This window comes from Arachis ipaensis, chromosome B1 (genome assembly GCF_059453495.1).
Source record: "Arachis ipaensis isolate K30076 ecotype BB chromosome B1, ASM5945349v1, whole genome shotgun sequence".
Lineage (NCBI taxonomy): Eukaryota > Viridiplantae > Streptophyta > Magnoliopsida > Fabales > Fabaceae > Arachis > Arachis ipaensis.
In genome coordinates this window covers 148,897,005-149,039,540 of record NC_142436.1, presented here as the reverse complement: position 1 = coordinate 149,039,540, position 142,536 = coordinate 148,897,005, and the positions used below count along the sequence as shown (strand labels likewise).

General features: G+C 32.7%; 13 protein-coding genes across 17 annotated transcripts; 9 read left to right on the top strand and 4 right to left on the bottom strand.

Moving 5' to 3' along the window:
- The first annotated feature begins 17,543 nt into the window (after positions 1–17,543).
- SPS1F (sucrose phosphate synthase 1F) lies at positions 17,544–23,319 on the top strand. Its single transcript, XM_016343971.3, has 13 exons — positions 17,544–17,948; positions 18,029–18,118; positions 18,201–18,445; positions 18,643–18,706; positions 18,826–19,524; positions 20,017–20,133; positions 20,286–20,417; positions 20,518–20,694; positions 21,058–21,111; positions 21,194–21,256; positions 21,342–22,286; positions 22,408–22,535; positions 22,817–23,319. Exons 1-13 carry the CDS (start codon positions 17,769–17,771, stop codon positions 23,094–23,096), a joined length of 3,174 nt encoding a protein of 1,057 aa, XP_016199457.1. The 5' UTR covers positions 17,544–17,768; the 3' UTR covers positions 23,097–23,319.
- Positions 23,320–37,759: 14,440 nt separating this feature from the next.
- HHP1 (heptahelical transmembrane protein1) lies at positions 37,760–40,388 on the top strand. Its single transcript, XM_016343964.3, has 4 exons — positions 37,760–38,265; positions 38,335–38,424; positions 39,306–39,363; positions 39,450–40,388. The coding sequence occupies exons 1-4, from the start codon at positions 37,970–37,972 to the stop codon at positions 40,149–40,151; spliced, it is 1,146 nt and encodes a 381-aa protein (XP_016199450.1). The 5' UTR covers positions 37,760–37,969; the 3' UTR covers positions 40,152–40,388.
- Positions 40,389–41,550: 1,162 nt separating this feature from the next.
- LOC107640425 (formyltetrahydrofolate deformylase 1, mitochondrial) lies at positions 41,551–44,730 on the bottom strand. 2 transcript variants are annotated; one of them, XM_016343950.3, is made up of 8 exons: positions 44,447–44,730; positions 44,153–44,265; positions 43,687–43,837; positions 43,509–43,582; positions 43,258–43,417; positions 42,884–42,982; positions 42,667–42,753; positions 41,551–41,854 (listed from the first exon to the last, which is right to left on the bottom strand). In XM_016343950.3, the coding sequence occupies exons 1-8, from the start codon at positions 44,573–44,575 to the stop codon at positions 41,708–41,710; spliced, it is 960 nt and encodes a 319-aa protein (XP_016199436.1). In that variant the 5' UTR covers positions 44,576–44,730; the 3' UTR covers positions 41,551–41,707. The 2 variants fall into 2 exon arrangements, with proteins under 2 accessions (XP_016199436.1, XP_016199440.1); XM_016343954.3 differs by lacking the exon at positions 44,153–44,265 and having other exon boundaries at positions 44,447–44,615.
- A 2,027-nt stretch (positions 44,731–46,757) lies between these two features.
- Positions 46,758–49,771, top strand: LOC107640414 (putative glycosyltransferase At3g42180). The gene is made up of 3 exons (XM_016343938.3): positions 46,758–47,375; positions 48,222–48,585; positions 48,999–49,771. The coding sequence occupies exons 1-3, from the start codon at positions 47,023–47,025 to the stop codon at positions 49,662–49,664; spliced, it is 1,383 nt and encodes a 460-aa protein (XP_016199424.1). The 5' UTR covers positions 46,758–47,022; the 3' UTR covers positions 49,665–49,771.
- A 7,715-nt stretch (positions 49,772–57,486) lies between these two features.
- On the bottom strand, positions 57,487–59,588 carry LOC148578855 (protein FAR1-RELATED SEQUENCE 5-like). The gene is made up of 4 exons (XM_088503231.1): positions 59,511–59,588; positions 58,919–59,104; positions 57,828–57,915; positions 57,487–57,743 (listed from the first exon to the last, which is right to left on the bottom strand). The coding sequence occupies exons 1-4, from the start codon at positions 59,586–59,588 to the stop codon at positions 57,487–57,489; spliced, it is 609 nt and encodes a 202-aa protein (XP_088359357.1).
- A 2,778-nt stretch (positions 59,589–62,366) lies between these two features.
- Positions 62,367–66,458, top strand: LOC107615327 (putative glycosyltransferase At5g20260). Its single transcript, XM_016317410.3, has 4 exons — positions 62,367–62,843; positions 63,014–63,177; positions 63,989–64,343; positions 65,662–66,458. Exons 1-4 carry the CDS (start codon positions 62,571–62,573, stop codon positions 66,337–66,339), a joined length of 1,470 nt encoding a protein of 489 aa, XP_016172896.1. The 5' UTR covers positions 62,367–62,570; the 3' UTR covers positions 66,340–66,458.
- A 2,388-nt stretch (positions 66,459–68,846) lies between these two features.
- On the top strand, positions 68,847–72,132 carry LOC107615318 (uncharacterized). Of its 2 annotated transcripts, none has more exons than XM_016317403.3 (4): positions 68,847–69,307; positions 69,411–69,560; positions 69,662–69,808; positions 69,911–72,132. In XM_016317403.3, the coding sequence occupies exons 1-4, from the start codon at positions 68,920–68,922 to the stop codon at positions 72,076–72,078; spliced, it is 2,853 nt and encodes a 950-aa protein (XP_016172889.1). In that variant the 5' UTR covers positions 68,847–68,919; the 3' UTR covers positions 72,079–72,132. The 2 variants fall into 2 exon arrangements, with proteins under 2 accessions (XP_016172889.1, XP_088356234.1); XM_088500108.1 differs by having other exon boundaries at positions 69,180–69,307; positions 69,400–69,560.
- A 2,093-nt stretch (positions 72,133–74,225) lies between these two features.
- Positions 74,226–80,997, top strand: MAK10 (MAK10 homolog). Its single transcript, XM_016343932.3, has 15 exons — positions 74,226–74,622; positions 74,984–75,051; positions 75,321–75,476; positions 76,002–76,169; positions 76,423–76,573; positions 77,051–77,130; positions 77,719–77,988; positions 78,070–78,213; positions 78,647–78,781; positions 78,903–79,001; positions 79,248–79,304; positions 79,546–79,750; positions 79,962–80,149; positions 80,313–80,411; positions 80,571–80,997. The coding sequence occupies exons 1-15, from the start codon at positions 74,463–74,465 to the stop codon at positions 80,808–80,810; spliced, it is 2,220 nt and encodes a 739-aa protein (XP_016199418.1). The 5' UTR covers positions 74,226–74,462; the 3' UTR covers positions 80,811–80,997.
- Positions 80,998–96,244: 15,247 nt separating this feature from the next.
- Positions 96,245–101,077, top strand: LOC107640400 (ENTH/ANTH/VHS superfamily protein). Of its 2 annotated transcripts, none has more exons than XM_016343926.3 (16): positions 96,245–96,448; positions 97,009–97,154; positions 97,250–97,319; positions 97,502–97,599; positions 97,845–97,986; positions 98,085–98,185; positions 98,428–98,511; positions 98,658–98,708; positions 98,792–98,857; positions 98,931–98,996; positions 99,102–99,182; positions 99,293–99,370; positions 99,461–99,634; positions 99,780–99,855; positions 100,079–100,191; positions 100,315–101,077. In XM_016343926.3, the coding sequence occupies exons 2-16, from the start codon at positions 97,059–97,061 to the stop codon at positions 100,687–100,689; spliced, it is 1,671 nt and encodes a 556-aa protein (XP_016199412.3). In that variant the 5' UTR covers positions 96,245–96,448; positions 97,009–97,058; the 3' UTR covers positions 100,690–101,077. The 2 variants fall into 2 exon arrangements, with proteins under 2 accessions (XP_016199412.3, XP_088358308.1); XM_088502182.1 differs by having other exon boundaries at positions 96,266–96,555.
- A 1,298-nt stretch (positions 101,078–102,375) lies between these two features.
- LOC107640392 (BSD domain-containing protein) lies at positions 102,376–105,160 on the top strand. 2 transcript variants are annotated; one of them, XM_016343918.3, is made up of 3 exons: positions 102,376–103,049; positions 103,784–103,971; positions 104,525–105,160. In XM_016343918.3, exons 1-3 carry the CDS (start codon positions 102,599–102,601, stop codon positions 105,044–105,046), a joined length of 1,161 nt encoding a protein of 386 aa, XP_016199404.1. In that variant the 5' UTR covers positions 102,376–102,598; the 3' UTR covers positions 105,047–105,160. The 2 variants fall into 2 exon arrangements, with proteins under 2 accessions (XP_016199404.1, XP_016199407.1); XM_016343921.3 differs by having other exon boundaries at positions 102,381–103,049; positions 103,787–103,971.
- Positions 105,161–105,504: 344 nt separating this feature from the next.
- LOC107620272 (vesicle-associated membrane protein 711-like) lies at positions 105,505–106,984 on the bottom strand. Its single transcript, XM_016322460.3, has 4 exons — positions 106,631–106,984; positions 106,367–106,557; positions 106,127–106,290; positions 105,505–105,874 (listed from the first exon to the last, which is right to left on the bottom strand). Exons 1-4 carry the CDS (start codon positions 106,863–106,865, stop codon positions 105,784–105,786), a joined length of 681 nt encoding a protein of 226 aa, XP_016177946.1. The 5' UTR covers positions 106,866–106,984; the 3' UTR covers positions 105,505–105,783.
- Positions 106,985–126,006: 19,022 nt separating this feature from the next.
- On the top strand, positions 126,007–128,337 carry LOC107640384 (Bifunctional inhibitor/lipid-transfer protein/seed storage 2S albumin superfamily protein). Its single transcript, XM_016343910.3, has 2 exons — positions 126,007–126,799; positions 127,935–128,337. The coding sequence occupies exon 1, from the start codon at positions 126,168–126,170 to the stop codon at positions 126,792–126,794; it is 627 nt and encodes a 208-aa protein (XP_016199396.3). The 5' UTR covers positions 126,007–126,167; the 3' UTR covers positions 126,795–126,799; positions 127,935–128,337.
- Positions 128,338–131,516: 3,179 nt separating this feature from the next.
- Positions 131,517–138,112, bottom strand: LOC107640373 (Tetratricopeptide repeat (TPR)-like superfamily protein). The gene is made up of 6 exons (XM_016343901.3): positions 137,543–138,112; positions 135,893–135,979; positions 135,035–135,202; positions 134,815–134,901; positions 134,640–134,711; positions 131,517–133,810 (listed from the first exon to the last, which is right to left on the bottom strand). The coding sequence occupies exons 1-6, from the start codon at positions 137,744–137,746 to the stop codon at positions 131,867–131,869; spliced, it is 2,562 nt and encodes an 853-aa protein (XP_016199387.1). The 5' UTR covers positions 137,747–138,112; the 3' UTR covers positions 131,517–131,866.
- Between the last annotated feature and the right edge of the window lie 4,424 nt (positions 138,113–142,536).

Below are 142,536 nucleotides of genomic sequence, written 5' to 3'. Positions count from 1 at the left end.
TGTGCTAATGTAACAAAATTTTACATAATTAATTAATTATATATTATTACATTATTTCCAAACATATTAGTTAACAAGTCATGTAAATATATAAATTTAATTAAATCATCGTATAAAATTCTTTAAACTGTCAGTATATAAATATTAAATTCTTAAAAATAATCATAATATTTAATTTATTTTAATTTTATTATTAACATTAAAATATTTTTTAATTATATCCTTAAAAATTAACATCATTAATATAAATGATATTATAATTCAAATTCGATGTGACAAATTGACAATCGAGATATTTTGACCGTCTTCTAGTAGGTAGTTTCATACAGAGAAGAGTTCTTAGTATGGACAGTCAAAATACACTGAAAAAAAAAGCAGCCTTATTCATAGTCTAAGGAGGCCAATGTCACAACATTTCTTATCGATTAATAGATCAAATGGATTCGAAAGTTAGTAGCTCATCTAAGTCCTCTATTAAAACAATTCATAGTCTCTGATCTTTTTTAGGAAGTTATCGAGTTCGATTGAGATTGACTTAGAGGTCCTATCCTTGTCAACTTTCTAGTAGGTATAGACAGACTCTAGAGTTTACATGTCTTACAAAGGCAGAAAATTCGTTTGAGTCCGAAACAAGAAATTATGCCTTAGAGTTTGTTGTGAGGAATTAGTGCTTTTGCTTTTATGTTAGACCAAGTAAGAGTCAAAAGTACGTTTAGTTGATAGAATGAGTGTAGGTTGAATACCTTGGCCGTACTGGATACTTTTAAAGGCCTAAGGAGACCAACAGAACTATATATCAGCTCTTCCCAAGGATGCTTATAGGTCTAGTCTAATAGGCTTAAGGAGAAATTTCATCAGCAACTTCTGCACCTATAAATAGGCACAATCTTCTACTAGAATCTTCTCCCAAGTTGGTAAAGCCTTCTAATTTATTCAATTACAAGTCCCTTGGAATTCAACAAATCTACGAAAGCAACGTCTCTTATTGCAAAAGTTTCTTTCCTTCTACAATTTAGTTCAGAGATACGCGGCTTAGAGTTCTTAGTCTAGTTTTTAGTTACACATTGCTCGTCCTGAGAAAAGCATCCTTTCTCGTTTTCGCATGACATAGTAAAAGTGTAAATAAGAAAAAAAATTATTTCTTTAGTCAAGTATAAACTTGAACATCGAACGCCTAAGAAAGACAATAAGCCTTCCCTTGGCTGAGAGAGGATACTCGATAAAATTGACTTAGAATCCCTTACGCATAAGAGGAAGAAGACGGAATAAAGGAAAATGGGTCAGAAAGTCTATAAGAAAAGATAATTTATTTCCAAAAGCGGTTCATAAACTTCACCAAAAGTAATTATTGATCAACCTTAATTCCGAGGTTCTTATGACCGATTTTTTCTCACAAAGAGAGAAAGGCTATAAAAGAATTTTAACAGCCATACATCAAAGATTGGACTTTTTTAGCCCCATTTTTTAATGTGTACAGTTTGAGCAAGGAAATGGCTAGCTGGGCCAAGGAACCACAATGAATGGGACGAAATAATATGAAACTTTCTGTTATTTTTGTGTATGCAAGTATGGTGCTCTTGATAAAATAGATATCTTTTAGCTACTTTCGCCTATAATACCTAGTAAGGGATATCGGTACCAAAAGCTGGGTTGTCACTTTTGAATTTGGCAGTTATTTTTTATGTACGTTTGGCTAATCAGATAGGGGGATCTCTCCGACTTCGATTAGGTTCGTTATCATGTTCTTTATCAAGTTGTTTTCAATATAGGGCAGTAATTCTATATTAGACCCGATTTTTCCTGGAAACTAGCATACGTAAATGACTCGGGTTTTCCCCGACCTAAGGGTAAAGAGAGTTTAGTAAGGGCAGTACTCTTCGACTAGCTTTTAGTTTTAGTGGGTAGCATTAGATTCACTAGCTCTTCTTTATCTTCTTTTGATACATCTCAGACTAGATGTATGTATCTGAATAAGATCCAGTCACAGCCTAACTAATAAAGTCGGGAGTGAGTGAAAAATCCCGTTGATGAACCAGTTTAGGATAGTTACCCAGAACGTATTGAAGCTTACCTTATTAGAGAAGAAGAGTCAATGACTCCATATTTAAATTCAATGGTTGAATCTAACAACACATACTTGAAAGAGTTCTTATTCTAAGGCAGAAATTCGTTTCCAATGAGTATAACATAATGAAACTCATTTCGTTGAACTCATCCTCATATTGGTTGATATCGACCAACTTGCAGCCATATCATACACTTTCCAAATATGAACATCTTAATAGTGAAATCATTGATAGAGACAAATTCTTTTCATACAAGAGAATGATACTAATAAACCCATTTAAGCCACTGTTTAACCCAACGGTAGATCACAGTACGCTCATTGAATTCAAGTTCACCTTCAAAAAGCAATTGCTCTGGAGGCAACCGTAACTCCTTAGGCTTGAATTCCTTTCGGAGACATGCAATGATCTTATTCTTTAGATAAGGATTGAGAGGGAGACCTCTTCCAATCTAAAGGTAACTGCCATTCCCTACTATTAGGCCGCGTAAAGCCTTTCCCAGCACTTACTCTGAGTAGACATAAGACGAGATCTAACATGATAGCCTACACCTCCTAGGCGCTTAAGTACATTAACAGTGAACACCTATTTAGCACAAGCCAATCGTACTCCTAGAACAAAATAAGGATCTTAGAGATATAGAAGATAAATCGACCTGCATTTTCTTGACCCAAAACTTCTTAGCAAACTCGATTGTACCATTATCTAAAATGATAGATTGATTATAAGATAATGATACACCTAATTTACTAAGAAACTTTGTGTATTTGGAGGCAACCTTACTATTGGTGATGAGAACATCATCACCAACAGGGTATTTATGTTTAGCTGCGCATTTTTTGCTGCCAGCCATACCTGAAAATGGTGTAAAAATGACCAGGAGTCATAGTAGCCGAGAGGCTGTCCAGCAAAGAATGATATCTCATATTTTCTAGTACTTTCTAGTTGTAATAGGATAATCAACTAGAAAGGTATTGATACCAAAGGAGGAATGAGTGTAACTGTGAGTTGAAACAAAATGAGTTTCAAAACGAATCCTAACTATACTAGACACGTATGTTGGACCAAAGAATAGTTCAAATACGGTATAGATGATCAATAATGGCCACCTATCAGTCGCATATTGAAGTATCCTTAGTATGCAAAACCTCTTAGGCGACTCTTGGTTCCATCCATAGGAATATGAGATAAAAATCTCGATAGCCCATTCACATGAATTGGGCACAATAATCTTTGCTTTACATAATTACATATAGCAAAATAGCAAAGATTCTCCTTTTACCTGCGCCTGAGAGTATCTCTATTACTACCGGAATAATAGAGGCCATATGAGGCTTCTCTCAAACCAATCGAGAGATTCATTAGCAAACTGAATCTTATTACAGTCAAAATGGTACAAGACGAGGATTCCTTTTCAGTGATTTATGTAAAATCAAAAGCAACAAGAAACACTTTCTCTTTTTGAGAAAGATCTCAAAGCAATAAGATTTAAGATGAGAAATTCTAGTAGAAAAAGATGGAATGCGATGCTAGCCCTAGCGCGGATGATCTATCATTGAGCCTTAAGCCACTACTGAGCAGCAATGGATTTTCCTAAGCGGAAAATTTTTGCAAAAAATCTAATTTCAAAAGTGGATGAAAGTCCCCTTTTTTTTAACAAGATACACGGCCTAGGAGGTCTTTCATCAAGCAAAAGAGCGATAGTAAATGGAAGAGATCAACTAACAAGGAAAAGGAAAGAACCCCGAGGGATTCCAATCCAAGGCATGGTCCCATTGAAAGTCCATAGAATCATTCCCAATATAGATAATAAAAAAGATGGAAAGGCCAGGTTTTTGGTACCCTCACACAATCGGAGTGTCGTAATGGCGTACGATTGTCCATGTGAGTGGACATCAATGACAGAGAGTTAGCTCTCTCTCTTTTGTCTTCTGGTAGTCGCTTGTCTTATGAGTAAATCTCGTGGGCTCCCCCGCTGGCATAAGGAAAGGGTCCATTCAACCAGTTTTTTTTTTTTTTTTTTTTTTAGAATCAATATAGGGTTTTCCTTTTCATAAGTAGATCTTCCCGCTCCTATGCCTCCCTTTGCCGAGCTTCCAGCATTGCAAAGGTTATCAGTTGAACATAGTGAAACTAATTCGAATAGATCTCGCTTGACCATAAGGGAGGGGAATGAATATTGCTAGCTGTACTTATTCCTCTTGTTGAGATTCTTTCTTCATTCCTTCGTAGGAAACCCTCTTTTGTCTTTCTATTTTCGTATAGAAAGAAGTTAGAGTTAGATACCTGAAACTAGAGCATTAAAATCCATTTTCTATTGATATTAGGATAAGCATTACATACTAGAGATTGAATTAGCACTACGTGGCTTTTAAGGAATAATAGGAAGAAGGTGGGATTAGTCTTATTCCATATTCCTGATAATAGTCCTCATTGATGAAGTTAATGGGATCAACGTTTTTTCTTTTCATTTTTTTGTCTGGTTTTGGGCCCCTTCCTACCTCCATTTGCAATGACGACAGATGCAAAAAAAATATTGTATAGCCCTTGTGTTCTGGCGAATTTGTCCAAGAGTAACTATTGCCCCATTAGCGGGGATGCTTCTCGAGAGCTTGTAAAACCGGAAGATAGAAGTTGCTTTTTGTTGGATTGTGTAATTCAAAAAGCTTGGAAGTCTGCTCTTGTCGCACCTACACCAGCTTCTTTATTTGGACTTTCCAAAACAAGGTGTTGCGCTATATCCTCCCATGTAAGGGATCTCTTTGTTGGCTTTTTGAGAAAGATGATAGAAGAATAGCACATTTCTTTCGTAAATCATTTACTGTATGGTAAGGTAATTCTGTGGATAGCTTAGCTATTAGCTAGTTGTAAATCTATTTACTAGTCTGGTGCACACTTGGAAGGCTCTCCTTTATCTTACCAGTCGTGCAGCACTATACACACGTTTAGGTCATAATTATATTCTAAGGATGATAATTGGTCTTATAATGCGTTTCTTTTATGGACCTTGGGAGTCTTCCTAATGAATTGTGAAACGTGGTTTTGAAAGCAAGAAGAACTTTATCTACGCTTTTCAGGCTCTTGTCTTTCTACGAGACTCCACACCCTACCTACCTTTCATATCATCTCTCATATTCACTCAGCTGACTTTGCCTCGATGTTCAGGGTCCATAAGCATACACTCTCTCTCTCTCTCTCTCTCTCTCTCTCTCTCTCTCTCTCTCTCTCTCAAAGAGCTCTAAATAGTGTTCAAATTCATTTTCAAGATATCATATGGATATTCGCGTGCATCTATTCATGGTTCATTTTTGGTCCATTTATATGAGTTCTGCGTTGTGTCCGCATTAGTTCGAGGAAGAGAAGCATGTACTATTCTATTATATGGTGTAATTAAAGATCTCATTCCTATTCAAGTGGTTTGGACCAAGTTAGCTGTGACCTTTCATTCCTTAGGGAGTGAGAGGGTAAAAGGGGGAAGGGTGTAGGGTACCACTTGAGTTACCTTCACTTCTCTTAGCCATAAGGTTGTCATTGAAAGATCCAATCCTAAATTTTTCTTACTCTTGTAATTAATGTAATTGGCAAAAAAAAATAAGTAAGTACTAATGCCAATATTGGAAAAGAACCTTGAAATGAAAGTAAAAAAAAAAATTATTTAAGTATTTATATTGGTAAAACAAGTAGGTTAGGTTGAACCCAAGTATGATTGATGCCAGTGTTACTCGTCCTAAAAGAAAAAGAAAAGCATATTATTGGATAATTAGTAAAGATTAAAACGAATTTTCGTTAACTGAATTAATTGGAAGAGCTCATTATATCGAATTCAGAAGCGAAGGTGAAGGAGAATCTGATATCCCTTCAAGCCCCGACAAAAGATCAATCTTGAAGCCCCTACTTACTAATTACTAATGAGACCTACTCGACCTACCGCCTAACCTAATAGTGGACTTCCCCAACTCCAATCCAAAACTCATATCTTCCATCAACCCTGGAAAAGGGCTTGAGGCTACCTTTCCGGTGGAGAAGTCACTATTCATATCGTAGTTATTGACCTCTCCTTCAAGTGATCGACATCAAAGGAAGAAGCTTCATTCCGAGTTGAAAGACTCTTGAACAGAGAAAGGTTCTTAGTATGGACAGTCAAAGTAGACTGAAAAAGAAAAACAGCCTTATCTATAGTCTAAGGAGACCAATATCACAATATTTTTTATCGACTAATAGATCAAACGGATTGGAAAGTCGGCAGCTCATCCAAGTTCTCTTTTAAAGCATTTCATAGTCTCTAATCTTTTCTAGGAAGTTACCAAATTCGATTGAAATTGATTTAGAAGTCCTATTCTTATCAATTTTTTAGTAGGTATAGATTATAGAAAGACTTCAGAGTTGCATGTCTTACGAAGGCATAAAATCTATGTGAGTCCAAAGTAAAAAATTATGACTTAGAGTTTATTGTAAGAAATTAGTACAATGAACAATTCTCACGTCATGATATGTCATGACTAAGAGTATATATGAAATATATTTAAAATATTAAAGTTAAAATTAAAATAAATTAAATATTAGTAATATTTTTAACATTTTTAAAAAATTTGAAGACAAAAATTATATTACCTTGACAATTTCTATGTTTATAATCTTTCAAAATTAGTTTAATTATTTTGTCGATCTTTATAAATTCATTGAATTTTTAATTCAGTATTTATATTTTATTTTATTTTTAGTTGGATCCCTATATCATATCAGATTTTGTAATTAAATATCCATCGTAACAAAAATATTGCAATTATCAGAATATTCTATTAAATAAAATAAATATACTTATTCCGTTAAACAAAATAAATATGGCTAATATTTAATTGAATATTCCATTTTGTTTAATGTTTAAGGAAATAATTTATTAATTCTAATATTTTTGTTAGAGATTTAATTTTGTTTATGTCATAGAACTATTTACGACATATTGAGATAGATCAATGATTAACACATTAGATTCCCCAATAATTATTTGACGTGACAATTAAAATTTTTTACCTAAATTTAATCTTTAAAATTTTTTTAAAATCCTTAAATAAAATTAGAATTAGGATTTTAAACACTTTATAAGAAGTAAATTCGTGCAACAAAATTTCAATTGCCACTTTAGATAAACATTAAAAATTTTAACGGGATAGCCAACTAGTTGTTAGTTTATTCCAACATACACATTAATGATTTTGTGATAAAAATAAGTCCAAAGATTAACGTAAATCACAAATATTAAATTGGTGATTAATTCAGTAAATTATAACTTTAGACACCAAAAATTACGAATATAATTTTATAGTAGACCAATAGGAGATAGTTTTAATAAAACACTGCACGAGATTATTTTATATCCATGTATTGATGTATAAATAAATAATAGATCAGATCCCATCAGTTATCAAGAGCCAAGGGAAATGGATAATGATAGTATGAAACACAAATATAAGTAGTAAAATTAAATAAATAAAACAAAAAGATCACATGCAGTTTCATATTATCCACTGCTCTCTGGGTTTTTTTCCAATATTATCGCTTATCACAGGTTTTGTGCATGGCTACGTATATATTGGGTTAAAAAAACGCCAAATTCATACCAATCAAATATATTTATATTTGGTTTAGTAAAATTTAAAAATAATTTATAAAGTTTAATTTTTAAAAGATAATTTCTTAAAAATTATAATATTTATATTTAGTAAATTAAATTGAAAATAATTTTCAATCAACATAAGTAGTAATAACTAACAAGTATATATGTTTAATAAAATAATTTTTAAAATTTAAAAGTAATATAATAAACATAAATATAAAAGCTAAATTTAAAAATTAATTAATATATAAGATTATATTAAATTTTTTAATTTTGATAAATATAAATTATTTTTAAAAATTTTATTTTAAATATTTTTAAAAACACATCTATCTTTTAAACGTTTTAAGCACAAGCAAATAATTTTTTTTATTTATCAAATAATACAAAATAAGAAGGTTGTGAAAAATATAAAATATCTCTTTAAAAAATTGTACTAAATCAAACTATAATTTAACGATGATTTACACTCACACTCGTTTATAAATTTCTTCATTTCGTTTTCTTTTTCATAAAATTATTAATAGTTAAAAATTGTTAAATAATTTGACATATTATTTCATTAACTAAACGTAAATTTTCACTTTATCAATATCACCTACTATTTTATAGGTTTCTTATTGTCATTTTCAATCTTAACTAGGAAGTTTTTAAAGTTATGTTAAATCACGTGTATTAATATTTTCCCAACATTATCACTTATACCAAATAATGGTGATATGTTATGTGATTCATCAATAATACATTTCGATGTGAAGTTAGGTATATGCCTAACAAATATGCCCCCGTTAATTAAAAAAGGGGAAACAAAACCAAATACTATAGTTCAACAATCGTATGCGAGTCACAAATATAAAATATCAGCGAGAATGATAATATAATCCGTTAAAAATATTCTCATAAATATTCGGGTATATATATATATACCTACCGATTTTGGGCTTTATAATTTTTTCCAATTAAATACTCTTTGATCTGATGTCCAATCTAAAATTTTATCCTGAAATATGATTAAAATAATGGTAAAAAAAACTCCAATATATTCTACGCTAGTGCATGTACCCACTATTTCCTTATTAGTTCATCTTTTATATGCTGTTTTATTTTCCCTTTATTTTCTTTTTTACAAACATATATATTATTTTAAAAAATTTCATTCTCTTTATTTTTTAGTTTAAATTCTAATCGTCACTCAATTATATAATGTAATATTTTTTAATTATCAATCCATAATAATTAAATGTAAAAGAAAATAGGAAAGCCACGCGACTAAAATTGATCAATAAAGTGAAAATATACATGCAATATCAAGGTTTTGAAAAATGTTTAACTTAATTAATATTTTATTTAGTAATTTAAAAAAAGCTTAGTTAATATATATATATATATATATATATATATATATATATAAAGATTTAAATATACTTAATGTATAAAATATTCAAGAACCATATAATATATACTTTTTTATTTTAAAAAATATTTTTAAAATATTTATAAAAAATTAATTGTATTAGGTATATATATATTAAAATTAACCATTCAAATAAGTACTAATGCAAATATATATTAAAATATAAAATATATATTAAAAATAAATTAAATCAATATATATTTACGTATAGATATATATGATTAATTTTAATATATAAATAATATTTTTATTAAAAGAATGGATAAAAAGATAATTAGCTTTTTATATAAGCAATAATTTCAATCAAGATTGGTATAATATGAACTGATCACATTATGACATCCACTTCGTCCGGTTACAATTGGACCTTCAGATTAGCAGAATACTAACCGTACACGTGTCATATCCGTACTCGGTTTATGAATGAAAGGAAACAGCTACTGATCCTCGGAATTCGTCACTTTCTTCCTTGCATCAATCATATCATTATCAAAGATTTAATTTGGTTTCCTAAATTTGATTGGTAATTTAGTTAACCTTTTTAAATTTAAGTTATTTTAATTTGGTCTGACAATAATGTCTATAAAAAATGAGTTTTCAGTGTATTATTGTCATTATATTGTTAACATTAATAACATATAAAATGCGAATTTTTTTAAATAAATAAAATAAATATTTTAATTACTGATATACGTAATTTAGTGAGTATTTACTAATTTACATCATATTATTTATCTCGTTTATAGTATAAATGAGATAAATATAGACGTATATCGTTTACACTGTAAACAAGATAAAGCATAAACACATGTCAACGTATCACATTTACATACGTGTATGACATGATTTTTATCTCGTTTACAGTATAAACGAGATAAGTAATAGGGAGCGTCTATAAATAAAACTTGTTCACAACGCCCTAGGCTCCACCGTGCACGTACTAAACCCTCATTTCTCTCTCTCGACTTTAAGGTTAGTGTTTTTTTATCGTTCAAATTAATAAACGTATGTGTTTTTATTTATGGTACTTTTATAGAATTAATGTTTTAACACATAAATAGATTTGCAGATATTTAGATAACACAGAATAGGTTAGTTAACTATTTATTAATATTTGTTATGTGTATAATTTATTTATAGTAAAAATTAAATAATAAATTAATTTGATTTAATTAGGTAAGTAAATGTTTTTATTAGTTATTTTTTTTAAATACATAAAAGAAATATATGTTAGTTAATATTAGTTAATTTTTTATTAGTTAATATTTTCCTGTGCACGTTAAAAATATTAGGCACATATGTTCATTACCATCGAGGCAAAACAGACGATTACCATCGAGGCAAAACAGACGAAATCGAAATACACTATTCTTCGTCGGTGCTAGCATCCTATACCCAACTCTATCGACCTCTTTTCTCTCCCCAAGCGTCATTATCATACTCTTTAACTCGGCCAATAAATTTGCTCTTTGAGTTTGCAGCAGCGCATGACTCTCACATTCAAATATAATTTTATTCTCACTGTTTCTCATCTGACAGTTAGGATACATTATCACAACAAAAAACCACTCCTACTATACATTTTGGCTAAGTTTTTGGAAGAAAAACGGAAGAGAAGAAAGACTGAGAGTTTGGTGAGAAATACCAACGGTTTACTGATCCTTTTATAGATGGTTGATTTTTGTTGTACCAAATCTCGTTTAATGTGTAAACTTTTTAACTTAGCATGTGTAAACGGGATAAGTATGGCCGTATCTCGTTTACACTGTAAACGAGATACATCTAACCCGCTATTTCACATGTAACATGTGTGCAAACGTAATACGTTTCACGTGTTTGTGCCTTATTTCGTTTACACTAAGCTATAAACGAAATACAACCATACTTATCTCGTTTATATCGTAAACGAGATAAGTAATTTGATGCAAATCAAAAAATACTTACCAAATTACATGTATCGGTAATTAAAATATTTATTTTATTTATTTAAAAAAATCCTATAAAATGCTTAAAGAGAGAGAGAGAGAGAGATAAAAGATTTACCCACTTGAATGAAAGGATAAATGGTGATGGCTTGGGGAGAGGTGTCTCCAATGTCCTTCCAAGCTCTACTCCCTTGTGTTCTTCCTCGACAACTTCCACCTCTTTACAAGCTTCTTCAATTTCAACCTCTTCCTCTTGGTAGCTTTCTTCCAATTCAATCTCTTTTTCATTGCTTACCAAGGGTATGGGAGGTTGTGCACATTCTTCTATGATCTCAATTTTATGTCCAATGGGAGAGGATTCAATTGTAGATAGAAACTCATCAGTGATTGAATCCTGATCAACATCTTCAAAGTCTTCAACCATGATATATGTTTTGGAGGTTGTACACCCTCCTCAACATCAATATCAAGCTTCTTGAAAGAGGGCTCTATAATTCTACATTCCCATGGACTTTCAACATCTCCTAAACCTTCAACCACTCCTTCCGGCTCAATTGTCTCTACTCCCTCCCCTTGTTGTAATTCTTGCTTCAACTCCTCTTCTTCACCTTGAAACTTCAGGTTCACTCCCTCACTATGCTCCTTGGTTGATCATCCAAATTCGTCAATAGGAGTACTTGGGATGCATGAGCTTAGGTGGGATGTCATGTGGTTAATGACTTCCGCCATGGTAGCAACCATGACTTCTAGCTTCTTTAGCTCCTTTTGCTTCTCTTCTTGCCTTTGGATATAAGAGCTAATATCTCTTCGTTGTTCTTGCAAGAAGGTTTGGAGAGCTTCATCCATTGGAGAAGGTGGTGGAAGAGAGGGTTCATTGTTTGGGAGAAAGGGTTCATAATTGGAAGGTAGTTCATCTTGGTAAGGGTATGGAGATGGTGTATATTGAGGTGGTTCTTAGGAGTAATTGTGTTGGAATTGTTGTGGTTCCATGTATGGTTCATATGGCTCATAAGATGGTTGGTATGGTGGATAAGGATTAGGGTCATATAGAGGTGTTTGGTGGTAGGGGGCTTGTGAGTTTAGTGGTTCAAAACTATGTTGAGGAGGTGGTTCATAGGCATATGGTGGTGGTTGTTGACAATCATAAGGCGGTCCACCATATCTATTGGATTGATATGCATCTTGGAATGACTCTTGCTCATAGTACATTGGTGGAGGTTGTCGCCATGAAGATTGATCATATGCTTGAGTCTCCTCTCACCTTTGATTGTTCCATCCTTGATGCATGTTCTCATTATAATTTCCATTCCCTACAACATAGTTAGAACCAAACTCATAGCCAAAGTGGTGAGAATTCATAGTAGCAAGAGCAAATAAAGACAAAAACTAACAAGTAACAAGAAAACAAGATGCTACAACTAACAAAAACTAGCAAACAAACCAAAATCAAGCTATTCACAATATTAACATATGTACAATAACCAATAACAAGCACACATTGCAATTCCCCGGCAACGGTGCCAAAAACTTGATGTTGAGATTATCGTCGGTTAGGAATTTCACAAAATAATTCCGTTGATAGTATAGTTCCCAACTAACAAACAATCCTTCATCAGAGTTTAATTTTTGGTTGTCACAAGTCCAACCTAATAAAAATAACCGAGAGTATTAGTCCCGGGTCATTCTCCCTAAAAATCACAATTGAGTGCTCAATTATTGGTTATGAGGTTCAAGGGGGTTGGGTTGATAAAACAAAAGATTAAAAAGGCAACAAAAGTAAAGCAAGCAATTAAAGAAAGCAATTACTAAAGAGAGATATTCACAGCAATGATTGAGAATATAGGCTTTCTATCCTAGTCATCAATTATCATACAATGATTAACAAGAGCTAATCCTATTTAGTCATCTCCAACATAGGAAAAAGGTATAATGTTATCTTCACTTGAGAGAAAGTCAAATAAGACTAGTTAATCTCAATCCAAAAGTCCTAATAAACTCACTAATTGAATTAGCAAGAGATTAGAGTCAATGAAAATAATATTAACTAACAACTCTAGATCACCAATATGAGTTGGGTATCAATTACTAAAGATTGCCTAATTTCTCTTTCCAAGCCAAGAATGCTAAAAAAGCTACTCTAACATCCAACCAAACATTTTGTCAAACACTTGGAAGACATAAAAGGAAAGCATAGTAAAATTGCAATAATAATAAAGTCTACTACTACCCAATGCAAGAAATCATCAATAACTAAACATCAATAACATAAAAACATCAAAATTACATTAAAGAGAATCCAAATCCAACAATAGTGCATGAACATAAAAATGACATAAAAGGAAAATTAACAAGAAAACTTAAGAGAACAAAGTGGTAGGAACAATAAATTGCAAGGAAAATTAAATGAAAACAAGAATTAAACCTAAATCTAAAGGAGATCTAACCTAATTCTACCCTAATTTTAGAGAGAAGAGGGAGCTTCTCTCTCTAGAAACTACCTAAAGCATGATCCTACACTATCTAATTGCTCTCCCTTTGTCCAATCTTGAATTATGCATGAAATAGCCTCAGAAATGAGTTGGATTTGGGCCTGGTTGGCTCAGAAATCGCCCCCAACGTATTGCCTTTAATGAGGTCACGTGCCTAACGTCACGCATGCGCGTGGTCGACGCGTGCGCGTCGCATTGCAAAATTACTCCTCATGTGTGCGCGTGGCTGATGCGTGCACGTCGCTGGCAGATCTCCTCCTCACACGTACGTGTAGATGACGCGTGCGCGTGGCCTTCAACTCAGCAAATCCTCATTTCCTCATGAATTCTCTACTTTACATGCTTTTCTCTTCACTTCTTCCATCCAATACTTGTCTTATGAATCTGAAATCACTTAACAAACATATCAAGATATCGAATGGAATTAAAGTGAATTAAATTTAGCTATTTTAAGGCCTAAAAAGCATGTTTTCACTCTTAAGTACAAAATTAGGGAGAATTACAAAAGCATGCTATTTCATTAAATAAATGTGAGATAAGTTGATAAAATCCCCTAAATTAAGCACAAGATAAACCACAAAACTACGCATTGGAAGGTGAAAACTGGATGTCAAAACTGCTTGAGTAGGCTTCCAATGCAACTTTCTAGTTGATACAAAAATACCAAAATTCACAACAAACAGTTATAGCAACGAAATCAGAAGCAACATCTAACAATTCCTTAATTATACCCAAATCAAAGGCAACATCCAACAAGTATCATCCATTGTACTCAAACCCTACATCAATCAACACCAATTATTAAACACTAACCAATTAGTTCTGTCAAGCGAGATTTCGAAGCTGGAGCAGGGGACGCCTTATTATATTCGTCGAATGAGAGCAGGGAGGCTTCAATGGCGCTGCCAACAACAACATGCAGCAGCAGCGGCACACTCTTGGTGAGAAGGAGAACTCCCTTGTTCCTCGCACTTGGGTAGCACGACGTCGTTGCGGCGGAGCTGGGCGAAACTGCGATTAACGCGCCAGTTAGCACGTTGACGGGATGAAAGCTTTGCGGCATCCTGGACCTAGCTATGGTAGTCGGCTGGTGCCCGCACGCGGTGGACGGAGGCGCTGCTTCCGTTGACGGTGGAGGAGAACGTCACGCGATGAATCTGGTAGTGTAGTGTTGCCGTTGATGGTTTTGGAGTTTTGCTGCGGTGAAACGATGAAAAAAGAGGAGAGAGTTTAGTTAGGGTTAATTTAATTTATTTGGATGAATTTTAGATGTTGCTGAAGTGAAGTGAGTTTCGGAATCCCAGTCCAACAGGAGTTGGCAGATTTTTAGTTGAACCCCTCTTATTTTTTAGCATTATTGTTAAAATAATTATAATTAATTAAGTTGTTCAATTTTTCACTAGTTAAGAGTTAGTCCATATACTTTTTCTTATTATAAAAGACGTAGGCATACAGAAAATGATTTTTGGAGATAATCATGGCATACCATACTTCATGTGCATGAATGCGTTGCTTGTGATTCCTTAACTATTGAAAGTGACCGGTGGAAATAAATATTCGAATTTTATTTTATTTTTCGCCATCTGTTCGATCCTTTGGCACTCAAAACACACAGGTAGGTATGAATATTAGGCTTTTGTCAAAACAATTACTTCGTTTTTTGTCGCTCCTTAAGTTTGTTTCACATATTCACACGAAAGTCGAAACAATAATTTTATTCCATACCTTATGAAACTTTTCTTCTTGGTATCGAAAAATAATTATTGTTTTAAATATGGTTCATTCTACAAATTTAGAAATCATTTCAAAACCAAATCATGCATGCATGCAAGCAGCTGATTCAAGACATCTTCGATCATTCTTAGTGCACAAGCTAAGAATTCCACCGTGTCTGAACTCTGAAGTCTAATAAAAGAAAATTAAACCCTTGTGAAAGCCAGAAATTAATTCCAGAACTCAGATTTCTCTTGCACATCCATGCGATTCTTTCAATGATGGACCTTCCATAACATAATTTCTCACCTGCTATTGCAACTAGGGCTGGTAATGGGTAAAGTAGGGTAGAGTTTGGACTCTACCCTAATTCTACCCGCAAGTTAAAATTTTTATTAAAACTCTACTCTACTCTACTCGCGAGTTGAGAATGTCTTAACCCTAACTCTACCCGCACACTAAAGTTTTAAACCTTACTCTATTATACCCTACTCACATAAATATCAAGTTTTTTTAAGTAAATATAAAATTCAATCATTTCAAATTTTATACATATTAATAATATAAAAAATAAAAAACTAATGCTCCAAACTATTAAATTAACTAATTAGTTTAATGGTTGTTCATTTATTATAAGTCGTTACATAAGGGAGATTGTGGGTTCAACTTTCATTTTTTTCACTATGTATCTAATTTTAGCAGGTCGGGTAACCTACTCTACCCGAACAGATTGGATCGAATTGGGTATTCGTAGGTAGAATATAAATTGCCAGTCCTAATTGCAACATGTTATCAGTTCCAACTTCCAAGTGTTTTTACATATAAAATTTAGAACACCAACGAATCTTATGAATGAAATGAATTAATTTGTACATATGAAAGATAGTCTTAGTGATTAAAATACCCAAGTGTTTTTTTATCTTTTTTTGATAAAAAAAGATAGTTTATATTATCTTTTGTAATTACAAAACTAATAATTTCGTTCATTCAATGAATAACTTAGATCATCTTTCTAAATTTTCTTAGATTATTAAAATAATAATTTATATAGTAGCTGATGCATTGATGGATATATAATAATTTATATGTTAATTAATTTATTCTTTTGACTTAGAAATATCACATATTCATAAAAATGTGAATACAAAATTTATTTAAACTACAATTTTTAGTCTTTCAAAACCAGGTATTATCAGCCTATAATTATACCTAAAATAAACAAAATAGTTTACATTAGTCTTTGCTAACTAGAGATGAAAAATAGTATTGGACAAACTAAAATAGGATCAACGTAACCTATAGTTAATCTCACAATATGGTTATTACTTATTAATCTTTATGACTCACATTCCTTTTCTAATACTCTGGAGAAAAAAATTCCTTATTTTGATTTTAAAAAAAGAACCAATAAATTTAAATACACATTTTAAGAATAAAAAATATTTAATCTAATAATTAATGTAATCTAATGTAATATTTAATAAAAAAAAACTTTTTGTATATATAAGGGTAGCAGACTAACATGAGTTGAGATAAGCCAAACTTGACTCATAAAAATTAAATTCAATGCATGAATAATTGAGTCTAATAGTAAAACTCATAAGTTAGTTTAAATAGTATGCACATAATTTATATAAATTATAATTTAAATAAAAAAAAATTATCAATCTACTATCCTGTAACATTGACTTCAATTCATACCTTCTATCGTAATTATATATACCAGTATATGAGTAAGTATTAATATGTTTATTAATCTAAATTTTTTAGTTAAGTATATAGAATAACAACAAATTTTTAGTTCAAAGTAAAAAATAAATTAATTCTCCTGGACTATTTTTTATTTTATTTTTAATTATGTAAAAATATAAAAAATATTAAAAAATCATTAAAATTTATTATTTTTTATTATTAATTAGTTATTAATATTTAAAAATATGAATTAAAATATATTATTAAATTAAAATAATTAAATTAATGACTAAAAGTGATAAAAAATAAAGAATATTTCTCAAAAAATATTCATAATAAAATTAAGATAATTGTTATAATATTTAAAAGTGTTTGTCTAATTTATCCAGAAGAATTAAAAATTAATATTTAATTTTAAAATATAAAAATAAATTATTATTAAATATTTAAAATTTATCACAAAAAATAAAGTAGACAAAAATTAGACACTGAGTAGAATTAGCTAAAATTAATAACGGCTTGTAAGTTGTAGCACAAGTGATGTAGCAAGAAGTGGGAGAGGATGGTCCCACGTCCGAGCACCCTCCGAGTCTCAATCACATGGACTTGTGCGGACCGAAATCGAAATCCGAATAAAAAGAATAAAATAAAATAAAGGAAAAAAGAAAAATAACTTTAACCGCTTAAAGAGCTCAACGCCCGCAATCACAGTTCAGTGTTCCTCTCTCTCTCTTCCATCTCCACACTTCTCTCCTCGAATATTCGCTCCTTCTTCTTCGTCTTCTTCAATAATACAGCATCTGCTTCTGCTTCTGCTTCATCATCAAGTAGGAGTAGCAGCAGCGAGAAAAAGAGATGGCGGGGAATGATTGGTTAAACAGTTACCTAGAGGCCATACTGGACGTTGGCCCCGGTCTCGAAGATGCCAAGTCCTCCCTCCTCCTCCGTGAGAGAGGCAGGTTTAGTCCAACTCGCTACTTCGTTGAGGAGGTTATCGGCTTCGACGAGACCGATCTCTACCGCTCCTGGGTTCGGGTATGCTATTCTCTCCTATCATCGATCCATTATTCCATTCCATTCAATTCAATTCATTGTGTTTCTATCTTCGCTTCTAGGCTTCTTCTACCAGGAGCCCTCAGGAGCGCAACACCAGATTGGAGAACATGTGCTGGAGGATTTGGAACCTCGCTCGCCAGAAGAAGCAGGTTCGATTCGCTTCTATTCTATTCTCTTCAATTATACTCAATTCTGTTATTCTCTTTGATTGACTGCTTTGATTCGGTTCAGCTGGAGAGTGAGACTGCGCAGAGAGTCAACAAGCGCCGCCTCGAGCGCGAGAGAGGCCGCAGGGAAGCCACTGCTGATATGTCTGAGGACTTGTCTGAAGGCGAGAAGGGAGATCCGGTCAGCGACATCTCCACTCACGGCGGCGAATCCAACAAGGCTAGGTTGCCTAGGATCAGCTCCGCCGATGCCATGGAGGCCTGGGCCAACTCTCAGAAGGGAAAGAAGCTCTACATTGTACTCATAAGGTTGTCCTCGCTTCTATGCTTTCTTTTTACGAGTTTCTTCTTGAGTTTGTATTGAATAAGATACCTCCGTCAAATCAAATAGCGTGGTGTAACTCATTTGATTCAGAGATTCAGGGTGGATGGATTTAAACGAATAAAGAACTGAAACATTCTGTGGTTATCATTTGATTTTAACAACCAGTACAAATGCAATGCAGCATTCACGGGTTGATTCGAGGAGAGAATATGGAGTTGGGACGTGATTCTGATACCGGTGGTCAAGTAATACTTTTAGAATCTGCTCTGTTTTGATTGCTACTTGTATTGTTCTGCACTCTCTAAATTTGATGCGCGAAACTTGAATTCTACCTTCTTTGTTTTGGTCTATCTCTGCTGAGCAGGTTAAATATGTCGTGGAACTAGCGAGGGCCTTGGGATCGATGCCAGGAGTTTACCGGGTTGATTTACTGACTAGACAAGTGTCCGCACCCGATGTGGATAGCAGTTATGGGGAGCCAACGGAAATGTTGTCTCCAAGAAACAACAATGATTTAGAAGATGAGATGGGAGAGAGCAGTGGTTCTTATATCATCCGTATTCCCTTTGGTCCAAGAGATAAATACATTCCAAAAGAAAATCTCTGGCCTTACATTCCGGAATTTGTTGATGGAGCACTTAACCACATTATACAGATGTCCAAATCTCTTGGGGAGCAAATTGGTAGTGGCCATGCTGTCTGGCCGGTTGCTATCCATGGGCATTATGCAGATGCTGGTGACTCTACTGCTCTTCTATCTGGTGCTTTAAATGTTCCAATGCTTTTTACCGGCCACTCGCTCGGTCGAGATAAGTTGGAACAGCTTTTAAAACAAGGCCGACTATCAAGGGATGAAATAAACTCAACTTACAAGATTATGCGTAGGATAGAAGCTGAAGAATTATCCCTTGATTCTTCTGAAATAGTCATAACAAGCACCAGGCAGGAAATAGAAGAGCAATGGCGCTTGTATGATGGTTTTGATCCGGTACTGGAGCGTAAACTACGAGCAAGGATCCGGCGTAATGTGAGCTGTTATGGAAGATTCATGCCTCGCATGGCGGTAAGTACTAGATCACAGTTAAACTTTCCAGCAACAACTAGATGAACTTTTTTGTAGTCTAAATCAGGCTGTCTTGATTTTGAGTTATAGATTTCTCGTGGCTAGAGTTATATTTTCAAGTTTATATACCTTTTATGTATATTGTAAATTCATTTTTTACCCTTTTTTTAAAGTCAAACAAGTAATGTTTCCAACCCCCCCCCCCAAAACAAAAACCCCAAAATAAAACATAATGAATTGATGAAAGGAAGACATTCTTATGAATAGCTTTATTAGTTTATTTGGTGTATATGAAGACGACTTTGGACATGCGGAGTATATTACTTTCTTGTGAATGCATTGAGTGCGAAAGACTAGACATAACCTGTAGTTTGCTAGTACTTCTTGATAGCAGTAGGCATCCTGTTCCAATGCATGATTCTTTAAGTATTATTTTTTCGCTAATGCTATATCATGTAAAGTTGAATGTTATAATCTCCTTGCATCTTGCAGATTATTCCACCTGGTATGGAGTTCCATCATATTGCTCCCCAAGATGGTGATTTAGATGGTGAACTAGAAGGGAATTTGGACCATCCTGCTCCCCAAGATCCACCTATTTGGTCTGAGGTTCGAAATATGCTTTCTGCATTTCTTTTAGTGTTCCTGGTATAATCAGCCATTTCTGTACTTCTGTTTTATTTATTAGATGTGACTTGTCTAACCAGTTCTAATTTTAAATCCAATGTAATTAATAAATCTGTAACATTTTTTATTACCAGATAATGCGTTTCTTTACCAACCCTCGCAAACCAATGATACTTGCCCTGGCTAGACCAGATCCTAAAAAGAACATCACAACTTTGGTGAAAGCATTTGGAGAATGTCGCCCTCTTCGCGAGCTTGCTAATCTTGTATGAAACTCTTGACTATCATTTTGTTCTTTGCTTTTTGACTAAGCTGTCTTGTATCGATTGTCTGACCAGTTGTCTGCCACTCCTTTGGTATTTTCAGACATTAATTATGGGTAACCGAGAGGGAATTGATGAAATGTCAAGCACAAATGCATCTGTTCTTCTTTCAGTTCTAAAGTTGATTGACAAGTATGATCTATATGGGCAAGTTGCATATCCTAAACACCACAAACAATATGAAGTTCCTGACATATATCGTCTAGCAGCAAAGACAAAGGTAAATATATCTGGGTCCAGTAAACAATATAACAATTATGTGTGACAAGCTTTAAAGAGGATTAGAAGAAAATTAAATAACAGTCTTGTAATATCTTTTGCATGCTTACATATATAACTCCCTCCCCTTTTTAGCTTCCCTAGTTTTTAGTATACTGCACAGTGTCTTATGTGAGTGTATCCACTTGTATATATTTCTGATGATTTGATAGTCTAGTGTGATTATATCCTCTTGTAAATACCTATCGTGAAATAATAGTCTTGCCTGAGTTACACTGGTTTGAATAAACCTACATGACTTTATTCTCATTCCCTGCAAACTATCTTGTCATTTACATTTCATTCAGATCCAATATTTATGCAGGGTGTTTTCATTAATCCAGCTTTCATCGAGCCATTTGGTCTTACCTTAATTGAGGTGATATTCTGAATCTTAAATAATTTATCTTTGTTTAATTTATTTTCACACATACAAATCAATTTACATATTTGTTGAGCAGGCAGCTGCTTATGGTTTGCCAATTGTTGCAACTAAAAATGGAGGTCCTGTTGATATTCATCGGGTATGCCCTCTGATTGGTGGTTATGTGTTTTGATTTGAGATGCTTCCCTTGGAAACTTCCATGACTGATTCTTAATGTTATACAGGTACTTGACAATGGTTTGCTTGTAGATCCTCATGATCAGCAGTCTATTGCAGATGCTCTTTTGAAGCTTGTCAGCAACAAGCAACTTTGGGCAAAATGTAGACACAATGGATTGAAGAATATTCATTTATTTTCGTGGCCAGAGCATTGCAAGAACTACTTGTCTAAAATAGCCACTTGCAAACCAAGACATCCACAGTGGCTGCGAAGTGAGGATGGAGGAGAAAGTTCGGAATCCGAGTCACCTGGTGATTCCCTGAGAGATATACAGGATTTATCTCTAAATCTGAAGTTTTCATTGGATGGAGAGAAGAGTGGTGGTAGTGGAAATGATAGTTCTTTAGATCCTGATGGAAATGCTGCTGATAGAAATACAAGGTTGGAGAATGCTGTTTTGTCATGGTCAAAGGGTATATCTAAGGACGTACGCAAGGGTGGGGCTACAGAAAGATCAGATCAAAATACAAATGCTGGTAAATTTCCACCATTGAGGAGAAGGAAGCATCTCTTTGTCATTGCTGTGGATTGTGATAATGCTTCAGATCTTCTTGAAACCACTAAAACAATATTTGAGGCTGCCAAAAAGGAGAAAGCTGAAGGCTCTGTTGGGTTCATACTGTCAACATCCTCAACCATGTCAGAGATACAATCATTTCTGGTATCGGGTGGCTTGAGCCCCAGTGATTTTGATGCTTATATTTGTAACAGTGGCAGTGATCTCTACTATCCATCACTCAATCCTGAGGACCGCCCATTTGTGGGTGACTTGTACTACCACTCTCATATTGAATACCGATGGGGAGGAGAAGGGTTGAGGAAGACTTTAGTGCGTTGGGCAGCTTCAATAACTGAAAAGAAGGGGGAGAATGATGAACAAATTGTTAGTCCATCGGAACAGCTTTCTACTGACTACTGTTATGCTTTCAAAGTGCAAAAGCCAGGGAAGGTAATTGTTTATTCAATTGTTCTGGTTGATGATTTTGTATGAAAGGCATCTTGTTCAGTTTTGTCTTTTATATATTCACTTTAATTTGAGTATATTGTCTTATCCTATTTTGTTTTTGCAGGCTCCCCCAGTGAAGGAGCTTCGTAAGTTGTTGAGAATCCAAGCCCTCCGTTGTCATCCTATATATTGCCAAAATGGGACAAGACTGAATGTTATACCAGTATTAGCATCTCGTTCCCAAGCCCTTAGGTATTGTTTAATTATCCTTCCAAAGGTTCCATTTCGCCAATAGTTGGTGTTGCTGTATACATTGGTCTTCTCTGCATTTCCTTCTGGCATTCTTGGATGAAATTGTTCAATATCTTTGCAAATATGCCAGGGCGGAAGAATTGTTTGTGCTCATGCGTATCTGGGAACTATTTTAAAGTCGTTTCGTATGTTAGTTTTTTTATGACCTGAGTCTTGACAATATCATTTCTTAAAAAAGTTTAATTTGTGACAGCTGATAACTTTATGTGATTCTCCTTTAGATACCTTTATGTTCGATGGGGTTTCGAACTGTCAAAGATGGTGGTATTTGTTGGAGAATGCGGTGACACCGATTACGAAGGACTGGTTGGCGGCGTACACAAAAGTGTGATATTGAAAGGGGTGGGCAGTAGTGCAATGAGTCAAGTTCACAACAATAGAAACTATCCTCTTTCAGATGTCATGCCACTGGACAGCCCCAACATCGTTGAGGCCGCCACCGGAAGTAGCAGCGCTGATATCCAGGCTTTGTTAGAGAAAGCAGGATATCTCGCAGCATGAATAGTTTCATCTGCGCCTGGTTATGCCTTTCCTGATCCACAATGTTCATAAAGTTTTCTTGATACTCCCTTATATGTAACTACCATACTCATTCTCTTCATCAAACAACAATGCCCCCATGAAGCATATTTCCTCTTGTTCCACTTATGCTGCTTGTTGGTTTTGTACCTACACACCACATCACATCACATTTTTAATAAAGGGTTGTTCGCATTGCAATTTATATATGCCTACTTTTATTCAGGCTTTTTGTCGTGTTTACACTATGATTGGAAGCTAACAATAGTTAATCTCATCATACTTGTTTCCTTTAACATTTTATCACTGATATATTTGATTTAATGGTTGAGATTTTCTTCTGTAAAAAATAACTGCAAAATCATCGTATTTATTTTCCCGTTTATATTTATCAGTTATAAGCGAAGAACAGGAGAGTGAAAATGAAGAACCGAGGATAGAGAATGATCCAAAACCAAGAGTATACAATGGATAAGGACTTGAGATTCAGGTGAGCGATGATGATTGTGCTACTGCCATAGCTTTATAAACCGCAAAGATACCGGATAGTTTGTCGTGGAGCACGGCACTTGCCCTGATGCACTTGCCCTGATGCCAATTTCTTTTTTTTACATTATCCATTTTGTCTTGTTCTGGTATTCTTGGTTTACAAATCCCAACGTAATGAGTGATCCATGACATTTCCTTTGATGTCCTCGGAGGACCAGTAAGATGACTGATGCTGATGCACCATGAAAGGGTCAAAACACGTCCCATAGTACACCGTACAGAGCCTCACCTGTAGGACACCCATGAATCCCCTACATGAATCATGGGCTCAGAATCAGATCATCATCCTCACTTGTGGGGCTGACTTCTATTCCAACTAGCAACTACCAATAAATACAACTGCGGTAAAATAATTATGCTTAAATAAATTTTCATGTGGTGTGATAGTAAATAAATATTTTATATAGTGTTATTTATTTTGTTTTACGTTATGAATGCGAGTCAATTTGAAATTAGTTTCTATTTTATATTTAAATTTAAAAATAATAATAGACTTATAAGATGGATGTAAAAAATAATTAATTAATTAAAATAAAAATAATAAATTAAATATAATAAATAAATAATTAAAATTTATTTAAAGAACGCAACATTCCTTACTTAGAAGTGTTTTTTTGTTTTAATCCCATGTATTACAACACCCACACAACATACCAAGGTTCGAATCCGGATTTAAAGATGAGTTGAATTTAAACCGAATACTTTTGAAAATATTTGGACCTAAACCACTTTTTCTTTTAATCTGTGCAGGTTAAAACCAAAATCAATAATATTTTTATGGATTAAAAAATTGTTTAAGGCAAGTAGCTAGTGGTTTTAAGCATATTTAATTTGAGATTTGACTTTTCCAAATGCAGATGATGATGATGATGATGATAATATCACTGTGTGATATTTTTATTTTGGGTCTTTAATAATTCAACAGTGTTTAGGGCTTACTACAAATTATACTTTTCTGGTCTGTAGTTATCTATCACATTTTTTTTTTTTTGGTTAAGGGTTATCTATCACATTTGTATTTGTTTTTTCTTTTAAATATTTTTGCTATACTTTTTAGTCCTGATTAGTATCGTCCATTAGCCAATAGCCCAACAGTTATCGCACACCAAGAAAACAATCACTCGATGACAAAAACGAGTGTATACTTACTACAAAATTTGCCCCTTGGGCCGTGAACAATTACTTTTTCTTTTTAATTTCATCTCTCTTTCACGGTTATATACTTATATTTCCATAAATGAAAATAGATTTTACTATAAAGTATTCGAGTTGTGTCACATGCACACCCATTTTAACCACTCATTTTAACCACAGTATTTAAACACACGCATAAGTAGGGCTGCACATGGATCGGATAATATCCGCATCTGACTCGAATTTTGCGGATATTATCTTATCCACACTATAGTAGGATCGGATTGCGGATTTAGAAGTGATATCCGCGGATCTGATCCGCATATCCGCACATCTCATATAAATAGCATAGCTTAAGAAAGTAAACCCTAATGTGATGAATTTTAGTGTGTTGTTTTATGAATTTTATGATATCTTATTTTTAATTTTTTATGTTGTACTTTAACTTAAAATAATTAAACTTAAATCTTGTGTTATTATTTTTTTTTGTTATTCAAGAAAATTTTTATTGATAATATTTTAGGAGTAAATAGGCTTAAACAGGTGAAAAACGAATTTTATGGATATTTTTTTGTAAAAATAGCCAAATAGAATTTTAAAATAGTTTTTTTTTTAATTATGCGGATATACCCGATATCTAATCCGATTGGATCCGCAAGTATACGGATCGGATCGAATCTGACCTAAAAAAATGCGGATATCGTATCCGATCCGATGAGTGCAGTGCGGATCGGATAGAATTTTAGGCTATATCCGATCCAATCCGATCCGTGTGCAGTACGCATAAGTACAGAAATTTTTAAGATTAAAAACAAAGCACACTCTCACTCTTTACATGCACTGGATCACTCTCAAGCGCGATTCTCCTTCCACATTTTTGCTTTCAAGCGTGATTCTCCTTCCCTCTTTATCCGGCGGAATGATTCTCCTTCGCTCTCTTTTCGGCGGCACGATTCTCCTTTGCTCTCTCTCAGGCGCGATTGCGATTTTTCTTCCTCTCTCTCAGACGCGGTGCTCTCTGTCTCTATTGTTGACTCGCTGCTCACCGCCGCTGCAAACCACAGATTCTCCCTCTCTAATTTGTAACTTAGTTCAGGGTTTCAGCTATTTTGAATCAGAAAAAAAACTCAAAAATGCTCAAATAGTACAAACAAAAGGGATAATGTTAAAGGGCATTAAAACAATCATTTGAGTTCTAATGATACAAGTGGCAAGAATGAGAATGGTTTTTCAAAAAATCAAACATTAATTCAAAGATGCATTAGCTACTGATACAAGTCCTTAAGCTAATGTTGTAGCAGCTGGTTAAAAACTTTCCTTATTGCAAACTAACTGATCAATGTGTTTTTAGCATATTTTACTTTTTTCTCTTTATGTTTTTATAATTTGATTATTTCATAAGTTTGATTTTTTATTTGGATTCTTGAATTTGATTATTGTAATATTCTACTTGGTTCATTGTTTTTATCACAATCTGTTTAGTAAAATGTCAATGTGATATTGTCTCAATTTTAAAGTCCTTTTACTTGATAAATTGTGAAAGCATCATCAACTAATGATTGTGAACATGTTCATTTGATTTGAGAGTTACTTTTTTGGATTTGTCATGCTGAAGTTTTTTTCATAACAAGATTTTACTCTATAATTTAGACTATATTTGAATATAGTTTAGTTATAGCATTGAATTTTAATTTCTATTATTAAATTTGATTATTACTATGAACTTGTTTCATTATAACTGGATTTTGTATTATAATTTAAAGGGTGTTTGATTTGTTTGATTATGAGTGAGGTTAAGGCCGCCACTGCTTCTGTTTTGCTCGTCTTCAGTTTGTGGTGGAGAGTTGATCAAGGCTTAGAAGAAAAAAAAAAGGATATTTTTTCTACTACAAATGACTTCTACAAAAACATTGACTCAAAGCAGTAACAACAGAAACTTCCAAACGTAAATACACACAAGAAAATATCTTATCTAAAACGTTGTATATTATGAGAAGTTCAACATCACATCATTAGAGAGAGTTTAGGTGTTTATTGGGAGTTTTCGTCATTATTTATACTCGATTCTTTTACCATATTATATTCTCCTGTACCTAGGAAAGAGAATTATATAAAATTGATCATGTGTGTAACACATGTTGCCCTGTCTCCAATTATCCTATGTTTATCGAAGAATTTGTAGAGACTTGTAGGCTTGTAGCTACTCTTGTGATGTATCAATTATTTGAATTGTTAGTTCATTCCCTTATGGTATTTAATTTTTTCTGCGGCAATTTCAATGTAACAATATTTTGTACTATAATTTAGAGCATGTTTGATTATAATCTGATTTTAGTATTAAATTTTGATTTCGATGATTAAGTTTGATTATTACCATAAGCGTGTTTGATTATAACCAGATTTTATATTATGATTTAGTGCGTATTTGATTATATTCTGATTATAGCATGAATTTGAACTTTAGTTTGAATGTTAAGTTTGATTATTATCTTGGGCGCATTTGATTATAACTGGATTTCGTAATATAATTTTGGAGTGTGTTTGATTATACTCTAATTATAGCATGAGTTTGAACTTTGATTTGGACGATTCTTAAGTTTGGTTATTACTTTGAACACGTTTAATTATAATCAAATTTTGTAATATGATCTAAAACGTATTTGAATATAATATAATTAAAGCATGAGTTTAAACTTTGATTTGAATTCTTAAGTTTTATTAAGTTGGATTATAGTTAAAATAAATGACGATTAAGACTCAGGACACATTCACTTTTCAACACAAAAACTAAAAGAAAACAAAAAGTGACACATTTTATAGGCTAAGATTTAGGACATATATTCACTCTTCAATATTCAATGAGTATATCTCAATAATCTGTTTATTTCAATACGGGAGGCTATAGATTTAAACAAACTTCCTTTTAAATAGACGAAAATCATTAATCTAGTTACATGCATTACATCTAAGTGTTAGATTTTTTTTTGTAGTGCTGTGTTTTAAATTTTTACTTACCTTGTATAATATGATTTTTGTTGCTATAAGCTAATTGCCACACAAAATGATTCAATGAATCTGAGAAAGATGTTGAAATTGTGCATGGATACCGATAATAAAACCTTGCCTAATGCAATTAACGCGTGGAGAGATTTGAGAGAACTTTATTTTTTCGTGATCAATATACAGAAAAATCTACACCTTGAAACAAGAAACATGAATTGTGACGGAATATTTAATCAAATTCGGTGTGCTTTGAATCGAATTGAAAACACTTGATGAGAACAAACATGGTTGCGGCAAGGAGAAGATGGAGAAAGAAAAAGTGATGAGGTTGTTTATGGGTTTGGATGAATGATTCCATGTAACAAGATCACGAATAATGCAAGAGGATCCTTTGCAATCCTTTGACAAAGTTTTTAATTTGGTAGGTTTACAAGAAGAACTGGTCACGCAGTGAATGGGATGGGTTGGGTGTGTTTTGTGCTGTTTTGTTTAGAGCATGAAGGAGATGTTGGGCAGTTAATTTGTATTATATTTATATACGTATAAAAATATATAAATATATAGTGGTTGATTTTGGTGTGCAAATAACATTTTTAAAAGTATAAACACTTGTTAGTTGTTAAGGATACAAAAGAATGAGAAAAAAAATACAAAAAGTAAAGAATTTAAGATCCTCTAAAGTGAATAAGTTAGTAAAGTTGTAAGTGAGGAATTAATCATCATTAATTTTATAATTTCTATAAAATGTATTGTTACGGCCTGGCCCAAACCACTAGCGGGTCGGCCCGACCCGAACAGTCAGGAGCAAGGCGCTCAGTCGCCGATCTGGACACGCGTCCCTGACAGCTATGCTACAGCTGTGAGAAGGAAGTTTCGAGGAAGGTGGGCCTGTCCTCGATGGGCCCACCTCTGACACGGTATATATGGGGAAGGTCCTACCTTTCCTCCAAGGTACGTCACATACCACTTAACCCTTTTTCGCCTGCACACCTCATTAACTAGAGCGTCGGAGTGTCTTTGCAGGTGACACCCCCCTCCTCATGCGAAGTGCTTGGGACATCGCCTACCCCAACCCGGTAACGTACGACCAGGCGAGACCTCCCCCTCTTCAACCAGGATACCAACCCGAACCGTCTTGTACCCGACCTACCGAACATGTATATTTTATTATTTTAGTTTAAGAGTAATTAACTCCTCACTTTACCAACTTTCTCATTTTAAAATTAAAAAGATAAATAAAAAATTTTTAGTTTGTATTTATTTTTATCTTCCGTTTTTACATTTTTCTTCTTAAATTCTAAATATAAAAAAGTAAAACAACAAATCTTAAGATGATAAAATTTTAATTATAATAAATGCTTTAAAACTTACTTTATCTATAAAAATATTTCACTTTTATATTCTAAAAGCAAAACTTAAAAAAAATAACCACCTTATATACACACAAAAAATCAATAATTAAATTAGATATTCATATAAAATATATGTTAAAAAATTAAAATACATTAAAAATTAAAATAATATATAAATACAAAATAATAAATAATAGTAACTAAGAATTTTTAAACATATCAAAGACAAATAGAAGTATTTAGGTTAAATTATTTTTGATGATTCCTATAATTTTATTAAATTTGTAATTAAATTTTTATAGTTTAAAAATTTTCAGTTGGGTCAGCTTTAAATTTTATAAATAAATCTTTGTTGTGTAAAAAAAAATTAAAATTAATAGGATATTTTTTACCAAATTAAAAATATCGACACTTAAGGGTTAAATATTTAAATCCGAACTGATATAACTATGCAGGCAATTCAGCAATTAATTTGAATAAAGAAAGTATGAAGGTAGTATAAAGGTTCAACAACTAGAGAAGTGAACCAATTCACATGACAGATAACAGAATTGAGAAGTAGAGTTGAGGAAGGGAGAGCTTCCTGCAGTAGAGAAGAAGGGAGAATTAGTCAAAATGGCTAGGAGTAAGAATTAGCAAGAGAAGAGCAATTTCAGAAGGAGAGAGGGTCAGAGCTTACAACTTCCATGCCATTTCTTTGGTGCCTTTCTTCCTATATATTTGTTGTCATTCCAGGGGCGTTCATTGCTTCCATTTTGCTAGTTGAGTTGTTATGCCAGCTGCCCCATTTCTCTTTCTTTCTATCAACAGTCCCCCGTTCAAATTGACCTTGCCCTCAAGGTCGAAGTTGGGATGCATCTGCTTCATATCTTCATAAACTTCCCAAGTGGCATCCTCCACAGGCAAAGCTTGCCACTTGATCAATACCTCTTCATACCAGCGGTTATCTTTCTTGACCATACGATGTCCTAAGACTAGTTGAGGCTGCAATTCGAGGCCCTGGCCATCCAGCAACAACGGTGAAGCGATGCTGGATTCTGGGGTTCTGCCGGTACACTTCTTAAGTAATGACACATGGAAGATTGGGTGGATTTTAGCAGTTGGCGAGAGCTGCAACTTTTCCGATTTTTGCGATTATTGGAAATGGGACAAAATAGCGCATGCTAAGTTTTTGATTCCTGCGCAACGCCACCGATTGTTGTCGATACAGTTGGAGCTTCATATAAACCAAATCACTGACTTGAAACTCCAATTCGCTGTGCTTCTTATCAGCATTCAATTTCATGCGAGCTTGTGCTCGTTGTAAATGACTCCGAAGGACTGTCAGCACGTGGTCACGCTGCTGGAGGAGTTCTTGTACCGCTGGTGGGTCCGTGGCCTCAACATTGTAACGAATAAGATGAGGGGGATCTCTCTCGATTAGGGCCTTGTATGGAGATATACCTGTAGCTGAGTGGATTGCGGTATTATAACTAAATGCCGCCCAAGGCAGTAAATTGCACCAAGCCTTCGGGTTCTGCTGAGTATAGCAGCGTAGATACATCTCGAGACATCTATTGAGGACCTCGGTCTGGCCATCAGTTTGGGGATGCCAGGCAGAGCTTCGAGCCAACTTGATGCCCTGTGCATTGCACAAGTGTTCCCAGAATTTTCAAGTAAATACCTTGTCTCGGTCGGAGACGATGGACTGGGGAACCCCATGGATGCTAATGATGTGCTTGATGAAAGCATCAGCGACCTTAGAAGCTGAGAAGTCTGATGGAAGGGGAACGAAATGAGTAAATTTAGAGAGACGATCGACCACCACCATGATTGTCACAAAGCCATGAGAAGGGAGAAGACCGGTAATAAAGTCCATGGAGATATCTTGCCACACATGGGAAGGAATGGGGAGAGGCACTAAGAGGCCTGGGGTTGGGCGGATGGAGTACTTTGCCTGTTGGAAAATGACACAAGATGAGATGTATTCCTTGATAGAAGTTGCCATGTGTTTCCAAAAGAATTGACTTGCGATTCTAGCTAAGGTTTTCTGAATACCCGCATGTCCACCTAACGGTGAATCGTGGAAATGCCGCATAATGTGTTTCACCAATGGAGAATTGGCTGGGATGATAATGTGGTTGTCCCAATACTAGAGCCCTTGCCTGTTGCGCAGCCGGTCTGAGGATGCCGCTGACTCAGATAATTCTGATTTGGGGTCAAAATCCTTGAGGCCCTGTCGGATTTGAGCCATCAACTCACTCTCCATAGTAGTCAAAGACATAAAGGCACGAGATAAGCCATCTGCACCCTGATTCTCGGACACTTTCTTATATTCTATTGAAAAATTATAGACCAACAGCTTTGACATCCACCGTTGTTGCTCTAGAGTTTGAATGGTCTGTTGTTGCAGCTCCCGCAAGCTTTTATGATCTGTTCAAATAATAAACCTATTGCCGAGAAGGTAGTGGCGGAACTTGGCCACAGCCGAAATGATGGCATGCATCTCCTGAGCGTAAGCTGACCAGTTTTGGTTGGAAGTAAGGAGTTTTCGGGAGAAATATGCAATAGGGTGGTTGTCTTGGCTGAGGATAGCACCAATTCCGGTCCCCGAAGCATCAGTTTCCAACACAAAGGGTTTCGAGAAATTCGGTAGTGCCAGCACCGACGCTGTTGTAAGTGCATATTTAAGGTTGATGAAGGCATCGGTGGTGGCCGCAGACCAAGTGAAGGCGTCCTTCTTTAGTAAGTCTGTGAGTGGCACAGCCAAGGTTGCAAATTGGCGGATGAACTTTCTATAGTAACTAGCAAGGCCCAAGAATGCACGAAGTTGCTTCACCGAGGTTGGCACAGGCCATTCCCTGATAGCTGTGACCTTTGAACCATCCACCTGGACCCCATTTCTGGAAACTACATGTCCCAAGTAATCAATGCTCTGCTGCCCAAAGGAACACTTTGACAACTTAGCAAAGAGGGTGTTCTCCTGAAGAATGGACAAAACATGCTTCAAGTGTTGCAAATGAGAATCCCAATCAGAACAATAGACGAGTATATCATCAAAGAAGACTAGCACAAACTTCCTTAAGACCGTCGCAAAAATGGAATTCATGAGGCTTTGGAAGGTCGCCGGTGCATTAGATAACCCGAATGGAATTACCAGCCATTCGTATAATCCCTGGTGTGTCCGGAAGGTTGTCTTATGACGATCATCTTCGCGGACCCTGATTTGGTGATAGCCCGATCGGAGGTCCAATTTGGAGAAGAATTGCGCTCCAAAGAGCTCGTCCAATAACTCGTCGACGGTTGGCATGGGAAATGAGTCTTTTACGGTCACAGCGTTGAGAGCTCAATAGTCCATACAAAAATGCCATGTCCCATCTTTCTTCTTAACTAACAAGACTGGGGACGAAAAAGAGCTAGTGCTGGGCTGCACCACGCCTTCTGACACCAACTCAGCCACAATACGCTCAATCTCGGCTTTCTGGCTATGTGGATACCGGTATGGGCGCAGTTTGACCGGGGAGGAGTTGGGAAATAGGGTGATACTATGGTCATGGATACGTGGTGGCGGGAGGCCGTGAGGGATCTGAAACACTGCAGCGAAGTCGGTTAGAAGTGAGGCCAATTCAGGCGGCATGGTGGAGGGAAAATCCAATGGAGAAGGAACATGGGTCTCGGGCGGCTGGGCTTGAAGAGTGTATAATTCAGCAATAGGCCAATAGCAGACACAGAGAGGAGACACCGGAATTGGCCAAAGTGAGCCTGGGTTGGACCTTGCCACTTCTCGCCTTGTAGGGTGACTAACCGATCCCCAGCCAAGAATGTGATGAATTTATCTTTGTAGTTGACCAAGTAAGTATCTAGTGTCTCCAACCAACTGTCACCCAAAACCAACTCCTTTGAAGCAATTGGCAGCACAAAAGCTGAGATAGAGAGAGTGTGACCCTGGATGGTGACTGGAACATTGCACACTTCACCTTCACAGTGTAGTAAAGCACGTTGCCGACTTCCACTGCAAATTTTGGGGCCGCAAAGATGGGGAGAGCAAGCATAGTTAAGAGGTCAGGGTGGATGAAGTTGTCAGAACTGCCGCCATCCATGAGAATCCGAAGTTTTTTCCCTGCAATAGAGCCAGTGAACCAAATCGACTTCCTGGAGGGTACTCCTGATAGAGCATTAAAGGATAAGTGGTGAGGTTCCTCCGTGGTGGAATCCTGATCAGGGGTGGAAGCGAGTGGGCTAAGGGGCTCCTCTGGTGAGTCTTAGTCCGGTGGGAGTTCCTCCACTGACTGGATGATGAAGTAGTGTTTGGAAGAGCATTTGTGGGAGGGAGAGAATTTTTCGTCGCAAGTAAAGCACAAACCCTTGTCACGGCGAAATTGAATCTTAGCGGGGGAGAGTTTACGGAGGGGATTTGATTTGGGCGGGGTTAGGAGGAGCGGGGGTGCTGAAGGCGTGCGTGGGGTTGGGGTTGGGGTGTTCGTGTGGGCTTTGCTCGCCGAAGTGAAAGGGGGTTTCTGGGAGTGGGTGAGGAAAGGCGTGGCTGGGGTTCGAGATCTGGATGAGGCTGGGAAGAACTTCTCGTCGAATAACTTGGCCAGGGCGACCGCCTGTAGCAATGAATTCGGTGAACGCGATTTGACTTCGCGTTTCAGATCTGGGTGTAACCCACTGACAAAGCAGTCAAGAAGAAGAGCATCATCCATACCTTATGCCCTTGCGGCAAGATCGGTGAAGGTGTCGAAGTATGTGGTGAATGTGGAGGATTGTTTCAACTTCAGCAAATTCTCGCGGGGGTTGTCGAACTGGGACGAGCCGAACTGGATCTGCATCGCGGTGGATAAGGTGAACCAATCTTGGATCGGGCTTGTTCTTTCGAGCAATTGAAACCAGGACAGAGCCTTGCCTTCCAGGCTCACGGCAGCGAGGTCAACCTTCTGGTCCTCCGGGATGTCGTGGATCTTGAAGAATCGGTCTGCTCGATAGATCCACTGGAGAACATCATCGCCGCCGGAGAAACGGAAAAACTCAAGCTTCACTTGTCGTGGGGCGCGAAGATCGAGTGCGGCTGATTTACCGACACCGATCCCTCTGCATGTTGAGCGGCATGGGCCTAGAGTGAAGCCAGGGATTGATTGATGGCAGCAAGTTGTTCCTGGTGGGCCTCGGAGCATTCGGATAGTTTGTTGATAGCGGCTTGCATTATTTGCAACCGAGTATTGTCGGCCATGAAACTCTCAACGAGGGCACCAGTTGATATAACTATGCAGGCAATTCAGCAATTAATTTGAATGAAGAAAATATAAGAGTAGTATAAAGGTTCAACAACTAGAGAAGTGAACCAATTCACATGACAGATAACAGAATTGAGAAGTAGAGTTGAGGAAGGGAGAGCTTCCTGCAGCAGAGAAGAAGGGAGAATTAGTCAGAATGGCTAGGAGTAAGAATTAGCAAGAGAAGGACAATTTCAGAAGGAGAGAGGGTCAGAGCTTACAACTTCCATGCCATTCTCTTGGTGCCTTTCTTCCTATATATTTGTTGTCATTCCAGGGGCGTTCATTGCTTCCATTTTGCTAGTTGAGTTGTTATGCCAGCTGCCCCATTTCTCTTTCCTTCTATCAACATTCTCTCATTTTTAGAATATTTTATTAATTCTAATATTTTTTACACGATAATGATTTAATTATAAAATTTAAAATAGTGTAAAATCCTAATTAAAAATTTTTAAACTATAAAAATTTAATTATAAATTTAATAAAATTATAAAAATTAACAAACTAATTTAACCGTGTATTTACTATTTAGAACAATTAAATAATATAAAATTAATTAAAACGTGAGATATGTGACAATGGAATAAATATGTGGAAATAGCTCATACCGAATTGATCAATGAACAAATTAAAATATCGCTTTCAATTAAACCCTGGAGTTTGGGTTATTACTTTACCTTAAATGGACCCATAAAAATGGATGAAGTGACAATAATGAACATGGCGAGTATGGACATATTAGGTGGTTGAGTGTGCAATCGTGAAACTTAAGCACGTTGTAATAAATAGAATAGTATTTTGAAGAGTAACCATGAGCCAACCCACCGCCATGCCTAGTTGTTTTAGTCAATACAATTACAATTAGTGCACAGGTAGCTGCTCACTGCTCACCATCTCCCAACTAATTTCATTCCCCTACAAAATCGTATCACTATTTTTCATCACCTAATTAAAATTTTAAACCCCTTCTTTCTCATCCAACTTACGGAATTATGCGTCATATTTATATTAATCACATATATACATGTGCTAGAATCTATGAAGTAAGACACTTCGTTCGGTTGTCGTATTTATGTATCAGACATATTTTGGATACAACAATTGTCTGACTATTTGTTATGTTCAATCGTGTCTTAATAAAAAATAAAAAAAAAATTGAACACATCTAAATACTATCATGTATCAGTATGTCCTGTCTTATTCTTAATATATATTTTAAAATAAATTTATAAACAATATATTATTATATATTAAAATAAAAAATATTTTAAATACTTTTAATAATTAAAAAAAATATTAAAAATAATTAAAAATTATTTTATATTTTAATATCAATAAAATATTAAAATATGATTGTAATTTATCTAAAAAATACTTTATATTTTATAGAAATGCCGTGTCCGTATTTTATAAGATTTTAAAATTTATATATCTGTATATCCTGTATCGTATTGTATCTGGTGTCCGTGTCAGTGTCCGTACATCATAAACTAGGATCATAAAAATCTTATATAGTGTTATTTCTTTGCATGTACATATTAAAAAGGAATCTTCTTGATTTTTTTTCTTTTAAATAATATTATTAATTAAAGTTTTTATAACTAAAAAGTCGTACTTCAATCTTTATGACCTACATTTTTTTTAGCATAATACAAATAAAAATTTATTGCAAACTCAAAAAAGAAGCTGAGCGAGACGTGTAAAATATATTACTATTTATTTATGCAGTTTTATTATTTTATTGATTAAATTCATGGCACCCCGATCCTTATTAAAACTTGCATGCATGTGTTTCGATGTTTGTATAATTGATATGATTCTCCATGAGCAGTACGACTCTGGCGTTTGCTTGCGTTACAATTTTGATACTACTACTAAAATATAGCATAGAATCCATGTATTCGACGATTTCTTGTTTCGTTAAACGGTACCGTACCAAACAATTCAATATATTGGTCTAACCCTTTTTAAAACACGTTATTGCATACATATGTCTATAATATTAATTTTATAGATATTTAAAACTGTCACACACTATGGGAAAAAAAAAAAAGAAACTTTATAACTAGTTTTCACCGTATAGATTATATCTTTGACCCTTCTTGATGATAATATGGACGCTGAGGTAATGACTTGGAGAGTGTTATAAATATATAATTAGTAGCTGGCTAGCAGGTGGTCCACCATGCTTTTTTCTTCCTTTACTCCTCTCTATGAGGAAAGAATATACGGGTTTATTCTTCAATAATTAATAATCGTTCAGGGAAAATTAACCAACAGTGCCAAATCTGAAAGAAACTAGTAATATTTGGAAGTCAAAATTTAGGATATATATAACTTCAATAAGAAACATTGTTTAACTAGAAAAGAAAAAATGAAAATATATAGATATATATTATAGAAGAGCAACTTAGATAAAGATGTTTAAAACGTCTTTTTTTTTTAAGATGTTTTTAAGTAATTAAAATTTAATACATATTATTTTTTATCAAAATTAGATCAAATAAATTGATTTGGCCAAAAAATTAATAAATTATACTTTAAATCGGTCTAAATTAATATTTTTTATAAAAAATAACTATAATATATTTATTATAAAAAATAACTAAAATGCTTTTATTATTTTATATATATATTTTGAAAATTTTAAATTCTAATATTTTTTTTTCTGTACATAGAATTAGAATTTGGAGTTTTTAAAATTAAAAATTATATATATATAATAAAAATATTTTATTTATTTTCTATAATAGAATTATTGTAGTCATTTTCTATAAAAAGAATATTAATTTAGATTAATTTCAACGTTTGGTTTATCAATTTTTCGGCCACATTAATTTGTTTGATCTAATTTTAATAAAAATAACACATTTTTAATCGATTATATATATTAAATTTTAATTAATAAAAAATATTTAAAAAAAAATTTAAATATTTTCATCTGAGTATCTCCCATATTATAGATGTCCCTACACTTGACGAAGAGATCGGTAGATGCATGTAGATATAATATAACACAAGTGACCTAAGTTTCAAATATTAGATATTTGGACAATTTGAGCACATGGAAACAAATAGAGGGAGGCAAATTAAATTAAAGGTAGCTTAGCTAAGTATGATATATATAAAGAGTTTAATTTTGATACAATGAAAATTGTACTTTATTTGCGTAAGTAATGTAAAAGATAATTATTTTTACTGATGATATCACATAATTGAATGCACATATAAAATTATTTTGCAGCATCAAGATTAAATACATATATAAATTATTCCAGCTATGATATATATATATGAATGGAAATAAAAGAGTGCGGCTAATGATTTAAGTTAACAAACCCCACAGAATAGAGGCAAAGCTTCCGGAGAGAGAGTGAGACTGAGACTGGTTTATTTAATGCTGCAGTTGGGTGCAGTTGTGAAGAAGCCAGGCCTCCATTACTCCATCGCCAATTAGCCACACACGCATCAACACATTGCAACAACATTAATATTACTTATTACGATCAGAATTCACAAAGTGGAAAGTGGAACCACAAACACAAGAAAAAGGAGAAGAACTAACATGAACTATAGTGATGCTGAGATCAGAAAAGAAGGCCAGCTAGTGAAGAAGCGGAATCATAATAATAATAATAATAATAAAGGCAAAGATCAAACATTACTGAGTTACTCCAACAAGAAGAAGAAGAAGATGTTGCGACATGAAAGGAAACGGTACCCTCTCTTGTGTTTCTGGGAGCTTCCAGAATATATGAAGGATAACGAATACATTCTGCGTTATTACAGAGCCAATTGGCCTCTCAAACAAGCTCTCTTCAGCGTTTTCCGTTGGCATAACGAGACTTTGAATGTTTGGACGTAAGCACAATTCTCTTTCATTTCTTTATTTTTATTTTACAAATTAAACTCACTCATCGATTTAATTAGGCATTTGCTTGGGTTTCTTCTCTTTCTGGGATTGACTCTCGCCAATTTGATGAAGCCTGGTGTCGTCGATCTCTTAGGCCTATTTTCCAGGTAATTCCTTACAACATGCTTATCCAAATCTAATTTTTTTTTCAAATATACTTTGGAAAAGTCTAAGGGGCAGCAACTTTCGTGTTTTCTGGCCAACACTTAATCATCAAAACAACAAAAGTGAGTGATTTTTTACCATTAGATGTAATCTCACACCATTAAAAATATTATTGATAGCCAATTGATGGTTACAAAATACTAAAATTGCTGGCCTCCTAGCATTTCTCATATACTTTTATGAAGTTTGATTGAAAACTTAAAACACTGATTAAGTGTTTACCGTGTCTTAACGTTTTTTTACCTTTTCCGGCACATCCATGTCCATTTTTAAAATTAGTATGTTTTTTATTTCCTTTTGTTACCAAACTTGTTTGTAATCATGTCAAGGAAATAGGGGGTTTAGGAATTAGGCCTTAGGGGTTAATTTGAATGGAAGTTCTTTCTTATATCTTTGAAGGATGACTTACTTTCTTTCTTTGTATAACGTTATACCACCTTTATATTCAATTCTTAAGGTCTTATCAGTTTTGCAACTCGATCCGGGAATTATATCATTAATAATATGGTATCGTGTAAGATCCCATTCATCATAAAGACGCTGGAAATTTTGAGTTTCTAAATTGAAGGACCACAACCCGTCCAATTAACACACTTGCCAAATTAAAGTTTATATATGCAACCTGCAGTTGAAGCAATTGAACAGCAAATTGCTTTTGTCCATCTTTCATTACGTGACATAGATTAATGTAATGTAGACCATGATTTTTATATATTAGGTGAACTACCTAGCTATCTATACATATATATACATATATATATAGTAGTTTTTTTTTTATATTAATTTCCAGCTAAATTTCCTTATCATGATATCATCTCTGTAGGTCATTCTCTTCAAGTGCGGAAAAGAATGTTTCCCAAAGCTTCAAAGATTTGTTCCTGGTAAGTGACCTTACAATTGTATTTATGATATAAGATATTAAGGGAATAGTTCCTAATGTCCGAATTATATATGTATATATTTTCAGGGAACAACAACAATACTGTTTGATTTGAAACAGCAAGCACCTATGAAAATGGAGCCAAAGTCCTTAGATTTAGTTATTGCAGCAAGGTGGCCATTCTATGTTTTCTTGTGTGGTTCCATGTTCTGTCTTCTCTCCAGCAGCATATGCCACCTCTTCTCATGCCACTCCCATTCCTTAAATCTGTTCCTTTTGAGAATTGACTATGTTGGCATCACAGTGATGATCATAACCTCATTCTTCCCTCAGATTTACTATGTTTTCCTATGTCAGCCTCACTGGCAACTCCTCTACCTTGCTGGGATCACTGCAATGGGGTTATTCACCATCGCAACGTTGCTTTCGCCAACCCTTTCGACCGGAAAATACCGTGGATTCAGGGCAATGTTGTTCTGCTCCATGGGACTATTTGGAATTGTGCCTGCAATTCATGCTTCAATTGTCAACTGGGGGAATCCTAGGCGCAATGTTACCTTAGCATATGAATGTACCATGGCCTTGTCTTACCTTATAGGGACATTGTTCTATGTGACTCGGGTCCCGGAAAGGTGGAAACCGGGGTGGTTTGACATTGCAGGACACAGCCACCAAATTTTCCATGTTCTGGTGATAGTTGGAGCATTAGCACATTATGCAGCCACCCTTAAGATGCTTGATTGGCGTGACAATTTTGGGTGTGACAATGGCACTGGCATGGCTCAATAATGATACATATTATGTTATATGTGCCATATAAATATAAATATGCAGCATAAAATTGGTTATTATTTTTAAGGTAGTTTCTTGTTTAGCTATGAGAAATGTTGTTAACTTATAGTTGAACAGGTTACTCTGGATATATAAGGAGCAATGTCTTCAGTTTTCAAGCAACTGTGAGATAATTAGAAGCTGTTCATTGAAACATTAATACTTGTACTCAATGTCTGTCTCAGTTTGGTGCCATATGTTATTCCATTTTTTATTCAATTTGTTAGTCACTGTATGATTGTATTTGAATGACAGCATACATAGATTGTTCTTTTTTTTTTCTATACAATGTTCAGAATGTTTGTTTTCTGTTTTGCAAATTTTGACAAAGGTGTTCTTTTCATATGGCTAAAAAAAATCAATATATAAAATTTAAAGTAGTTTATATTTTTTAGTATCTTAGTTAATATTAATTTGTATTTTTTAATAATTTTTTTAATTAGTAACTTTTGAAGTACATTTTAACTAAATTTATAAAAAAAATTAAATAGATAAATTTATTATCATGTAAAGGTGAAATTAACTATTGAAATTATTTCTCTTTATAAATTAATAGATTATTATGTAAAAGGTGTTAACTATCAATCATTTAAAGATTTAACAAGAAAAAAATACTCTAATTAATACAATTTTAAAATTATATCTAGCTTGTTATACTTAAACAATAAAATAATTTAGTTATATTTCTTTTAAAATATCAATCGGACATACTTTTTTATTGGGGTGAATAATAATATTTATTAATAATTCATATATGAACACAATTTTGTACATAATAGGGTACATCTCTGGTAAAAATTTTAAGTTTTGAACAATGACATTTAGATGTATATAATTATAGGCAAACTTAAACTTCCTTACAAAGAAATAACTCAATTTAAAGTATTTACAAAATTATACAAAATTTGAAGACATTTTTGTCAGCATCAAGATAATTTAAGTGTATTTTTGATAGTTTACTCTTTAAATTTTGATGAGACAAATAAGAGATAGTCTTTATTAATTGTATTCTTTATATGTAACTATTTAATGATATTTTGCAATAAAAAAGCTTAAAAGAGAATTAAATATACATTTCTTTCTGGTCGATCAATATTTATTTAAATATAAGTCATAGAAAGATTCACTTGTTAAGATAAATAGACCAGAATTGCAAAATCATTAGTAAACAACACATCCAAAAAAAAAAAAAAACTATTTGTGACCAATTTATCAATTCGTTATTATAAAACCAAAGAGCTCAACAAGATCTACTTTCTCTTAATTCTCCTATTCACATTATCACCGTCCAAGGATCTTCTATTTTTCCTTTTAACCATTGTTATTCCACTAAAATTAATTTGCTGCATTCACCAAATGAATCAAGATCCCTTTTTTTTTTCTTATTTTCTATATTTCACTTTCTTGCAAGTTGCAGTCAAAGTGGGTATATATTGTAAACTTTACAAGTAAACAATAGGCAAATGCAGCCACAACTCTTTTGGTGCATTATAATCTGCATTTGCTATTTTCATTCAGAACACGACGGTCTTCTTTTCTTCATAAGGTAATACGCGAAGCTCACAATACGATCTTATAGCGCTGCGAAGGCATTGTTTCTCGAGGTTCTCTGATTTCTGCACAAAGATCTGCAAGTTATCTCTGTGAGAAACTCTCTCGACCTGTAACCAAACCAAAATTCAAGCATCAAGCTACATTTGAGTCGAGGCTCTTGACTAAGTACAGATATCTCACACCTTCGCAATTTCTGCATGCTTAATTTAGCGAATTAGGATAGCAACTATGAATCTAGATCTACATATATCTTTTCGGTTTTCCATTTGTAAACACTCAAACAAACTGTGCACTGAGACATATACGAGAAACATGGATGGTTATAGCTGAAATGAAAGCTTAAGAATTTTAAAGAGCGGAGGCAAAGAGCTAAATAAGGAATTAAACAAATTCTTTTGCATCGGTATCTACTTCTGTTTTGTCAATGGACTGAGAACTTCTCCAATTAATCTTAACATGGTAAATGCAATGGTCCTTATTCAAAACTAGAAACACCAGAAAATGATTAAGAACACTTGAAAGAATACTTGTGGTAAGAAAACAAAAATCTTACAAATATGTTACTTTTTCAACAAATAATATCCAAAATGAACATGTTGAAGTATAGGCACAACAAAAAAGTCTAAAACTAAAGTGGAAAAGATGGACTTGAATGGAACATATATAATGCCAACTGTACATATGTTGTGTTCACCCTATTAGTCAAGGGTTTCATAATCTGTTGATAATCATAAGGCAGATGCGGAAATTACTTTTGCCAAGTAAATTGCAAAATAAAAGCCAGAAACAACAGAATTTACAGTATAAAAATTTATGATCATTTATATAATCAATTCAAATCAACATTATCATTCACCTAAAGAAGCAAACAAATGATAAAATAAAATTAAAAGAAGAGCATGAAAAAGCATGCATTTACCATTTGTTCAATTATAGGTCCTTCATCAAGTTCTTCTGTCACAAAGTGACTTGTTGCACCTATTAATTTAACACCTGCTTCAAAGGCCTGCCAAAATAATCTGGCATATTAAATTTGTATACATATTTAGGAAGCCACCACAAAAAATTTACATAACATTTTGAAGTAGAAGCGGCAAATATGTAATCCTGTAACATAGAAATCTAAGAAGATCAACCTGTTTTGATGGATGACCACCCTTGAATGATGGCAAAAGACCATGGTGAATGTTAATTACATCATTACCATAGCTCCTTAAGAAGTTTCTGGATAATACCTGTGCAAATAAATCAATGTTATTGAATTCTTGAAGGGAGAAGGAAAACTAAAGTTTCTCTTTACTTTATGCTAAGTTTTGATATTTCAATACTCTCGGATATTAGCACCTAGAATTTATATACAATAGATTATAAATAATAAATTCTGTGAATACCTATAAGTTGAAGAAGCATAGAAGAGCAAGTTCTTCCAAAACCATAAACACATTGTTTTCGGCATTACAAACATGGTGAGGAAAAAAGAAAAGAAAAAAGAATTTCAATAAGTTATTACCTGCATATATCTTGCAAGTATTAAAAAATTAGTATTTTGAACCAACTCCAATATCTCCCTTTCTCTTTTATCTTCCTTTGTTGTACTTAAACAATGATAAGGAATGCCATGCCTTTCAAGAAAACGAATCACATGGGTGTTTGAAGCTCTATGATGGTTACTGTTTAACACATCACAAAGAATACTTAAAAATTAATAAATAATTAAATGAAGCATAAATCAATTTGGTGATGTCAATGCTAGAATTTCACCTAATTACACAGGTTATATCTACAGGAAGTCGTCCATCTTGCCATCCGTGTAACAAATCAACTAGACAATGATCCTGCAGCAAAAAAAAATCAATATTTATGTCTAACAGAATATGAAATCCTTTTCATTTTCTGAAATGCAAGATAATGAATGAAAAGCCATAGTAGAAACGTATACCTGCTTTGAAGCCAGAACAGCTATCTTATATTTAGGATCCAGAGCCGGCACCCTCACAACTGATCGCATTGCGTTGAATGTTTGTGATAGCTTTAGGAAATCCTCCTCCATTTGCGCCCGTGGCCATTTAGCAGGATCAAAAACAAAATCACTATAATGTTCAACATAAGTTTATGCAAGGTGAAGTCAGAATAAAAGTACTCCAGCAATAAAAAAAAACTTAAAAGTCAGCACATTTAAGAGCAAAAAAAGAAGAAGGAGAAAATAATGAGATCCCTATTCACAAGACCTTATTAAACTTAATATTATTGCTTATTAGCAATCCAACGAATTTCATTAGTAAATCAAAATCTTGAGTACTTCCAAGTTTCAAGACAAGTTTCATATACAATTCAAAGAAGTACTCATGTTAATACTAGTAACCAAGAAACAAGATGAATGTGAATGAATGAGACAAGACAAGTACCTTCTAGAGTAGAAGACTTGTTTATTTTCAGGTACAAAAACATCGGCGGTCAAGATGTTTCCACCTCTAGATGCAATGCAATCAGAAAGCTTAGCTACAATTCCGACAGCATCCTATTGAAAATGAATGTACAAAAACCCAATTCAAAAGCAGGAGGCACACAAGAACACACCCAAAAACTAAATCATCCCAGGTTCAAAGCCCACCTAAGCAAATCTACTGGAGCATTTCTACAAACGGGTGGTGGGTGTTGTATATGAAATTACAAATGACTTGGTTCCCTGAACGACTTACAGGACAATAGAAGACGTGGATTCCATGGGCGAGTGGTGTTGGAGGATCCAAGGTTTTAAAGGAGATGTTCCTCTTACTGAATCCAACAACTTGGGGGAACATCGAACACACTCGTCGCACCACGCTCATTCTCTCTGTACCGTAAGAATCAGTTTGAACCACCAACTAACTTTGATGCTCTCACCAGTCACCCACCACTCGCGCTCCTTATTTTTCGTTCCTGTATTCTCCCTATCTATCTTCCACAATTACTAGTTTAAGTGCCGTATTAGTATACTTAATTTACTTTGTAAAATTTATGTATAATTTATTTAAAAAAATAATATATATTTTTCAGAAGAGTTAATTTATTTTATTTTATTGATGTTTAATTTAGTTAAAAAATTAATATATAAAATTTAAAGTAATTTATATTTTTTAATATCTTAGTTAATATTAATTTGTAATTTTTTAATATTTTTTTTTCAATTGGTAATTTTTGGAGTATATTTAACTAAATTTATAAAAAAATAAATAGATAAATTTATTATCATGTAAAGGTAAAATTAACTATTGAAATTATTTTTGTTTACAAATTAATAAATTATTAGATAAAAGTATTAACTATCAATCATTTAAAGATTTAAAAAGAAAAAGTATTCTAAGTAATACAATTTTAAAATTGTATCTAACTTGTTATATTTAAATAATAAAATAATTTAGTTATTTTTTTTTTTCAAAATATCAATAGAACATTTTTTTGGTAAAATAGAAGATATTTTTTATTGGGGTGAATAATGTTGTGATAAGATCAAATGAGGTTGATGACCATCATTTAATATGGACGGCTCACATTCTCAAGAGAGATGAGTTTAATGAGAGTTTAATGAGAGTTGCATATACTACCTCTTGTGTGCCTATAAATACATGTACTGAGACAAAAGGAATATACACACAAAAGCAATAAACAATTATCTCTCTCTTTATGTTGCAATACTTCTTTCCATTTCTTTATATTTTATTTTATGTTTGTTACCTCTTATTTATTTATTTATTTAGTTATTTTATAATAAATAATACTTATTAATAATTCATATTTGAACACAATTTTTGTACATAATAACCATTATATATGGTAAAAACTTTAAGTTTTGAACAATGCGTTTAGATGCCAATGATTATAGGCAAATTTAAGCTTCTTCTAAGCCAAAATATTATGTAAACTAAAATATTAGTCCGATCATTTAATTACCAACCAATTAGAGTACATTTATTCTAGAGATATTAGTTACTTAATTAGAGATAGATGTGAGTATTTTCTGTTGTTAGTTATCATAATATTATATTAGTTTTTTTATAATTATTATCCTATATATAGTGTATATCTCTAATATAAATTTAAATTTCACTATTAGTAAAATTCAATTCTTTTTTCATTTATCTGTTGCCATGAATTATAATAGTAAATAATAGTATAATATTTTTTAATTTGAAATTAAAATCAACTTACACTAATATTTAAATTTGTGAGGAAAAAAAACACTTTGAAGAGAGCATACAATTAAAAAAAAACAAAGCTGATAAAAAAGGGGCCAAATAAAAAAAAAATTATTTGAAAAGATTCACAAGCTGATGCATTGTATATAACTAGGATATATTGATTCATAAGAAGTCTCATAAGTCATAACAATTAACAAATATGAGTAACTACTCTTAATTCATGAATCAAAGAAAAAAGGCACAATCAATAAGTAATTGCAACAGAATGAAATACTTAACTCTTCTAATGCAGAGTCAAAAGTTTCAACATTTATCCACATTATTCAAATAAATGTCACTACACTACTTATCTAAGGGAGCAAGGAATACGTAGGATGTCATAATTTGAACTATACTATGTGTACACTAAAATTAACCATCAAAAATAAATTAAACTATACATATATCTATACATAAATATATTGATAATTAATTTTGGTGACTGATTTTAATATACAAATAGTATTTTTGATAAATATATATAAGAGGCACATGGAGATGGTGAAGAGGTTGAAGGTGTGGGCTTATTGAAGTCAATTATTCATAGCCTTGATAAGCATGTCCAAGTTCGTGAAAAGTTTCAATAAATAATAGGGTCTTTCCTACTTGCTACCTGGCACAATAAGCATGAATTGGTTGGCGTTTCTTAATCGAAGCTTGTCTTTTCCCAAACTTAGTAAATTCTTGTAAGAAATAAATACAAGAGGAGGACAAGTTCACATGACCACATAGCTTTGGTGGCCCATGGCTGATGCCACCGTATTTATTCGTTACTTTGTTTGCTTCTATTTCAATTGTCACAAACTGATTTATTTCATTAGAAATATGAAAAGTGGAATCACTAGTAAAAATAAAATGAAAAGTTTGCCAATATTAATTTAAGACAAATATAAAAAATGTTGATTAGATCTTTATCTTTATTGAGATAAGATAAGGTTATATATATTACGGTTTCTTTTGTCTGATGTGATGTTGTAACCAACCAATCAATCACTAATTAATAAACAAAATGAAAGAGGCTAAGGCATGTGATATGAGTGGCAGAGTGAAGGAAAGCAATGAAATTGAAAGGATTGAAATCCCAAATATGTTTGTTGTTGTTGTTAGTGTTACTCCTCAATTTCTCCCTTGTTTTCTTCACTCCCTCAAATGAAGAACGACACCGTATGATTCATAGAATTCACTCAGATTCTCCCTTCCCACCTTCTATTACCAGAGGCAACCAACATCTAAAAGAACTTCTCTGCACCGCTGCAAATAATGATTCACTAGTTCATACAAGGATCACTAGTTTGGAGAGAATTGAAGGTGGTTTGGCACGGGCACGAGCCTCCATTCTTGAAGCTATTAGGTCCAGCAACCACACAAAACCAAAAGGATCCATTTACTTGAATCCTCACGCTTTTCACCGGTAAGTTGCATACTATTTTTTATCTGTTTTAACTTCTCTTTGCATACCCATAAATGGTTAAACAAAAGTGTACACCCACGTGTAATTTGTATCTTAATATATATTCTATACAAATGTCAGATTTAGTGGTTGATTTTTGGTTTAATTAATCTTTATAGTTTGGTGAAATTTTTAATTAGGTCCCTATACTTTTTTTCTTTTTAATTGGGTCCCTGCACCAAATTTTTTTTTTCAATTAAGGCCCGTTTGGATATGTTTATAAGTGACTTTTTTTAACTTTTAACTTATAAAAAGGTGTAGTATTAATGTTTGGTACAATTTTCAAAACAAAATTGTAACTTTCTAAAAAGCTACTTTGATGCTTAAGGAGAAGTTAAAAAAATGGCTTCTCTCATAATAAAAATCTTTTTATTATTTTTCTTTTAAAATAAGTACTTTTAGAACTAAAAAACCAAACAGAAAATAACTTTTTAATAAGCTACTTTTAATATAAGCATTTATTTTTTAAGCTATTTCTTCAAAAGTAATTTAATTAAATTGTTTACCCAAATTAGGCCTAAGTTCCTCTTAGTAGTAATTGGCTTAATTTTATAGGGATCCAACTAAAAAAAAGAATTGGTACAGAAACCTAAATAAAAAGGAAAAAAATATAAAGACTCAATTAAAAAAAAAATGGTGCAAGAACTCAATTAAAAAAAAAATATAGGATTTAATTGAAAATTTTGTAAAATTATAGACATCAGCAAAATAATTAAACCTTGATTTTTTTATGTACACAACATAACTATTTGACTATCAACTGTGTTGGTATAATCACATAACTAATGTAATGTAAGAATGGAACAGGAGTCAGAATGAGATGAAGAAGAGGTTCAAAGTGTGGGTGTACAAGGAAGGAGAACAACCATTGGTGCATGATGGACCTGTTAACAACAAATACGCGATTGAGGGACAATTCATTGATGAAATAGAGAACAAGAAGGGCAACTTCATTGCTAACAATCCAGAACATGCCCATGTGTTCTTAATTCCGTTGAGCATATCAAAGGTGATTCGGTATGTTTACAAGCCAAGAAGGTCGAGATATGACTATGACCCTGAGCGGCTACAGCGTCTGGTGGAGGATTACATTGCTGTTATTGCAACCAAGTACCCTTTTTGGAACAGAAGCACAGGTGCTGACCACTTTCTCATCTCATGCCATGATTGGGTGCGTATCTTCCTTTTATGGAAAAGCTTCGTACGGTTCTTAAATATTATCTTCACGTCAAAATAAGGTGGAAATTCAAATGCAATCGATTTCACGTAAAGTTGATACGTGAGAGTTGTTAAATAATTTGACTAAATTTTTATCTAACGGCTCTTAAATATCAACTTCACATGAAATCGACTTCACCTGAGTTTTCCCCTTAAAATAATTGCATATAAATTTTCAATTTTTGTAATTACACTTTATTCAATTAACACTAAGACTATATTTATAAGTGAAAATTTAGATACAATTAACTAATTGAGAGTGCGTTAGACAAAAATTTAGTCAAATTAATTAACTCATTTAATTATTTTTAACTATCAACTTAACGAAAAGTTTGCTATATTTATATAATTGAATTCATGGAACAGGGTCCCAGAATTTCATATGCGAATCCCCAACTCTTCAAGAACTTCATGAGGGTACTATGCAATGCCAACACCTCAGAAGGCTTTCTGCCCAACAGAGACGTGTCCATCCCGGAAGTGTACCTGCCAGTTGGAAAGCTAGGCCCACCAAACACGGCCCAACACCCCGCTAAAAGGACAATACTAGCCTTTTTCGCAGGTGGGGCGCACGGTTACATTAGAAAAAGGCTGCTCAAGCGTTGGAAGAACAAGGACAAAGAAGTCCAAGTCCATGAGTACCTTGAAAAGGGCCAAGACTACACAAAGTTGATGGGCCTAAGCAAGTTTTGCTTGTGCCCTAGTGGATATGAAGTTGCAAGTCCTAGGGTTGTGGAAGCAATTTATGCAGGGTGTGTCCCAGTTATCATTTGTGATAATTACTCTCTGCCCTTCAGTGATGTCCTTAATTGGAATAAATTCTCCATGCAAATTGAAGTTGGAAGAATACCGGAAATTAAGACTATTTTGCAAAATGTAACACAGGATAAGTATATGGAGTTGTATTTTAGTGTGAGGAGGGTTAGAAAGCATTTTGTGATAAATAGGCCTGCAAGGCCATTTGATTTGATTCATATGATACTTCACTCAATATGGTTAAGAAGGCTAAATTTTCGGCTAGTAACTTCATAATAAGGTGATTTCTACATAGTCTCTTTCTTTCTTTAAAATATATATTTTTTTGGTGTTGTCTTTGAAAAATTAATCAAAAAATAATAATAATTGAATATTTATGTGTATTGAATATGTTAATTTTAAATACTTTTGATATTTAGTTACTGTATATATAAATTTTAAGAGAAAACGTTATACATTTTCAAAGAAAAAAATAATAAAAAATAATTGGTAAGAGATACAGGTGGTAACTGCCACATGTTTTACTTATTAGTTTTGAAAATTTATCAAGAAAAATGCTTGGATAAGCAATTTTTAATATTTTTTTTGTCATTGTTTAATCAGCATAAATAATAAATTATTTTTAATAAATAAATTGTATTAATTTATGTATCTAAATTTTAAATGTAAATTGTATTAATTTATGTATATAAAATTCTGGTTAATATAATATACTTTTTATGTATAAAACTTCTATAAATATGGGTATAAATTATTATTGACCAAATGTTAGACAAAAATAATAATTTTTACAGTTATGCTACACATACAAGTCTTTTTGGCTTACAAGTCTTACAAGTTGCGCAAAACCCAACAAAAACTACTCTCACCCAACTCAAGCGTGTTAAACACGCGCGTTACTCAACCGTTTTCAAAGCGCGCTACTCACCATTATGAACGACTCTTCTTCTTCTTCCTCGATCAAATCCACAACCGTCGAGATTTAAGGCACATTCGAAAACTCTGAAGAAACTTTCAAACTCCTCGCCAACACTCGACGAAATCAACAAGCAAACATCAAAATCGCCATAAAAAAACACCGAAAAGAAAGAAGAAATATTATTCAAGGTACTGTTTCACTAATCTTCTAGGTTTTTCAGATTTCTCTTTCTGATTTCGAAGGCGAAGCATTATATCGTCGTATTTCTCTTTTATTAAGTAGATTCATTATATATTCTTGGTTTACAGTAGATATTACTCTTCTAGTGAAACTGTTCAAGTCGGTTATACTATTTTACGTACTTTTAGTGAATGGTTTAACGTATTTTTTTATCTGTTTTTGTGCATGTTTGCATGTTTTGAAGTGAGTTTGTATACATATAAATTTTGTACTATATTTAAAGTGAACTAATATTTAGGTGTATATGGCCGATTTTTTGGTGTATATCAATCAAATTCGAATGTGACTGCTGCTTCTAGTGACATTTTGGACCTAAATATCATTTTGAACTCATATAATATCATGTAATCCAAAAAAAAAAAAAAACAAGTGTATGTGTCTGGTATATATATCAAGAGTATTCAAGTGTAACTGGTGCTGTTGTACTTGTGCTTGAGCTTGTAGTGTCATTGTATGCATGTTTGGTTGACTGGTGCTGTTGTACTTGTGCTTGAGCTTGTAGTGTAACTGGTGCTGTTGTACTTGGGCTTGAGCTATTATTTGGGTGTATCTGGCATTTATTTGGGTGTATATTGCTGGTATTTGTGTGTATGTGGATGATATTTGGGTGTATATGACTGTTATTTGGCTGGTATTTTATCTATTAACAATATTTTTTATTCCTTACAGTAAAAATGACAAGCAAGAGCGAAGGTGGAAAAAAATACAATATAAGCAAGAGCGAAGGTGGAAAAAAATACAATATAATAAGCACGCACGCACGCACACGCACGCGCACGTGCACGCGCGCGCGCACACACACACACATATATCTCGTAGACCAAGTTAATTTTTCCTAGTATAAATATAGCTTATTTAAATGACTCTCATTTTGCTTTGTTTACAACAAACCATTTTGCTTTGTTTACAGCAAACCAAAGATTTGAGATGCTCCACGCGGCTATTGAATGAAAAGTTTAAAAAAATAAGTGAGGCAAAGAAGGCCATCGTTTGGAAATTAGGATTTGGTGGTCTGATGCACATCCCGCCGATGAATGTGCCACACAAACTGTTGAAGGAGTTGGCTAATTCCTTTAATTTGGACAAAAACAAATTGGACACAAAGGCAAAGTTCGTTGAAAATTAAACCCAAAAAAATAGGAGTTGCCCTTGGTATCAATGTATCAGGTAACTGATTACAGAAAATCTTTATACTTGTATTTTTTGTAATCTATTCTTTGTAGTATATTATTCTGATCTCATGCAATCAAGAAACAAATTTAGGTGTATATGGCTGGTATTTGAGTGTATTTCAAGTAATTTGGAGTGTAATTGGTTTTCTTTTTTATAGGAGACCTATTTCCCGAAAAAGTGACTTTTAAAGACCTTTATGAGGAGAACAAATAAATTTTTAGAAGGTTCCAGGGGAAAACATTAAAGAATCTGACCGATCAGATGATGAATATTGGTGTTGACAACGATCAAGATCGCATAATGTTCAAGAGGATTTTCATCCTCTATATTCAAATGGAATTCTTGTTGCCAACTACCATAAACAAAGTATCTCCTGGCCACATAGCTCCAATTTTTCGACTGAACAACATAACAGAGTGCAACCGGGGCAGCCATGTCCTTAATTTCATCATCAAAGGCATAAGGAATTACCATTTGAAAAAGAAAAAATTGATTGATGGCTGCCTCTATGCCTTGATGATAGTATATTTTCATCTAACAAAACACACACACAAGAAAGGAGAAGCAATCCCTGGACTGCCCTGGGTTAGCCATTGGAATAAGGAGCTACTGGTTGCGAGGATCAGAGTAGAAATTGATGGCCATATGGTAACTGAACATAATATTTTCTCTACTTTGGGTATATTTTATTTATGTAGATGGTGTAAACTAACGTTTCAACTGTTTCAGGGCATTGTCAAGAAGGCGAAAGTGAAAAAGAAATTGAAGAAAATGAAAGAGAAAGAATAGAAAGAAAAAAAGAAAACGACAAAAAAGAATAAGGTAAGTTCATCCGAGAGTGATTTATCGGAGAGTAAATTTACTTTTTTCTCTGAGCCTGACTTTGAACAAGACTCAGAGGAACCAACAAAAACAAGGAAATAACCCACCAGGATCGCTAAAAAGTAAGTAATATTTTTTAGTGTATTTTGTCATTTTTAGAGTGTTTTTTGCTAATGATTGTTTGCTCTCTAGAATGGTATCCAGAAAAAGGAAACAGATTGTGGAGGATTCCTCTTCAGAAAGTGAAAGTCAATCCGATGATGAGTAAGATTCTCAAATTGTCATTCCATTGCTTTCTTTTCTATTTATTATCGAAATTTGATGTATTACCATAGTGTTTCTCATTTAATTTCAGAAGCGAAGAATCGTCATCAATAATAAAACAAAAATCAAAGAAAAAATTCAGACTCCACCCAAAAAGTATGCACTGCTTTCGGGAGTATTTTATCATCAATTTTGTTGTGTTTGTCTAATTCATACTTTTTTTTATTTTCAGGACGTAATCCAAAAAAAGAAAGCATATTGTTGAGGATTCGTCTTCTGAAGAACAAATTGAATCCTATGATGTGTAAGATACGTTGTAAAGCTATCTTGCCCTTTATCTTCAAAATTTTATTATTAACATATTCTTTTGCATGTACTGTCAGAACTGAAGAAATAGAAGAATTCTTCAGAGAATCAAAAAAGAAAAAAAAAACCAACGAAAAGGATATACAAGAGTATGTTGAATTTGGGTGTATATTGCCAACTTTAAGGGATTTTTTGTTGCTGATAATTATTTTTGCTTTCCCACGATGAAGGAAGCTGGGCTCCCATCGACGGAAGCTCACTATGATTCATTCAAAACGTAAGATCATTTATTTGATAGAATTTTGAGATCTTGATTTAATTAAATAGTATTTTTATTGAATGATGTTTATTCCATACTTAGAATGCCAGAGGTGAACTTAGGAAGCGAAAATGATCCTGTGTTTCAAATACAAACGGATCAAAGCAGCGTAAACAAACTGCGGATAGCATGTAATTTCTGTTTCTAATGTCATTTGCTTAATTCTTTTGTTACCATCTACTTCTAATTCTGTATATATTTTTTTTAGAAAAAAAACCCTTTAATGTTTTATTTAAGAAAAAAGGCAGGAAAAAAAGAAAAATCTGCAACTACGTAAGTTCTCAAAAAACAGAGCCTGTGTTTTTTTTAATACTTTAGGTTTATTTTTACATTATTTTGGTGGATTTCAGGTTGGGCTTGGAAGAAGAATCAGTTAGTGACCAAGCTCAATAGAAGATGATCATTGTTCAGATGGAGACATATTCACAATCTGAACCGCTTGATATGTGAGTTTTACAACTAAATTTCAACCTTCTAATCATCTATTTTAAGGGAATTTTTTAACTTTTTATTTTTGTCTTGTTTAGAGTTCTGATTCAAGTATGCATGCCTCTGTCGCAGACAACAGCAGCAAGCCCTGTGCAAATTGAACCATCCCGCTAAAGTCTCCGAGCAAGAACATTAGCGAAGAAACAATTAAGGGGTAAGGAATAATATTCGGGTGTATTTGGTTATTATTTGAGTGTATTTTTTTCTTATTTGGGTGTATCTCATATGAATTGAGCTGTAATTAATTTTTTTATAATTTAAATCCTTTTCTCTAACCCTGCAGCACCCCACAACCCCAGTAACCTACTGAAATCACACCTACAATGCTAGCAGCTCCTTCTAAAATGTAAGTTCTACACAATATAACTCTCTTTCGATATCATTTGTCTATTCTTATTCTTATAGTATCGTATTTGTCAACACGCAGTAATCAACCCCCTGAAGCCACTGCTGCATTGATGATGATCGCCAACACGGCATCCTATGTACCAAAATAATTTTTGGCGCTATCATTCAGCCTTGGCTTCACTTATTCGAGTCAGGAAGAAACGCTAACTCAGGAGGGGCGACCGGGATCTGAGAAGGGAAAAAGTCTTGAGACACCAATACTAATTAAAGAATTAGAGGAGTTGGTGGAGAAACTGCAAACACTGGAGTTGCGGCAGCATTGAATTTCGCAGAGGATAAAAGTCCCTGTTCAAAAAGCAGCCTGCCGACCAATTTTTTGAAAAGTTTGAAACTCTTGCAAAGAGGACGGAATTGTCGGCTGACCTGAAAGAAAAGTGCTACCTTTGGACCACACATGTAAAGACCTACGAGGATGGAGGTACTAATGAGTGAGAGCTAATGTGCATCCTCAATGCCTAACAACCAATGCGATTGTCAAGAATTCACTTCGCGTCTCTAAAAGCTAGTACATATATCGAAATTGAGGTAATATTAGAATAAGATTAATGATTTTATTATGAGATGTGACTACAATGTATGTTAATTGATGTAATTAATTTGGATTTTTTGTTTTTCTAGATTGTCACAGGTATGTGTCTGACATTGAACAAACAAAATATTAGAAGATTTGAAGAACAAAATTACTGTCTCTCCCTACTATTGTGGTAAGGTGTATTGAACTCAATTTTGGGTATATTTATGTAACGTATTGGATGTAGTAACTATTTCTTTCGGTGTTACACAAATGCTGCAGAACATGGCTATTGGAAATCATAACGGCGGCGATTTCTTACATGCAAAAAATAAGAAGTCGTTTGACATTCAAGACTATAAAATGTTTATACATTTTTTGGATCTGAAAGAATTGGTATCCCATCCATATGTAAGTTTTCGTTTCTAAAACTTCTTATCACAATTCGTTCGTTATGTGCCAATTAAGCTAAAACACTGTTCAATGTGGTCATACTTCAGATATTTGCACCTGTTTGCAATGGGAAGCATTGTTGGATAAGGTTGGCTGATGTTAGAAAGAAAAAAATTTGTATCATTGACCTGTATCACAAGAAGTGTCCCTCCCCAAACAGATTGAAGCTTAATAAATTTGTTGTAAGTTGATTCTGTTATTTGTATTTTAATATTTGGGTGTATTTTTGTTCAAAATAAGGTGTACTATAGGATACTTTGAGTGTAATCAGGTATTAAATTTAGTTTTTCTTATATTTTGTTTTTTGTTTTTAGGGGTATGTGATTTCCAGAATGAGGGTATATGCCGGGGGCACCTTCAGGAAAGACGATCATGAAATTGAACTGTCATACATCAACATTGCAGGCCAAAAATGGAGTATAAATCTTTCTCTTTGAAAATTATGTATTTTCTCTTGTTGTCCTATTTTAATTTGCTATTTTTTTTTGTTTTCAGCTATGATTGTGCAGTTTATGTAATGAAATAACTTGAAATAATCGAGCCTTAAAACATTAGAAAGGAAAAATATAACTGAGAAAATTGGACACAGGTAATTGTGTTTAAAAGTATATAACTCTCTATTACTTTAATAAATTAACAGAGTTCAGTAAAAGAATATTCTTTAAACTGTAGGCGGAGGTGGACCACTTTAGAATTGAATACGTTTCGTGGATTCTGTTTCATGAGATGAATCAAGACAGAGATACAGTCATTAAGGAAAGTGAAACAATAAGATTGTCCAAGCCATCTGAAGTGTTGTTGAGTCCATGTTGTCAAATAGATTCAGATGGTATTGATAGTGATTAGTTTGAGTGTTGTGTAGTCTCGGAATAATTTGAACACTTTTTTGCAAAATTTGTGAATATTTAATCCAATATTATTATAATTTTTTTTGCCTAAATAAACTGTCTGTACTGTATTCAAAAGCTGTTAATTACAGGTTCAAAAAAATCAAGGAAAACAATACCAAACATACTAATACGCCGAATTACTTTTATAATACACCCAAAAATAACCAGAATACACCCAAATTGAGTGCTTACATATTTCCATGGAAAAACCAACCAAGAGTTATGGGAATTCAGAAACTTGAATTATTAACCTCTTTAAGAATTGAATTATATATGTATTGCAAATTTAAAACAAACAGATATAAACAAGATACTAATTTCCAACACAAACAACAGCATCTCAAAAAATATAAAAAAAGGAAATGTCAAAAACAAGAGAATGCAGAAATACACCTAAAAATTTATCGGTACACCCAAATACTGTCACTATACACCCAAAAACATATCCCCTACTGCTGGATCTCTGAACTGATAATGCATAACATGTCTATGATATTGGCTGGAATTTGGTTGTACAACTGATGTGCCATAAAAAATGTTCTACTGGAAAAAATAAACTTACATATTAACAAAAATATTTAAAAAAATAAACTCAATTACCTCCTGTTTAAAGAACATCACTTTTACCTTGCTTAGAGTTTTCGTTTTCTTTTTCTTTGAGACATTTGCAATTTGTTTGTCCAACTTTGAACCTAGACTATTTTTGGGATGTCCTCTTGTTCTCACCCTTGGAGGGCTTTGAAGCTGTTAACGAATTCCAATTTAGCATCTTCGTGAGATAACGAACACGTCCCCTTCCTTTTGGCTTTCAGTTCTTGCATCTCAACCACGACGTTATCATAGGCGCGGTATAGAATGTCAGTGAGCTCTTCAGATTATGATAAAAATTCGCATATATTTTGCGAACGAAATACCAATTCGTCAAACATCTTGCTTCTTGGCTCCAACAATGGCTCGTCGTGGCTGCTCTTGATGTGTGTGTGTCTCCTCTTTACGTTCTGGCTCCATAATTCCAATATATATCTTGGTGACACTTTGTTTACTCATTCAAAGCTTAACACGCTTAGGGCGTGACGACACAATATCCCTCTTGACTCAAATAATAAGCATTGGCATTTCACTTAGGCTGCTACCGAGTCGAATGTAACCACAAACCTGTTGAATGTTGAGTTGGAAACTTGTTCTACAACTTTGTATACCGAATAGCCTAGAGCGGTGTTCGTTGACCTTGTGATGCAATTCACCTTCCCTTTAAATTGTGCTTGTACTTTCCTAAACTTCTGGTGAGTGTACACCTGTTGAAACTAAGCTTCTATTGAGGATTTCGTTGCACACGGTATGGTAGTGTGAAAATTTGCAGCATCCGATTTTCTCTCTCTTTGCTCCCTGCTTCCAAGGCAATTATCGTATTGTTTGACGAATTGGATAAGTGAGCTGTTCCGCATAATGAACTTGTTAAAAAAGGCATGCATGCTCTCGCTCCTTTGTGTGCTTCTCATCCCGGCCCAGAAGTAGTGATCGAGATAAATTGTAATCCATATATGACGGTCTTCATAAAACTCTGCAAAAAATACCTAAATTAGAACTATAATACACCCAAAAACATGCAATTTATACCTCTGTTGTAGATTTTAAAAGACATTACCTGAAAGCCACTTGTTGTCCACAAGACCATACTTCATCAGAAAATCATTCCAATTCCTATCCAATGATTCTTCGGTATGAGAGTTCCAAACAACATGGCTCATGTCTTGTTCGATTTCTAGGTGTCTCTTGTAGGTGTTTAATTTGCTTGGAATCTTCTTCATGATGTGCCAAATACACCAACCGTGAATTGTTGTGGGCATACAAGTCTCGATAGCGCTTTGCATCGATGCACATTGATCGGTGAGAATCCCTTTCGGAGTATTTCCTCCCATGCAACGAAGCCAATATTCAAATAACCATTTGAATGATTGAATATCTTCGTTTTTCATCAAAGCGCATCCCATAAGTGTTGACTGACCGTGGTGATTTACCCCAACAAAAGAACCAAAAAACAGATTATACCTGAAACAGATTACGACAAAATAGAATTGAAATCGTTAAATACACCCAAATATTCACTGTCTACACCCAAAAACATCCAATATACACCTCTGCTGCAAATTTATAAAACAACATTAATTCAACATCATAAACCAGAATAGCATATTACCTGTTTGTATTGTAGGTGGTGTCGAATGAAATAACATCTCCGAAATACTCACAGGCAGCCCTGCTCCTTGCGTCTACCCAAAAAACAAGATTAATTGACTGATCGTCCTTGAGTTCGAACTCGAAAAAGAAATTCTGATTCTTCTCTTTTATTCTTAATAAGTATTTCTCGAATTCTTTTGCATCCTCTAGTTCCAAAATATTTCGCACTTCTCTCGTGATGTAATTTCTCACATCTTTTTTTATAAAATTTAACTCGCGGTGACCCCCGGCTGCTGCCACAAATGATTGGTAAGTTTTGCTTAGTCTGATTCTGGCTTCCTCGTTATTCTCTATTGTACGATGCACGGGCATGCTTAGTTCCCTGTCATGTTTAAGCATCTCTGCTTGATTTGCACAGCAAGGATGTGAATGATGCAACACGACCTTGGAAATGATTCAAATACCGATGTCCTTTAATATGTGTATATAAATTCTTGTGGGACAATTTAATCCTGTTGAGGGGTTTTTCTTCTCCGTCAGAGATATTTTCGATTTCCATTTTTCCTCTTTGCTACATGTAATCAATTGATTCTTAATTTCGTTTTCCTTCTTATTTATGCTCCGAACTCTTGTAGAAAAACCTGCAGCTTTCGAATAATCCTTGTAGAATTTTGCAGCATCTTCAAGGATGTTAAAAGTCATCCCAACCTTGGAAACAAACTGCTCATCAACATTATAGAAGAACTGCAAAATACACCCAAAATAGTTCACAATACACCATATTAAAACAAGCATAAACTATAGAATGCAAATACAAATATAAAACCATCATAAAAAATAACAAAAATCATATTCATGGATCATCATCAAACAAAAACTAAACTAATTCAACTAAAACAATAAGACAACTCACCCTCGGTCAAATGGAAAGTCAGAACCTGTCAATACACCCAAACTTTTCCACTGTACACCCAAATAGTTCTCATTTACACCCGAAAAGCTGATATAAAATGCAGAAAATTCATTAGAACTAGTATATTACATTCAATTCAAACAATAAATAGCAAATTTCACAAGCAAGGTTCGCAACATTATTCAGCTCCACAATCATAAACTACTAACAAAAATATTAACTGGAATTAAACCACACCTCAGAAACTTCATTGGATTCAAATTCAAAATCCACTTCGCTCTCTGGTTCAGCACAATCTGAAGTTGAATCATCCATTATCTTCAAAACGATTTCATAGTTTGATTTCAGAAACAATAGAAATCGAGAAAAACAAACAAAGAGAACGCAGAGAGAAACGTACGTAAACGCCGAAGGAGAACGCAGAGAAAAAGGCACGAAAGAGATCGTAGAGAGAAGACAAGAAAACGCAGAAGAAATTCGAAAAAGAAAAAAGTCTCCTTTCAAAAAAGAAAATTATATATTCGCACGTTAATTAAAAAAATTGTTAAGAAACACGTGGACCAGACGTGCCAGAAGAGGCGCGTTTTAACTATAAGTGAGTATAGTGAAGAATAATTCTAATTTTTATTATTCATATAGCATTGCTAATTTATTAATTCCAAATAACAAAATTGGTAAATAATATTGAAAGTGATATTTTCCCCATATTTCAAAGATAAACGTCGGCTACAAGATAATGCAAAATGTATATTTTGGAATAAATGACTAAAACAAATCTTATTTTGGAAATTTTTCTGTCTTAAAATAGAAAATTTCTCGTCTATAAAAGTGGATATTTGATATTTTCATGTTATCAAAAGAATAAAAATTAGGATATGTAATTATTATTCTATCTCAATCATTATGATTTTTTGTCAAAGAGTTTTACGTATTATTGAGAATATTGAAAATAATTTCAATCATTTATAACACTAAATATATAATCTTTTTATAATACTTATGTATAATATTTTTAAAAAAATATATAATATTTTAAAAATATAACTTTTTATAATATATTTTTTAACCTTTAACTAAACGTCAACCAACTATTGTATATTACATACAAAATCTATATATATTTTGTTTGCAATATACAATAGTTAGTAAATCATAAAATCATTTATACGAATCAAATAAATAAGGCTCAAAATTATAAAGATGTTCTAAATATAATTTAATTACACGTCTATTTTATTTATATCTCTATATAAATTGAATTAATTTAACTCAATTTATACTAAATACATGTAAATATCGAATCAATTATTAATACAGCATATATATCTGATTCAATTCATTATTAATATAACATATTACTACTATATAATGTATATATATATATAGTAAATTAAATAAATTGAATTAATCGTACAAATTATTAAAATTTTTTATTCTTTAAGTTAATTATATATTTATTTTTTGTTAATTTTAAAATATAAATATCAATAAAAAAATATTCTACATTTATATTTAAATAAAATATTAAAAAATTAAAATAAATAAAAATAAAACTTAAATTTATATTTTAGTTTAACTTTAAAAAATTTATATCTTTACAAATTTATAAATTTAAAAAGAAATAAATAATTTTTAAAATTTTTTAACTTATTAGTATTTAAAAATTATTATTGGGAGCTTTGATGTGAGAAAAAGTTAATGCAAACTTTTGTTGTATCATCATGTGATATGTTTACTCCAACTTCAATTTGAGTGCTTTAATTTTTTGCGCCGTTAAATTAAAGAATCATTCCACTGATGGAATCAAAATTTCAAAATAGCTCTCCTATGCTATTTTGGATGGATATATTTTATATTAATTTTTTTAATATAAAAAATTTTGGTAATAATTTTTTATATATTAATATGTTAAAAAATAATTTATAATAAATTTTTAGAAATGATTTATTTTTTGGTCTAACTTTTGAATTTATAAATTTATAAAAATGTAGATTTTAAAATTTAAACTAAAGAATAAAATTTAAATTTCTATTATTATTCTTTTTTTTATATTTTATTTAAATTTAAATAGGAGATATTTTTTATTAATATTTATATCTTAAAATTAATAAAAAATAAATATATAATTAATTATGTACAAATAATAAATTGAATTAGATTTATATGTATATATTGCATTAGTAATATAAATAGAATAAGGTTAATTTAATTTACATGTATTTCGTATAAATCAAGTTAAATTAATTCGAATTACATAAAAATATAAATAGGACAAGCGTGCAATTAAATTCGAATTACATAAGAATATATTATCATTTTGAGCCTCATTCATTCTATTCCGATAAATTACCCTAAATCATAAATAAAATTCATCAGAATTAAAATGCTACATGCATTATTATTGCTGTAAACACGCGCGTATGGCTGCTTAGTGACTTATAAACCCGATTAATTAGGATTTGCTATTTCCTCCGATCCAACTCTAACAATATATTGAAGGTGAGTTTGGTTATGCAAAATTCACAAACATTCATAGCCCTTCAAATAATAAGTTTAGTTTAATCCAAAATAATTAAATCTAAAGTAGTAATAATAATAATAATAATAATAATAATAATAATAATAATACTTGTTTCCCCGGCGTTTCCCAAATTGGTAAGTTATGAATCCTAATTGACAACTGTTGTTACCCCAAAGAATGAAATCACTGACCATTAATATGTTTGCAAAACTGCCATATATGTATATGGAGCGCATTTATACCACCAAAAAACATTGTATTCCACTATAACAACATTTTATCTATGTAGCATTCTAATTAAGCTAGCTATTGCAGGTTCATGTCTAAATCATAATTACACCATTACACCTAATAAGTGTGTATATGAGAGTGGTAATTGGCTCCATCCTCCATATATAGTTAGTGCGCTTGCTCTATGGTTCAAGAAAAGTTTCATGAATTCCATGACCAACTATTATGAACCAACCACAACAAATGAATCTATCTTCTCTCTAGTTACCTTACTGTTTGGTCAACTTCTCTATAACATTTTAATTATTTTTTCCTCCACAATCACCCCTCATGCTATGTCTATGTCCATCTTCTTCCCATCCCTTATAGCTTCTTCCTTTTGTACTAATTAACATAGCTTATAGCTTATAGATATATAGCTACAACTACTACACATACATACATACATATATACATACATATTGATTATTAATTAGCTCACATATAAAACTAAATCACAATTTGTGTGAGAACAATAATAATAGATAGATAGAGAATAGATAGCCATGGCATCATCATCACCATCAACCTTGCTAACAACAAATTCAAGGTTGGTATTCAGTGTAACGATGATGTTCATCATTCTCTTCTTCTTGGCCATATGTGCGTATAATAGTCGAGTTGAATTAGGTCTCCTTTTGCCTCTCAAAACTACTCTTCATTCCAAACATGCTCCTAATAATGTGCTACAACAACAACAACAACATAGTATTCCACCATTGATGCCACCTTCATCCCCTAGTCATGATGTTTCTCATGATTCCACTAGTGGAATAATAGTACGTGTGTATTTTTTTTCTTATCTCTCTTTTCATTTTTTAACAATAATTATGTTTGAATATAAAAAATATCAGCATAATTTTATTATTTTCTTCATTGTGATTATTTGGGAGAATTTAATTATTTTGACTGAAAATATTAATTAATCGTGGTGTATAATAATATATAGCGGAAGAAAAGGAATAATAATAGTTTGGTGAGAATTGAAAAAGATTTGGCTGAAGCAAGAGGAGCAATTCTGAGAGCGATACGGATGCGGAAGTTCACATCGGAGAAGGAAGAGAATTTTGTCCCCATTGGACCCGTTTACAGAAACCCTTATGCTTTTCATCAGTTAAGTAACCATATCACTCATCACTATTATACCATTTTAATTTACTATCTCTTTATGGATAATACTCACATGATAATATTTTTATATGAAAATGACATTATAAATTTTTAAATCATCTAATAGTTTACAATGCTATATTAATGTAAAAATATCATCATAAAAATATTCACCTCTTTTTATAATATGATGATATGATATAAGTTATTATCATAAAAATATTCACCTCTGTATGTTGATGTATGTAACATTATATATATTGAGAAAACAATATTTTGAACTAAAAGCTTTCCACAAAAAACAATCTGAAACTTTTCTAGCTAACCACACTTTCATCTGCCCACGCAATTTGTTTATTTATTTACTTTTTGGTATGAACATTAGCACAATTTAAAGAACATCAATAATATTCACTCGCATTATTCCATTTGCTCCCTTTCTATCCCTTGGAGCTATATATATATATATGGGAATATGATTAGGTCACACGTTTACCTCTGAAGTATGATCATCTAGATCTTGAACCGAAAGGAAATATATAAATATAAATTCATAATAAAAGGTAATCAATCATAAACGTTAATTTTTTTTTTTTTTGGGGGGGCATGTTATGAAATTTAGATTTCACATATACTCTATCAATTATGATTAAGTATACGGCATGGCGAGATACGTGTTTCTTTCTTTAAAAAAAATAAATGAATAAAATCTAAAATTTTAATGATTGAGACATTTTAAAAAATATTGTTATATATTGGTATTAATTGATATTTTTATTTTGTTTTGAAATTTTGCGTTGATTTTTACCTTCAGGAGTCACTTAGAGATGGTGAAGAGATTCAAAGTGTGGACTTACAGAGAAGGAGAACCACCATTCTTCCATGAATGGCCCATGAAAGACATCTACGGGATTGAGGGACAGTTGATGTCCGAATTAGAAAATGATTCAAGCCCATTCTGGGCCCATAGCCCAGAGGAGGCCCACGCGTTCATGATGCCCGTAAGCGTGGCGGAGATCGTACATTATCTTTACCGTCCTCTGGTGAGCTACTCTCGCGGCCCACTGATGAGAGTCGTCATTGATTACACCCAGACCATAGTCCGCAAACACCCTTACTGGAATAGGACCAACGGCGCTGACCATTTCATAGCCTCTTGCCATGACTGGGTACTTATTTTTACTCCGAGTTAAGTTTCAAAATAGTTTTTAAATACGCCGTATATTAAATTAGTTTTTAAAATTATAATTGTATTAATTATATTTTTAAAATTAGTAAAAATGCACCAAATTAATTCATATTTGCACTTGACAAAAAAATTGATAGATTAATATGGAGCACTTTTACTAATTTTAAAAATATAATTGATGTAATTAAGATTTCAAAAAATATTTTAGTGCACATGACTAATCTCAATAATCATTTGAGTTAAACTCCTTTTTTAAGCTCACAAGTAATTAGTAATTTAATTGGAAAAGTATAAGTAGACAATAAAAATACTATGCTGGAGATGATATGGAGAGTCTTTATGTTGTATTTTTTTAGGTGTTGATCGTCTAGTTGTCTTTAAGTTTGCTCCACTCTATTGTGTTGAGCTCCTTTATTTCAAAAAAAAAATATTAAACAATGTGAACAATGAATATGTTGGATGTTCAATTCAATAGGTATGCAGATGATTATGTTCATTATTTTTAATTAGATGGTTACTTCTTTTGATTCGATTTACTCATGCACATTTAACAATAGTTGAATGTTCAATTCATTAGGTGTGCAGATGATTATCCTAATGTTAAGGTTTATGAGGTAATTTAGGAGTGGAGTGTTTTTTATTTTATTGGATCAATTTTAAAGTCTATTGTTTACATTGTTTACAAAAGTCATTGTTTACCTAACAAAATCGTTAATAATTTTGATGGCTACTCACATAAAAAATATATTTTCTGATAAAGATGATAGTTAATATATTAAATTATTTAATATTTTTAACTATTTTTCATAAAAATATGTTCATGTGCATAATTACCAACAGCTCTGTGTATTTCATAGTCAAATTCAGCAACAAGATATAAATTCCCTATTGATTCATGCATAGTTTCCTACTACTTTTCTATTGATTCATTGACATGCCGAATCAACTTATTTATTATTATTTGTCATTTAACATTTTATAAATTTTACTTAAATCAGATATATAATCATTCAATAATTAATGTGAATCTAGAAGTGAGTTAAGCCCATACGTAAATTAGTTTAAGATCAATTGACTCTGTTGAAGCCTTTATGAATTAAACTTATGTAACATTCTGCATCATGATACAAAATTCCTTGGTGTGACGAGATGATAGTAGATGTCCACAAGAATTAAGTCCATGATAGCATCTTAACTGATTCAAATTATGCAAGCAACAATTTTATGTTTTCAACATAAAAACTGTACTATGATACAGAAATTGGAATGAATGCATGCATGTGTGTTGATTGTTGCAGGCACCAGAAATCTCAAGAAAGAAATTAGGGAAAAAGTTATTCAAGAACATAATAAGAGTTCTATGCAATGCTAACAACTCAGAAGAATTCAATCCCAGCAAAGATGTCTCAATTCCCGAAATCAAAGTGCCTTACCACCTTTCCCAACTGCACCCAATAAACAACCACCACCACGGCCATAACCACAAAACAATACTCGCTTTCTTCGCCGGAGGGTCTCACGGTAGCATAAGGAAGAAGCTTCTAGATCACTGGAAGGACAAAGACAAAGAGGTCCAAGTCCACGAGTACCTTCCACGTGGCGCTGACTACAAGGCTCTCATGGGACAGAGCATGTTCTGTCTCTGTCCGAGTGGCTACGAAGTTGCAAGTCCTAGAATCGTGGAGTCCATTAACGCAGGGTGTGTTCCTGTGATTGTTTCGGATTACTATGAGCTTCCGTTCAGTGATGTTCTTGACTGGAGCAAGTTCTCGCTGCATGTTCCATCGGAGAAGATAGCTGAGATCAAGAACATATTGAAAGGTGTGTCGTACAAGAAGTACTCCAAGATGCAAAGGAGGGTGTTACAAGTGCAGACACATTTTCAGTTGAATCGACCGGCTAAGCCGTTCGATGTGTTGCATATGATTCTTCACTCTATATGGCTCAGAAGGCTCAACATCAGGCTAGCCAATTGAGATGAACATTGTGTACACTGTATACTTCACCTTAGTAGCCCAATAAGATTACTTGAGTTTCAGGTTGAATGTAAGACTTTTACATGTGAGCCACTCACATAAAAGACGTTTAAACTGTATTATTTCTGTTATAATTAGATTATACAAATTGATTTGACCAAAAAAATCAATGAACTATAAACTTTGAAAAACCTAAATCTTAATCCCTTGACGGCCTAGAGAGAAGAGAAGAGTTAGAATTTAGAGTTCATAAAATAAAATTAATAATATATAACAAGAGTATTTTGTCATTTTCTATAATAAGAATATTGTAGTCATTTTTTATAAAAAAAAAATTAATTTAGATTGGTTCAAAATTTAGTTCATCAATTTTTTTATCAAATTAATTTGTCTAATTTAATTTTGACAAAAATAATACAATTTAATCAATTATATATATTGAATTTTAATTACTAAAAAATATTTTAAAAAAAAGACGCGAAGTTTGAATCTCTTTTTTTTATCAGTTTAAATTTTTTAAAAATATTACTTTATACAGTAATATCACAGTTTCTATTACCGAAAGAAAATTTCATCATAAAAGAAATAAAAGGAGAAAGAACACCTATATAATATTTATGTAAACTCAAAAAGAAATTATTTAAGAGAGTATATTAAAGATATAATTATTTATGTATGGGTCTATAATTGTTAATGATTGAGTTATTTGTTCAAATTTGAACTAATTTCAGTTTATTTGTATACTAATTGAGGATCATTTTTTTTACTAAAGATAGGGAGACTCGAACCCGCGACCTCTTAAATGAGTATGGGGAGACTATGCAATTTGAGATATAACTCATTGGTAATTGAAGATCATTTGATGCTTCTGATAAGTATTGACTAATTTTTTTATTTCTTAAGTAATTTCGGTTCATTTATTAATTTAATTGAGATTCATTTGGATCTAGAAATGAATTTGATGTGTTTTAGTTGATGATTGAATTTTTGTACTGCTTGTTTAAATATAAACTAATTGAATGGAATGGAGTGGAATCTAATACAATTGAATAAAATGATAATGAATAATTTCATTCTTCATCGCTAAAAAATTTGGTCAGTGAACCTCAATTAAGACAAACACATCGAAGTTATTTCTAAATTCAAATGGATCTCAAATAAACTAAGAAATGAACCAAAATTATTTAAGGAATAAAAAATTTAGTCAATACTTATCAGCAGTATCAAGTGAACCTCAATTAACATACAAATGAATGGAAATTAGTTTAGTTTTGAACAAGTAATAAAAAAGACTAAATAATCAACAAAAACACGTACAATTTATTTCTGGATTCAAATGAACCTCAATTAAACTAAGAAATAAACCGAAATTACTTACAGCCTGTTTGGACACCTTTAAATGATGGAATTAGAATTCAATTCCATAGTTTGGAACAACTAACTCATTTAATGAGATAGAATTGAATTCTATTGTTTGGAATGACTTGTTGATGAATTACATTATTTTTCTAAGACATTTTTACCCCTCAATAAATATTAAGTATAATTTAGATAGGGGTATTTTTGATATTGCATAGTTTAAGTGAGATTTAGGTGAGAATTGATTTTGAAATCAGACCAAAGTAGGTCTGATTTGTAAACGGGGTAAAATGAGAATTGAAATTATCACCGGAATTCAACTTCATGCTTTTTTCTATTCCAAAGCAAGGAATAGAATTCAATTCATCTATGATTTCAAATCAGATGCATTCCAAACAGGCTAAGGAATAAAAAATTTAGTAAGCTTATCAACATCATCAAGTGAATCTAAATTAATTTAAAAATGAACCGAAATTAGTTCAATTTTGATCAAGCAATAAAAGAAACTCAATCATCAACAAAAACCCATGGAATTCATTTGTGCATCCAAATGAACCTCAGTTAAAAGCAAGAAAAGAAAAACGCAACAACAATAAAAGAAACACGCGAAGAAGAAGAAAGAAGAAAGCGAAAAAGAAGAAGAAATGCGAAGACGGAGAAAGAGAAAAGCTAAAAAGAAGAAGGAAGAACAAAGAACGCAAAGACAAAGACGAAGAAGAATATGTTTTGCGTTATTGAAACGCGCGTGTGTATATGCTAGTATGATGAGAGTAATTTTTGTTGAATTTGAGACAATTTGGTTGGATTTAGTTGCCAAAAACACTTAGATGTGTAGCTGAACTGATATCGCACATCAATTTAATTTTCCTAGTGTTTTTTCCCGATGTTTCTAGAGCATGACAAGGCGTATCTATCGTACAGGAAGGGGGTAGAATTAGGGCAGTTACGTGTGTGGTACCAAACAATGGAATGTGAGCAGTTCCATTGATTTCAAAGTTTCAGAACAAATAAAATATCATCCACGTTCCACTTTCACAGGGCAATGACCCACTGTGCTAGTCAAAAGTCAAGACTCAAGTCTAGCCATGAATATTTAGTCTTCCCCACTTTTAATTTGGACAAAGATAAGTAACAACTAACAGCACATCCATCAATAGCAACTATATACAAATTTAAAGTAAGGTTTAAACTTTAAACTAGTAGATTAATTATATCCGAAGCATGGATCTTTGTATAACATTATTGTTGAGGTGGGCTTTGGGACTAGTGGTTTGCATGATGGTTGTTATGGTGAATGATAGGAATATAGGACATGCATGCAGTGAGGGAGAAAGGATTGCACTTTTGAAGTTAAAAGATGCTATCAATGATCCTAATGGAACTGCCTTACCTACTTGGGATAGCCACAACAACAATGATTGCTGTGATTGGGAGAGGGTCATATGTGACAACACCACCACAAACCCAAGGCCAGTAGTAACACAACTTGTTCTTGATAAGATAAGAGATGTTGAACTCGCTAATAATGCATATTGGTCCTTAAATGCTTCTTATCTGCTTCCCTTCTCTGAACTTCAAGTGTTAGACTTGTCCTGGAACTATTTGACAGGTATTATTTGTATATACCTATGATATGATTGTATTGAATTTGGTTATGGTCTTATGGCTGGTTTTTTTCTTCATATTTGTAACTTTCAATAGCTCTGGGGCAGGTGTAAATGGTGTTATCAGATTAAACAACTTGCAAGTTCTTAGTTTAAAGGGGAACCCTTTAACTCAAGTTCCATCTTTGGATGAATTGCCAGTGGTTCAGATGTTAGATCTATCTTTCACAGGTCTCACCAATTTTCATTTTCTGCAAGGTAACACTTGGAGAAAGATTGCATTTATTGTATGGTTTGATAATTTCTTGTGAATCTTTTGGATACTCAAAAGTGTGTTTTTTTTTTTGGCCTGATTAAAGAAATTTCTACTTTAAGCAAGTTGGAGGTCCTAGATCTTGGGAATAATTTACTCTCTGGAAGCCTACCAGGATCAATTGGAAACATTACATCTTTGCAAGCTCTCTCTCTTTCTATGAATAATTTAGTTGGCTCTTTACCAACTCAAGGTGAGTTTTATTCACATATATAATTTAACTTTTAAGAACTCTTGCTATTAGTCTTAACCATGCACAAAATTACTGCAAGATCACAAATTTCCCTTTATGCAGGAGGCTTATGTAAGCTCAAGAATCTTCAGCACCTGGACCTTAGCCACAACCAGTTTGTAGGACAGATTCCACTATGTTTTAGCAACCTAACATCTCTCCATGTATTTGATGTTGCACATAATCAGTTTCAAGGAGTTTTCCCTTCTTTGTTCATGTCTAGTCTCAAATCACTATCATATGTTTCTCTATCTAATAACTATTTCCGAGGCTCCTTTAGCTTCAGTTCACTTGCCAATCACTCTAACCTTGAAGTCTTTGATCTGTTTAGCTACAATTCTCAATTGAAGGTTGAAACTGAGAATCCTCCTTTCATCCCTTTGTTTCAATTAAAGGTCTTGCGCTTATCGAATTGCACGCTCAATGAACACACCAAGGGCATTCCTAGCTTTCTTTTATACCAAAATGACTTAAGAGTGATTGATCTTAGCTATGACAGCATCATAGGAAGGTTCCCCCACTTGATACTGATAAATAACACAAGACTAGAAGTTCTTGATCTTGGTAACAATTTCTTGACTGGACCCCTTGAGCTCAATTGTACTTCAAGATATCAAGATATGAATACTTTGGATATTTCACACAATCCTATCAAAAGCGAAATTCCCAGTTGTGTTGGCACCATCTTTCAGAATTTAAGAGTCTTGAACATGTCCAAATCTGAATTGCATGGTGTCATTCCAGCTTCAATGGGACATATGGCCCTGCTTATGATATTAGATTTGTCATCAAACAGTTTGTCTGGCCTATTGCCGGCTGAGTTCTTGGAAGGTGTGAAGTCATTGGAGTTTCTGAAGTTATCTAAGAATAACCTGTTTGGTCCAATATTGTCTTCTAAAGCCGAGTTAGGCCAATTGCGTGTTTTGCGCCTGGACAATAATCGCTTCACCGGAGAGATCTCAGATGTGTTCATGAATAGTTCTCTGCTAAGAGTACTAGACATGAGCTACAATCATCTCAATGGAGAGCTACCAGGTTGGATTGGAAGCTTTCAACAATTGAGTTCTCTACTGTTGTCCCAGAATAATTTGCAGGGTGTCATACCTCAAGAACTTTGCAAACTAAACAGGCTTACATATTTAGACCTGTCTAAGAACAATTTCAATGGAACTTTGCCAAGTTGTTTTGACATGTCAAAGTTGAGGTACTTACATCTGCAGGGAAATCAGTTCTCAGGACCCATTCCCAATGCTTTGGCCAACTCTTCCTTGCTATTGACATTGGACTTGATGAACAACAAATTCTCAGGTGAAATTCCAAGTTGGATTGGCACTTTTTCAAACTTGAGAATTCTCCTTCTAAAGGGTAACAACCTTGAAGGTTCCATTCCCACTGTGATGTGTCAACTAAGGCACATAAGCATATTAGACCTTTCACACAATACATTCTCTGGGGAGATACCTTCATGCTTGAATGATGCATCTTCAGGACTCTTGGATCCATTAGACAATATCATATTTGGTGAGTATTTCATAATGTTCCCCATCAAATTCACCAAGTACATATCTGAAAATCTACTTCATGTAGATAATGGCATCGATATCCAAGGTCTCGTCTCGGACGAGGAACAAGAAGTGGAATTCATGTCAAAGAGTAGGTTAGAATCATACAAGGGAAACATATTGTACTATATGTCAGGAATAGACCTCTCTTGTAACATGTTAACAGGTGCAATTCCTCATCAAATTGGAAACCTTAGTAGCATTCATACCTTAAACTTGTCAAATAACCATTTAAGTGGTCCTATCCCAGAAACATTTTCTAACCTCAAGCAAGTAGAAAGCTTGGATCTTTCACATAACAAATTGGTTGGTCACATTCCTTCAAAATTAGTAGAGCTATATAGCTTGTCAATATTCTCTGTGGCTTACAATAATCTGTCTGGAACAACACCGGAGACCAAATACCAGTTTGCAACTTTTGGAGAGAGTAGTTATGAAGGGAACCCTCTTCTTTGTGGACCTCCATTGCAGCATAGTTGTACTTCAATCTCTGGTGGAGAATCGGTAATGCATTCAGATCTTCATGCAGAGGAAAATGAGTTCAGAGACAACTTCATGTGGAGTTTTGCAGCAACTTTTGTTGTTTCATTTTTAGGTGTCATAGTCATTGTATACTTCAACCCTTACTTTGTATCAAGAATCTTTTCATGCATGTATCGTATCATATGAATTTCGCATGCATGCATGCACTGAACTTAACTGCATGAAGATGCACAATCAACTACAATGAGCTATAGCATTCTTATCAAATAATAAATTATTTTCATGTTAGACATCGGTTATCGTTTTGCAATCAGTTGTAGGAGTTTATTAGTCTAATTTCTTTAATAGATGAGACCATCATAATATTTGGGGATAATTAGAGAGAGTCTTTCCCAGAAAAAATAATAATCAAGAGTTTTAAAAAGGATATTCACTCTAAACTAACTAACCAAGTGCATGTGAAAATTAGTAAACTACATATTTTATTTTGGACAAAATATCCATTCTCCTTTTATAGGTAATTTGTAGTTTGATTTTTGGTGACTGAAATAAATTAAACAAAGAAAAACAAAAGAAACAAAACAAGGAACTGCTTAAATAGAGGGACAGTCCCGTTTAAGACTACTCTTAAACTCCTCCCAAGGTGAAAGAAGCTCCACATGCGAAAGTTGTAACTTCATCGCCATCTTTGCCATAGTATCTGCCACCGTGTTTGCATCTCTCATAATCAAACGAAAGTCAACACGCCAATTCCAATGCATGATATCTCTTATTTTGAGCACCAGTGGATCAATAAACCCAAAACCATCTTGAGTAACAAGATTAAATGCTTCCACACAATCCGTCTCACAAATAACATCTCGTTGACCCACATCCCAAGCTAAGAGATATCCTCTCCAAATAGCAAACAATTCTCCTTGAAGAATACTATTACTCTCAATCATTCCCAAACACCCCCTTTGCCAGCTCCCATTACAATCTCTAATAACACAAGCAAAACCAACACTATCACCCGAACCAAAATAACTAGCATCACAATTAATCTTAAAAGTACCAATGGATGGGGGATTCCAAAAACCATTTAGAGTAGAGGGAAGGGACATACGTTGTAATTCAAAAATATTTCTAAGCTCCTTTTCTGAAGTTAATGCTAGACAAATGACTTTTTCCAGAGGCCAAGTTTCATGGGGATTAAAGATGTCGTTATTCCTTGCTCGCCATATCCACCAAAGGCCCGAAAAGAACTTGAACGGGTGCTCTCTGCTATGATACAAGAACCAATTCTTCAAATCCAAAGGATGACAAGGAATATCCAACCTTTGCTTACTTGACTTTTTCTCTCACCTAAATACTCTCTTTTTACTATTTTTCTCCTTCCTAAATAATATTACAATACTCAAGTTTGTATTTGTTTCTTGGTCTATCACTCTACATAAGTGTATATTCAATTAGAAGGTCAATTTTGATTTATAAAAAAAATCTTTAGAACATAGCACATTATTTTCTTATTTTTTGGGTGTATTTTTGTTTCTTATATACTCTTTTGCTATGATGCACGGACACTGACACGGACACGGGACACGACACGACACGGGATACGCCGACACTTGAATTTTAAAATCTTACATGACACGGGAACACGCATACATATAAAATATAAAGTATTTTTTAGATAAACCGTAATGATATTTTAATATTTTATTGATATTAAAATATAAATTAATTTTTTAAATTATTTTTAATGTCTTATTTTAATTATATTAAGTATTTAAAATATTTTTTATTTTAATAAATAATAATATATACTATATCTAAATTTATATTAAGAATATATATTAAGAATAACACTGGACACACTGACACCTGATGGTATTTAGGTGTGTCCAAGTGTGTCCGGAGAAGAATTTTTTATTTTTTATTGAGACACGGTTTGGACACAACAGACACGCGTGTCGAATGAGTGTTGGTGAGTGTCGTGTCCGAAATGTGTCCGACACGCAGACACAGCAATTCAGCAAAATGTTCATGCTTCATAGCTTTTTGTATATAATTTTATCTATTTTTTAAAAAGAATATTTTGTTATATATATATATATATATATATATGATAGAAACATAATTATTTGGGTCAACAATAACAACAATAAAATTAAATTCTAACTATTTTAATATAACTAATTTTATACGTTTTGTTCTTTTTTTTTTTCAAAGTTAAGAGTAAAACTCGAATTCGAGACTTCTAATTTGTATTTAGCATTTTGTTCAATTTTATTAAAAAAGATTTTGAATTTTTTAAAAATAGTCTTAAAATACTATTAGTCAACAAAACCCTTTAATATAAAATTGTATTAACAAATTGTGAATGTGAGAGAAATAGTAAGAATCCTCAAAGTAAATAGAGTAGAGTGGCATTGATGGGATTGATGAGATAGCATAGCATGGTAATGGTATGAATGTATGATACCCTAAACCCTTCGTCAAGCGCACGCTTTTTTCGCTTAGCTGCTTTCTAAAATTCCCAACCAATAAGCTCACACTCTTCTTAATCTGTTTCTTAAATTGATCTTGTGATGAGTGATACCAAGTTTCAAGCTTCGGAAGCTTTTGCTATGGCCTCTAACGATCGCACGGATGGAAACGCCACCGTGCCTCCTCCACGCTCCGCTATTCACTCCGGTGATAACTCTGTTTGGGCTGATGCCTCCCCACTCCTCCATGCCGCATGCCAAGGTACCCTCTTTCTCCTAGCTCGATTTTACACACTCAGTTCTCTGCTGAAGGGTTTTGAATTTTGATTACAGTTCCGCAGCTTCATAAATTTACTCTCTTGCTCCTCTAATGCTGCTACTGCTTACGCTGATCATAGCATAAACGCCCTTCTTTTTATTGTTATTCCAAAGGTTCTATCTAATGAACTAAGCAGAGGGGATGTTGATGTACTGATGTTTTGCAATGATACTTTTCTAGGGGGTAGTCATCAACATTTAGTGATCTGATAGTAGATGATTCTATTCTCTCTCACTTTATAGAAAAACTCTTATAAGAGGAGCATTTTTCGTTCTCTTTAACCAATTTGCCCTGGTGGATACAGATCTTAAAGAGGGAGAGCTCATTCATGGCGATAATTTCAATCTTTATGCTGCCATGTCTGCTTTGGAGGTATTGTTTCGTGTTGCTTAGTACCCTTTCGGTGTGGGGGGGTTTATGTGTCTTTATTTTTATATATCTTAAGCTGCATTTGGCATGATTATCCATTTTCTTGTCAATAATTAAGCTTTTGGAAATTTGATAATCAGTTTCGCTTGTTGCGTAAGAAATATCTAGAGATGCATGGAGAGAAGCCATTTTCCAGAGTTAATGTTCTTGAGTATTTTGTGATTGTATTGTATGCCTGACTTGATTACTTTCTTATTTGCCGTTTGTGTCAGATAATGGATCCAAAGATGGATTCAGGCATTGCTTGTAAATATTACTCTCTCGAGGAGGCCATCGAGGATGGTGCTGCCCCAATTCCTATTAGTGTTGATAAAACTACAGATGTTCGCTGCACAATTGACATCATGGACCATTTACTAGCCTGCGAGGTCTTTTCGATATGTTGCCTTGCTTGTACTTTTCGTATAGTTTACCTTATAATTGTATGGTCTAAGCATGTCTTTGGTTTAGTAGAATGGTCAATTGTCTTCAAGGAGTGAGACGTCTCTCTCTAAAACAAGTATGTAGGTGGGCATAATGCATGCACATTCCACGAAAGGCTGACCAATGTACATCTTCCATTACAAGGGCCAATGCTTTTGAGGTTCTGAATGGTTATAGATATCCTAGTGAGGGTTTTCTCCATTCTCAAAGCTAGGACATTGGCCACTTGGTTAAAGATAATGATATCTATTTTCTCTACTTTATTAGTTTATCAAACTCTGTCTTTGTTCAATAAATGGACTCGCTTTCTTTCCCCTCTAAGGAAATCGTGAAACATTATCAAATAAATAAGAATTTTTAAAGATATTCAAATAGTAGAATTTTTTAGTTCAATATCTTTACTAGTGCTAAATTTATCTAAAAATTATATATTTTCCCATCTTTACCTTAGTTGTCATTTGACATGGCAGGCTACATGGCACAAGGGTCATTCATTGGCACAAACTGTCTATTCGTGCCTCTATCTCCTGCAGACTGAAAGAACATCATCACATGCCCTGTTGCACTCTTACTGTAAAGTCATCCAGGAAACTTGCAAAGAAGTTCTTTCAGTTGTATCGGACGCACGCACACATGAAGTAAAGTATTCCAACAGCTCTATATCTGTCTTTATTATATGTCAACATTTTTTGGGGTTTTGCCGTTTGTCCAAAAAATTTTAGTCTTCCCTGGATTGATCTTATAGTTTTATTGTTTTGGAAGAATGTGATTATTATTGTCTTGCTGTCACTAAATGGAATTGAATGTTAGGGTTCTTTGTTTTTCTATTATGGAATCAGATTCATACATTTTCCCTTTTTGCTATTTATAATTGGGATATTTTTGTGTTAGGAAGAGGATCTTTTTACCATGTCATATGGCCTACCTCTTGGTGGAAACGGAGATGAGAAGTGTTTATCAATGCTAAATGCTGTTGAAGAAACAGTGTCGCGCCAATTACGTGCTTGTAAAGCCTCATCATCCAAAAAAAGAGTTTCAGAAGGTAAATTGAAACCTGAACACTAATTTTGATTTCTTAGTTAATTAGGTATTATAACAGTGACATAAGTTCAAATAGTTTTGCAGAAGGGAATGGTAGTGCCTCTAGGTGGTTATGTCTAGCTGAAATTATTAAACTTTGAAGTTATCACCCTTGATGATTGGTGATATTCTTTTGTTTAAAATTGTACTGAATACCTGTTGTGGCAAGCTCAATGCTCTAGTATAATAATTTTACATATTTGAAATGTGTACAACTTTGTAGTTAAATGGGTGATCATTAAGTTCTGAGTTCAAACATAGGCAATTCCGCTGTTAATTGTTTTCCATTTGCTGCTCATAACATCTGGTGTTGTACTACTGTTATGATCTTTGAACCTTTAACCGTCAAACCCAACATGATTGTGTGGTTGCCTAAACTAAATAAAGGGTATGGCTTATCTTTATGCTTATAATTGAGTTGCGGGCTATTTGGTTGCAGATATAGAGCCCCTTCAAAATAATCCTGATCTGGAAGAAGGCTACTGCAAAGCATTGTTATGTCGATTACGCTTTCGTAAGGTTTTATCCTATGTTTGTTCTCTTTTAAGTTATGTAAATCATGCAGAATCATATAATCATGCTCAGTTTATGTGTTAAGCATAAGTTGTGTCTATTCATTAATAAACATACCTAAATCAATCTACTCATGTCAACAATAGGATGATAAAAATTGTAAAATTAGCATGTAGCTTTTCCACTTTCCTTGATTAGTATAGTTTTTAAGCTCAAACTAGGAACTTGAGGGTGTCCTATTCCAGAGGCCCATATCCACTGTTTGCCATCTGGTTTTTACACTTGGATACTAGTTACTGGAACCTTCTGTACCCTATATACATTAGTGTCTTTTCCCCTTATTTTTGTTTAGTCATGATGGCAGCATGACTTGGAGGTATGAAAGAAATCAAAGAATGACCTCATGTAAACTACCCAAGCCAAAAAATGATTCACCTAATCCTAGAGATTTCCCTTGCAATAATTTTATTATTGTTTAGTATATTTTGCTTCCATCATGTAATAGTTTACCTCTTATTTCAGTTTTGGGTCTCTTTGTTGACAAATCATGTTTTCTTCGTTTAGAGTCTCACCACAATATGAATTATCTTTCAGCACTTTTACCATCTCTTAATATCTATGAGACGGCCCCAAGGAAGAGGTTTAGAGTTGGGAAGAAAGCACATAGCTTCATGCATTGCAGAGATTGATTCCATTCGGAAATCGTCAATGTTTCTTAGAGCTAGGGCTCAGGAAATTTCTGGACAAAATAGAAGCAATACAACTGCATCTGGCAATCAGCCAATTGGCTTTGATGCTAGTATAAACTGTAGATTAGCAGCCCCAACACCACCACGGGCAATTGAAATTCTTTCTTGGGAGAAGGTAAGTGTTTACAGAGTTATTTTTTGTTCCAACAAACAAACATACTTCCTACATTATAATATTTCCATTTATCTTTGCCAGGCTCTTGACTATTTTGTAAAACTTCTTCAAGATTTAGACCATATATGTTCCTATACGTTGGACCCATCATTGGAGGCTGCTTTGCTCTTTGTAGTTAACTTCCAGAAATCTCAACCTGATTTGGTTTCTAGAGCTCATCTTCAGGTGGATCGTCAAGTGCTTTTAGCTATTTTTAGTGAATATTTTTTTGTAAACCAACAATTTAATCGTTTAAATATTTGTCAAATTATCAACTCATACACACAAGAAACTGAAAAAAAAAACTCATACACACAAGGTGGTTGCTATCATTGACCGGCTTACATCTATGAATAAAGTATTAAAGGTTTATTATGCATAGCTAAGTACCAGATTTGTTGTAATACTTCACTCTTGAAAACCTGTTATTGGATGCTAGACACATAAGCTAACACATCAAATCTCCATGCTTCTAAGTAGCATGTTGATACATGTCTTCTTGGTTCGTTAATCCACTTGCCAGTAAAGACATGTTATAAATGCAAATTAATAGAATTTTACTTACCATTATTGTTTTCAACCTTTGCTTCCTAGTTAACCCCTTACAACTCGTTATCAGATTTTGCTCGTCCAAGGAGGGAAACTCTATGGTCGAGAACCTATATTCTCTGTGGTCATTAGAGCCGCTGGATTACCTGAATTCACAAAGAGTCATGTCATTCAGGAAAATGAATTTATGGTGCAACTAGGACAGGTAATGAGTCGTTTGGTATGCTATATGATTGGCAGTCTACAACTCTACATAACTCCTACTCTTTACTTCCTTTTTTTCTTTTTTAAGAATAATTTAAACCTGTGCAATATTATGCATGCAGTTAGTGATAAATTTACTCAAAATTCTTTGTACAAATGCTGCATGGCAAAGGCGTAAGCTAGGTAAAATGTTACAAGACTGGCGTGTCACCTATGTGCAGGTATGCGTTTGCTTCTTTTGCAAAGTATGCTTTGAACTTCCTTTCTTCCTATTTAAACTACTATATGATCTGCTTGTACAATTGAGAGTACTATGAATTTCCTCGTCCTTTCTTCTTTTATTAAAGGGATATGATCTTGCCAATTTATGTAGGTTGAACTATATATGTATATACTATGATTATCACAAATTCATTAAAAGCAAAAATATTGTAATCTAATCTTGCACTCTACTGTCTGCTGTATAGTTGGAGTTAGCTTTCGAAAAGGAGTTTGGAGAAACTTCAAACATCTCTGACAACAAGGTTTGTTTCTTTACCAAATGAAAGAAGTAACTTATAACTTTCCACTTATCTGCATGAAAATGCTGCTCTCTGGAACACCATCACAAACTTTTTAAATGCAATATTAATTATTAAATTCATGTGAAGTGTGAATTTTTCTCATGAGTTACTTAGCATACATGCTTTTTTGTGGAAAAACATGGGTTGATGAATCATTTTATTATGGAATTGTAAACTTTAGCTAATACATGTGTTTTGGCAGCATATAAGCATCACAATATTTCAACAAATTCTTCCCTGGGTTGAAGAGCAAACTTATTGGATAGCTTATCGATTTCTGATTTTAGGATTTGAATTGGAACTTTACTCTGTACATGATTATTGCATGGTATATTGGTATATTTATGCTGTGTTGACTAAGCTTGCGGAGAAGAAACATATTAGGATGGCAATGAGCAGTGGTACAGGTACGTGTGATTGTAATTCATTTCAAAGTTCTTATTTGAGAAAAAAAAAAATTATGTCGTTTAGAGGGATTATTTTATTTTTTGTTTATGCGACAATTGATGACTATCATAACATCATTAAGTTTTAATGTAACTCTGCATTTGTAAAATATTATTACACTAGCTTATGGTGTCTATTACTCAATGTTTACATATGCTTTTTATGTATCAGCTAAAAAGAAGACAAAGAAGAAAAGAGATTATTTGAAAGATGCAAGAACAGATTATCAAATTCCTGCAGCAGTTTTGTTTCTTCAAAGCCAAATATATCTAGCTGAAGGTCTAAGCATGATGCTTGCTGCATTGAGAAATGAGCACAAATTAGTTCCACCACAAAGCCCTTTCAATACTGAACGTGAGGTAAGTTATATGAATTTCTGTTACATTCTTGTCTTCAGCACTAAAATTCTTTGTATCAGCTCTAGGGATTTGCTTTGTTATCTAATATCTAGTATAGCTTAAAGTATTTCACACTACGAGATTTTACTTAAAACCTTATTGACATTGTGAGACTTTTCTCTAGGTATTCATGCAGCAGTTTGAGCTTTTACAAAAAGCTTGCCTTCCTGATCACGTCTCGTATGTGACATTCAAAGAGTCCACTATCCACGCTGACTTCTCTGTATGTATTCTCTTGAAACAATGAGTCTATTTGGTTTGCATTTGCATCATTTTCATATGTCTAACTTCTCCTTATGTATTCTCTTGAAAACAGTCTGAATCTGAGTCTGTTTGGTTTACATTTGCACTATTTTCATATGTTTGATTGTTCCTTCTTCAGACTCAAGTTTTGTCAGATCACTTCAAAGAAGCTCATAGGATTGCAAAAGATGTGAAGAGTAGTTTTGCACATGATGCCGACATGATGGCTGAAATTCGTAGAATTGAGCAAGTTGCAGAACACAACAACATTGCCTTAAATGTCATTAGCAGAGTTGGAGCCCTTGAACCATCTTTGAAAATTTCTTTCACCTTCACTCATCATCCTTTCTTTGCCACGGCCATTGTGAAGAGATCTTAATGGTTGATTCAACCAATTTTGAAGCATGTTGTAGGGTGTTAGGAGCAAATGTTCTCTCTGGCATGAACAGTTGTAATACTATTTTGTTCAAACTGATTTGTGGTTTATATATTAGATTGAAATTGACAAATTGTAATTTTTTTAGAGGAACAAATAATAAAAAAAAAAAGAAGAAAATTACAGAAACTTTTTTGTCTTTATAAAAATAGGATTATTTTTATTCTCTCTTTTGTTTCATCTCTAATCCTTGTTATTATAAGTTTTGGTTTTGATTATTATATGAATATTAATTTATATATATGTATTTAGTTCATACAAAAAATAAAAAGCTTCAATCTTTGGTCCTCATAAATATTCTGAATTTCTTTTTGGCCTTTATAATATCACAACTTAAAATTGAATTTAGAGATAGAATTTAATACTTTTTTTTTTGTTAAAATTTTTAAATATTACTAATTAATTACAAATCAAAAATAATAAATGATACTAATCCTATATCTATAGATAAACCTTGTTTGGATAAACGATAATTGTTTTCTTCTTCTAGTCAGAGGAGACTTGTTAGTCATAGCCACCAATTTTTATGAACCAAATTAACCACGTTCTCACTCTCATTCCATTTTCTTTTCCTTTGACCGTTGAAATTCCAGAAGCATTTATCGTATTATGACTTACGAGAGATAGTTTTATTATTTCGTTTTCTTAAGAATTTTATATTGTCATTTTTCTTTTAAAAAAGTATATATTATGGATGATCATTTATATGTTGTCATAAAAATAAAAATGAAAGGCTATATACAATGCGTGATTACGGTTTTAATTGGCATGGTTAAGATGTGGTGCAAGTTAGTTAAATTGACCATGGTTGTTGACGTGGCTAATTGTTGAGTTGACAAATGAACAACCAAATGCCCCCTTGCATCCAACACATAATAGCTTGCACACCCCACCGACTACATATATTGCATTAAACACAATATTTGTTGCTAATTCGGATTCTTAAACATGCTTGTCTAAATTATTTTGTTTCGGATCTGTTATTCGAGTGATTAAATTAGAAAAGTTATATCATTTTTTCCATCTGCTTCATTTGGTTTGAGTGTCCGGTTAAAATTATTAAATACAACAAAAATATTATTTGGATACCAAAATCAGCCACCAATATATTTGTATATAAATATATGTATAATTTAATTTATTTTCAATATATATTTATATTTTAACATGCACTTTATATTGATGACTAATTTTAGTAGTTGATTTTGATATACACGTAGCATAATCCTAAATACAAAGGATTAGAAACTTAATATTTAAGAATAATGGTAAATTGTACGATAAGCGTACCAATAAAAAAAATGCTATATGTAGCATGTTTTAAACATATAGTGAATGCAATAAGATGTAATATATATTTCATTGAAAAACTTTTAGGACAGTAATTTTTAATATTTTTGTCAAATATTAAATTATTTTAATAAATAAATTTTATTAATTTATATATATAAATTTTAAAAAAATATATAAATACAAATTATATTAATTTATATATATAAAATTTTAATAAACATAAATACAAATTATATATTTATTATGTATAAATTTTTTATAAATATAAATATAAATTATTATTAACTAAAAATAATAATATTTATTCGCAGTGTATTATTATTTTATTTCAGATAATCTTAAGCACATATAACGATGTCTTTAATTGTCTTTTTTATTGTTAATAGAAAAAATTTAGATCCTCTATATTTTAAATTTGTACTTTAAAAAATAAAATGTGATTTTCTATTTTTAAATAGTTTTTCTCTCGTATTTATTTTGATTTCACTTATAAAATAAATGATAAAAGATTACACTTTATTTTTTATTTTAAAGTGAAATTCAAATAGAGAATTCAAATCCTAATGGAAAAAGGAATCTTAAATGTCCTTTGCAAGGTGGCATGGATGTGGGTTAGCCTCGACCCACAGAACATTGTGGTTGGATGTTCAGATCAAATCACACAAGTTATTTAAAATTCCGGACCCAAAAAGAAAACTGATAGGAATATCCTAACAAATAAAATATACAAACAAACAAAGACCAGTGCGGTAAATTTGATGCTTCCAAATGACATAGCGTACAAAATAATAATATGATAACGAATATTTCCCTATTTTATACTTCCATCTTATAAATAATAATCTTTTAGGTTCACTTTACATATTGTTTAAGCAATTTGAATTGTTTCTCAACTATATATAATGTCATGATCTTGTTGGAGTTGAAACCTTAGAAAGGATTATTTCTCTCTTTTAATTTTGGAAGTTTATTGTCAAATCCACTTTAAAGCTGATGCCACAGTCTATCATAAAAGAAAAAAGCAAAAAATATATTTTTCCAATAAATAATATTCTCGTTTTCTTTTTACTACTATGATAAAAAAAATTATATGCTAACTTTGCATATTGTAGATAAAAGTAGAGGTGTTCATGGATCGGATCGTATCTGCAGATCCGCGGTAAATATCCGCATCCAATTCGCACCCTTTGCAGATCGGATCGCGGATATCTGCTCTATATCTGCATATCCGATCCGCAGATTCGCACTATAATAATTAAAAAATAAATAAATATATATATATTTTGTATTGTATTTACTTGTTTGTATGTTTTAGTTAGTAATTATTATTAATATATTGTATTATTTTATTTTTGTTATTTAAAGAGAGTTTGATTAAAAATATTTTAGGAATAAATAAGTTTAAAAGTATGAAAGAAATATTTTTATCGAATTCTTTTACATAGAAATATGATTAAAAAGAGAAGGTTTAATTATGCGGATATATCCGATATCCGATCCGATCCGATCCACAAATGTGCGGATCGGATCCGGCACTAAAAAGTGCAGATATCATATCCGATCCGATCTGATGGAAATTGTGCTGATCGGATCGAATTTTCGGTCATATCCGATTCGATCCGATCCGCGGACACCCCTAAATAAAAGCACCTTTACATAGAAATTACAAAATCACTTCACAAGTTTTTTTTTTCTTTAAAAAAAATAAGATTGAAAAGAGGATAAACTTATCCACTGAAATCATGACAAACCTTAAAAAGGTGAAAACTCAGGCACAGTTGACTCCACGTAAAATTAATATTTGAGAATCGTTAAATTATTTGACTGATTTGACTAAATTTTTATCTAACAGTTTTCAAATATCAACTTCATATAAAGTCGATTTCACCTGAGTTTTCACCCCATAAAAAATATATCATAAAATTTCGGCACTTCGTGTAATTACCAAATATAGTATTACATGTTTAGCAATACATTAAGGTCGTGTATACTATAACTATATCAATTTAATAATCCGAAATCGAAAAGCTTGAAGAGTGATTACTTTTTTTACCTGACTTTTTAAAGCAGCCAATCATGCTCACATCTGGAATTTAATTAAGAAAAGACCACAACCATCTTTTGGTCCAAATTTTATCTTCTATTTTATGTTTAAAAAAAACATTAAACTTAGTGCATGCATGGTGGCAATCATTGACTAAGTGCGTGCCAAGGCCCTACCAATTATATCCCCAATTAAGTTATGAAAAGTTTTCTCTTCTCTTTTTTTTTCCCTTAACAAAAGAATAATTAACGTCATTTCTGATCTATAATATCTAATCAATAATTAATAGTACAATACATTATTAGCACATTAATGTGTAACTCACTTTTTGGAGTTAATCAGGATGGAAGCTGGCACAATTAATCCAAGAGGTTTTTTTGTTTCTAAGCAACTTTCTGTTTCATCTCTCTCGCGTTATATTCTAATTATTTCATAGACAAGGAATTTAATTTAATTTGTCGCCATATAGAGTAGTCCCAAAGCTACATATTGCTGAGACATTTATATTTATAACAGCTCCAATCTGACCAACAATTTCACAAACTATATCACTATCAGCACCGCGATATACTAATATTTTAATCCGTTGCGGATTGAAATTTCATTATCGAAGTATTTAGAGTTGGCTAATAAATTGATGCATGAATAAAACAGAATTTGAACCCCACCAGACACTTGCTTTAACGAACTAATAAGTTAATCACTAGATCAACGCAACTTAGATCCAGTTTGAGTATGAGTAAACAGATTAATTAAGTTCTTTTTGAAAAAATAGCTTAAACAGTAAATAGTTATATTAAAAGTAGCTTATAAATAAATTATTTTGTATTTAAATTTTTAATTCTAAAAGTATTATTTTATAGAAATGTGATAAAAAATAATAATATTACGAGAAAAGTCTTTTTTTTTAACTTTTTTATAAGCTTTTAAATAGTTTCTTAGAAATTTGCAATTTGATTTTAAAAATTATACCAAACATTAATACTACTATTTTTTATAAGTCAAAAATTCAAAAAAATTACTCTTAAAACTTCTCAAACGACTCTTAGTTAATGCCATATACTAATATGATTAATTGAAATGACAAGAAGGTTTAGTAATCACAGTTCATCTGATAAGCAAATATGTTTTACTTTTATCCAGTTTCTAAATTTAATTATTTTATTATATATATTTTTTATTTTTTTAATTAATTATATTTTCTATATTTTAAGAATTATTAAAGTTTTATTTAATTTAAATTTAATATATACAAATATTTAACGTGTTTAATTTTAATGTATTGATAATGTAAAGTATTTACATAATTGTATAATTACATTCGTTTTTTTTTATAAACATTTATATCGTTAATGTAAAAAAATAATTATGTTCACTGATATGGTGTTACGTAATTATTTTACGCATTAAAACTAAATTCATATTTAATACAGCTGAGATGTATAACCACATTTTCACATTTCATATTTTTGAGGAAGCATTAGTTAGTTATTTACGTAACTCATCAGCGGCACTTTATTGTTGGACCATTAACTACGAGCGTTCTTCATTGATTTTAGTTTTTTTTTTTCATTATTTATGTGGTTTATGATTTTGATTCTTTACTCTTTTAATAAGTAAATAATCATTGTTTGTTCCTTGTCTCTTTCTTCCTTGTAACTTTTTATTTATTTTAAAATTTACAACTTCAATTTTTTTATTCCCTAGTTACATGAAAAACATATACCACCTAGACATGTATAGAGATTAATATTTCTCTTAACATTATATTAACATTTCATTACTTAGTTAGCCTCCATTAATAATTTTAGAAACCATTTTGTCATTAAAAATTGAATTGTGTTTTTTTTTTTTTCCTACCATTTTGTCATAGATTAATGTTCAATGCATTATGAATTAACTAACTACGTGTTACTAACCATTTAGTACAATAAATTGTGTTGCTCAACATGCACATTATTTAATTGATTAGAAGTTATTTTTTTTTTTTTCTAAATAAATCAAAAAATTATATTTACTTTTTCTTTTTAAATTGTTACCGTTTTAAGTATTATATCATTATCGCGCTGATGGGTACTATTAATTTACTAATAGAAATGAAGTACTCTCTCTCTTTCTCAATTGTTCAAACAACATTTTAACTCATTGATGCAAGCAACATTTTATTTTTTATTTTTTGTAATAATCTAAATTAGTAACTAAGAAAAATGTTGGCTTAATATTTTAGTATTTGAGAATTTTAATTACCAAACTAATTTTAATATTTTATTTCATTAAATAAATCAATTTCGATATCATGTTATGCTAATAAAAACTAAAACGTAGGACTAAGATTTTTAAAGAGTCTTTTTTTTTTTCCAACAAATCGCATAAAAAAAAAGGTTTTATAATGAAATGAACAAATACACAAAATGAATATTTTTTTAGGGAACTTATTTCCGGCCCCTTTTAATAGATTATTTTATAGGATTAAGATATTAAATGAAGCATAGTTTTGCCCTTCTTAATAGATGATTTTATAGGAATAAGATATTACTAAATAAATGAAGGATAGATTTGTTTCTTATGATAGATTGTCCAGAATCAATTTATTATTCCAGCTTGGGTTCATATGTGCGGCAAAAGAATATTAGTGGCAAATTTGATCGTCTTTCTTTGTGTCGGTGAATTTTAATCGAGACAGTGTATGTTGAGAATGAAAAAAATATATGGAAACGGCCTTTCCGTAATATTTATATTGAGAAAGTGTATTTCGAATTTATTAAATTTGATTTATATTAAAAAATATAAATTAAATTTATTTAGTTTGATTTACATAAAAAAATAAATAAAATATTTAATTTAAAATATTTGTGTAATTTTTTATTTAATTTATCTATATAAATTACTCTAAATTTTATCTAAATAAATTTTATGTATGGTTTTTACTGAAGTTCGAAGTTTCAAATGTAAATACGTATATTATGTATTATTGGAAAAAATATAATTGATTTTCTTATAAATAAATACATATAGAAAAATAAAAAAATTAAAAACCTAATAGTAGGTAGATATAGCTTTAAATAAATAAGTGTTGAAATAATATTGATATACAGAACTAAAGATTATGATCAGTTTGTGGATAAAGTATTAAATTGGTCCTCTATGTTTGGGCGTAATTCTGTTTTGATTCTTAAGGTTTAAAGTGTTCTATTTGAATCCAAAAAAGTTTCATTTAGCATCAATTTACTTCCACAGTGAGGTCAAAGTTAAATAATTAATGGAATGTCCTACATAACAACAGTACAAAAACAAAATCGATAATATAGAATATTTTGGGTATATAAATGATGACAAACATTTAATTGGGTTGAAAGCCCAATATTGTTTAATGTGTGTTTTATTGTGGCAGGCCCATAACTCTTCTCACTGCCAAACAATGAAGCTGGTCTATCCACTTGGTTATTCAAGAAACTACACAGCCCAAGACTAGCACATACTTCAGCCATGTAAAAGAGCCAATGTTCCTCATAGCACCGTTCAGCAAAATAAATGGTTATGTATGTGCTAAAAGCAAATGAGGACTAGGGGTGTTCAAATCTAAACCGATTCAAATTAAACCGCTCATTCAATTCAATCCAAACCGAAAACCGATTAAAACCGCACTAATTCGGATTTGATTGGATTCTATTTTTTGTAAACCGCTGGATTGGATCTAGGGATGTCAATGGGGCAGGGCGGGGACGGGGGATGCCTCCCTGCTCCCCATCCCCGCCCTCAGATTTACTCCCCATCCCCGCCCCATTCCCCGCCGTGGGGAAAAATTGCTCCCCATCCCCATTCCCCACGGAGCCCCATTCCCCGCAGGGACCCCATTCCCCATCTACATAATAGTTCTAACTAATTATTAATTTCCATATGAATAGAGCTACAAGTATCTATCTTATACAAAAACTGCAAGATTTTATACAAAAAGTCTAAATAACACGATGATGACTTCTTTCGAAATAACGCAATGGGGAGACGCAACGACGAGCCAAAGAAAAAAGCAATGGACGAGGTGGAAGACGCGACAACAAAGAGGAGAATGGACACGACGGCAGAGTTACGAAAAGGAACGCCGCAAATAGAAATTACGACGCGGTAAAGGTAATGGCACGGTGAGGTGTGACGATGCGGTGAGAAGGGTGACGAAGGGGTGGCTGCAGAGAGGTTGGATGGAGTATGGACAGCCTTAGAGATCTCTGAATTGAAGAGAGGTTATGCAAATAAAGATTAGGAGTTTTGGGTTTCTATATATATGTGTGTGTGAGAAATGACTAAAAAACACATATGAGAAATAAACTATTAAGGATAATTCAAGAAATTCATAAATTTCGGGGAATAGCGGGGACGGGGCGGGGATCCCTGCTCGGGTCCCCGCGCCTGCTTCGGGGGAATTTTGTCCCCCATCCCCATCCCGCGGGAAAAATTCCCCACAATCGGATCCCCATTCAGGGCAGTCCCCACAGGGATCCCCGCGTCTCGGAGAATTTTGCCATCCCTAATTGGATCGGATTTCGGATCTACTTTTCATAACCGATCCAATCCAATCCAAACCGCACAATGTGCTATAATATTATTATTTTATTATTATATTTACAATTATATTTATAACATGTTCAATTTGTTATACATTTTTCTATTATTCATGTATTATTATTATTTAATAAATATTTTATGTTTAAAATATTATTTATTTATTTATTTTAACTAACCTATAATTTTATTTCTATTGTTATATTATCGTTGGCTTTTTAAGATATGTTAAGAGTTGTTATGTCATTGTTGATTATTTAAAAATTTGATGTTAAGATTTGTTATATGTATTTAATTTTTTTATTTAAAAAACCGCAAGTCCAAACCGATCCAAACCGCTTGTAATCGGATCGGATCGGATCGGATTTTCAAAAAAAGTTCATCCAATCCAAACCGCACTGCACATAAATTAAGTGTTCGGATCGGATTACTTTTTCCCTTGAAACCGAACCAAACCGCACCGCGAACACCCCTAATGAGGACAGCTGGACAAAAACAGGACAAGTGTGGCTCCGTAAAAGCAAAGAAGGACAGCTGCTATACCCCACTAACCCAAGGACATCAGCAGAGCACCACTTTGGATCGTGGTTGAGCAAAACACAAACGAGCAAAGAGCAGTAGCAGCAGGGGCTATGGAGAAGGATGAAAAAGGAACGCATGCCAAGGACCACAGATGTAGTGGACGAGCTCCTCGGATTGTAGAGGTAGTGGAGCATGTGGAAGAAAAGGACTGTATGCCAGCAGTGACAACTCCAATGAGCAGCTGGTACAAGGAAATGGAAGAGGCAAAAATTCAAGGCAAAGTGAAGATATATAAGAGGCCTCATTTCATCATTTCAAAAGAAGAAAAAGAGAATACACATTTAAAGCACCATCTCAAACATTGAGCTGAAATCTTTTTCTTCTACTCGAGCTTAATTTCTGATCTTTGTATTATGGTTGTCTTGTGTCATTTTTTGTTTTGAAAAGGCTAATATTGAGAGGTTGAAAAACCAAGAGAGAAAAGGCATGACTGATACAGAATAGCCACTGATTTCTGATGTATTGAGTTGTTGAACTAGGATTAGTTCTCCTTTGCCAAGTTGGATGAGCACTTGGTGAGTCTGAATCTATTTTGATTCTCCTTCCTAGTTGGGTCAGCACTATGGGAAGCTAAGCTTTGGTGTAGAAAGCTTAGGGGTAGATACTAGTTGAATTATGGAGTAATTCAATAGTATTAGTGTATGTAATCTGAGAATTCTAGTGAAAATTCCACCATGGTTTGTGGTGGAGATTGGACGTAGGATTCATTGTACGTTGAATCCGAACCAGGATACATGCTGGCCTTCATCTTCTAATCCATACTCTTTACTTATTCTGCACATGAGATAAAATGAAATAATCTCCTGCAATTCGAGCAACATCTGAAACAGAGTTTGAAACTTTAAGTTTTAAGCCAACTTGATTCAACCTCTCAAGTTCAATTAGAACCATCATGGAGAATAAGTACAAACTCTAGAGGCACAAAATCAACCGTTGATGCATCAATACATTTATTTATCATTCTCTTTAGTTCTACAGAAAATATTTTATTTATATTATAAGAAAAATAATAAATAAATATATTGATGCATCCACAGTTGATTTTGTGCCTCTGGAGCTTGTACTTATTCTTCAAATTATCGATTTTTGTTCTTGTACTGTTGTTATGTAGGATATTCTGTTAATTATTTAACTTTGACCTCACCGTGAGACTAAATTGATGCTAAATGAAACTTTTTTAAATTCAAATAGGACACTTTAAACCTTAAAGACTAAAACAGAATTACGCCTAAATATAGAAGACTAATTTAATACTTTACCCTTAGTTTGTTATTTCCTTAATAAGTACCTTTGCATTGTTAAAAAGATCGAACAAAAACAAAATTAACCAAAATACTTGTTAAAGTATAAAATATAATTTATGTTAAAAAATATGAAAAATCTTAACTTCTCAAAACATTCGTTCTGCAAAGAATATATATAATGTCACTTTTTTATATGTTTTAATGTTTATACAATCATGCAATGTAAAAAGGTAATGTCTGGTGAAAATGACAATGTTACCATCCTATAATAATATTATTTAGAAAAAGAAATTATTAATATGTCTTAAAAAATATTTTTAAAATATCATAAAAAACATTTTATTAATAATTATTAAAAAATTTAATATTTTGATATTTTCAATATATTAAAACCTGAAATTTTACTATTATATTTTTTAAATATGTTCCTAAAAATATAATTTAGTTAAATTCTTAAAAAAATGTTGAATGTTATGATCCTCCTACAAAATGGCAAGCCATTTACATTTGCTTAGGTGTACATTTATGATTGGTCCATATTTACATTTTTGAAATTTTAAATTAGCCCATTGAAAATTTTTTTACCAACCATGTTAGATGAATTATAATATGTAAATAAATTTGTTATTATTGATCAAGTTGTTAAAAATTTATAGAAGCTCTAAATATGATCACTCATATCCAAATATCAAAGAGAAGAACAAATTAAATTTATGAATGTTGATAAGACTAAGAAAATTATAGAAGTTATATAGTTTGACAAGTCAAAATTGATCAAATTATAAAAAGAAGAGTCAAAATTTGTAGTTAAAAATTATTATAATTACATCATATATTGGCATGTTTATCAAACAATAAAACATATTTGTTAATTTACTATGTTAGCTTGTAGAAATTATTAGTTAGATTTGATTAGAAATGGCTTAATGATTAAAAAAATTAACATATTTAAGTTTATAAATAAACATTACATGTAATGGTATCATTTAAGTTAGGGATGGCAACATGTATCCTATTCGCGGGTATCCAACCCTACCCAATTCAATCGGGTAGGATTGTCAACCTGATCCGTTGCGGGTATGATTGAGTGCGAAGCGGGTTTGAGCGCAAATCGAGTAGGGTGCGAGTTAAGTCTCAATCTTACTCAACTAACCTGCACCATTATCAGTCGGGTAGGGTTGTCAACCTGATCCGCTGCGTGTATGGTTGAGTGCGGAGCGTAGGTCGAGGGTGCGGGTTGAGTCTCAATCCTACCCGACCAACCTGCACTATATATGTGTGTGTGTGTGTGTCTCAACTCTATCTGACCAACCCGCACCATATATATGCGTGTGTGTGTCTCAATCCTACCCGACCAACCCGCACGTGTGTGCGCGCCAAGGACCTCTTATTTAAGGTCTTTGCCATTGAGCCGAGATCATCAATGGATAATTTAACACTTTTGTTTATATAAAAACTAATTCTATTTTAGTGATATATAAATACAATATTATATCACAATATTTTATTTGTGTTTGTGTTATTAATTTAAGCAACATTTTTTATGTAAAATTGAACATTTAATGGTTATATTATTTATGGGACGATTGTATTGTTTGTGGGATGATTGTATTATTTGTATTGAATTTTTAATTTACATGCTCATTAAGTTATATAATAATATTACATATTTGTTAAAATTTGCGGGTAAAATTAGAGTAAGATTGGGTTCAAACCTTACCTTAATCTACCCTATCTATTGTCACCCCTAATTCAAGTGAAGTTCAAAAGTAACATGGAATTATATTGAAAATCTTTATTTCTTCACTATTAGGAGAGTTAATAGAAAATAGAGATATATATTATTGTTGTAGTGTTATTCTTTTTTATAATATAATGTTATGTTATTGTTGAGAGAAATTATATTGAGATAATGTTGTATTACTATTGGGGTGCCTATGTGAGTGAGCGTTATTTTGCGAATTAATTGTGAAGTATATATTTACATGTATAGCAAAAATACGTGATTAAATAAGCCACCTATATAAAATATATATTAAAATATAAATTATACATTAAAAATAAAATAAACAATAAACATATTTATATACAGATACATAATGATTGATTTAGTAACTAATTTTTTGTGTATATAATTTTTTAATTTTTTTAATTTTCAAATAAATCAATCACTTTCAAGTTAACTCACACTTTTTCATTGTTCTAATTTTTTCTCATCAAATCTAAATTTGAGCGAGAGATGTTTTAGCCACAAGAAAATAAAAAGAGTAATTAGAATGATCAAAAAAAATCACAAATTTATTCTTGGACAATGGATTGTCTTAGCCTCCACCATTCTAATTCTTCTTTCAGACCTTGTCTCAATAGCTACAGGAAGCATCACTAACATGAAGTTAGGGCTGCACATGGATCGGATAATATCCGTATATCTACAATAATTATTCATATTCAATCCGCATTTTGCGGATATTATCCGATTCGCACTCTAATAGAATCGAATAGTGGATATTGTGCTGATACCCACAGTTCTGATCCGCAGATCCGCTGATTCGCACCTTTAATAAATCAACATATAACTGAAAATATAAATATGATAGTTAAAAAATCCCAATCTAGTAACTTTATTCCTCTAAATGACGTTGTTCCCCTTTTCGTCTTCCTCTCCCAGGCTCGCTTCTCTTCTCTCAGACTCACTGACTCATAATCACTTCCTTCAGCTCCGTCATTGGAGTCTTGATCATTGTCGCGTCTCCAATATCGTATCCTCAAAGAGACACGTATACTTTCTCGTCGCATCATCGTCTCTTCCGTAGGTGGGTGCTTCGTCTCCTCTATCGTCGCGTCATGCTGTTGTCGTCTCCTTCGCGGTGGATTCTTCTCTTCCTCTGTCGGCGAGTTCAGCGTCTCCTCCACTGTGTTCGTTTCCTCCATTGTGTTCATTGTCCTCTCCATCGGCTCCGTTAGACCACATCTCCTCCATCGACTCTGCCAAATGCACAGACCACGTATCCTTGACTCTTTTATCATCTCCATCATCTTCATCAGGTAATTTAAATTTAACAATTTGATATTAATTAGTTATTTTACTTTAATTTTTCATTAGGTAATATTTTGAGATCAATGATGAATAATGATGAACAGAATTACAAAAGAGGAAAAATAATAACTTTGAAGTAAATCTTGAATTAATATGAATTAGAGATAGAGTGATATATTGAGAATAAAAAATATGACTGATGTGTAAACTGATATGGTTTATGTAATTGTAGAATTGTTTGAAAATTGGAATGGATGATAAGTAAGTACTTAGTAACAACACAAGTGATGCTGGAACTACATCAGAAGAATCAGCAATGGGAGGAGAAAATTATTTTTGGTTATTTTTAATTGTTTGTATTGTAATTCAACCTACAATTATTCTTAGATATTGTGTTATTATTTTTCTTTTGTTATTTAAGAGAACTTTGATTATAGTATTTTAGGAGTAAATAGGTTTAAAAAAGTAAAAAAATGATTTTATTGACAATTTTTATAAAAAAGGCTTTTAAACATTTTTTGCTGATCGGATATATTCGATATTCGAGGCTAAAAAACGCAAATATCGAATCTGATCCAATGGACAGAGTGCAGATCAAATAGATTTTTTTGCCATATTCGATCCTGATCTGTGTGCAGCCCTACATGAAGTGAATTGATCTATTTAAAAAGTAATAAAAAAATGAAAGAGTAATTATTTAAATAAATCCATGAAATTTTTAATATCAGACATTTTGATTTTTCAGATTTTAAAATACACAAAATAATTCTTAACGTTTATTTTTGTTGACAATCCAGTTCCTTTTTAATTTGATCTGTTAAATCAAAATAATTATTTTAAAATAAAAAAATTCAGGGATTATTTTGAGATTTTTTAAATTATTTAAAAATTATTTTGTATTTTACTCTTTAAATCAAATTAGAAGGAAACTGTATTGTCTAACAACAAAAATATTATTTGTACACTAAAATTAGTCACTAAAATCAACCACTAATATATTTGTGTATAAATATATGTATGGTTTATTTTATTTTTAATGTATATTTATATTTCAATATGTATTTTACACTGATGGTTAATTTTAGTAACTGATTTTAGTATACATGTAACATATTCATCAAACAAAAATAAATATTAGAGACTGCTTTGTGTATTTAAAATTAAAAAAACTAAAATATTCAATTTTAAAATTTTAAAGGTTGATTTGGATAATTATTCAAAATAAAATGAGTCAATTTAATATTTTTACAATATACACATGGATTAATCATCAATATATATTTAAGCAAATGTAAGTTACTCATGATTTTACTTTCCACTCGAAAAAAACAAGTGACTCATTATTTGTGATTCTATTTTACGAGAAGACCGAACCATGTACCTACAAAAAATTGAATAGAATGTGAGGTGGGCATAGAAGAGACGAAAACAAAAATAAGAAAAAGAAAAAGAAGGAGAATGTAAAGACAAAGGTAGAATGAGGGAATTGTGGGGGATCAAATCCCAAGTTAACCCAACCCAACCCAAACACCCAAACCAAACAAACTAGTACACCATCTTACATTGCCGTATTTCCCTGACACACAGATTTACATACATTGCCCATAGCTGTACTATATTTAATATTAATAACACGCAAATTTTTGTCCTTCTACTGCTATTATTACTAAACTAACCTACCCTTTCTGTTGACAAATGTGTTAAAAGCATTAATTAACAAGATAAAAGTAAAAATATTAAATTTCCGTAATATTAAATATACAAAGAGTTGTATTTTTAATATCTTTAACTATAAATATATTATGTACTAAAAAAATTAATCACTAAATTTATATATTTTATATTTTAACATTTTTTTAGAAATTACATTTTCTTACAAAATTATTATTCTTTTGATTTTTATAAGGGTAAAGTATACTTTTTGTCCTTGAAGTTTGACAGAAGTTTTAAAAATACCCTTAAGTTTTATTTTATTTCAATTTTGTCCCAAAAATTTTTTATTTGCATCAAATATACCCTTGACGGCTAAATTTTCAAAAAATTTAAAATCGATTCAACAACAATTTTATAATAACAACCCCTCAACACAAGTAAATCAAACATAATTTTCATGCATTATTATTGGATTGGTCTTAAATTTTTTGAAAATTTAGCCATCGAAGATATATTTGATGCAAATCGAACTGGGATAAAATTGAAACAAAATAAAATTTATGGGTATTTTTAAAACTTTTGCCAAACTTCAAAGACAAAAAGTATACTTTACTCTTTTTATAAATATGTATGTAAGTCATTTTATTCACACAAAAATCTCATATATGAAAACGGTATTAATCGAATTTATTTGATTTTTTATTTTATATTTTAAAATAAAATGATAAATAAATTAATTTAAATTAAAATCTTTTATTCTAATTATAAAAATTAATTTAAAAATAATGTGTTTATATCTATTATTTTAAAAAATTTTATCAATAATTTTTTAAAAACTAATTTATCAAAAATATAAATTCTCAGATAATTATTTATCACTTTACTCTATATTTTGCGTTCCTTATTTGGAATATTTTATTTGATTTTTTCTGTTTTATAATATTATACTTCCAAAATAAAAAAAACCACTAAAATTAGCGTCAGAGACGCCGACGACCAACCAAACCAAGCTCATATTGCCTGTCGACTTCTCTCTCTCTCTCTCTTCTGGTCTCACAACAGTCCTCTCTTTCTCTCTCTTCACACTTTCTCTCCTCCATTTTTTTTCTCTTCTTCTTCTTCTTCTTCTTCTTCTTCTTCTTCTTCTTGTGGATTCAGCTTCACTGTTCAGGTAAATCGACACCTCTTCTCCGTTAGATCCATCCTCCTCCTTTCTCTGCTTCTCAACTCATCTCATCTTCTGCACTTCTTCTTCGTTTTCCTACGCCGTATCATCACGTAAATTCACTCATCTCAACAATGCCTTCTTTCCTTATCTTTTAAGAAAAATATAGATAGCTATAGATAACTTGCTGTGATGGTTTAGTTTTTTTGTTCATGTTCGTCATCTTATTCACAATCTTTGTTCGGTTATCGTTTTCTCAATTTTCGTAGTTACGTTTATCATTTCTTACTTTGGGAGTTATATTCTCATCATTGTTTCCTTCCTTACTTGGATCTGAAACCACTACTTTGAGTTTTAACACCTAGCTTCTCTACTTCAATTTTAACACATGTTCATCATTATATTTATATTTATATTCTTCCACCTCGGTTCTTCCTTTTCTTTTGCTCTTTCTTTCAATTTTGGAAAAAAATAAGTTTTATTATGTTTGTATATTTCGTTTTTTTTTTTTTCTCGACTAAAGGAGTTAGATTTGGGATTGACTCAAAAACCTTGTTCAATTTCAGAGCTGTAGCTGGGATTTTTTTGGTAACTGAAGAAGGGAGAGAATCTGAGAATGTCTGGTGGCACGCAGAACAGTATTAGAAAAGCACTTGGAGCCCTTAAGGATACCACCACAGTTTCCTTGGCTAAAGTCAACAGTGATTACAAGGTAGAAATCAATGGAATAGTTTGTTGGATGAGATGTTCTCCAATCCGATCACATGTTTTTGTCTGTGTTCTAAATTGGTTTGTTGTATTTTGCAGGAATTGGACATTGCTATAGTTAGGGCCACCAATCATGTTGAACGCCCATCTAAAGAGAAACATATTAGAGGTTTGTTCTCTCTTGCTATGACTGCTTTGAAAAGTCTCAATTTTTTTAATAGAAACAATTACCTTGGTCTGTTTGCCACATATATATGTGTATATCATCTTGCATAATCTGAGTTTGTAAAAGGAATATTAGTTTGCTTAGTTAAGTTTTTTATTCTTGTATTTCTGTGCTTTCCTTTGCAGCTATATTCTCCGCGATCTCAGCTACTAGACCTCGTGCCGATGTTGCCTATTGCATCCATGCTCTTGCCAGGCGATTATCAAGGACACATAACTGGGCGGTATGTGAATCGGTCATAAAGTTGTGGAACCTTTACAAGATATGGTTGATTAAATCTTTTTGTTGTCTAATAAACTTGTCATGTTTAAATATCTCTGGGAATGTGTGATGAAGCCATTATGAACTTGTTATCTGTTTGCCTATTCATCATTTTTTGTTCACAAACTCGTTTTATTCACTGTTGAACATGGGGGTGTGCATTTTATCACTTTCTGTTTGGCTGATTGACAAGTTCTTCATCTTTAGGTTGCATTGAAAACTTTAATTGTTATTCACCGTGCTCTAAGAGAAGTGGATCCAACATTTCATGAAGAACTCATTAACTATGGAAGAAGTAGGAGCCATATGCTCAACATGTCACATTTTAAAGATGATTCGAGTCCAAACGGTGCCTTTGCTTGCCTTTCTCTCCGTCATTGTTTTTACCTAATTCTTGTAATTACGATTATTGACATTTTAGCTGTCAATTTGTGTTTCACTGCTCAGCCTGGGATTATTCTGGATGGGTCCGCACTTATGCATTATTTTTGGAGGAAAGGTTGGAATGTTTCCGTGTATTGAAGTATGATATTGAGGCAGAGCGTCCTGTAAGTGAAAAGGCTTTATTACTTTGTTATTTTGTTTTCTAGCTTATTGTTTACAAGATTAGATTGGTAACATGTGTAGTTGCATAATCTGAATGCTGTTTTTTAAAGAATATTATTCAATAACAACATGCTACAAGATGATATAATTTGTGGTTGCTATCTCATCTCATACTTTAGTACATGCTTCTGACTTTGATATAAACACAGACTTAAAGAAAATTACCATTTGTAAATTTTGTCAGAGGACCAAAGATTTGGATACTGCTGAATTGCTAGTGCAGTTGCCAGCTTTACAACAACTCCTCTTTCGGGTTCTTGGTTGCCAGGTAGACTTTTGATCCATGAAGATCACATCAGATGGGGTTTCAACCCAAACATGTCACAACTAGTGGATTTGATTTGAATTAACAAAAGTTTACAATGTTGGTAGCATTATAATGGCATGACTTGTTTTGACTTCTGTGTTGTGCAGCCACAAGGAGCTGCGGTGAATAACTTTGTCATTCAGTTAGCACTCTCAATGGTAGATCAACTTTCTAATCGTACTGCATTCATCAGTAGTTTTTCCTTTCACATTTTTCTGAACATATTTTATATTGCTAATAGGTGGCTTCGGAAAGCATGAAAATTTATCAAGCTATTAGTGATGGCACAGTCAATATGCTTGATAAGGTATGTTGTTTTCTTCATTGGATTTGGAGCTTCATGTTTAACTACCTATGTATTTAATAGACTATTCTGGCAGTTCTTTGAGATGCCACGCAGTGATGCTGTGAAAGCACTTGATATATATCGGAGGGTTGGGCAGCAGGTATCTCTTAGACTTACGGATAACTTTTGTTCTTTCTTTTTTCCCCTTAAAATTGTATATCATGACAGTCATATTCATATTTTGACATTCTTTATATGAATTCAGGCTGAGAGACTGTCAGAGTTTTATGAAATATGCCGTAATCTTGATATCGGACGTGGAGAGAAGTTTATTAAAGTTGAGCTGGTTAGTTTGATCTTGCATCGTGCATGGTTTTGCCATTTGCCCTTTAGCTTGGGTGTTTTCAATAATTCTTGCAAAATATGATACTAAGTAAACTAGTTTTTGATATGAAGCCCCCTACATCATTTCTGCAAGCCATGGAAGAGTATGTCAAAGATGCTCCACAGGGAATCGTGGTTCGCAAGGATCAGGTATGGATAAAACACCAAGAGGTCTGCTTTAAATTAGTTCTTTCTGTAAATATATTTGATCAACCAGGTTTCCATGTTTATTAAACGCAGGCTAATGATAAAACTGCGTCTCCAAAAGAAGTTTTGGCTATCGAATACAAAAAGACACCGGAAACGCAGGAGGAAAGTCCACCTACACCCCCTGCAGCTCCACCTTCTGAGCCTGTGAAAGAGGAAGAACCTCCGGCACATCCAGCGCCAGTACAACCACCACCTGATTTGTTGGTAATTACTTTGGGATTTCCTTTTTTGTGTCTTCTCCCCTTCTTTCGTTTAACTTAGATTGTGGACATATCTTATGGTAAATGCTTATTTATAATGATTCCTTGGCTACACTACCGAATTTCTCTCCTTTTTGCCTACTGTCTAGAGTTTGGATGATCCAGTTCCAGCAGCTGCAGAGCTGGAAGACAAAAATGCTTTGGCCTTAGCCATTGTTCCTGTTGGTAATTTTTCCTACTCCCCACCACAAAAAAAAAAACACATTTTTGGACAAAATCTTGTTGATATGCATTTGTGAACCTTGAAAATAAATAATGATAGATTCATAGAGGAAGTGGACTGAACTGGTTTTCTTTTCAATCATAGTGATGTTTTGCATTATTTGAAAAGAAAACCTTAAATGTCTTGGTGTTAATTGGATGATGCCTTTACAAATGGTGATTTCAGCTGATCAAACAACATCTGCTGTTCCAAATCAAGCAAATGGAACCACAGGATGGGAATTGGCACTTGTTACAACTCCTAGTTCAAACGAAAATGCTACAGCAACTAGCAAACTGGTGTGTTTTTTTGTCTACTTTTCTTGACATTTGTATGAACCTCTGAAAACACAGACAAAACCTTTTGCTTGCACTCTGCTTTTGTTATTCTGCTAACTAATTATGACCCTATGGCGTAATCAGGCTGGAGGATTAGACAAGCTTACACTAGACAGCCTATATGACGATGCACTTCGGAGAAACAATCAGAATGTCAGTTATAACCCATGGGAGCAGGCACCGGCAGGAACCATGATGCAACCAACGATGCACGATCCGTTCTACGCATCGAATACAGTTGCTGCTCCACCTTCAGTTCAGATGGCAGCTATGTCAAACCAACACCAGGCTTACATGTATCAACAGCAGCAGCAGCAGCAGCAGCAAATGATGATGATGCCCCAACAACAGCCTTCTGGAAATCCTTTTGGAAATCCCTATGGAGCAGCCGCCGTTCATCCCTACGGCACAGGTATGCCTGTTCAATCATACAATCCATATAATACAGGCCTCATCTAGACATTTTCTTCTGGAACACAATCCTTAAAGCTCAAGAAGAAGAAATATGGATACTCGATTTTTCAATTCTGAAATTGGGGTGACATGAAAAATAGACAGATTTGTATTATATGTCCCGTGTGCCATAGATATAGCTAGAGTGAAAATTCTTTTTAAATAATTAGCAAAGGGAGGGAGGGTTTTGGTTATATAATTTTTTATGTACAAGGGTAATTAATCAACTTTCAGTTCAGAGTTCAGAGTTCAGACCACTTGAAATTTGTTTTGTCCCTGATTGATCACGGTAAGTTGAGTTCGGTTGCCATTCTCTGTATAAGGTGGGAAGTATATTCATTATGTGATTTGTTGATGCAACGTTTATCCAATAAAAATAAGTCATGTTTATTTATTGTCTTTCTCGTTTTTATGTGTCAATTTTTTTGTTTATTTATTGTATTAATGGAATGAAAAACATGAGATTAATTTTGTGTTCATTGCATATCATATGGGATCAAATTTTATTACATCAAGTAATGGTATGCGAACACGCATAAGTGCATAACTATAACTGTTTGTTTGTTTGGGAGTTTAGTTTATTTGTTTATTTATTTATGTAACGAAATTTAAACTTAGCAGCTTATATATACTAATTAAATTCTTCATCACTAATTCAATTATTCAATTCCAGTGGCTTATCCTTATTAATGACTAATGAGTAATAAGCGTTAACTATACCAACTAATAATAAATACTCCTTTTTATTTTTCATTTTATTTTATTATGTTCACCAAATGAAATTATAGCCTTATGACTGGCAAGATTATTCATTTTTGAATTGAAATTGAAGTAATTGGAGCTTGAACTATCATCAGAGATTAGTAGTGGATATTAATATGCTGGTGTTTTAGGTGTAACGGGAAGAGACAATTGTGTAGTTTTCAAGTTTACCCTTATGGAAACGCTTTTGATCCAAGTGAAAGTGACTGTGACTGTGAACTGCGATTAAATTCAATAATGATGTGTATCAACTATCAAACCCCACAAATAAAATTAAATAATAATAATAATAAAGAAAAGCAACACTTCATTGTATATTTTCACGAAGGTGAAGAACTAAAGATTACGCATTATAGTCTAATCAATCAAAGAAAACATTACGCATTAGTTCAATAGTGAAGATTACGCATTATAGTTTAATCTTTGAATTAACGTATTTGAACATAGAATTGTATTAAGATACACACTTCATTATTATTATTGGTGTGACTAGATATACTAATTTAAAAAGATATTAAAATTTCAAATTTATGGATAAAATGGATATAATTATATTTAAACACTATTTTTTTAAAACGTATTCTTCTAATTTTTAAATAAGATAAAATATTATCATTTTTCTTAATTTTGTTTAGGAAGTAAGAACTAGGTAATAAGAAAAACAAAAATATCATGCGAACACAAAAATTAGTAGTCTAATCAATTATATATATTTACACATATTTATATTTGTTTAATATTTCTTTACGTGTACTATATTTCAATATGTAATATGCACAAATAATTAATTTTTTTTATGTACGCTTAACAAAATAATTAAAAATAAAAAGAAAATTATATAATTATTAGTAAAAAGTGACACAAGTGGAACCAAAAAAGGAGTCAGAGTTTAATTAGTTTAGTTTTAACTTCAATTTGGGGTGAATATTCCTTCCACATTAATATGATGACATTAGAAGGCACAGCTGAAGATAAATAAAACAGAGAAAGCCAAGCTTCCAATCTTTTCTCTTCTTTTCTCTTCTCTTCTAATGAACTTCAAACCATTCCACTCCCTTTGAATCCCAAAGCTGTTCCGCACAATTAGGTAGCAATTGAAGGGAATTATATTAGCGATTAAATAAAACAAAAATATTAGTAATAATTAATAATAATGTCTTGGTTGTTCAAGTCCAATCCACCTGATCCTGAAATTCACAGTCACGGCGGAAGCGCCTCCGCCGTCAAGGACGATATCTCCCTTATTTTTCGCGGCGTTGCTAACTTCCTTGCTCCACCGCCGTCTTCCTCTGCCTCCTCTTCCGCCGGTGATTCCTCGTCTTCGCCACCGTCGCAGGCTCTCACCGGAATCCGGAACGACCTGGAGGAGATCAGCGGTAGCTTCAAGAACTCTCTATCGCTTCTCTCGTCCAACAGAGCCGTCACGGGGATCTCCAAACTCGCCTCTCAGCTGTTGCAGCTGGAGCCCGACCACAAACGGCAAGGTGACGATGACGGCGACGGCGATGCGGTGCCTGGTACGACGGAGGAGGTTGTTCGTTTCGTCAAGGAAATTTCCACGCGACCTGATTGTTGGACTGAATTCCCCTTGCCATTCCATCACGGTAATACTTCAAACTTCCCTTCCTTTTTTTTTTTCGTTTGATTATTTGCTAAGATCATGATTCTCTATCTCTCTTTCTGATTGTGAATTGTAATTGCTTGATGGATTAATTGTTCGCTTGTCCTATTATTTTTTGACGTTTTAATCTGTTCCAGAAGATACATATTAGTTTCACGTAGTTCCAAGTTTCACAATTAAATGAGTCCTGAATCCTGATCAAGTTGAATTGAGCAGAGAGAAATCGCTTCATATCACTCATTTTGTCATATATCTTGGAAAACCTATATATTTTGCACCTTTATGTTTCTTATGTGGTAAGCGTATATAACCTAGTTTACCTTCATGCTGTTGCTGCTCCTTCATGACAGAATTTGCTGTTCTTTGTACTGAAACCTAATATTAAAGTTCCACTGTTGTGTATTGTTGTAATATTTGTAATCAACTAACCTTAGAATTATGACTGGGGGGAACTCTAGGAGTAATTGCTGCGATACTTTTTGCAAAGACGTTATTCCATGTTGTGAAACTAGTTGACACCCTTGTCAATATAGAGTCTAAAGTGGTCCCCTAATCATGTCCTTCTAGCATATCTTCAATCTCTTGTTTGAATCTCTGCAGTGTCATTTGATTCTTGATGGCATTAGTAAAAGAACCCAAAAAAATCTCTTTTTATTTTGATTTCACTATATAATGTGATTGGCTGACACTAATATATGGAAATTTGACTTGTCTCAGCAGATTTCAGCATGTCCAATTCTCAGAGAGAACATGCTTTGGTTATAGAACAGTTGGTGCCTGAATTTGTTGCACTTAGAGTGAACCTCTGCAGTTACATGAATGTGGAAAAGTTTTGGATGATCTATTTTTTGTTAATACTTCCGAGATTAAACCAGCATGATTTTGAGCTCCTATCAACCCCCAAGGCAAGTCATGTTTATTGAACATGTTCTTACATTCAACTGGTTCTCATGAATCTACTTCTATTTTGGCCAAAATGTCATAGTTACATGAATCTAGTATTGATTTTGAATTTTATTGGTGCATGCTAATTAGTTGGATTTATTCTTTATTATATCTTAACCTGCTTAATTGGAGTAATCCTATTCTTCTTCTCCTTCTTTTGGTACATCTTTTTCTTTTTCAATTCTTTACAGCAGCTTTTTTTTTATAATATATGGGTGAATTCCAAACCTGTATATGTTGCCACTCTCTGCATCATCTGGTTATCTTTTTTTATAAATTACCAGTTTACCGTAGAAGATAACAACAATTTTCTTCTTTTGTTTCAGTGTTTGCCATTTTGTTTCCTTTATGGCAAAGATTTCTAGATTATTTGGTCTGTTGCACCCAACTTTAATGTGATTGATGTTAAATTTGAAGAAATTCTCTCTTCTACTCTAGGTTTACTTGTTTGGGTGGCAACATTCTCTCTGTGTCTGCTATATCATCTCTGTTTATCCCAATTCTTTTGTTCAGATTGTTGAAGCAAGAGATGTCCTATTGCTGAAACTTGAAGAGAAGAAAGATTCGGAGGCTGGAGTGTGTGAAAAACAAAGGACTGCATCAGATACAAATGAAGATGGTAGGGATGGCATTCTAAGAGAGACTATTTCATCTGAGCCAAGTGAGATAGTGACCGAGTTTACAAATGCAGAAAAGGTTTTAGAAGTTGATGAGATCAGTAGTACTACTGAAAACTGGTTGGAAGACAAAGACATCGATGTTACTTCGTTGGCTTCTTCTCATACAAAACTTCATCATGAAGAAGATGTCTCGTTCAGTGACCTAGACGATGATAAAAGTTATAGCTCTGATAGAATATCAGGGCATAGGGAGGCACAAGATAGAAGGGGTTCATCCCCTGATGGTTCAAGTGACTGGGTTCAGCTGCATGAAGGTTCTTCGAGAGGTGGTGGCTGGCACAAGGCCATTCATTCAAAAGGTAAGGATTCGGAAGATGAATCAAACGATTGGCTCACTGTTGATGAGTTCAATTAGATAGCACTTTCTCTCGATTCACCTTATTGTAAAGGTTCTACATTATTTCGTTTCGACGGTTCTGTATTTAGGGATTACAATATACTATCATATAAATTAAAATAATTCTTTCCATAATCTCTGTGTACATATTCCTTGTTTGTCCAAGGTTGCTTTGGTCACTGGGTAGACATCATTCATCGTGTTGAAAAGTGTACAATTTAAACAAAATCAAGGATTTCTATTATTATAATAACAAGGTTTCTAGTATTTGATTTGTTCTCCCTCTGGTTTCAAATAACTCGATCATGTTAATAGTAATCTTTGGAACCAAAAAAAAAAAGTAGAGAGTACTCACTCCAAGCTTCTTGAGACAGAGTAGTTACAATAATGATAGAGTTTTCCTGTTAGAATTAGTTTCCCTTTTGCATTCTTGTATATCATCTTTGATTATTTCAACAATGGAACTAAAATGCAAAAGCAAAGAAATTGAATTGGCATATTGAAATGCTTGGGTATGAATTACATACAAAAATGTTCCTCCAGAGCCTTATGTCAGTGACGTTAACATACAAAGCGACCCGCAATACTGGAAAGGTGGTTCAAAAAGATGCCCAAACCTATATGTATATAATAATAGTAACATGTTGGCTGGAAATGACTGCATCCCCAGACCCCAATACACATTAGACAGCAGTACAATGAGGTAGGCAACTATAAGAATGAAGAGTAATAAGCTAGGCTTGAGAGTTGAGATCTTATCTCCAGCATGACATCAACAATGGACCGTGGCAGAAAAACGCCAGTACAATGTAAATGACGATGAAGAAAATCATAATAAATGTAACCCTGAATAAAACGATATAAAATAATTAGATGAATAATTGGAAGAAAAAGTCTAGAGCCAGCAACTTTGTTAAATTCTGGTTAGCATATAACCAGCAAAGAAAAATGAGCTATTGGATGAAATTTCACACCAATCTCACACCATTAAAACCATCATTAATGGTTATTTGATAGCTACAAATCACAAAAGTTGCTGCCTCCTATCATTCCTCTCTAATTGAAATGCATGGAAGCAAATTTATGGTATTGAATTACCTGAGCCTAAGATTACTCCACCAGAGATTATTCTGGTAACGGCGGGATTGTCTTCTGAAACGAACAGTATTGTTGTTCATTGCTGATGTCTTCTCAACCAACACTTCCAATCTACCACCTCTCTCCAACACTTTCTCAATGTTGTTAATCATTACCGTTCGAACCTATATCATCAATCTTTAACAGTTATCAATGGCTCCAATGCATGCATGCATGCATGAATTATTGGAAGGTACTTGCCTGAGACATTTCACCTTTGAGACGGTTCAACCTGTCAGCGTTAGGGTCAGTGGAGTAATAATCCATCTGTTGGCTCAACACCCTCGAAAATTCATCGTTCATCGCATACGCCGGAGCTGACAGAATCGCTCTCGCGTATGTCTTCACGAATCTCTGATGAATGTCTTCAAGAAATTCAAACGGGATCCTCCCTGCATGCAACGTAACAAACTTTTAGTACGTTGAATAATAATAATTGAATTCCATGAGAATGATTGAATTTACTTCCGAAAGCATCGTCGGCCATGCAAAGAACAGTGAGGCCGTCGGTCCTCTTGACGTGAAAGACATAGCGATCGTGGGAGAAAGAAACGTTGCTGTCGCAGTTGATGGTGGCGCCTTGTTGGTTGTTGATCTTGTTGAGTATCTGCTTGGCTACGGCATTTGCATTGGTGGGAGTGGCGCTGAACTCCGACAGAACCACCTCCCCCCTCGCCACCATCGCATATAGTATCCCCATTTATTGTATCGCAGATCTTGCGAGGAGGGAGGTTGGGTTCGTGGAGGCAGCACCGTCCACAACACAAAGAAGGAATGGGGAATGAGGAGAAATAAAGACGACGCTAATAACAAAGGTTCCCATTATTTTGATTGGTTTAATTTGTTAATTATTAATTTCATGTCCAAAAATGGAGGGGCAAAAGAAGCTCTCTGTTCTTCTTTTTTCATGTCGAGTTTTGAGGCCCACCAATTTGGCGCTAAACTAGCTCTACTACTCTTCGTATATATGTGGCTACCATGTCACACTTCAGACCAATACTTATATTCATAGTTATAACAATTTCTTGTTATTTAAAGGTTTTTTATGATGATTGTTATAGATTAACCTTATTTAAATGTCAACATATATACATAGAAATTGGATAAATGTGTTAAAATTAAATTGTTTTAATAAATGACAAGATATATTTTGATTGCTATATCGCTAGCTAATTTTAAGATCTAGTTGTCGGTAGGGTCGCAATCCGATTCTTAATATATATAAAGCTGAGCAATGAGGGAACATAGATGACGTTTTTGAAATCAAGAGAGAAACACAAACGTGCATGCAATCATGGACTTGTACAGGTTGGTTTAAACTTTTAATAAGCATAGGATACAATGTCGGTCCTTGAAACAAAATTTTACGGGTCACATAGAAGATAACTATCAAGATGCTTTTGATATGAATCCATTTAAAATAAGTTCGTCTAACTTCATTTCTTTAATTTGGGGTCTCGTTCTAAAGAATTAAAATTAAATTTATCATATGCAACTCTTTAAATTTTTGGAGGTTGTATCCCACTTTTTTTGTGATTCATTAAAATAGAAGAACTATCTACAGATGTTGATATTGTAAAAGTTATATATGTTCTCCTTTTTGAATATTAGTCTTCCTCTTAAAAAATGCATGAATTCTTTGATTTTTCATGATTATTTTATATAAAAATTTGAATATATATCCTGTTAAATATGTAAAAAAAATTAGAATGACAAATATTAAAATTTATAATATTTATTAAATTTTTTTTATCAATTTATACAAATACAATAATATCAATACTTATTGAATATTCTAATATTTTTTATCATATAAAAAATTAAATTAAATAAATAGTAAAATGTAAAATGTAAAATAATACTAAATTACATAAATAAAAAATACCTAATTTTTTATATTTGAACTCAAAAATAGAAAAAATGTTGCTTATTGAATAGAGCACTACGAAATACGAATACACTCAGTTAAGTCTAAATCCAATATGTTTTGAATATTTAAAACTAAAAATTATTGTGCAATAAAAACAAAAGATAAAAATTGAACTTTGGTATTTTAAGTCATAATAAAGTATTTGAATCAATTGAACTAATTTTTTTATCAAAAATTTGAGGGTTATAGCATGACTCCTCTTTATCTTAACTAAGCTCCACCCCTGATAGGATAGCATACGAGTGTGTTTTCTTATTATATTTATTTATAATGGAAATCTTTAATGTTATGTAATTGAAGATATTTTTATATAAGAATAACAATTAAGACATAATTATTAAATAATTTGACATCCCATATTTTGTTTAGAATAAATATTTATATTGATCTTTAAAAAATTTTAAATTAGGCACTTTGGTTCTCAATAAATTATATTCTATAAATTTTCAAAAATTATTTTTGTCAAATAGATTAACTTTTTTTATTATTTTAAATGAGATTAATTTATTTTATATTGATATTTTTTTAATTTAATTATCTTATAATAAAATTGTTAAAGATTTATTTATTCAATATATATTAAAATTTAATTAAAAACGATGGAAAGACTAATATGTTCGACACAAATAATTCTAAAAGACTTCTAATTAATAAAAGTTTATTAAAAACTAAAAAATTCTATTTAAATTTTTTTAAAAATTAATTTGAGTAATTATTATTTTATTTATTACCTTCACAAGAATATCTGTGTGTAAATTAGTTACCTTATATATATATCGATTTTGTTAGAGAATTAATTAATTAAAAAATAAAAAGTTTATTATAAAAAAATAATTTTTTATTATTTTAATTTTTTAAATTTTAAAATTAAAAATACAAAAAATTAACTTAAATTGAGTTATATTGTAATTGACCCGGATTTTCTTATATGTATTTTAGAATTTGAGTTCATGCATCATCACCGCTGGCTCCAGCTGACTTAACTTTAGAGAAAGCTCCTAAATGGACCCACTCCAAATTCCAATTTGCATTCAGTTAGCGATAATAATGAGGTCTTAATAAAGACACCACCCAACTGAAATGGGGATAAATATATATACGGTCTCGTTAAATAATTAATAAAAATCTAATTAACAATAAATTAATAAATATTTTTAAATTATATTATATATTAATTATTCAATTAACTGATTTTTAACTTTAATGTAAATGACTTTTTTTTATTGTGTTTTCGTTTTCTTTTTTATTTTTTTTGTAAAACTTTTTCTACAAATTTTGTTTTTTACAATTATTATTGTTTGATCTAATTCATTTTCGATCAAATTTTAAATTTTGTGATATTTTTAATTTTTTTAAAATCAAGCAATAAAATCAAAATTATATAGCAACTTCGTTTTTGAAAATAATGTATAATCAAGTTCATATAAGTTTAATCAAGACAAATTAAATCATTATTTTGAATCAAATCAACTCGATGAGATTTGGTTAATTCCTTCGATTATTATAGTTCGTGAGTAGTTGATGTTTGTATAGTAATTTTGTATATGAGTTGAATAATTTTATTTTATTTTTTTGTAAAAATCAGTGGTAATGATTAAGAATTTGGATTTAAATAAAATTTAGGAGTTTTGAATTTTTTTTCGATCAATCTATTTTTGTTAAGTTTAATGATAGTTTTGGTGTTGTTTAAAACATAATTTAGCGTAAGGTAGAATTAATTTCAGTGTTATGTATTTTATTGTAGTTACTTTGATATATGATTTTATGATTGATATTTTTGGTTCTTATGTTATATATTCGATACTAACTAAAATTAGTTAGTTTTTTTTTTTTCTTTTTTACTTTTATGCGATGGATTTCCATTTAGCAATGAACCGATAAAATTCTTTGATTACGAATATAAACAATTTCGGTATTGTTGTCAGTTTACAATGGCATCGTGCTTATAATTTTTCCGTATTTTTGTAGTTTTTGTGTGATATAGACGAACAATCACTTGAAGAAGTTGAAAAATTTTACAAAGATTATTCTAAGATGAAAATTTAGGTGCAGTTAAATTCACGTGAAGTTGAGAGTTGAGAGTCATAAATAATTTGATTGATTTGACTAAATTTTCATCTAACGGCTCTCAGTTATTAACTTTGCGTAAAGTTGACTGCACCTGAATTTCCACCTTATTCTAAACTTGCAAATTTTCTACTAAAAAATAAGGAACACAAATAGGAAAGAAAATAAAATTAAAAAAAAGTCGTGAACATGACTTAAATGATGTCAAAACCACTACAACTCTCTTGTATGACTTAATTACATCAAATTCAAGTCAATGAAATTAAGTGCACCTCATTTAACTCGGAATGACAGTGAAATTACTTAATGATAACGATATACAAACTTAATTCAAAATAAGCACATAAACAAAACTCAATTAACTACAAAAACATATGTATATAAATTTTAAATGCATAAAAATCATCAATATAAGTTATGAAATAACACCAAACTAGTACAGTTATCAAAAATCGACACTATAAAGAGATAATTCTACGTTATTACGAGAATACAAAATTATTTTTTTTTGTGTTATTGTTAAAAAATTTCGGTACTATTTTTTATATAATTCTATACAATTTAAATTTTAAAATTTTTTCTCCTCTTGTTTTTTTATTTTATTTGTTCATAATTTTTCTCATTTCACTTTTTTAACTGAAAAAAAAATAAATAAAAAAATAAATACAATAACATATGAGAAAGAAGAGAAATAAAAGAAATAAAAATAAAACACAGTAACAACAACACCAATAAAAAAAGATGAGAAAGTGAAATAACGTGCGAAAAAAAAAAAACATGAGACAGAAAAAATGTGTGAATTCAGGCACATATTGTGTAAGTGAATTTTGTTAGTTTGGATCAATTTGATTAAACTTAATTGCTAAAAAAATTTAAATGTGTAACAAAACTAATAATGTAATAATTAATAGAAAAAATACAAGAGAGTGTCCTATTTTGTATCAGAAGTGTAGCATTATTACACCGAATTTATGGGGTATGATCTGGTGTGATATGTATAGTTTTGTATTTTTCCTTCTGCATGAATATTACTACTAATAATAATATTATGGGCAATTGTAAGTTTCAGCAACATAATGCATGCAATGCAACTTTCTTCTCTTAGCTGCTAGCTTGGAAAATCAAAAGGTATAGTAGAACAGCTAAGAGCACATCGTTTTCTAATAGTAGGAAACAAAATGGGCTCAATTATATGATGAATGACCTGCAGGTCCATTTTTAGTTTATTGGTCATTATGAATCTCAATGTCCGAGTCAGTAGTCTACATCATTGCCATTGGGAACCCATGGTCTCATGGATAATAAATAATACCATCACTAAACCTTAATTAACTCTAAATTTTAACAGAATTCTATTAGAAAATCTCAAAACAGCTCCTCACAATTATCTCAAAAGATAATGAAATTATTGACAAAAAAAAATATCCAATCTAACTTCTTAGCTTTACTTTTATGTCTGTGCCAAAAAAGGTTAATATTATTTTTTTTTGCATAGGGACTAATCAATCCAAAAAAAAAATCAAGAATCGAGTTAGGTATTTTTTTTTTGAGGACCTTGTTATCCTTTCAAGATAATTATCAGAGATCAAATGGAGTATTTACTCTATTATATAAGATCTCTGATTAAATTTAGGAGATAACTATAATATAAATTAATTAAATTAATTTTTTATTTTTGATATTAAAATTTAAAAAATTAAAATAATAGAAATTTTTTTAATAAATCTATTTTTTAATTAATTGACTTAAGTTAGCTTCGTTTCTAATTAGTTTTTCAGTGGAATCTTATTTCTAAAGAAAGTAGAAAATAGATTCTGATCAAAATAATGAAAATATCATAATTCGTCTTAATTTCGAACTATAATTTGGTTAAAATGGTCAATTTTAATTCAGTTATAGTGCAGGTTCCGTTTCTCTTTTATAACAGGTGTATTTAGTACTTGTTTATTTGTCATTAAATCAATAAAAAAAATATTTTTTAATAACTTTTTTTTATTTTTTAATGTGTTTGATAAATTTCTAATAGTAAAAATAAAAGTATTAAAAAATAAATAATTTTTTTTAGAAATTATAATTTATATTTTTTTAAAAATCTTTTTTTTTGAAAAAAATATATTTTTCACATGATAAATGAATAAAAAAATATTTTTATCTTATTTTATTCAAATATAATTGATAAATAAAAATATCTTTTTATATGAGATATTCAAACATAAAATCATTCTTTTAAAAAAATATCATTTAAATTTTTTTTGTCAAAAATGATGCCTAAACAAGTTCTTAAGATCTTTTTTCTATAACTCAATAATTGAAAATTCTTTGCAATGACCAAGAAAAAAAGGTATAAAATAGAGAACAGGTACAAAAAAATAGTAAGATTTTCTTTTCGAAATATATTATACACCATACAAAAATTTTTTTGTCTGACGTGAGTATTGAAATACTTTTATCACTCAAAGTGTACCTTGCTCTCGTCTTCAACAAGTTATACCTCGGACAACAATATCCGTTACAGATTCCATAGAATTCTTAATGCTATACGAGTAGATAGGGCACACTTTGACACTTAGTCAAATGTTGCCCGCTACATATGGGAATGTTATGTCCCTAATTAAGGTAGTTAACTTTTATTAAATTATTCGGATAAAAGTCAATTAACTACTAGCTACCAAATGTGAAGTATCCTTATTGTAATAAGACGGACTTGACAGTCAAAAAATGGGAACCAAATATCAATCATAATGCTTTGAGAAGGTATAAGTAAACAATATATATAATAAATAATATGAATAATGAAATAAAAAAAATTAATTTTAAAATTTAAATTCTTAATTAATTAATTAATTATTATCAAATTTTAAATTTAAATTTTGAATTTATTAAATTAAATTATGATTTAGAAAATAATTTGGATAATAACAAAAGCAATACAGCTCTGTGACATAGATTAAAAGACCATCCCTTATAGTAACAAAACTTTGGAACGCTGTTATTCTCCCTCCCTGCAAACCGATGCAGTGCAGCCACACTCGTCCGTTTCCGTCACCTTCTCGTGCTGCCTCCGTCTCTCTCATTCACGTGTATAGGAGCGTCAGCACCGCAGTTGTTGTCTTATTATTTTCGCACCTCTCTTTTCTGACGGCGTTGTTACGTGTCGCGCCACCCTCTCATGGAGTTGTTGCAGTGCCGCTACCGCGCGAGTGATGCCATCACACCGCGCGCATTCCCCATGCGCCACTGTAGCTGTCTCATGCTGTCGCCGTCCTCCATTTGCCGTTGTAGTTCTCCTCCTCTTCCACCTTCTCTTCTTCTTCTCCTTTTCTGAATGTGGATGTTCATTTTAATAGGTATGTGGGTGGTTATTTTTATTCTAAAGAAATGTTCATTTAATTTGGATTGGATTTAAGTAGATACAATGAAATTTGCTGGATGTTCATTTTACTAGGTACATGGATGGTTATGAATTAAACCCTTAGCCATCAACTAATCTTTCGGAGCAGCGACCAACGACGAGGTGCGTTTGTTTCTGAGAACAGGACAGAACAAGACACTGAGAACAGGATAGGACAAGACACTAATTGACAGAGACACAAAATTTTGTGTTCTTGTATTCTATTTGGTGATAAACTAGAACAAATTATGAAAATCTAATTTATTCTCATTTTTTCATTCAAAAAGTTTAAGATGAAAAATATAATAATAAAAAAATATAATTATGAAAAATTAACAAAAATAATGAAAAATAAGTTGTATCCCTTGTTAGTGTCCCCGTGTCCTTCCTGTCAGGATTGACACAAAATACACTAATTCAGTATCTCTGGACACACTGTCTATGTCCATGTCTCCTCTGTCAAACATGATTTTGTGTCTCTGTGTCCATGTCTCAGTGTCCTGTCTCTGTAAACAAACGCAGCCAAAGAAACTTGGCGGCGAGCTTGGTGTCCGATGAAGAAAAGAGCAACGCTGGTGGGGGATTGTTGGCGAAGGAGCGACGGTGTCCACGAGCTCAGCGGCGACAATGATGTCCGGCTAAAGAGAGAGCGACGCCTGTGCGGAGGCTAGTTACGAAAGCAACAACGACGCTGAGAAACCGGGGGAGACGATGATATCCGGTGAGGAGAGAGCAATACCGGGTGAGGACTGATTGGAGAATAATAGGACTGATAGAGTTTTCAGAAGAGACAACCACTGGAGCGAATGATTAAAATTTAAAAAGGTAAAGTAAAAAGTTTTTTGTTATTTGATTTGGATGGTTTTCTTTTTTAATTTTTGGTGAATCAAGAAATTAATCAATTATTTACATTGTTTAAATTTTTTGTTGTCCACCTAACAGAACCTATCTATAGTGTAAAAGAAACAAAAAATCAACGCTTCCTCTTATTCTGCTATGAGGTATGATTCTTGCCATGGCCATCATTCTTTTAACTTTTGTTCTTAAAAGTTAAAAAAATAACTCAATTTAACAAGTGTTTTATTCTACACATATATTTTAGCTAAATATTTTACCAGACATTTCTGATAATAATTATGTAATAGATATAAGGGCTCTTCTATATTTTGTCTAAATCAAAGTTTGAGGACATATAATAGGGAAAAAAAAGTTAGTATATAACACACTACTACAAAAACGCAAGATAGCGGCACACAATTAGCAGCTGTTGTGACAATTGTCGCTGTCTGATAGTTTTCCAGCAGTTTTAGTGGTGATAGTGGGAAGAGTAGCTATTTGATTTGATTTTGCCACAAAATTTAAAAAAAACGCTGCTAACCTAATTTTTTTGGCGATATTTTAATTCCCCTTTCCCAAAAACACAACACTCAGCAGCTTCAACAAAAAAAAGAAAGAAAAAATGTTAAGAGAAGAAAGGGAGAAACGGAGAAGGAGAGGAAAGGGAGAAAGGAGCCGGGCCGCCGCTGCTGAGTTTGCCACCGCCGTCGCATTGCCGTGCCGCCGGAAAGCCAGAACGGCAAGAGAAAGAACTCCGAAGAGAGAGGGAGACCGCATCAGCTCACCGTGAAGTCAGCGCCGTCGTCGTCTTCATCGCGGGTCTATACCATCGCGTCTTGCCACCGTCGCCGCCACTAAGCTTGTCGTCGTCGCTACTGAAGCTGGAGAGAGAGAGAGAGAGAGAGAGAGAGAGAGAGAGAGAGAGAGAGAGAGAGAGCGCTCACGAAGGGGAAGAACGACGAAGAGTGAAGGAGAAGCAAAAGATGATGAACCAGGGGAGAAGGAGGAGGTCCGTTCTCGCATCGTCCTGCTCTGCCGCCGCGGCTGCCGTCGATTGGGGTCAAGGTCGTCGCCGTCGCACCCTGTTCCAGTCGCCGTTAGGGTTTTTTGCTGCTACAATTGATAGCGCCACCGCTAGGTGGAGCCGAAAGGGGAGAGGAGGTCATCATCAAACACGCCGCCACCAGTTACAACCGTCGCGGAAACCGGGACAAACTCACCAGTACTCTGCTTCTTCCTTTCTTGAATCTGTTCTGCTTTTTTTTTGTTCCAATATTCTCCTAACTTTCTTTCTATGCACTTTGAAATTGGTTTTGCTAATTTTTTTGTACCCAGTAATTGCTTTGCTTCATCGATGGTATTAAGGAATCTACAACATTGGCAGCAGATGAGTCTTCTAAGCATAAAGCAATGCTAGAAATTTTTGAGTCCACTATTATTCAGGTATCTTCATTCTATATTTACCAAGGATATAGTTGAAATCATTGACTTATATATATATATATATATATATTTCGATTGCTCAACTTTCAATTCCATACTTCTTATTACAAACTGTTTTAGTATTTAAGCATCATGTTTCTTTATAAAAAATGCTTAGTCATCCAAATTAATGGCATAAAATATTTTAAAGAGAATATATGAGAAATAGAACAAATCCCTTGATTAGAATTTCAAGTACATCATCCTGAACTATTTGAGAAATAGAGAAACACAAGTTATTGAACAATTTGAGCCTGGTGTTTACGTGACACTAATAATAAAGCCTACTGGTGTCAAAATTTTTAAGAGAGTTGGATTCAGGTATACTACAGTTATTTGTTTATCTGATAAATTCTACATTTTCAATTTCTGTATCAGTGTGATTTGCATTGAATATATGAGTCACTATAAGTCAGCTTCACAAAATTAGTTTAGTATTCTTCTCCTATCTCAGGTGAAGGTGTGTATACCCATTTTTTTTTTTTTTTGAAAGAGGAGCTCAACACATAGAGGAGCAAAAGAGAACAGACAACCGTAATACAAATCAGATAAGACTACCCCCAACAAAGTATAATATCATATGTCCCTTTGTTATCTCCGGCATTGCCATCAACAACAAAGGAATCCACACCTAACCATTCTTTATAGCTTAGAAAAGCCATGTTGATTATCTCCTCAACTCCTTTTTCTTTATTTTGGAAGATCCTCCTGTTCCTCTCCAGCCATAAGTTCCAAGTAATCGCACAAAAGCACACCATCCATTTCTTGCACTCCTCCTTCCTTTGTGATATATGTGTCCAGCTTAAGAAATGCTCCTTCAATGTACCTGGGCAAGACCATTGTCGACCAGCATATGATAGCCACGCACACCAAACCTGCCAAGCAAAACTACAACCAAGGAACAAATGGTGAGTAGACTCTACATCTTTGTTACATAAAACGCACAAGGTATCCTGTTGGTTAATAGCCCCAAGCCGACTCAGTCTCTCCTTTGTACTAACCCATTTTTGAAATATGTACATGAATGTGTGATCAAAATAGCTGCTACATTATTTAAACAATTTCGCTGATTTTGATCTGCATGCACAACACATTTTCTTTAAAAAAAAGTTGCAGAAATTTACATGGATGCATTCCTTAATTTTGCTATTACTAAATAATATATGTTGTTTGAATTATTATGTGACATTAGCATGTGTGCAACATGATTTTTTGATAAATCAATTGGAAAGCTTTTCATGGTACTCAAGTTACACAAGCTTTTTATTGGATAACAATGTTAAACTCTTTTGTATACCTCCAGTGCAGAACAATTAAACTCTTCCTATACCTCAAACCTTTTATACGATTTTGTAACTTTGGACAATGTTACCAGATGTGAATAGTGTAAGAAGTAAAGCATATAGAATGCTAATTGTTACTAAATTTGGATGAAAGTGAAATTATGTGCTTTGTAATGTAGATGGGTTATCCTCTAACTCCATATTTACTTGGTTTGTGTTTTTGAAGTGGGGTTATAGAGGGGTAAGGTAGTATGCACTGATTTTTTTTACATTGATGTAGATAGTATATCTCTTGCTTGAGTCTGGAGTTGATATCAATCTTAGGAACTATCACGGTCAGGTACATGAAAAATCACAATTCAATCTAGTGCATACTTTATGTCATGAGTAGTATTATATTTCTTCTATTGAAAGATCAATTTCTTTTGCTCACATTATATGGTTAATAGACTGCATTGATGCAAGCTTGTCAACATGGTCATTGGGAAGTAGTTCAGACCTTGATTCTTGTTAAAGCCAATGTATGATCCTTGCTACCATACATTTTTCAGAATCTACGGAAACAAAATGCAGAATTTGCCCTGACAAATAGCTCATAGTCAATGTCCTAGTTGATGAATTGGCAAGTGAGCAAGTACAAAAGGCTTAATTATATTTTTTACTGTCAAATATTTCTATGCTAAGCAAAAGAGAAAACAGAAAAGTTGCATGAAAGTATTGGAAATGAGGTAAAGTAAAAAATCTCTCGTTGGCTTCTTCTGCTGATTTATCTGTTCTCCCAACTCACTGTGACTTTTTTCTTTTTCATAACAACTTTTAGATTGTAGCAGCTTAGAGTAAGCAGCCAAATCAATCATTTCAAGAAGAGAGCAAGGAGGATAATCTTTGCCATGCAAAAAGAATGAGAGTTTTCAAATCTCAATGTAACTACTATGACCATACTTTATGCATGTATATGTACGAAAATTAGCCTAGATACCCATTTAAATAGGCCTTTCTCTCATGCAGCTGCTGCACCTGCTGTTGCTAAACAAGTAACATCCAAAGAAAAAATTGAGGACCGGAGGTATGAGTTTAACTTTGCCTTTTACAGAAGTATTGTCTGAGTTAGACTATTAATTGCTGCATAACAAGTTATCTTATATGGTCCCTTGAATATGCAAATACAGGTATTCTTTGAGAAAGGAGTCTGAGAAGTTTAATGCTGAGAAACTTGAACCAGCTGAAGACAATTTCTCTAAAGAAATCAAACATGATGACTTGCATCATCAAGAAACTATGGCAAATGAAAATGAACGAACATCCCTTGGATCCAATGTTAACCAAGAACAAGCTAGAGAAGATACTTCATGTAATGCTGCTCAACTTAACTCGGCTATGTTCTCATTTGATTTAATCAATTCCTTATTTATATTGTTTCATGCAGCTTCAGAACCAACTAACTCTGAACAAGTTAATGCCAAAAAGAATATCGAAAAGAAAAGGTATATACTACTTTATGAAGTTAGATCACCTTGCTTTTGTCTAAAAATTTATCTTTAACTTATTATGATATTACTGAATCCAGAGGATCAGGGTTTTTGAGTGTTCAGATGGTCTTTTTTGTAAACTTATACTTCAAGTAATTAGTATTAGTCTTGTCTAGCTCTGCTGTGTTGTATGGTAGTACTTGAAATATGTTCATTGCTTATATATAGTTTAAATGCAGCCATCATCAATTCATCATCATGGTATTATCTATATAATTTGGATTTGCTAGTGCCTACTCTTTTTTAAATTAGTGTTACACTCCGTGTATTGTATTATCAAGAATTCTTTGATCTCTTCTAATAATTGTAATAAAAATCAGTTGAACCTGTCTCTAATTTCTTCTCCCAATTGTTTGATAGATGGACCCCCTTTAATATTAGTCAGTTTTTTTTTAAAACCCTACATAGATTTGCAGCGGTTTTAAAATCGCCGCAATTTTTTTAAAAAAATCCACTGACTAGATAGCGGCGGTTGTGCCAGCGGTTCGTTGGAATCGCTGCAAAATCAAATCTCCACCCCCTAATAGGCAACGTTTGTGGAACCGCTGAAATTTTGTTTCGCGGCGGTTTCAAACCGCCGCAAATCCCTAAATAAACCGTCGCTATTCAACGTATCTCTTGTAGTGAATTAATTTTTCATCAACTAACTTTATTAATTTTAGTCAATATTTTTTAAATTATTTCTTTTATCAGAGTCATTATCTAAATTAGTTTCTAAAATTTTTAACATTATACATTTTAATTTTTTAAATTTTAAAATATACGGTAAAATAATCTCAACAGTTTATCTCTAATGTTAAATAATATAATTTTTAATTTAATCCATTTAATTAAAATGACTCTTTTAAAATTTTGCACGAATATTTTCATTATTTTGAGACTTTTTAAATGCTTTAATGATTATTGTGTACTTCACTTTCGAATCAAATTGGAGAGAACTGTATTGTTTAATCGAGATAAATATTCGAACTGTTTTATGTGTTTTAAAATTTGAGAGACTAAAATATTCAATTTTAAAAGAAGAATACTAAAGGACGATTATAATTTATTATTTTTGGCAATTAGTTAATCATCAATATGTAAAAGTATAGGATAAAATACATTATTGAATTATTAGACTAAAAGAATTATATTAAAAAAATTAAATTAATAACTAAATGAAGATCAGAAATAATAAATTTTGATGACCTTTTAATATTGTTCATTTTAAAAATCTCAACGATTAAATGCAATAATTACTCTAATATATTTACAATTTTTTTTTTACCTTTAAATTCTGAATTTTATATCTTAAATTTTAAATCTTCTAAAATAGGATAACGTAACGGAAAAATAAAAAAAATTAATCGATATTAACTAATAAAATAATGATTCCATGTAGATTTCCATAAATGTATGATGTATGTATGACCTATCATATATCTACATAAAAAGGGTGGAGGGGTCCGTTGGCTTAAGATTAAAGAAAGAAAGATGAGATGGGATGAGAGCACCAGATAGGCACTTAATGTAGTCTTGTACTACACTAGCACCAATGCAATCAACAAGCTTAATTAACATTTCTTTTCTTAATCCTCTACATGCAAACACACAAAATCCCACCGGTTAAAAACAAAAATATTTGATAATAAAAAAATTAATCAAAATTTATCTTATTTATTATTTATTAATTTTTATAATAATTAATAAATATTAAATAAAGTAAATTTTATATTTTTTTTTACCTAACATGCATTATCAGTAGGAATGTATATAAGTTGGGTAAAATTGAATTTGTCCTAATTTAGATCCGATCTTCAATATACACCGCGTTTATTTTTTAAACCATAATCCGATCAAAGACTTAATAAAACCTAAATATTTTTGGGTTACAATTATACCGATTCTAAACCGAGTGAAAATTTGGCCTTTAAATCTATAACAATAATTTATAAAAAAATTTATTTATAATGCACTTATTTATAAAAAAAAAAAAATTTGTTATTGAGAAGTTAATATCATATTTAAACTTGAATTTGTTTATAAATTATAATTTAATGCTTCTTTGATCTATTTTCTAATTCTAAAAATGTGATTAAAAATAAAACAATAAACTTATAATTAATATAACATAATATTAGAATTAATTTAAAACATATATATTTTTTTAGTTTTTTTATAGTGCACATAAGTCGGGTGAAGCCGGATTCGTTTTAACCCAGATCCAATTCTAAATAATAACCGAATCTATTTTTTAGGGTGAAAACTCAGGTACAATCGACTTCACGTGAAATTTATAATTGGGAGTCGTTAGATGATTTGACTGATTTGACTAAATTTTCATCTAAGGATTCTCAGTTATCAACTTCACGTGAAGTCGACTGCACCTGAGATTTTACCATTTTTGAGATTTAGATCTGACTCTAGACCCGATAAAATCACACCAAATTAATTTTTAAAATGTTTAGGTCTAAATCAAACCGGATCATATATACTCCTAATTATCGGTTAAAAACATGTTTCTATCTGTTTTTTTTTTTTTTTGCTATCTAATATTACGGGTTAAAAACATCTGGTAAGGGATTAATATTACGTCTCCTTTAATTCATTTGACACCCCAATCACAAGATCCCATCTAATAATCTTGTCTGCCCCATATAAAAACCTTCAATTTCTCGATAGAGTGGGTCTTATTCAACCACACATCATCCATACATATATGCCAAATACATCCATGTCTCACTTCAGTGCATGGGGTCGGTCAAAAAAGAAATAATACATATATATAAAAAATACGTACATACAGTCGCCACGTGCATGCCATGTGTGATTATATCTTGTTAGAATATCCAATAAATGGTGAAAAAACAAAGAAGATCTAATTATCCAGCCAGATGGACGTTGATGAATCACAGCCACTGCATCACTTTAGGAAAAGAAACCTCAACCATTACTGGAAAACCATGCATGCGTTCCAATGTAATTAAAACTATACTGTTTAATTTGGAAGACACCGCACACGACAAATGCGGATTAATTTACCTAGGTCTATGTGTTTTGTCCCTCACCACCATTCTTTATTTGCATGCGGTGAAAATTAAAACTTTAATTTTACCATGTAGCTAGCTGCTATATTAGGTTTAGGGTCTGAGAGAATTTCACTCTGCATCTCTGGTCTCTGACAAGTACAACGAAATAGAGATAGCTAGCAACCTTCCAATTTTAACGTGTACCTAGCTATAATCAGAATCGGAGAACTACTATTTTATTTATATATATATATATATATATATATAATTTCAACATATCTAAGTTAAACAAAAATTAAATAATAAAAACTACTTTGTTTTCTTTGATCTTCTTGTGTATATTTTATATAGGAGTGATTACGGATCGATTTGGTTCGAATTTATTGTAAAATTAGAACCGAACTAATTAAAATGTAATTGGTTTGGTTTGGTTTATATTTGTGTTTTTTTTGTACATGTATTCGAACCAAACCAAATCGATTAAAAATGGATTGGTTCGGTTTGGGTAATTGGGTATCTGATGACTTTGAAATTCATAAAAAAAATCAAATTTTTATCTTAAAAATTCAACAAGTACAATAAACATGTAACATCAATAGAAATAATTCAAACATGTTAAATTCCAAATACATTAAAAACTAAACTTGTTAAAATACAAACATATTAATAGTGAATAATTTTTTTCTAATGGAAAAGTCATATATATATTTTTTTATTTTTTTCTTTAATTAATATATGATCAGGTTTGCGGGTTGGTTCGGGTTTTGCACCTCCAGAACTGATACCCGAATCAATCACTAACAAAGATCATCGGTTTGGTTCGGATTGGACCCAATTACCCATTAATTTCAGAACCAATTTTATTAGTTCGGTTTGGGTTCGGACGGGTAATTGAGTACCCACTACTTATGCTCACCCCTAATTTTATATGAGGTAGAAATTTATGTGCAATTAGTTTCATATAAAATTAATAGTTAGACTATATAATGATTCTAAACTATTAACTTCACATGAAATTAACTGCGGCTGAATTTTTAATTTTTTATGATTATATATAAACCATTGAGATGCTAAAAGAAAAGCAGGCATAGAGCACATGCATGTAAACTCTGTAGATGTATATATGATGAAACACATGGAAGGTAAATGGAAGAATGGAGAGAATGGAAAAGGCGAAGAATCACGGATGCAGAAGGTTACAAAAAAGAGTTTGAAAGCTAAGCAAGTGTATGTGAGTGAGGGACAGGGATATAATAGATCACATCTTTATCATATACATCCTCACTCACTGCACTCGCTCTCTTTCTTTCTTTCTTTGCTTCCATCTGAGTGAATCAATGAATGAATCATCATTTTCATTCTTCTCTATCTCTCTCTCTCTCCGGTGGATAGATCAACCATCCTGTTCCCTTCCATGTTCCATCCTTCTCACATGCTTGCCAACTGTACTGTTTCCTATATCCATCTACGGATCTACCGACCCCATACCATCACATACATACATACATGCATGCATGCATGCACTCATCATCCTTCTACTTCAAATTTATGTTTGATGAATGCTAAGGGGTCAATAATTTTTTTGATTTATAACCATCAAATAATCATCAATGATGGTTTTAATGGTGTGAGATTGGTATGAGATTTCATTCAATGACTTACTTTTTTTACTGATTATATGCTGACCAGAATTTAACAAGTTCTAGACTTTTTCTTTATGTTATTCTATTCAACATACGAACCATTATTCCGTATAAATAACTAGAGAGAATCTTGGCCCTTAGTAATTATATTCTTAATAGGATATATAGGACCAATAATTAGTTTGCGTTGAAATTGAAACAGAATTTCAACAAACTATAATTAAAATGACATAATCTCTTCATATTCAGAGCACATCGGGCCAAACATGTGCGTGCTTCGATCGAGAATAATTAGATGGGGTGTAGGTCCCTAGCTCGTTTCCTTACCCAATAATAATTAATATAACTGTCAGTTAATTTAGTTAGCTACATCAGTTTTGTTACTCTAACTGTTAGGGGGTGCAATTTGGTCTTTATCTTTAACAAGATAAATTTGTAATCTAGTTCATTAGCCTAAATTTAGTCTGTTAGCTTTTTCTTTCAAATATTAAATATGATTTGTCGTTGAGCTTGATCTTGTGTGAAGCATATTAAAAAACTTAATATTTTTTAAAAATAATTAAAAATTTATTTTTTTATATAAAAATTGCCTATATATAATATACTAAATTTTAAAGTTTACTATGATATTTAAACTTTTAAAATATTTAAAAAATACTGAAAATAATTTATAATAAAATATAAGAAATTTAAAAAATTTAATATTTTTTAATTATAAAAAACTATTTATATATTTATAATATTTTAATAAATTCAAACAAGTTTATATATTAATTAAATTAAACTAATTTGTGAAACTATTAAACTTTAGCTATTAACAAATTTAAATTTTAAAATATCAATTTTGTGATAGAGAATGAGCAATGTTACGTGACCATCAAAATTTATTATTTTTTGTCATTATTTGATCAGCAATAATTTACACTCATATATTTATATTTGTTAGTACATAAAAAACATATAATTTGCAGTTATATTTATTAAAATTTGTACACATAAATTAATATAATTTACACTCACATTCTTCAGAGTTTACACACATAATTTTTTGTCAATACTTGATAGTAATAATTTGCACTTATATATATATATATTTATACACAAAAAACATATAATTTATATTTATATTTATCAAAATTTACACACATAAATTAATATAATTTATACTTATATTTTTTAAAATTTACATATATAAATAATAATTTATTAGACCAAAATTATTAAAAATTAATGGCCCCGAAAATTTCTCATAAATCATATATATCAGACTAAACTGAATATAAATCAGGTTGTAGACTCTTAATAGTCCTTTGGCCTATTTCTACCTTTAGTTTATCGTCTTTGACAGCTGTTTGGGCTACTTAGGTCTCAAAATAATAATAGATGTATTTAGAAAGAGTCCATAGAACCAGATACTTTATTTAATTTGTACGATTAGTTGTTTAATTTGTTTACAATTTTACATTAAGAAATTAGATTGTGTCAACAAATCCTGCCATACCCTATTATAGGATACCAAATCTCCTCCGATCCAAAATTAACATATGATTACATTATGATAAAGAATTCCACAGAAACATCTAAAGTGTTTTTTTCCCCTAAAAAATTATCATCCTACGTACGTTTTCCTGATTAAAATAATATCATGTATCTGAATAAAAATTTCTGACTACTCTATACTTCCAATTGGTGATGTATCATTGGTGACCATATACAGCATTCTGATCATTCATCATTTGGAAGATAGTTTTACAAGATTAAAAAATAATTATTATTAAAAAAGCCTCATCAACCGGTCTATATATCAACGGAAAAGTTAGAAAGAAAAAAAAATTATCTTATTTAATATTTATTAATTTTAAAAACAAATAAATATTAAATAAAATAAATTTTAATAATTTTTAATTAATTTTTTTTGTTATCAAATCTTTTTGATATATCAAATGTTAATTTCATGCTTTAATTGTGAATAATCGTGTCAATTTGGTGACATTTATTCGTGCATGGTAGTTGAGTATATATTTCCTACTGCATTAACAATAATCATGAGCTTCATCGTGTTCATCAACGGTACAGTTACGAACTTAGGTTAATTTTGACTAATATAGGCATTTTCGGAAAGATGAAAACTTAAGTGGACTCGACTTCACGTAAAGTTGATAACTGAATTTTTAATTTTTCAAAAATTGTATTTTTCCAAAAACTATATTCTACTTGGTAAAAACGAAATAACGTAGGAAGCCCTAATATAGAGAGAGAATTATACATACCACAAATCCCCCTCTTGTGTGAATAGTGTACATGATATATACAATAATTACTATTCTTTTGCCAAAGGAGAACTAATGGGAAAGTGACACAGAGAAAGTGGATGGGGACCCTTTCTAGTTTCTATGATATATGCCATCCATCACATACAATTACAAGTATATATTCTTTATAATCATTGTACATTAAATTAGATAGGGATGCAGACTATTTATTACGGTTGGTTTACATACATTACGCACGCTATACATAAATGTTTATTTTGTATTAATTTGATATTATTTTTATTTTATTAATATTTGCAAATTTAAATTAAAAATAATGATAGATAGGCTCTATAATATTGACATAAAAAAAACAATTAGATGTATAATGCCAGCTAGCATATAGAAATAATGAAGTTGGTAATTAGTTTTGAGTGTGAGAGTGTATGTGGTAGCCCCATGTTCACGTGAAACACTCTATACTCATTTGTTTTCTTCTTCTCATTCCATTCCTACTTATACTTACACACTCTCACTCTCTTCTACCACCAACTCAACGTAACCAATTCATTAAGCTCCAATGGAGTCTTCTAGATCTTCACCCTCTAAGATCTATGCTTCCTTCTTCATTTGCATTCTCTTCATCTCTTCCCTCACTCCCACCCTCGCATGTGGCTACTGTGGTAATAATCCCCCCAAGAAGCACAACCCTAACAAGAAGCCCAAGACACCCGTCATTGTCAAACCACCCGGCGGCATTCTTCCTCCCGGTATTCTTCCTCCCGGTATTGTTCCACCAATAGTCAACCCACCGGTCATCGTTCCTCCGGTCACCGTTCCGCCCGTCACAGTTCCTCCGGTGACCGTTCCTGGAGTGACAAACCCACCGAGCACAGGAGGAGGAGGGAAGAAGCAGCCGTGCCCGTCGCCGAAGACGCCGGCGCAGGCAACGTGTCCGATAGACACGCTGAAGCTGGGGGCGTGCGTGGATCTGCTGGGAGGGTTGGTGCACGTTGGAGTGGGAGACCCGGCGGTGAACCAGTGCTGCCCGGTGCTTCAAGGGCTGGTGGAGCTTGAAGCGGCGGCGTGCCTCTGCACGACGCTGAAGGTGAAGCTTCTGAATCTGAACATATACGTGCCTCTCGCTCTTCAGCTTCTTGTTGCATGCGGCAAGACTCCTCCTCCTGGTTACACCTGCTCCTTGTAATTCCAGTAAGTAACCATTCTTCTATAAACCCTACTTCTCTTTTAACCCATTTTGGTGAAAATTCATGTGAAGTTCATCAATCCTATCAATTCGTTTAGGGATTTTTATAATTCTCTGTGAAATTAATTGCACCTGAGTTTTCACTATTTTTTACAAACAATTCCATACCTAATTAGTTAGAATCTAGGTTAGCTAATATAAACTTCTGCTAATCGTTGGCCAAGATTATCTAAATCACATGCACGTGACTTTAATTTATATAATTTTATTTTGACTAATAATAACCACCATCTTTTTGTTTTCTTTGAACCTTCTTACTATATCTTCTCTTAGTCTCATGATAGTTTAGTATTGTTTGTGTAGATATCACCTGAAGGAATGGTTTCATAGTCATTCCTTTCAGGTGGATACTCCAATGAAAATTTTATAAAATTAAATTTTAATATATTATAAAAATATTATTTTTATTTAAAATATAACCAAATCTTAATTTGAGTAGCTCCTTTACTTTAATTAATTCCATCACTGTTTCTTTTTTAGTTTTAATCATTCTCAACGAGAAGTTTTTATACAGAAAATTTGACCGTGTATTATGACCTTATCATTGTCTGTTTGTTGTTCTGCTTTTTCTCTTCTTTTATTTCCTCCCAATTTCCCAAAGAAGATAGTGACTTGTGCATTTCACTATGTATGCTTGTAAACTATTATTTTTATTGATATCATGATCGTAATCATAGAATAGGACAGGCTTAATTATTATATTATGCCCTGAGATTAGGGAGTAAATAAAAAAGATTAGATTATTAGAAACTAGGTCATTAGGAAGTTTAGTTCAGAGACAATTACATTGTTACTTTCCTACCTACCAACCAAATAGCTAGCAATTATTGGATGGAATTTACAATATTCCATAACTTACTGTTTTCCATTTTCCTTTTTCAATTACACTGTTTCTATGATATGAAAATTGCCTGTCACACTGAGCAGATATACCTTGGAATTATTGATGTGTCATTTTATTTCTATTAAATTATTTCCTATCATACAATAAACTATATTATTTATATCCTTCTGATTCTGCCCGTGAACTTTAACCTTTGTCTCATTCTATGTCACGGCATATATGCCATTAATTTTCAGGTCAATGGAGATCATATTTGGGGCATGGCATGTATGTATGGTTGAAATTGACATGAGATGATTATGATGATGATGATGTCGCCCACGCACTCTAGAGATTATTGGAATGGTTGTTGTTGTTGCTATTGTTGTTTCATGTTTGGTTATTATTTGTTAAAATAACCATTTGTTTTTATATTGAGATTACTGTTGCATCTATGTTTAATCCTTAGCTAGCTACTAGGCGAGTAAATTAAAGTGGCACTATTAGCATAAAAGGTGATGCTATGTGACATTTTAATTAAGATATTTATTTACATGATGGTTTGTGCTTTGTCCAATTTCATTATTGTAACACTACTTGGTTTAATTTCAATTGGGGATAATTAATCAATATATATATATGTGTGTAGCTTCCTCCGTACTTGTACTTGATCAAACACAATTTGAAGTGTTGAACTGTTTACCAGAAAAGGATATGTAAATCTTATGAGTCGTGACTTACTTGTCATAATTCAGCGGGTAAATTTAGGACGTGAAATTTGATAGGATGTACCCTTCCACCTAGAAAAGCGAGAGTACAACATCCCTGGTTTTGGTTTTCAATGTGCTGGGTTGTTTCCACCTTTATCTATAGCCTATAGCCTATAGGTGCATGCTATAGTGAAAGAGGAAAAAAAAATGATAGAAGAGATAAAAATTTATTTTTATAAATTTTAAATATTTATTTAGAAATATAATTTCATTTTTATTAATTTTTTAAAATAAATGTATAGATTTTTTTTATTTTCTTTCTACAATTTTTTTATCATAGAATTATATTTGTCTATGAGAGTGAAGTGTTGCACTGTTACGTTTAATTTTGTACTAGTTTCACGAAACAGTAGGCCTGGGAATTAAAACAGAAGACTAATGCATATAGTAAAATTTTTAAGTATATTGATGTTTCAATAATTTTTTATTGTTAATTTTAATTATAAAAAATATATATAATATAAATAATTAATATCAACCGTTAAAGATTACTAAAACACCCATATACTGTATACTTAAAAACTTTCCATACCTTTAATTCCCCATCATTTGATTGTTTTTCACTTCTTTATGGTTCTGAAACTTCCCCTTTTTTTTTCATTTTACATGTACTCCTTAGCTTAAGCCTAAACCACAAGTAAATTTTATTTAATAAACAAAAATTTAATCATTAAATCAATTATTTATATAAAATATATAAAAAAATAAAATAACACATCTTTATACGTAAATATATAATGTCTAATTCAATAACTGATTTTTCTTTTTTATTTATACATGTCATTTCTGTTATTCGGAATTATATATGTTAGGGGTGTGCATGGCCCGGTCCGGTCCGAAGACCAGCCCAGTCCCAAATACTTTAGGGGTTATTTTGGTGTGATTTTATCAGGTCTAGAGTCGGGTAAGGGTCTCAAAAATAGACTCGGTCATTATTTTGGGTCGGGTCCGGGCCATGACTCGTGTCACCCGAAATCGGCCCGGTGACCCGGTCATCATACATAATTAATATTTTGTGTTATTAGTGATAGATGATGGATATTCTTATGTGGAATTTAAGTATTGTAGACCTTAATATTTTGTGTTATTAGTTATTATAAGACTATAAGTTAATGTTTTATGTTTAAAATGCATAAGATTTTAGACTAATGCATAATATTGTGTTATTTATATTGATTTAAATATTTGTTGTTATTAGACAATATTAGTATTGATTATGGTTATGCTTTAATTTTAGAGAATAGTTGGTTCTTGTTATATTTTTCTAAGTGAATTTTACCATGTCAAATAATAGTTGGAGTCTTAGAAATTTGGATATTTTCACATGCTAGCTTATAAGAAGGTATCAAGGTAATGTAATATTAACGGCTCAGTTTTCACCCGATTTTTACTCGGTATAATCGTGACCCAAAAATGTATAGGTTTCATCAGGTTAAGGGCCAGGTTCGGATCTAATAAATAGGCCCGATATATATTTTGGATCGAGTCTAAGTCACATCAAACCCGATTTCACCCGACCATGCACACCCCTAATATATGTTGTCTACATGCGTATGAATAAATAGTACTATAGTACTGTGTAAGGATTCGTATCACAATCAATTAACTGTATGCATGTAAGATCCCTATCCCCTCCTTCTCTTTCACGGAGATCCCTGTAACTCCATTATTAGGAGATGTTCTTGTTTTGATTTAGTTACACACTATATATTGTAAGTAGTAGTTAATTAATTAAAACAGTTAAAATTCGTTAATTACGCTATAAAATGAACAAGCTAGATTAGTTATCGGTTATTAATATAATAATATTGTGTTGATATATGCACCAACTTGTTGTCTAAAGTAGTAATAGAAAAGATTATCACTTAATGGGTACAAAAGTTATCCTTTATCACAGGTAATAGTAGGCCACGTTGGAAAGCAAAATCTTAGCCCCACCATAATTGGAATTTTCTATCGTAGCGTAACTCTAAAGTCTCGTAATAATGAAGAGGGATTCTAACACTTAATTTCGGACAAATCCAAACCATTTTTTATCTAATAATAGTTAATTCCTAATGATAGATTATTAATTACTAGAGCACAAAAGTTAGCACTACATTTTGTTGATCATGTTATTATGAATATCAAAATTAAAATAGCGATGGCGATAGCGATAGTGAGGGGGGTATCAAGTGCTCAACGTAACAGCATGAATTTTGTCCACTCATAGGCATACGAATTGTCTGATTGTCTCAAATAAACACTAACTTGCATTGGAGATAGATTAAAAAGTCAACAGACATAAGCAGATCTTGTGCAGATCTCTACATTATGTTGTTTTGGGTTTGTTGTTTCCTCTGGCTCATAGTTAGAGGGAAGGGTTTGGAACTTCACCTTAGATATGGAGCAGCTTTGATTCCTGTGACCCCATTGTATAGTGAGAAACCCGTGAACTCGATGTATGAGGGAAAAAAAGGAAAAAAGGATGGAGGCCTATAAAGCATTGATATTGATTGATCGTGATTCCTGAAGCTCATCACTGCAACCCTTGCCGGCCCCGTCCCAAGACACATACCAATCCCTACGTCAAACTAATTTCGTCTCCACTCATTCTTTTGTAATATCAAACAAATTAATTCCTTTTAATTATAAAAGCCAAGTTTATCTCGAGGTTAGTTTAGTTGGTTAGATTCAGTTTCAGACTTTTACTTTTCTGTTATGTTTAACCGTTGCAGCGGTGATTATTCTCTCCCTCTCCAAGTTTATATACTCAGAATGAGTGATGAAAGCTTATACGAAAGTTATAAACTTTATAGGTTGATAATATAATGGGATATGTAAAGTAAGAATCAGGTTTATCGTTTGCTTCGTGATGTGCTCAATCACAAGAGCGACGAATCTATCACATTAGATTTATTTTCTGACAGAAGAAGCAAGCGGGGCCTCTCTGATGGTTTTCTTTAGGGAAAAAAATGAAAATTTGCGTCACGTACCGTACACAAGGTTCAATAAATAGTGAGAAACTGAAGTAACGAAGTTGATAGAATCCATAGTGAGAGTTAGAATTAGAAAGATCTGCCCCTCGAATTAAAAATGGAATTTCGAAATAATTATCACCTTTTCAGTTTTTCTCAACATAAGTACATGACCCCTATTCTTGAATATCAACTAAATTAGCCTCTAAAACACAACCCGAATCAGATCTACACCTCAAGTTTTAAAGGTGGGAAACTGGCACTAATCAAAACACAGCCACCACCCTACAACTGAACCCTAAATTTGAAAATTTTAAGGAAAAGGAACTCAAAAAGAGGGAAGAAAAAATTATTCTGAGTTGAACTTTATATATTTTACAAATGCTATGGAAGGATTAACCTACCTGCTACCTAACGCTGACAAATGGGCAAGGCACAATGATAAACCCAAGCATACAACACTCAAGAAGATTTATTCAATTTTATTCCACTAGGAAGGAACCTAATGCGGCTACATCGTTTTAATCTGGCTAGGGCTTCCTGTGGCTTACCAAGCAAGAGATCCACATAAACTGCAGTGAGTGTGGCTTCTGGGGAGTTTGGGAGTATGGATAATGCCTGTGTAACCAACAAACTGGCTTTCTCAAATTCACCCTGCATTGCAGCCATTGCTGCAAAGTTTGCATAAATGGATGCCCGCGCTTCCTCTGGCTTGAGGAAAACAATACTTTGTGTCTGCTCAGAAGACAAATTCTTCGCTGCTGTGGACCCTCCATTTAAATCTTCAATTTCAACCGTCCTCTCCACTCGCCATTTCTCAGAGTCCTCTTGACTGAAAGGTAATTCAACATTGTTTCCCCCAGACAAATAAAATGACAAGTGTTCGGCAGCTTCCTTTGGTCTATTCAGCAAACAGAGAGCCTCAGCTGCATAAACATGCCCAAGAAAGACATAAATTCTGGAACATTCTGGTAGTTCTAGGAGAGATTTTGCAACTGCCAGTGCCTTCACTGGGTTGTCCAATTCCAGCTCCACATACGCCAGATTAGCAAGAACAGCTTGCTTAACCAGTTGATGTTCTCTTCTACAAACTTCTTCATAATAGGAAAGGGAGTTCTGCACGAGTTCCTGACCAGCTCCTCCCTTTTGTTCTTTTGTGTCCCCATTTGAATTAACCTGACCTAAACCTACTGCTACTGAAAACGCCTTTGCATCGATGCCATGTAAATTCTTAAGATTTGAATTCTTTGAAGACAACACTTCACTTGTATCAGTTTCCTCCACAGAAGAATTCGATGGCAAATCAGACTTCACGAAATTTGTAATACTGGAGTCCAGCAAGTACAGAGCATTCAAGAGGCACTGCCGAGCAAGAGTCATTGATAACTTCAGCCGTCCATCATCACTAGGACAATCGTCCCTTTCAGATGAACCCATATCTCCGCCAACTGGAAAGTGGTCTCCCAAAACAAGTTGCCTCCATTTTCCCGTCCCTACAACACAAACTCCAACTTCCAACTTCTCTGAAGAAACCCGACTTGATCCAATTAGGCCTTTTTCTAAAGCCATCAGACAGCATTCTGAGATCCGGAGCCACAAGAGAGGCTGTTTGTAAAACACCAAACTTGCCTTTTGGAAACAGCGAGCAGCAAGTAGTGGCTTCCCGCTGACCAAGTACTGCACACCGCAATTGTAAATGATAAGAAGAGAATTATCCTGGGAAAAAGTGGCTAGCTTTGAGGGTTGGTCCTTCCGCAGGGATGAACAATTATTTAATGCCTTTGAAAAGAATAATGAGGACGTCTGATATTTGCCAAGCTGATGATATATGCACCCAATATTGTTGTTGAAAATGCTAGAAAATGCTGGGTCTGTCCGATTACTTGATGCCATCAATAGCTTTATTGCTTTGCGGTGGTTACCACGAGCATATTCAAGTTGAGATTTCAAAAGAAGAGCCATGGATGAATCTCTTCCACGTGCAATGTTCATTGCTAGCTTGACTTCACGTTTTGCTAGCTTCAAGTTCCTAGTCAGCAGCAGAAACCGAACCTTGTAAAGTTGCAACTTAAGCTTTAAATCAATAGTAGAAAACCTATCAGCCAAAGCCTTTGAAAGATCATTTGAAGTTGGACCCATCGGCCTTGATAAATTTGGTCCACCCATATCCAACATCATGGCTTCATAATCAAGTGTATCTTCAGATAGAGCTCTGGATAGATGATTTTCAGAGACATTAGCACCTGACCCCAAATCTGAACTGGATGCATCAGCAGCAGGTGCATTAATGGCAACAGGTGTAGACTTTGTCATTGTATTTGCAGATTGCTGCTGTGCAGAGTTCCCATTGTCACCTTGACTCATGGTGCTAACACCAAATGCCTTTTCCAGATAAGTCAACACGTCCTAAGCAAATGAAGCCCAGTTCAGAACAGCGCACATGTACAAATATAGAAGCTTAAACGGGAGGGATGGGGAGAAAACACACATTTGACTAACAAACTAGGATAACGAGTGGCTGATACTAGGAGAGTCCATGGATATGCACAACAAGAGTTTTACAGCATAATTTATCAGATAATATAACATAAATCAGGCGAGTTCTATCTATATATCTTAACCATTCACTTCAACCACATTAACAAGTATATCAGACTACAGTTTAAATTTCCTGCACCTGCCCAAACTCTCACAAATTGGAAGGGTTTATGGGTGGAAGCTAGGATAAGATAATCCAAATCCTAACAAATAAGTATATCATATAATCATTATAGTATTGGAAACCTGCAGTCAGTAAGTGCATTTCTCTATCTGACAGTTAAAAAGTACACTCAAAGAAGATAAGATTCAGCCATTCCCAACAAAGAACACCTCTACAAATAAAAGTAATTAAATAGACTAAGTTGGCAAATCATCATCCAAGAAACTCAGCTACCATGACCAACATTAGCTTGGAAAGAACAATGACTTATCACAGTGGAAAAGAGCTCATTGTTCCACTAATCAAAGAAAAAGTCAGATTAAAAACTAATTGCAAATTATGTAAAAAGAAACCATATTTATGTATTCATCAAAGAAATAACTGGCCACACACTACTTAAAAGGGGGAGGGGGGGATACATAATGCATAAATGAAAATTCAAAACCCATCATCGGGTCAACATCAATGCATTAAGTAACAAAACTTCCAAAAATCAAAAGGTAAACCAGCTAGTGAAATTATCACAGAACTTACAGCTGATTTTGATGCATCATGGCAAGCAAGGCTAGCATCAAGCAGCAGAAGGCAAATATGTAGAGCTGTTGTCTGCTTAAGGCAAGAGAACAAGAAACAGAGTAAAACAAAGGAACACATCAATCTACCTTCTGAAAACCAAGTAACATTAAATAATACGTGATATATGATGTACCTCATCTATGGGTTCAATATTTTGAAATAGGGGTTCCAAAACTGATAATGTCTTTGCATAGTCATGGAGATGGAACCAGATCATGGCCTAGAGAGATTTAAGGAACAAAACCACATCAAACATCAACAAAGATATTAAATCATAAGTATATGTCCGTCAACAAAACAAGTGTCAAGTGAGAGAAATAAATCAAAATGACACAAGGAGCAAAAGAGCATACAATATTTAGCATTGCCACAGAAGAGTCGAATTCATCTGCATACATCGTATTGGTGCTATTTGCACCTGAAAACTGATGTGATTTGGATCCCAAAACAACTTTATTTCCAACATTGTTAACTGATTCCCCTTGTTCTCCAGAAGCCAGGGCAAGCTCGTCACTTTTTCTCTGAATCAAGCCCAACAGAGAAAAGGGAAAAAAAAAAAAGGTATAAGAACAGAAATCATAAATAAGTACATACCAAAGCTTCAAGCTGCAACTCAAATTATCATAAACAGCATGTCTAAATGAGAAAAACCTATTCAACCATTCTCCACCATCTTTTCATAACTTTCAACCTTATCACACAGGTCACACTTCATATATAATTTTCTCCTTTGTAAATATCATGAATAAGTAAGTAAAAGCACCAAGAGAAGGAAACCAAGTTGCGGGGCGGAAGTGGGAATCAACATATGAATTATATTATACTATGTCCTACTGGTATCGAAATCATATTGACATTCTGATTCCAATCAAAGAATTCAAATTCACAGATCAAAAATCATGAGAACCTTTCTATAAAATTTGGTCTCCTGACATTTTAAGCATTCATTCAGTAACTGAAACCAAGAGCCTATTTAGCAATTAGTGTTTACAAAAGTCAATTAACGACCTAAGTCTATCTGCATTTTAATCCTGCCATTGGTTCTCTATCAGTGTCAATGGCATTCAATTTCCAATTTTCTAATAATGAAGGCAAGAAATGGTTTCCCTCGAATATAAAGCACAAAAAAAAATTAATAATAAAAGATGCAAAACTTCCATTTTGCAGAAATTTAAGAGAGAGATAGAGAGATGAATTTTAGATTAGCATACCTTGATGCCATTAAGTACTTCAAGCAACTTTTTGGGGTCTGAACATCCATCACGGAAGAATTCCGTGATTGCAATATTATGAAGTACCTGAAATATTAGGATTCAAAATCTTGAAGATTAGGATTTGTACTAAAATTGTCTTACACAACAAATACCCAACAACCAACATAAAGACGCAAAGATTGGTGGGCGAACACAAAGCTTGCAAGGATTTGCCCACTTGACATATCAAGGATTTGCGAACACAAAGCTTGCAAGGTTTGAACATGGATGATGACAAATTTTATCATAATACAAACATTACCATAAAATCAAGCACTTTAATTTGTAAACTTGTATGGGAGGCTTGATATGCACTATGCGGACAGCACCATTAAATTCATGCTTTCTAGAAAACTACAAAAGAAAGAAGAAAAATAAAGATGATTTTATTTCTACCACAAAGGCACTTCTGCAGAATAACTTACTCCAGTGTTATTATTCATGTAAATTAATCATAGTTCATACATTATACCCAATCCATTAGGTGAATGCATAAAGGAATAAGTGATATATATATATTCAGAGAGAAAACATATCTAGTTTCATGAAACTGCAAAGAACAAAACTGGGATATTGGCGGAAACATGGGATACTGAAGAACACATACTTGTACAGATGATAAGGTTTGCAACTATTTTACAATCTCAACAGTTCAGAAAAATAAAACTGTCAGAGTGATCAAGGCCTTAACCAATGGCTTACACAAGATTCTGTGATTAATGTGTAAGTTTATTTAAGTATCATTGATCAATCTACTCTACAAAATTGACCTAGAGTTGTACATGCGACAAGTAATCTCTTTTCCACTGTTAAACAGGTCGCACTCTATGCTAGAGCAAAACCGAAACTAAAAAAAGCAAAAGAATCGGAATGAAAAAGATCATACATGTACAGAAAATGATCCCATAATTCCTCTTCCAGCAAAATCATTCATTAAAATTCAATGTTCCATATAGGATTCAGAGCACATGTTTCCCACTTTCCTCTGAAAATATAAGAACCTTCACCAGTTGATTCACCCTGTGTTCAATGTTCTTACTTATTAGTGGTTCCTTACATCACATAAGGCAGCATTTTGCCATGCATCCATCCAAAGCAGCTCAATGCAACTTATCCAGTCTACTCAGACACTGGCTACCTCATCTAACCCACAAATACCAGTTCAAACCATCTGCATTCAAATTTACAGCCAAATAAGCTTCATCCCGAGAGCTTACTGTCTATACTTCACTTAAGGCACCCATAGAATTTCATATAAACCAGTTCAACCAAATCACACTCACATTTCCATCCACATAAGGCAAGACTCACTATTATCTACCACTCACTGAGGGTACCAAAACCGCGATTCACCTCTCCACGGAAACAAAAATCTAAGCAACAAATCAATCAGCTGAAGCATCGCAATTACAATCAAATCCAGAACACAGATAGCAACAAGAACAAGAATCGAGCATCGATAAAATAAATAAACGCCTAGAAGCACCAAGAATTTGTCACATAGAATGGTAACACGGAAGTGATAAAATCGAGAACACTTCAGCGGCATCAGCATCGATAATACATAGGAAATGGACAAAAAAAGGAAAGAGGAGTGATTCACTCTACCTTGGGATCGTCTTGCTTCTTCTGCAAGAGCTGGTTCAAGACGTCGACGCACTCAGCGAACTTGCCAGACTGAAAATGCAAGGCAGCATCCTTGGCGAGGGCGACGGCGACAGTGAAGACGGCATCGTCGGCATCTGTGACGGAGGAGGCGTCACGGTTGGCGGCGGTGGAGGACGGCGAAGTGGACGAATCTCGAGCCTCCATGGTGAGATCGAGGAATTGAAGAGCGAATCGAATGGTGACAGTGAGGGTTTTGGGGGAGGAGAGAGAAGAAAAGCCCTAAAATTGAGTGAGGAGAAGTGAATGAATCTGAGTCACATTCAGAAAAAACCGATGTGAGATGCGAAGGCTGAGAGAGAGAAGAGAGAGAACAGAGAAGGAAAAAACCCTCGGTGGTGCTGCCTTCTTAGTTGCTTGGATTGGATGTGGAGACACAGAAGAGGAGGAGAGAGTAAGATGAAATGAAAACCTATCCGCCGAATCGGGGCAGATTCAGATAGAAAGAAAAAGACTCAAGAAAGAGAACGGGGCAAAAAATAAAAACATTTTTCCTCCTTTTGCTTCTTTTTTCATCATTATTAATTCTTCTCATCATTTAAACTTTTTCTTTTTACGTGATTTTTATGTAATTTTAAACACATTGAAAGCGTAAATAATTAATTATCATAAGGGAAAGTAATATCACTACCTTCAATTTTATATTGTAATTTTTTCTTATGTAATTTAAAATTGCTCTCTTTTCTCGTTATTTTGTTTTTTTATAGTAAGAATATTTATATTACATGTAATTTGAAAATAATATATAATAGATGGGCTATATTTTGAATTAGAAGTGATGATATTACTCTCAAATCTCAATCATAAGTTACTTAATTATGTTTTTAAAAAATATTGGGTAATTTGAATATAATATATAATACATAAACAATATTTTTGTAATTAAAAAGTGATAACATTGCTCTCAAATTGTTGAATTATATATTTTGAAAAATATTAGGAAAATAAAAATGCTTATAATTAAGTCTCTAACAAAGTTACAAAAAAACTACTGATTTTTTTTCCAACTTCTTTTATGTTTCGTTTTAGGGAAATTATTCTAAAAAACCGTTAGAAAGATTTAATTATTAAAAAGAACCGTTAATTCTAAAACACACTCATTAATGTTTTCAACTAGGGATGGTAAAAATCCCCGGCCCGAATATTCGCGGAAATTTACCCACCGGAGAGCAGGTTTGGGAGACATTTTTTCCCTGTGGGGGGCGGGTACGGGTACCCGTATAATAAATGGGGCGGGGGCAGGGGAGAGGCCCCCGTCCCGTGGGTATCCGTTTATTACCCGTGATTGTAAAATTACAAAAATAACCCTCATATATATATATAACTTTGATGAAACCCTAACCCCTCAAACCATTATCCCTGCGCCGCTCTCTCACTCTCTCACATGAGCCTCTCTCACTCTCTCACACTCTCACTCTCACTCAATCTCTGCGTTCTCACTCTCAGTCTCTCACCTTCTTCTGTCACTACCGCCGCTCACTTTCCTCCGTCGCTGCCATCGCTCACCTTCTTCCATCGCTGTCACCGCTCACTCTTCTTCTCACTGCTTTGCTCACTGCTTGCTGCAAGCTTCACCGCCGCCTCCACCTCTGCTTTGCAACAAAGCCTCAGATCTGCGACGTTGATGACAAGCTTCCTCCAACAACGCTTTTGCTCCACGACGCCGATGACACCTCTCCCACCACGACTCTGCATCGCCTCTGCTCAGCGAAGATGATGATGACTATGCTTTGTCTCCGTGGTCGGCCACCTTGCAATAAGTTGGATGTTTTTGTTAATTGATTAAACTGGTTTTAACATTTGTTTTGATTTTTAATTGTTGAAATTGATATGAAATTGGGACATCTATTTATGTGAATTGGGTTTAGATTTAGGATTTTGATTATATTAATGTGAAATTGGGTTTATGTTTAGGTTCTGGATTTTGTTAATTGATAAATTTAAATAAGAGTTAGATTCTATTACTATAAAATTGGAATTAAAGTTTGGATTTTTAGTTTTTTATTGCAAAATTGAATCATAATTATGAGATTTTTGTGAAATTGTTGTTGTTTACTGGATTTTTTTTTCTTTTTAAATTTTTTTCTTATTTGTTTCTTCAATTCCTCCAAATCCCGCGGATATCCTAATATCCGGCGGGGACGGGGTCCCCGTTACCCGTCACGGAGATGGGGCGGGGACGGGAAGGGTTTCTGGAGGTGGGGGGCAGGGGGCGGGCCCCGCCCCATGGAGACCCGTTGTCATCCCTATTTTCAACCTTTTCTCTCCCCTCTTCTTTTATTCCTCTTCTTTTACTCCTCTATTGCATTGTTTGTTTCTTTCTTCTACATTAATTTGTATTAGCACTACGTGTATATATATTTTTTTAAGTCTTAACATAATTTATGTGAAATTAAATTCTATAAAATCAATTTATAAATTATGTGAAAAAAATTCAAAAATTTCTTAGAACTAAAATAGAAAATTTTATAAATATAATATATAAGTTATGAAAAAATATAAATTTATATGCAGTTATTTTTATATGAATTTAATAGTTGATAATTATTATATATCTTGACAATTGATATGTTTTATTAAATTATTATTTAATAATTTTTAATTATTAATATTATATAAAAAAATTATATGCAAATTTTTATTTATATAAAAATAATAAAAAATTTAAAATATAAAAAAGATAGAAAAGGATAAAATGCACATAAAAAAGAGAAAATAATAAGAAGGGAAAAGTTATAGATAAAAAAATAGAAAAAGAGAAAACAAAAATATAGTGAAAAAAATAGAAATTTAAGAATAAGAAAAAATAAAGTGCACTAAAAAAAAAGAAAAAATGCAAAATAGAATGTCTTATTTTTTGGTTTTTTTTTATTTCTTTTTGAGATTTGTTAAAAACAATAACAAGAAGTTTTCAATACAATATGGTAAAGTATAGAATAAATATAAAAATCAAAAGAAATTTTTGTTATTTTTAATATTAATGTTTTGTCGATTTTTAACAAATTGATGGTAGTTCAATTTTAATGGTTTGGGAGCGAAACCTACTCCTCTTTTGTAGGTACCAGTTTTTCTATAAGTGCATCAAAGGTCTTCGAATTAGACGACCATTAAAAAAGGTTTAAAGGGTATGAAATAAAATAATATAAGATAAACTGACTAAAATCGAAAAGGTTTGCAATGAATTTAAATAAAGCAATAAAAATGCCTTCGATTGAATTAAAGGGGTTTTGACATGAAAATTAAAAGTGCTGGAATGTAAATTTGACAATGAAATTTAAAATTTCTTGAAAAGATAAATTGAACAGGAAAAGTAAAGTTTGCTGAAAATCATAAATTAGAAAGATAAAGACATGGAAGGAACCCTACAGAAATCGAATTCGAATGCAGACTCAGAAATTCGCTGGGATATGAGTGTGCTTGAGTGTATTTCTGAAGAAAAGTTCCAACCCTGACGTCCTAAGACTTTCTAATATTTATAACCCATTTCCATAACTGACCATTAATGACATGATGCCCCTTGTGTGCGAAACTTTGGGTAACCGTTCCCGCTCTTTTGCCCAAAAGCGTTACTGAAAAATCCTTAACTCGAAAAAGTCTTCGATCTTCCTCATTCGAGTAGCTGCTCGATTTATCATGTCCGTCAAATCCGTGCCAATAGTTCCCCACTTGATGCCTGCACGTGCATCTCTTTTGATCTCTGCTTTCATTCCGAAACTTTATTAACGTTTCGAATCAACTTAACCTTCGAAAGTAATTATCTTGACTAACAAATTGCCCCCTAGGATTAACGTGTTCGTTTCTTGAAGTCACTCTTTAGAAGACAAAACACTTAATCATAATTCAGTCTTTGATTACCTTAACTGGTCATAATTGTCATTTACTTTCTCCATCAATTTTGACCCGTTTGACACGTCTCCCACGATTCTCAGTTTCTCTTTCCACCACTTTGCCTTCCTCGTAAAGTTACTTATTTTCTCTTTGAATCTTCTCTGTAACAACGGTTAGGAAGCAAAACCTTATTTAACTTAAACTTCCCATCATTATCTTTTTCCCTTTTTGAATCTTCGCTCCTTGAAACCTTGCATTTGGTTCCATTCTGCAACTGCTATTTTTATCTCTCACTCTCCTCCTTATTCATCAATGGCTTCCTCATCTTCTCACGCTACTCAAGATAAGGGTAAGGGTCCAGCAACCCAACAACCAACTCCTCCGTCTTTGCACATCCTGAATCAAATCAATGATGAAATCATTGGAGACCCTCAACTTCAAATTGACGACCCCAAAATCCTTATCCCCTTCACCGTAAGTGATGAAATTCACTGTTTTGTTGGCCCTATTGACAATTTAGAAAGGGCAAACCGAAGGCTTCCTCTCTTCCCAAGTGCCCATGGGAAAGATTTACTGATTAGTCAAGACCTCGATATTTCTTTTCTCACCAATTCCCAAAAACCCTTCAGAAACAACCCCAAAGTTACTCCTCGAGAAATTTATTTTATGGTCTGGCATAGGCGTCTGGCACCAGAGAAGAGTGTTGCCTAGGGGGCTCTTGGGATCCAAGACCTTCTTCGACTTTCTCATTTTTCTCATTCAACGCATCCCTGGATGATTGGGGCTGTGGTTCACTTTTGGAACAGAACCACCAACAACTTTCATCTTCCTTGTGGGATGATTGGCATGTCGCTCCTTGATGTGGCTGCTATCACAGGACTTCCAATAAGCCTCCCTGATTTTACTTTTAATATGCGCTCCGAGCGACAATACAAAATAGGTTCTATGACTTCTTACAATGAATTTATTGATCATCATATGGGTGCAGAAAATGATCCTATAATGGATGACGAACATGTGGCATTTTTATTTTATTGGTTAAATGTCATAGTTTTCTGCTCTCAAAGTGTTCAGATGCAGAAACTTTTCTATCCCCTTGCTGCCCTGCT

Bases quoted from the DNA above. Each gene is read 5' to 3' on its own strand.
- SPS1F (XM_016343971.3), top strand. From the start codon at position 17,769: ATGGCGGGGAATGATTGGTTAAACAGTTACCTAGAGGCCATACTGGAC. The intron at 20,134-20,285 runs GTTCGAAATATG...TTTTATTACCAG, and splicing joins ATCCACCTATTTGGTCTGAG to ATAATGCGTTTCTTTACCAA. The intron at 21,257-21,341 runs GTATGCCCTCTG...AATGTTATACAG, and splicing joins GTCCTGTTGATATTCATCGG to GTACTTGACAATGGTTTGCT.
- HHP1 (XM_016343964.3), top strand. From the start codon at position 37,970: ATGAACTATAGTGATGCTGAGATCAGAAAAGAAGGCCAGCTAGTGAAG. The intron at 38,266-38,334 runs GTAAGCACAATT...CGATTTAATTAG, and splicing joins GAGACTTTGAATGTTTGGAC to GCATTTGCTTGGGTTTCTTC. The intron at 38,425-39,305 runs GTAATTCCTTAC...TCATCTCTGTAG, and splicing joins CTCTTAGGCCTATTTTCCAG to GTCATTCTCTTCAAGTGCGG.
- LOC107640425 (XM_016343950.3), bottom strand. From the start codon at position 44,575: ATGAGCGTGGTGCGACGAGTGTGTTCGATGTTCCCCCAAGTTGTTGGA. The intron at 43,838-44,152 runs GTACTTGTCTTG...TGAACATTATAG, and splicing joins CAAGTCTTCTACTCTAGAAG to TGATTTTGTTTTTGATCCTG. The intron at 42,983-43,257 runs GTAATAACTTAT...TTATTTGCACAG, and splicing joins TACTTGCAAGATATATGCAG to GTATTATCCAGAAACTTCTT.
- LOC107640414 (XM_016343938.3), top strand. From the start codon at position 47,023: ATGAAATTGAAAGGATTGAAATCCCAAATATGTTTGTTGTTGTTGTTA. The intron at 47,376-48,221 runs GTAAGTTGCATA...AGAATGGAACAG, and splicing joins AATCCTCACGCTTTTCACCG to GAGTCAGAATGAGATGAAGA. The intron at 48,586-48,998 runs GTGCGTATCTTC...TTCATGGAACAG, and splicing joins TCATCTCATGCCATGATTGG to GGTCCCAGAATTTCATATGC.
- LOC148578855 (XM_088503231.1), bottom strand. From the start codon at position 59,588: ATGGATGATTCAACTTCAGATTGTGCTGAACCAGAGAGCGAAGTGGAT. The intron at 57,916-58,918 runs TGGAAATCGAAA...AGCCATGTTGTT, and splicing joins CATGTAGCAAAGAGGAAAAA to TGGAACTCTCATACCGAAGA. The intron at 57,744-57,827 runs GTAATGTCTTTT...TATTTTTTGCAG, and splicing joins GGACAACAAGTGGCTTTCAG to AGTTTTATGAAGACCGTCAT.
- LOC107615327 (XM_016317410.3), top strand. From the start codon at position 62,571: ATGGCATCATCATCACCATCAACCTTGCTAACAACAAATTCAAGGTTG. The intron at 62,844-63,013 runs GTACGTGTGTAT...AATAATATATAG, and splicing joins ATTCCACTAGTGGAATAATA to CGGAAGAAAAGGAATAATAA. The intron at 63,178-63,988 runs GTTAAGTAACCA...TTTTACCTTCAG, and splicing joins AACCCTTATGCTTTTCATCA to GAGTCACTTAGAGATGGTGA.
- LOC107615318 (XM_016317403.3), top strand. From the start codon at position 68,920: ATGGATCTTTGTATAACATTATTGTTGAGGTGGGCTTTGGGACTAGTG. The intron at 69,308-69,410 runs GTATTATTTGTA...GCTCTGGGGCAG, and splicing joins GTCCTGGAACTATTTGACAG to GTGTAAATGGTGTTATCAGA. The intron at 69,809-69,910 runs GTGAGTTTTATT...CCCTTTATGCAG, and splicing joins TGGCTCTTTACCAACTCAAG to GAGGCTTATGTAAGCTCAAG.
- MAK10 (XM_016343932.3), top strand. From the start codon at position 74,463: ATGAGTGATACCAAGTTTCAAGCTTCGGAAGCTTTTGCTATGGCCTCT. The intron at 77,989-78,069 runs GTAAGTGTTTAC...TATCTTTGCCAG, and splicing joins AAATTCTTTCTTGGGAGAAG to GCTCTTGACTATTTTGTAAA. The intron at 78,782-78,902 runs GTAATGAGTCGT...TTATGCATGCAG, and splicing joins TTATGGTGCAACTAGGACAG to TTAGTGATAAATTTACTCAA.
- LOC107640400 (XM_016343926.3), top strand. From the start codon at position 97,059: ATGTCTGGTGGCACGCAGAACAGTATTAGAAAAGCACTTGGAGCCCTT. The intron at 98,997-99,101 runs GTATCTCTTAGA...ATATGAATTCAG, and splicing joins ATCGGAGGGTTGGGCAGCAG to GCTGAGAGACTGTCAGAGTT. The intron at 99,371-99,460 runs GTATGGATAAAA...TATTAAACGCAG, and splicing joins TCGTGGTTCGCAAGGATCAG to GCTAATGATAAAACTGCGTC.
- LOC107640392 (XM_016343918.3), top strand. From the start codon at position 102,599: ATGTCTTGGTTGTTCAAGTCCAATCCACCTGATCCTGAAATTCACAGT. The intron at 103,050-103,783 runs GTAATACTTCAA...GACTTGTCTCAG, and splicing joins CCCCTTGCCATTCCATCACG to CAGATTTCAGCATGTCCAAT. The intron at 103,972-104,524 runs GCAAGTCATGTT...TCTTTTGTTCAG, and splicing joins AGCTCCTATCAACCCCCAAG to ATTGTTGAAGCAAGAGATGT.
- LOC107620272 (XM_016322460.3), bottom strand. From the start codon at position 106,865: ATGGGGATACTATATGCGATGGTGGCGAGGGGGGAGGTGGTTCTGTCG. The intron at 106,558-106,630 runs GTAAATTCAATC...CGTTGCATGCAG, and splicing joins GGCCGACGATGCTTTCGGAA to GGAGGATCCCGTTTGAATTT. The intron at 106,291-106,366 runs GCAAGTACCTTC...TTGATGATATAG, and splicing joins TCAAAGGTGAAATGTCTCAG to GTTCGAACGGTAATGATTAA.
- LOC107640384 (XM_016343910.3), top strand. From the start codon at position 126,168: ATGGAGTCTTCTAGATCTTCACCCTCTAAGATCTATGCTTCCTTCTTC.
- LOC107640373 (XM_016343901.3), bottom strand. From the start codon at position 137,746: ATGGAGGCTCGAGATTCGTCCACTTCGCCGTCCTCCACCGCCGCCAAC. The intron at 135,980-137,542 runs GTAGAGTGAATC...CTAATATTTCAG, and splicing joins AGAAGCAAGACGATCCCAAG to GTACTTCATAATATTGCAAT. The intron at 133,811-134,639 runs GTAAGTTCTGTG...TCATTTGCTTAG, and splicing joins ATGATGCATCAAAATCAGCT to GACGTGTTGACTTATCTGGA.